Consider the following 103337-nt stretch of genomic DNA (forward strand, 5'->3'; position numbering starts at 1 on the left):
AGTATCCAGGGTTTTACAGCGCTTTTACGCTAACGCCTTTACAATCGCAATATATCAACCCAATCAAATCAGAAGTCAGAAATGAAGGGATATGAATATATAATTGGAAAGCTATCGATATGTCGACAAGCGCTTGATCTAAGCTGGTGTAGTGCGTGACCGTGTGCCCTCAGCTGGGATGTATGTAGCAAAATTAGTGAGGTTAGTGTCAATATTGAAGACTTACAAAGCTAGTCATTTTGGGGTTTATTTACTGCTACAGAGGCATAAGTGAACTACGTGTGAAGTCCACTTGAAACTGATACAACAGAACAGTATGTACAGATATGACCACATATACAGCGACATATAGAAAGAGGAGATATTTATAATATATTTATGGAGATTATCTAATCTTTATATTGCTGTACTGTCAACTTTCAGACACATGTTATAACACGCAGGAGTATTCAGAGTTTATAACTGATTTTTCTATAGATTGAGTGCAGTGTCTTTATTTGAGATTTCTGGACGTAAATGCCTTCTTTCTTATGACGGCTGAACATTCTACTGAAGCCTTGTACTTGCAATTTTGTTTGATAGCACACCAAGTTTACACCCAATGGTTCATGATTTTGTATGGGCCTTGGTATAATTGTCTAACACCTCTAGGTGTCTAGCGCGAGTCATATAATGGAAGCCCACTGCTAACACCCAGACTAGCAAACTTATATTGGAAGGATTATCCCACCTTATTCGTTTCGGATCCACTCATATCATGATTCTAGGAGACTTTAATCATTCTAAAGTCACCTTCGTTAAAAATACCTACATAAGAAGTGACAACTTCATTGAACCTCAGTTCTTCAACCTCAATAAAAATCTGGGATTATTCGAGAATTTCAAGTCTGCAACTCCTTGGACAAACAGTCAGACGCTGTTGCTCTTAGACTGCCCACTCACAAATGAAGAACTCCTGGTTGACAACCTCTCGCGCTTGGTTCCATTGGATTAAAGTGACCACGCCGTCATAGCCTCCAGTTTTATCGGCAAAAGTGAGCTAATCCATCTTACCAACAACCGGCGTAGGAATATCAAACGGTTGAATATGTCAGACTTACAGGACAGTCTATAGCAGGTGGATTAGGAAGTTCATCCACAACTTGATGTGTATGCTCATTGGCGTTTCTTACTGTACATGATCTTATGTGCTACAAGGCAGTCTTTTCCTAAAATGGTCCTTAAAATCTACAAACAACCTACAGTCATCAAGAATCGTACTCTGCACTTGTTAAGCCGCAAAAGACACTACAGGGAGGAATACTAACGAACTAGTAACGACAGCACATACAGGAAAATCAAACTAATGCAGAACAAATGCACAAAGACACTAACGGAAGACAGTATTCAGTATCAGGCGAAGTTAATAGATAAATTTGTTTCCAGTCCGAAAAGCTTATTCCGTCGTAAAGCCTATCTTCGATAAGCCAAAGCTGAGGTTTCCCAACTCCTAGGTTCTAATGGCCCAAGCAACAACGATAGCGACGCCACAGACTTTTGACGGAACAATACTTTTGGAAACTTCAACCAATACATACTAACTATATTGATGAGAGCTCTACCTGCAACTAAACAGGAAACTCAGAAGTGAACCCGAGCGCTGACTTGGTGCACCGGAAAATGCAGCACCTTAAAAATGACACTTCTGGTCCGGATATGGTTCATTCTCCTGTAATTATGGAACCATACTCAATCTTGGCAAAACTGCTTAGCATGATATTTTCACATTCGCTAAGCCGAGGCACGTTACCAGAAAATTGGAAGCTGGCTTTTATCACACTAATTAACGCAGCCAACCCTGAAGTCACGGGCTGGTAGCACTTCTCTCAATATCCTCAAAACTATGCAGTTCATGATATGCGATTGGCTACGTGACTACTTACTATCCATATACTTCTTTTAACTTCAAAAGCATGGTTTCATTAAAGCTCACTCTTGTATAACCAACCTGCTGAAAGTGATGAACAGATTTAAAACCATCCTTAATCGCAAGGAGAAGTTTGACGTCACATACCTTTACTTCTCAAAAGCTCTTTTAGGGCCAATAATATATGTCACATCAATAAGCTCAAATGATTATGCATCAAATCACGTTTAACTGATTCGCCCACTAGTGGTTATACTACATTTCGATATTAAGAACGCCTTTGATAAAGTACCATATAATCTTCTAATCAACAGACTTAAGTCAGTTGAAATTATAAATCCCCTTTTGCAATGGATCAAGTCTTTTCTTACGAACAGATACCAAATAACCAAGATTAACTCTACAACATCTACACCTTGACCAATAACCAGTGGTGTTGTGGAGGGAAGTGTCTTGGGTCCACCGCTCTTTATAATCTACATCAACAATATATGCAAGTGGTTTAGCACAGGTTAGACCTACTTCATCTATAAAACTGACATTTGCGATGTACGTAGTACTATGCAAACAATCCAACATGAACTCAACATGGTAGAGGACTGGTGCAAACACTGGAGGTTGGGGATCAACACAGAGAAATGCGGCTGGCTATGTATAGGAGACACATCTCTTAAAATAAAACTAACACTTAACAACAACACACTGCCCAGACTGGCATCAGTAACTGACGTAGGGGTACATTACTCACACAGTCGTAATTTCTCTGAACAAATATCAGCCAAAGGATTTAAAATGCGGAAATTGCTTGGCTTCATTCTCCGTAATTTCTATCAAAATAAATCTAAGATTCTTCTTTATAAAGTTTGTGTAGGATCTATCGTTGAATAATGCTCGTTCTTGTTTTCCAACCTAAAAGTGAAAGACATACAACGAGACTTCACCCGCAAAATACTTAGGACTGACTAAGTCATTGACTACAGCTCCCGATGCCAAATTTTGGTAATAGCACACTTTCGGGAGAGAAGGCTTAAGTTTCATTTGATTCTCTACTTCAAATTACTCAAAAACCTTGCTTATTTGACATGTAAGATAGTTTTCGTCTGAGATTCACATGAATACGAACCTCGAAATAAAGTATCCACGGTCAAAATTGAGAAATACAGATCAAAAACTCGGGAAAACTTCTTCCTCATCTAGTATGCAATAATATGGGACAGTCTCTCTTCCGAAATACTCATGGCAGATGAATTACCTACGTTTGTAAAACTGCTTGATCAAGCCCTCACGTGCACTGATCTAGCACGTACGAACACATTTGCGCCCCACTCAGACATCATAGGTTCTCTACACGTCTAGAGCAAAGTGGACTTCAAGTTCAGCTTGCCTTATTTTTCCTACTTTGCAGTTGTATTAACTAATTTTTCCACCCTGTTTCTTCACCTGAAGTAGACGAGTAACTCACTGGACCTATCGATACTGTTCAACTAAACTCATTCGCTAAGGGACACTCACTAAAAGGTCAAGAGAACCGCACAATCGACTGCCTACTACCAGTGGTCTTGCACCTATGGAGCCTGTTACCCATCAACTGGTTAGGACAACACAAAATAACATCAGCACCAAGTTAGTGTGAGTTTCTTCCTGTTTATTCTTTATTAGCCTTTTACTCTTCTGTACACTATGTTGACTAGCAATAATATAATTTCTCCACTCGTTACCTTACCTACAACTCATATACTTTTATATTTTTCCGCCTGCTTTAATAAAAAACTATCCTACATTATACTCTTCTTAATGCTTATACTGTAATTGGCAAACTATACTTTATACTATAGTCAACAGAAGCACTGCATCGATGCCTTACCCAGTCCATAACTTGTAACTGACTGATAAGCTTGTACAGTGATACTTACAGAAATAGTGTTTTCCAACAGGCTGTGAAACACAGAGGATTGTGTGAGGTATGACATATCCAGAAATAAGCTTAAATGAGCCCAACATCACAAAAGGAGGGAGGGTGGAGTTACTGACCATCAATCATTGATGGTGAGGGTGATGACTTCAATCCACCCGTGTTTGTGGGACAGAACATTTTGTATGTATCAGGCTCTTTATGAGTGAGAATACGTCAATCAATCTGCGATATAGATTGTCTTCCTCTAAGAGGATAAAAACACTCTGGGGCGTATCCAACGGCAAGCTACAAAATTAGTTCGGGGACTCGAATTCAAGCCTTGTGAAGAGCGCCTTCAACCACCAAACCTTTACCCTTTATGCCCGGCTTTTTATCGCGTGATTTATCCACTAATCAAAATACGACTTATAAAATCTTCGCACTGAGCCAACCAATGACGTTCGACCGGTATGAGCAGTCTAGCGTCCTTATTGGTCCTATGTCTGTCTAACCCGTAAACTTGAGTACAGAACACCAATATCAGCTTTCACTTTGCGAATCAAATCGAATCATTTATTTCAGACATACTGGGTTTATATACCAAACAAACAGACCACAACGCACAATAAAATAGGAAATAACATTTGTATACAGTAAAGCTAAAAAGTGACTGTGAACGTGGGAGACAGTAATCAATAAACTGGACATAGCTTAAGAACAGTAAATCATACAATAATAAATTATAAGTCAAAATAAAGCTTATAACAAGGGTAATATAGATATACATAATCTAGCTACTGAATATTTATACCATAAGAATACATAAATAATATTAGTCCATTAATAAGTCTCAGACGTTACTCATAATGTAATCTTCACTAGGATATAACACATTAGAGTATAGGCGTCTTAGATGTGACCTACTAATGGCATATAGTATTCTTAGCACTTTTAGATATCCCCTTAAACACGTGCATAAATTGAGCTCCAACAAAAACCTTATGGGTAACACCCAGAAACTAGAGACACAATACAGCAGAACGGAATGTAGACACAACTTCTACTCCTTAAGAGTTGTCAAATGCTGTAATTTACTGCCGGCTTTGCTAGTCCAAGCGACTTCCCAAGAGTCCTTTATGAGGAAGCTTGACCTATTCCCAAGAACTAAGGATTATATCTTACTATGATTTACCGACTTCCTTCTCCTTTATTATTTTCTCTATTAATGACTTATAGCATCTTAAACACTTCTGGACCTCTCCTGTAACATATACCTCAGCTTAGTCCCAACAAAAACCTTGGGAGTAACACCCAGAAACTGGAGACGCTACACAGCAGAATGGACTGTATGTCAATTTTCTACACCTTAAAAGTATTCAAACGTCGGAATTCCCTGCTAGCTGATTTGGCTAAAATGACTTCACAAAAGTCCTATAAGCGCAATCTTGACACATTATAAGGATTAGAGAAAATATAGCGATATTATTTACTAATTCTTTTTTCTCCTTTCTCATTGAGTATACCTAGGTTCTTGCCTGGAGGCATCGGTGATCTACTGCTACTAGATACAGAAGCCCGTTAAGCAAAAGCTTCTTCCATTCCGTCTATAACCATTCGAACCATTCATTTGAACAAGTGTCTGTTATTTCTCATTCGTTTCTGAACATCTTTTTAAACCATCCTGTATCTACCTGGCTGTTTATTTCTCGTATATACAGAAGCCAGATGAGAGAATGCTTCTCCTATTCCATAGTCTCAGATTTGAAACCATTGAACACTGACCTCCATATCGGGGATCCTTTGAGGGGGAGGATCAAACTATCTCATCGACAGTTGTAATGTCTGCCAAAGCTGCGAGCAAGGTTGTTAAGCAGTTAGCAGGGAGTGGGACAGGTCAGAGCTTAATGGATAGAGTCACGCAAGCAAAGTATAGTTTGGCAGGTTCTGGTCTCGGGAAAGTCGTCGCGAAAGCAACCACAGAGGAAATTGGTGCTCCGAAGAAAAAACACATTGATTGTATGGTTTAGTTTAAGAAATAATAGTTTAAATAGATCTAGTAAACTGCAGTAATGAACCTAATGTCTCTATCCCACTACTTGCTGGGCTTCTTGTGGAAAGGACACAAGAAAAATCATGGGTGGTTGTTTTTAAAGCTCTCATAACTACTCACAATCTTATGAATTTTGGGAATGAGGTAACAAATTATAAGGTCTCACTGTTTCATCATAGAAATTTTCCCATTATCTTGCCTCCAATAACTGTCCGATTGACCTTCCACATTTTAATGATAAAACAAGCTCTCAATGTATGCATTTTTTATAATGATGTCAAATCTTTTTAGCTTATGAAATGTCCATATTCATTCGCAAGTATTCAAAATACTTGAGTGAAAAAGTTTCTTCTTACAGAGCTATGGCTTTCGACTTTTGTAAAGTGAAACGGGGGTATGTTATTTTTTAATTTTAAATTTGTTTTTACTCACGTAGTATTGTCAGTTATATTTCGTGGTCAAAGTTATTCCTAAGTTCTTTTCAAGTTCAATTGTTTGGAGTATCTTGAGGAAACTTGAGTTATATTTGTGTTGGCATTTTTAGTTGTTCATTTTTTGTAGGGTCTTGAGATTATTGTCATTATGTTTGTCGATCAGTCAGTCGATGGTTTTATATCGTCCGATAATTTATTGTATTTTAACACAAAGATATTGGTACAAGGAGGCACCAAGTACATATGCGCCACATAAATCTCATTCGATATCTGTGAGGGCTGTGATACTGCCCGGGTGCCCAAACCGATAATAGTCTATACAGAGAGCTAGACTTAGTTAACTGTGTCCAATTTCCGCTCTCCCATTTGTTCTTTGCTCAGCTATTGGTCCTAGAACGATTAAAGCTTTTCATAAATTGAAGCACATTTATATTAGGGCTATTTCGTTCTGTGTCGTCAATAATAAAGTTGAAATTCTGGCCATTTTAAGATTTCAAGCTGACTGGTTGCAAAAGTTGTAACCAAGCTAAGTAGTATGTCTAATAGTCTGGCATTTCCACATGTAAAGAGTATCCCTAAGTCATTTGTAATCGTAAATTTAGCTGCTTCCATAAACAGTATTTATACAGTTGATATGTCCTTTGGTAATGAAAAAGTGTTTATTAGACCAAACTATCAGTTGCAATTACGATAAGATTTTGTTGGTTCTTATCTTCATACCCCCGCTTTTAGATTCACATTACTGTTAGAATAATTGCTTTCAGTTTTGTGATTTTCCTGTTACATTTCTCTAATTATTCTGATTTTCATGTTGTTAACGGGGTGCCAAAGCCGGAGCGTTTTTTACTTATCCGGGTTTTCTCTTTAACTGTTCTGTTTTTTTGACTTTAAACATTCCTTTATGGTCGCATGGCTCTGTTTTGATTAGGCGTGATGATGGTGTTTTACGAACAATGCCAGTTGATAAGGTAACCTTTGTTGTGCGACATTTATGTTGTGGGTAATGAGTTTTATCACTATTTGTAACCAATACTTTGTTGTGCTTTTAAAAACATGGATTTTAGTTGAGATACATCAGAAACTTATATGAGTAGTTATTTTCCTAGTTCGGATTAGCCTTTACTGTTCGGTGTGAATATTTTTTTCGTTATGCCACTTTCAGCTTCATTTCACTTATTGATCCGTCGTGTTATTTCATACTTAAGACCTATGTCAATTTCAAAATGTCTTGTGTCAAGATGGGATCACATCATAAACTTCTAGTTATAAGCATGAAGTTCCATGATAGAAAACATCTGTAATGATTTAAAACACTAAGATGACTCAGTCTTTATCCACTTGGCTTCCAGCCATCATGTCTCAGGTTAAGAACTCGCTCCACGTACTTAGGTTTGAATTGCCAAAATTATGTAACTCCAAGTGCTTAGGATCCAAAACACCCTTAGAATTAAATTAAGTGACGACTCAACAGAAAATATAATGTAAGAGGATAACAACCTACCTTAATTGATAAAGAAGCCATACTAATTTACTTACTTGTATATGCGTTATGTAATCAACGCTCTTAGATTCAGCCAGTCGACACTCATCAGCCGTCAAACTTTGTCATCTAGTTAATGAACTACTCTTCAACTGACTCAGCAAAATCATTACTCAACTAGATTATGAGACAAATCATAAACAAGTCTATTGCCGTAAAAGGCACTGCTGTGTTATGAATCTTCAGAATCTCAAAATTCGAGTTTCTACTTAAGATCTCAAGTGATTGACTGTTTTTTGCATACAATCTATACATAGTACTGTTACTGTTGGCAAGATTTTGTAAGCTTTTGTGTTCTCTTGATTAGTCAGAAAATTCTGAGTATAGTGTTGTTATAAATCGCTTTTCTTACGGTTATGACTCAGCTATTCCTATTGCTTAGTATTCTCGAGCACCGGTTCACTCGACAAGTCCCCAAATCAGAACACGGTTGAACAGGAAAGAGATTATATTCCAAATAACAAAGTTAGTTGGAAGTAAGAAGCAAATCAGAAGCACAATAGGGAAAACGTCAGTATATTTATAGTTTTCACATAAGAAGATTCCAGAGTATTCTCCAACTATCGACTAGTGCTGATTGGATAAGAATGAGCCAATCAGCGTGCATCAAAGCAATCATGCATTGAGCATGCTTTAATCCAGTCTATGTCCCGCTAACACCTCCCCTTTGAGCAGATTCGTAGGATCTGGTGCTAGGGTCCAACTGCAACCGAGTGACTGGTCTGTGCTTTCGATTAGTCCATCGTCTAGGCAATAGAGAAGTATCACTTTTTTCTTGCACAGAAACTGACGTGTCTATTCCCGGCGTTTTGATTTCAAAGGTGTCTAGCAGAACATCAAGAGGTAATCGATATTGAATCTTGTTGCTGGCTATCGAAGTTGCTTTCAATTGGTTAGCATGACGTACCCAAACTTCTGAGCCAACTGACACCTCGTAAACCACACTCCCCTTCTTTTTCAAGATCCGACCAGCTGTCCATGTAGGATGTTTCCCACGATAGTCCATAGCAAGCACTTTTTCTCCCACCGTGAACAATCGTCTTTGTGCCCCGTGATGTCGGTTGAACTGATCCTCCATCGATAGGTTTCGTTGGGGTTTAATAGCTGGCGTAGGACGGATGACATCGAAATGTGTTCGTATTTTTCTTTTCGGTTTTCTTAGTAACCTATCACCTGTCTTCTTTGGAAGTACTGGGGTGTCCAATGATGAACGTGATACGTTACAGACACTGTTAATTGGTACATCCATTATTCCAAGTTTGTCTAGCATATCTAGACCAAGAAGATCAAGGTTCGGCCGTTCTGTTAGGTAACATATTTCTGTACAGTTAGTTCCATTGAAGGAAAATTCACACTGTAATTCACCAACCAGTTTTAGCACACCACCTGATGCGTTTTTAGCCGTTTTCTTAGATGGCTTCATTGGCGGTTTACCCAGCAAGTTATACGTTTCTCTAGACACTAACGTGATATCTGATGCCGTGTCAATTTGAAGACGAGCTGATATGCCGTTTATCTGGATGGTAACATACTTTCTCTGAATGTCATAGTTTGTTTGAAAGGCAGCTACCAAAGAAAGAGATTTGGACTCGGCTGATTTCACATGTCGAGGACGTTTATGCTTCTTTTTAGGCTGAGACGTACGCTTCGGTGGACAATGACCTTCTTTATGTCCACGTTTGTTGCACGCCTGACATTTATGCTTCTTGAACAGACAGAATCGTGCATAATGCCAATCACCGCGTAACCAGCATGCAGTCCTTGGTTTGTTACGAGTTGTTACCGGCTTCTGAACTTTTAACCTAGTAGTAGTATTGACACTACCGCAGGTTAAATTAGGATTTACCTGTTCAATCAACTCGTTGTCGTGTCTGATGCTTTGTAGACGCTTACACTCATCTGTCAATGTCCTGAGTGTGACGTTTGGGTCTTGATCCAGTCGAGCTAAAAGTCTAGTCCTGATCTCAGCGTCCTGTGGTGACTGAAGAGCTTTGATGAATATTAAGCATTTAAATTGGTCATCAGTCAACGAGCGTAACTTGAAACGTTCACATTCTCTGTTGACGATGTCTGCTAGAACACCATATTCATCGGCTTCGCGTTTCACCAAATTTAAACACCGATATCGAATACTAAACAACGAGGATGACTCGCCGAATATCTCTGACAACTGAAATACCGTCTCCTCGAAACTGAGCTCTCGAGGTAACTTTGGCAATACATGGTCAGCAAAACGTGCATGTTCATTGCTTCCCAACTTACGTACCAACAATCGGGTCTTCCACGCATCGTCTTGGTTACAGAATTCTGTTCTAAATGTATCTTCCCAACGTCTGAACCACGTGAGAAAAGTATTTCCACTTTCGGGATCATAGATGAATTCTGGGATGCTGCTAGCAACTGCATCACAAGACGTACTTGAAATAGCATGTGAACTCGAGCTGTGGATGTTGAGCTGTTGAGTCAGAGTCTCCAACAACCGCATTTGTGCATCAAGTTGTACTTGCTGTTGTTGTAGTATTCGGTTAAGCTGGTCATCTGATATGGGCATCTTGAATTTGTTTTCCTTTTTCCCCGTCGCCACTGTTATAATCTCCTTCTTACAGTTATGACCCAGCTATTCCTATTGCTTAGTATTCTCGGACACCGGTTCACTCGACAAGTCCCCAAATCAGAACACGGTTGAACAGGAAAGAGATTATATTCCAAATAACAAAGTTAGTTGGAAGTAAGAAGCAAATCAGAAGCACAATAGGGAAAACGTCAGTATATTTATAGTTTTCACATAAGAAGATTCCAGAGTATTCTCCAACTATCGACTAGTGCTGATTGGATAAGAATGAGCCAATCAGCGTGCATCAAAGCAATCATGCATTGAGCATGCTTTAATCCAGTCTATGTCCCGCTAACAAATGTTTTTACTACTGTTCAAGTTTTATCAGGAAAATATTTTAGAAAAGTGCAACCATATTGCAACTTGATCAATAGGTTCGATCACCGTTAAGAACTTTACATACACACTGGTCATTACTCACTGATCAACTGATTGTAAATATTTCTCAGTATCAGGAAGTTATTAGTAACCCGAATAGTTCAATGGTAACGTCTGCAACCGTGAAACTAATTGACATGGGATCGAATCCTCCAAAAAGCACCGGTTACCTAAAGATTACAGGTATACCTTAGCTGCCCGACCGTTGTTGCTACCTTGACGTGGTGGTCGGGCTTGCCTATCGTGATGAAGCAACCGAGCTATGCTGGCTGGAACAACTGTTCCTCAAGGTCCTACCATGTCAGACAGGTCGGTTGAATAGCGGTAAGACTAAAAGCAACAAACCCAAGGTCCGAAGGCGAAGTCGTACTGCTGACTGTACAGAGGTGTGATGGCAGTAAAATGTTTCCTTCAGACAACCAGCATGACAGCAATGCTACCTTCCCACAAGGAGGGGTGGGGTTAGAAAAGGTCGAACCTAGAAATGCACATCTCACCTTATCCCATGGATATCCGTCCCCAGCGGTAAGGTCTCATCAGGTGGGGAGCTAACAGGAAAATTACTCACCAAAGGGTCGTGTGTGACTGACTTCAAGCTGACGTCCCCTGGGCACTGTGGTCATTCTCTCAGGTCACAAAGACCACCTCTAATCCAATTTCCTTTTCAGGTACCTCCAGAAGAACCCTTCCACGGTATGGGCAACCGGAAAGTGATGACCTCTTTCATACCTCTGACAGCACTCAAGATCAATGTATTCATAATCAATCTCCCTCTAATTCCTATTATTCCTCCCACACTGACTTTCAACACCAAAATTCATCTTTTGGCTTCCTCCTCAAGTGTAACCATAGCCGACGACTGTAGTGCGTAAAACACTATCCCAGGTCAAATGAAACCTCGCTCCAGATTAAAAATTGGAGCCTTTAACGTACGCACCCTATGTAAAATCGGTCAAAAGACCTCCTTGGCTAAAACTCTAGAGTCTCGTACGGTTGATATATGCTGTCTCCGAAACACACATACACGATCCTAGTGTAATCATTCGACTATTAAACACACTAATCTTAGTTCAGAATCTCTCGGTGTACAGGGTCAAATGCTGCTTTTAGATCAAGAAATATAATTGTCGAACGCCGATGAGCATGCCTGTGCTCTAAAACTGACGTGACGAATAGTGAATATGTTGTTGATACAACCACGACTAGGTCTGAAGCCAGTCTGATTTTCTCGTGTTCGCAGTTCACGAGTCTCAGGCGTGGATTCTTAAAACTCACTTGGCTTTTGCCAACTCGGGTCACCTATGGCGAAGCCTAGATGTTAGACACAGGGTATCAGAGAATGGTGGTATATCAGTTGACGAGGTTGTGAATTTTCATCGACTGAGATGGTTAGGACAAGTGTTATGTATGCCTGAAAACTGATTACCAGGACGCGCAAAGCTGACTAGTGTTGGATATGTATGGAAGAAACTTGCCTGTATGGATACAACATAATGTCTCTTATGTTCTGATATAAATTTAATCCGAATCAGTTCAACTCCCTGTGAAAAAATATATATATTAAGTAACATTACTTTCTAAACTTTTTTTAAAATCTGTGAATCAATGTGTTATTAAAAGCATGTGTTCACTCAAATGTTTTTTGTTTCCAAATACTCTAGGGACTTTTATAATCTGAAAATGAATTTGTGTTATGAAAGAGGTTTTTAACCCATATTCTCTCCATTGTAACAAAATTAATTTTTATGCATAAGGGCATACCGAACAATTGATCACACAGCTCACTCATTATTTCAATTTTCACCATAGGCTTGTGGAGATTGTTGAATTTTATTGATATTGCGAACCGGTCTAAGTTAGAAAACTAATTGAAACCTAGAGGAATCAGATGGTCGTTTCGTCCTAGTATGAGACCCATCAGCAGTGCACATCCACGACTCTAATCGGTATTCAAACCCACGGCCTTTAACCTCACACATGAATTCTTAACCCTTATACCACTGAATCTGGATCCAGTGGTGTACAGGTCATACTTCAATCAATCCATGATATTACATGATCATCCTTTATTGTTTTCAGTGAGTAACTTTCTCTCACTGGACATTATTGAACTACACTGGTTTATTTACTTAGTGGTTAATTCTACAATCATTTTAGTGTTTGGTCATTTGTCTTTTTTTATTCAGCTATTGAAAGCTCTTCCTGTGATGCAATCTCAAATATTAACTCTATTAGAATTTGATGTAAGTTTTGTAGATGAGAATACTAATTCTTTTTTTTAAATTTTGTTCATTCATTTTTGAAAATATCCAGACATATTTTCCTGTCTGAATATCCGGTAGCTTTTGTAATAACAATTCCATCTCTTGAATAGTCGGTCGCATTGTGCATCATTACAATTAGCACTCTATTGATTACTTTAACAACCAAAAATTATATTCATCCAAATCTATGGATTGAGTAAGTTTGAGTGACTTTCACCTACTTGCGTCGCCTGTAACATAGGCGAGTTGTCCGTCTACCAACCAAAGGAACAGTTTACTGTGCAACAGTTCGATCTACTTGACTTTATTAGTGCGAATCATAGACATTAGGGACAGATGGTAATTGTATATTGATAGTACTCGACCAAAATTGTCTTCGAAGCATTGCGCGTGTATTTTGTGACCACCAAGTAAGCAATGCTGAAGCTAAGCATATGATACTAGGTAAAGATAGTGAATCTTCAACTGAGTTAGATGGGACATGTATCACGTCTGCGCAAACACCGTGTACTTCGGCGAACGTTGTGTTTTGGTATAAGAGTGGATTGTAAGGAAGCTTATGGCGCCCAAACAATGACATGATGTCAGTCTATGAAGTTATTGGCAGTTGGACCCAGTTATTTAGGTATGTGTAGACTACCTGGTCGCGGTCCATGCAGCCATCATAACTAATGGCTACAGACTGAACTCCAAAATCTCCCTATGCCTTTTGTTTATCTTTTGTTACACCTAATCTTTTCCACTATCCATTGAAAGTGTTACTACTTCTACTCTGTGATTTGTCTTGAGAAAATTTTATCTCGTCATTCTAGTATAGTGTTTCAACCTAAACTGACGCAAATATATCAGGTTCCAAGTTGCACACAACTGGCTAACATCCAAATCTATCTTTCATCATCTTAATACGACGTTATTTCTCTACCTAATCGTCATTCTTTATAAACTGAATTGTTATGCTAAGATTTATCATACACTACTCAAACGCTTCCTACTCTAAGCATAACTATTCTACCGCACCATTATAAACTTGTGCTTACTCGTGATTAATTTTATTGTGTACTAAATGTTGCTACCTTGACGTGGTGGTCGGGCTTGCCTATCGTGATGAAGCAACCGAGCTATACTGGCTGGAACAACTGTTCCTCAAGGTCCTACCATGTCAGACAGGTCGGTTGAATAGCGGTAAGACTAAAAGCAACAAACCCAAGGTCCGAAGGCGAAGTCGTACTGCTGACTGTACAGAGGTGTGATGGCAGTAAAATGTTTCCTTCAGACAACCAGCATGACAGCAATGCTGCCTTCCCACAAGGAGGGGTGGGGTTAGAAAAGGTCGACCCTAAAAATGCACACCTCACCTTACCTCACGGATTTCCGTCTCCGGCGGTAAGGCCCTTTGAAAAACGGAGCTAACACGTCAAAAACCTCCCACGAAAAGGCCGTGCGCGACCTCGCTCCAAACTACACATTGGAGCCTTCAACGTACGCACCCTATGTCAAATCGGTCAGCAGGCTTCCTTGGCTAGAACCCTAGAGTCTCTTTCCATTGATGTATGCTGTGTCTCCGAAACACGCATACAGGATTCCAGTGTGGTCATTCACCTGACCTCACCTCGGCAAAACGGAGAGCCAACGAGATACACCCTCCGTGTATCTGGTGACCCGATGGCCAGTTCTCGTGGACTGGCAGGTGTAGGCATAGCACTAAGCATGAGGGCGGAACAAGCACTGCTAGAGTGGATCCCCGTCAACAGTCGTCTATGTGCTGTTCGGCTAAACGGCTCCGTAAGAACTCGGAAGGATAGGGACACACGTCGTTGCCTTTTCGTCGTTTCTGCCTACGCTCCCACTGACTGCAGCTCAGATGATGTGAAAGATGAATTTTACAGAAAGCTTTCTGAACTTCTTCGGAAAGCTAAACGCTCAGACATAGTACTCATAGGGGGTGACTTTAATGCTCAGATAGGTAGCTTAAACCAAACAGAAAGGCATTTAGGCGGATATTTTAGCATTCCGGCACAGCGAACAGATAATGGTGATCGTCTGCTGCAACTGTGCTCAGACAATCGTTTATTTTTAGCAAACACAAATTTTAAGCATAAGGAGAGACATCGTCTAACATGGCGACCCCCTATACCAAACCAACGATGGACTCAAATAGATCACATTGCCATCAGTCATCGTTGGAGAGGGTCGGTAGAAGATTGTCGCTCATTCTGGAGTACCTGCTTGGACTCCGACCATGCCCTAATACGGGCACGCATTTGCTTGCGCCTCACTGGACGCAAAAAAGCCGCAGTAAAAAGACCCATTAGAACTGAATTGAGCAGTGAGAAAACCAAAAGTAGGTTCCAGGAACAACTGAGGTCACAATTAGGTAGTTCTGAAAACGAGGCTGACCCAGAAGTTGCTTGGAAAGATATTCAAGCAGCTGTGGAAACAGCAGTGACATCTATTAGCGACTTAAACCACAGAGTTACAAAGAACCAGTGGATTTCTTCAAAGTCTATCACACTGATGGATTCTCGCAAACTCGTCCCATCAGGTTCCGAACATGATGAAGAGCGACAACAAATCAGATCTAGGTTAAGAAAAAGTCTAAGAAACGACCATGAGCAGTGGTGGGCAATGAAAGCAAAAGAGATGGAAAAGGCGGCGACTATAGGGAACACAAGACGGCTCTACAGACTAATAAAAGAAACTGGAATTAATAAGTCAAGTGTAAGTGAGATTATTTCGAAAAAAGACGACACCCTCATCTGCTCCCAGTCCAGACGTTTAGAACGATGGGCGCAACATTTCAGAGAACAGTTCAACTGGCCTTCAGCTACTCTACAACTACCCTCCATTCCCAGACAGTGTGAATGGAACATTAAGTAGGTCCCCCAACTCTTGCTGAAGTTCAAAAGGCTATAGTTAATCTGAAGCGAGGAAGGGCAGCTGGTCCAGATGGACTGGCTCCAGAGGTCTTTAAGGATGGTGGTCCAATTTTAGCGATTAGGTTGACTAATATTTTAGCTAAGATCTGGGAGTCAGACATCCCATCTAACTGGTCACAATCACTTATCGTCCCAATATATAAGAGAGGGTCAAAATCATCCTGTGACAACCACAGGGGGATCAGTTTAACTAATATAATATCTAAAGTACTAGCTTCGATAATTATCAGACGCCTAACTAAGACTCGTGAACTGCAAACACGAGAGACTCAAGCTGGCTTCAGACCTGGTCGTGGCTGCATCGACCACATATTCACCATTCGTCAGATTCCAGAACACGGGCATACTTATCGGCGTCCGACAATGGTGGTCTTTCTTGACTTAAAAGCAGCATTTGACTCTGTAGACCGCGAGATTCTGTGGCAGTGTCTGTCATTGAAAGGCGTACCCCAGAAGTACATAAACCTTGTAAATGCTCTTTACTCAAACACTACTAGTCGAGTCAGAGCTTATGGCGAACTGTCATTTGATTTTGCAACCTCAAGTGGTGTCCGTCAAGGCTGCCCACTTTCTCCATTTTTGTTTAACTTCATCATAGATCTACTGATGGAAATAACTTTCTCGTCGACTGAGTTCTCGGGTATTGATCTCCATCCAGGAGGTCCACTTACCGACTTAGAATACGCAGATGATATAGTCCTGTTTGGTGAAGACGCTGACAAAATGCAGAGTCTTCTGGTAGCACTGAGCAACAATTCCAGGATTTTCGGGATGCGCTCCTCCCCCTTTAAATGCAAGTTGTTGCTTCAGGACTGGTCTGCGTCAACACCTAAACTAAGGATAGAGAATGAAGTAGTGGAACGCGTTGACAACTTCACTTATCTTGGAAGTCTGATCAGCCCTAATGGGTTGGTGTCTGACGAAATCTCAGCACGGATTCAGAAAGCTCATTAGGTTTTTGCCAACTTACGTCACCTATGGCGAAGGCGAGATATCCGTCTATTAATAAAAGGACGAGTATATTGTGCGGCAATTCGTTCCGTTCTACTTTAAGGTTGCGAACCATGGCCATGAAGAGTCGAAGACACTCGTAAGCTATTAGTATTTGACAACAGATGCCTTAGAAATATTGCTGGCGTCTGCTGGGATCACCGGGTAAGTAATAGTGAGGTTAAACGCAGGGTATTAGGAAATGATGGTAAATCAGTTGATGAGGTTGTGAATCTTCATCGACTGAGATGGTTGGGCCACGTGTTACGTATGCCTGAACACCGATTACCACGACGTGCAATGCTATCCGGTATTGGAGATGGTTGGAAGAAAGTTAGGAGCGGCCAAACCAAAACGTGGCATCAGTGCTTGAAGACACTAACTTCTAGTCTGAGCCATATTGGTAGATGCAGACTACTTGGTTGGGGTCCGCGTGACTATCGTAACCAATGGTTGGAGACTCTTGGTGACATGGCTGAGAATCGATCACAATGGCGTCGGTGTATACATTCCCTGTCTTCCCTTAAACTAAGAGATTAAAATCACTTCATATCTTTCTTTCTACGAACCAATTCTTTCTTCTTGTACTATACCTCTATATGCAATATTCCTCTTATTTATTACCACCTTTGACCTAACCACTGCTATGAATCCGGTGTTCATCTTGTTGTGCTGATGCGGTATGGCAACCTGGACCGATGCACATATGTGCCTGGTCCTACGTTGTAGCTGACTGACTGACTGAAATGAATCGGCTAACTGTCAATTGGTTTATCTTTAAATGTAACCAGTCAGTACAGTGAACTAAATTGAATCAAGTACTTATCGTGTTATACGTATTTTTGGAAAAAAACGCATAGTTCTGTATGAGTTTTAGCTAATTATTAAACGTTAGTTATTTTAAATTTTTATAGGCTCTGGAAAAAGACTTGAACAATGCAATTATTAACGCTGCTTTCCTATTATTGTATAAAGATCTGATTCGTCTATTTGCCTCATATAATGAGGGTATGATTAATTTGATAGGTAAGTTATTCAACATCGGCTTGGTATAGTTATTAACTTTCTTTCTCATATAGTTTGCATCGCAAATTGATTTTAGCTGGAAAACTAGTTTAAATCAGAGAACATTAACACGACTGTTTCATCATTGTAAAAGGCCATTCAGCAATGTTCACTCACGACCCCACATGTAGGGTAGTAGAGTCACTGCCCTCAAATGATCTGGTACGGCCGAGAGTGGGGAGAGTCCGCTCTCCCTCTCCAAATGCTCTCACATGGCCACGCGTATATAGCCTCTGCCATGGAGGTCCTACTCGTGGCGGGGGTGTTGTTTACGAAATTGACAGGACGAAAACCGAATGTCCAGCGCTTTAACCGGGTTGGTGGACATGGAGAGTTCACATAGGGGAGTTGGCAAACCCTGATTCCAAACCAATGGTGCACATGAGGTCCAGTATCCTGTGGGAACAAATGGCGTATGAACCAATCGTTGGTCACGAGCTTCCATGGGACTGCATCTCCTTATGATGCTCCACTGCCTTGTGGATCAGACGTTCATGTTGAAGGCTCGGGGAGTGGCCCCCTTAGAAAACCACCTGCTTCGGTTTGGGCACCCGAGCAGTATCACAGCCCTCACACATCGAATGAAATTTGTTTGGCTCATATGTATTTGGTGCCGCATTGTACCGGTTTTTATGTGTTAAAATAAATAAATAAATAAAAATAACTACTTTTTGTACATAGTTGTACTGATAGTTTTTTGTCACAATCTATTCATATGCAAGCATTACCTAACAGTTAACTAGTTTGTATCCTATGTTCGAACTATGTATCTTTGTTTGGACAACCTCAGGTGTAGTATTGCTTGCTCTAGGAGATTGAAGGCAGCCATAAAAAACTTGGTCAACCCAGATTTTATGCTAATTGTTGCTTATTGAAATCATGAATTAATCAATGTTAGATCACCATTAAAAACTTGGTAGCATTATGTAGTCATTTTGTAGGGCTCTTCATTAATGCTCATACTCGACTCCTCATACAGGAATCTTACCTAGGACCTCCAGTCTCTCATGAAGTATCGTTTATTAGTCGAAGTTGGGCATTAACATTGTTGGATGCCCGTTCAGTGGTCTAGAGAGAGAATGAGGGTCCTGGGTTCGATTCCCGCGTGTGGACTGCTGGATGCTCATTGCTGAAGATTTCCACACCTGGACGTAATAGCCGTCCAATGCTTCTAGGTTTTCAATGATCATTTAACATTATTCAGTTCACGATTTCAATGAAATTCAATCTCGACAACCTCATACTTATATTTATTGATTTATTGATGTATAGAGAAATACTTTACTTTGAAACGAAGACAATGTCGTCTTGGCTTGGACCTATATCATGCTTTTCCAGGTTTATTATCGAAGCTTACTGAATTCCTTGCACTTGCTGAGGTATGTATCATTTATTGTAAGTACTTACCCACTATTCAATTTTAGATTGCCCTTAAAAGCCCTTCCAACTACACCTTTTTCCTTAAATGTAATAACGAGTTCTGTTTTTTATTGGAAACCATTATATGAACATTCGTAATTTGGTCTTATGTTGTCTTTTTTTGTAGATTTCAAGTCATATTGAACTCAGTTTTGCATGTATTAACGGAAATCCATATATAGTGTGTTCAATGTCTAAGATATAACGGATCACCTTGATAACATGTACGAGTAGTCTGGTTGATGGTACATGGTACAGATTAATAATTGTGATCTTGTAAGGTTGTAATAAAATCCCCTGAATCATTTATATACACTTGTCACTAGCGTTTCCTCGCTATAATGCACTAGTACTCAATCCAACTGGCTAAGTGTTCATTCAAGAACACAACAGGAGTAGTTCACAACTTCACTTAGCTGGATTATTAAAATTCCAAAAAAATCACTATTGATTCGATCTAATCCCTTTGTTGAAAAGTAATTAAGTTCTTTTAAGCAATTTGTTAGGTCACACAAGTGGAAAGCGTTTGAACTTATACGACTGCATATATATTCATCGCTATATTAGTAATTACACTGTGTTGCTAAAGCGCTTGGTTACTGTACAGCTATTTATATCATGTCGTTTCCCGAATAGTTCTCTAACCCTTTTTTCAATAAATAATTTTCGAATATCTTCGTGTTAATTTTCTTGTGTTTATAGAGTTTGGGAATTGGCGATAAGGATAGTCTAGGTCTACAACCGGTAAGTTTCAACTTGATAATGATGTCTAAACATACAGATGTGTAATTATTGTTTTTCTTTGGTAACTCAAATTACTTACATAAAATGGAATCTGACACTCTGATATCTCTCACAATCTTAGTGACTAATCGTGAACAATTTATGTATTTCATCGTTTGACTGGGCGAAGGTTCAGCTAGAGAGTTAATGCCAGGATATTACCTACTCTGGCTAAATAATATTAATAGCCCTAACATATCTTTGAGTTCGGTTAAGTACGTAGCTCAGTAATTTAAATACTCGAATATCAGAAATAAATTATAAATGAAATCCATGAAGGTTTGATACTAATTTATAATCGACAAGTATGTATTATCGAAGTTACATTTTTAAAATTATTGTACAGTGTTTTTGATTATGTATACCGGCTATGCGATGTGGAGCATAGAAGCTTCAAATTAATGTCCTCTCCGGAAAATCAGTTATTTTCATCGCCTCATTTTAACAGGATTGGGAACTCCAGTGAATGCCTAAATCAGTCGGTCAGTCAGCAACAACGTAGAACTTCGTACTTACGTACATCAGTTCGAGTTGCCATACCACATTAGTACACAGATACAATTGTCGATTCAAATCCCATAGTGGTAGAGGTAGTAAAAGTATAAGCAGTAATCGGAAAGATTAGGGTTTGAAGATGTTATTCAAAGACTATAATCCAGTGAGATAAATTTGGAAAGAAAATAAATAAGGGTCATGAAGAACTGAGAAGATTAGAATTTGGGAGAACACAAGGAGTGGATGCACCTGCGCCATTGCAAACGATTTTGAGCCATGTCATTCAAGGTTTCTAATCATCGGTTGCTATCGTCTCGCAGTCCCCAACCAGGTAGTCTAAACCTACCAACATGACTCAGTCCACTTGCCAGTGACTGAATCGATTTGTGCCATGTTTTGGTCTGGCCGCCCCTAGCTTTCTTCCAACCTTCTCCTACACCATAAAACATCGCACGTCGGTGTAGTCGGTGGTCGGGCATACGTAACACATGTCCCAGCCATCTCAACTGATGAAGTTTCACTACTTCATCAACTGATTTGCCATGCCTACCTAGTACCTGCTTCCTAACAACTGCATTACTTACTCAGTGGTCCCAGGATATACAAGCAATGCTTCGAAGATACTCATGATAAGCCATTATAAACCAGGAAGTATTGAACTACTGTTTCTTTCTAGTGTGGAACTATTCAGTAGTGTCTATCGACTATTCCCCCGACCATTGTTGCTACCTTGACGTGGTGGTCGGGCTTGCCTATCGTGATGAAGCAACCGAGCTATACTGGCTGGAACAACTGTTCCTCAAGGTCCTACCATGTCAGACAGGTCGGTTGAATAGCGGTAAGACTAAAAGCAACAAACCTAAGGTCCGAAGGCGAAGTCGTACTGCTGACTGTACAGAAGTGTGATGGCAGTAAAATGTTTCCTTCAGACAACCAGCATGACAGCAATGCTACCTTCCCACAAGGAGGGGTGGGGTTAGAAAAGGTCGAACCTAGAAATGCACACCTCTCCTTATCCCATGGATATCCGTCTCCGGCGGTAAGGTCCCAAAAAGTACGGAGCTAACACAAAAATTACCCATAAAATGGTCGTGTGTGACCGACCTCAAGCAGTTGTCCCTTGGGCACTGCGGTCACGCTCCCAGGTCACTAAGACCACCTCTAATCCAATTTCCTTTTCAGGTACCTCCAGAAGAACCCTTCCACGGTGTGGGCAACCGGGAAGTGATAAGCGCCCTCATACCTCTGACAGCACTCAAGACCACTGTATTCCTAATCGACTATTCCACCAAGAATGTAACTTCGTGACCTATATGTATGAAAATCTAAGATGCGCATTTCTGAAGGAGAGTTCTGTCGTAGTTCGAAGCAGTTGACTAGTGTTTCTGGATATTTTTCTAGCTCTCTTTGTAAAGTCAATACTTAATAAAAACTGTTAACTACTCAATATCTCATTGTCTATCTGCTTTGTTATTTCCTATCTCCACAATACTTGATTTTATTGATTCCACTCATTCAGGTCCCAGAGAAAGTTATTCAAGCCATGGAGCAACACTTACAAATTTTGGAAAGTAAAAAGGGGTACGTTGTTTTTCCTATTTTCAAAGAATGATCTCATTGTCTTAAGTCATGTCTCATGCCTTTTATGCATTCAAATTTCCATTAGTCACGGGGTTTAAACCCTAATTCAGCATGAGCAAATAGATGGTGTATGGGTAGAACCTCACTATATAATTGTGAAATTTTGTGTCTCAAAGCTTCGAAAGCACACAGATTACGATATCGTGTTGATTTTAACCAAGGTCAACACATGTTAGTCTTTCATTCAATAACTTTATGAACTGATACCATGTCTTGTTTCTGTTGCCTCTCGGTTTCATTCATCCTACTCCTATACGAGCCAACATCAGTAGTTGGCCATACTTACTATACTTCCTAACTACTTCAGTTGTCAGCACTTACACACAGCTACCTAAATACACGAACTTTTTGACTTTTAACTTCTCACTACCAGGAGTGAGCTCAGGTTCAGGGTTTTGCTAGTCTTGCAAAATTAACTTACACTTGGATGGTGCACTACACCAAAATTCGTCGTTGCCCATAGTAGTCTAAACATACTTAGGTAGCGATTCGAAGACATCTATGATCAGATGCCAGTAACCTATGAATTTTACGGTAAACTATCCCATATATATGCATATATAACTTTTGGAAATTCTCGAGAATTTATCCTCGATGGCGAATATGTTTTGTTTTCTAGATCAGATGATGAAGATGAAGAGACTCATACTTCAACCAAACCAAATGTACCAAAGAAGCCAACACTCCCTGTACCTATTCCAAGTCAAACCGTAATCTCCACTGAAGCTAACAAGATTTCTAGCCATAATCCACCTAATCGAAACAGAGATTACAATGACGATGCTGAATCAATAAACAAAACACATGATTCTAATATTCTGGATCAATCTGAACAATTGAACGATGATACAACTGAACCGACTGTTGCATCATATCCAACTTTGGTCTTAAATGATGAAGGTCAGTTTGGATAAGTTATTTAATCAATAAAAATTTTATGGAGTACACTTGAACACATTGTCAATGAAATGATAATCGTTTTTAGAAGGTAATTTTTATCAAGAATCAATTTTTTATTGTGTTACTTGGAAACCAGAGTGTAGTCATGATGATTATTTTCGTTATAATCTTTGGAAGTCAACATCAACACTGCTCGCATGTTACAGTCTCTCATAGGAGTTAACTGGGGAAATTCAGGCTTCGCATCCGGCACAGTATATTTTAAATCATTGTGTGTGATTTCATCTGTCAAATTCTTGATAAAATAATGTAATCCTCTTCCACTACAGTCGTGTGTTCAGTGAGTCAGTCAAATGCACTGTTAAATCTGCAACATGTTTACATCGGTTCAAGTAGCCATACTCAACTGGCACAGCGAGATAAAATTGTCAGGGCTAAATCCATTGGTTACAATAATCATGAGGATAACAACTAATTAGTCTGCATCTACCTAGATGGTTTAGTCCAACAACCAATGTCTTTATCAGCTGATCCCATGTCCTGCACGCACCAATGAAATTAATCCTGACACCTCTTTAACTTAGTTCTTTTCCTATAGTGTTGAAACAAGCACTAACCTACGTCATATTAACGGAGGTGGCTTAGTGGTTAATACATCCGACCTTCCGTTAATAAGTTCCTTTGGGCAATACTATTATCCATGGGTTGTGATAATCGCAGATTGATCTCAGCCGGGGTACTATTAAGAATCAAAGTGTACTGAACAGCAGTTTTGTTCTAGCATGGTACTCCTCATCAGTGCACACCCACGACCCCACCAAAGATCGGACCGAAAACCTTTAGGTTCATTGGTGGGCGCTTAACTATCTAAACTGGACTGTTGTTTAATCGCATAATTTCAACTTTAATCGATTTGTCATATGGCACAAAGACTAGTCAATGATTAGGCGTCCGACGCGAGAACTGAAATACCTGGTTTCAACCACTGACGGATTTGCGTGTACACCCCTGCTGAAGAGTCTAATAATAGGATGAAACGACTGTCCAGTGTGCTCAATGGTTTTCGCCCCCGAATGCCCTGGTACGGCCGAGAGTGGGAGAGTCCGTTCTCCCCCTCCAAACGCTCTCACATGATCACATGTATACATCCACTGCCTGGGAAGTCCTACTCACTACCTTCTCGCCATATAAGTAAATGCAGTCTAACTAGTTAGTGATCTCGTGATCAGCGCAGCCAATAGTTAGAGATCTAGGGTGACGTAGTTCAAAACCATTCGTAGCGGTGCGATTTCACTCACTATTTGTCTTCTAAAACTTAAGTCTCTAAATTACCTTATAGATCCTTTTTATTTCACTAGTCCATCTTTTCCTCTCGAATTGTTTCTTGAACGTTTATTATCACTAGTACTGTTACTACCTCTGGTCTGCGTCAACACCTGAACCAAGTATAGGGAGTGAAGTAGTGGAACGCGTTGACAACTTCACTTTTCTTGGAAGTCTGATCAGCCCTAATGGGTTGGTGTCTGACGAAATCTCAGCACGGATTCAGAAAGCTCATTAGGTTTTTGCCAACTTACGTCACCTATGGCGAAGGCGAGATATCCGTCTATTAATAAAAGGACGAGTATATTGTGCGGCAATTCGTTCCGTTCTACTTTAAGGTTGCGAACCATGGCCATGAAGAGTCGAAGACACTCGTAAGCTATTAGTATTTGACAACAGATGCCTTAGAAATATTGCTGGCATCTGCTGGAATCAACGGGTAAGTATTAGTGAGGCTAGAAGCGCAGGGTATTAGGGAGTGATGGTATATCAGTTGATGAGGTTGTGAATCTTCATCGACTGAGATGGTTGGGTCACATGTTGTGTTGCGTATGCCTGAACACTGACTACCACGACGTGCAATGCCAACTGGTGTTGGGGATGGTTGGAAGAAGTTAGGAGCGGCCAAACCAAAACGTGGCATCAGTGCTTGAAGTCACTAAGTTCTGATCTGAGCCATGTTGGTAGATGGAGACTAATTGTTTGTGGTCCGCCTGACTCTCGTAACCATTGGTTGGAGACTCTTGGTGACATGGCTGAGAATCGATCACAATGGCGTAGGTGTATGTACTCTTTGTCTTCCGTTAAACTGTGAGATGAAAATTGCTTCATATCTTTATTTCTACGAAATAATTCTTTGTTCCTGTACTATATCCTTATACACAATCTTTTATATATTACTACCATTGACTTAACTACTTTTATGAACACGATGTTCATCTTGTTGTGATAATGCAGTATAGCAACTTGGACCGATGCCTATATATGCCTGGTCCTACGTTGTAGCTGACTGACTGACTGACTACCTCTGTTATTCTGGGATTCGCCTTGACAATTTAATCTCGCTGTTCTAGTGGAATATGGCAATTTGAATCGGTGTATACCCATTACAGGTTCTGTGTTGCATACTTCTGACTGGTAGTAGTGTGTGTTTGTGTGTGAAATTGGCATTCATACAACTTAGTAGCTTGTACTATACTGGAACAAAATGGGATGTCCAGTTCTTCCAAGTTTCCAAAAATTGTTTAACGAAGATCAGTTTTTTACTTGAAAAAAAACCCTGAAAATTCTATAATCTCCACAAGAATTTTATATTTCAGATGGATTACCTTCCGCTTTACAAGAGGAGATAATTGCAACTGCTAAAGGTCACTTAAATGAAACACTTGTCAAGAGTTCCGAAGCTGTAAAACGTTCAACTCAACAAGGTGCAGTTAAAGTTCCAGTACATACACAATTGGGCAGGTGAATGCTATCATATTAAATATAATCTTTATGCATCATTATTGCAAAATAATTTCCCGTGTCGTGTAGTGCTACCCCCCTAAATGTCCTGGTACAGCTGAGTGTGGGGAGAGTTAGCTCTCCCTCTCGAAATGCTCTCACATGGACACGCGTATACAGTCACTAACAAGGAAGTCCTACTCAATGCCTCGCAGTGGGGCGTTGTTTATCAAATTGCGAAGACGAAAAGCGAATCTCCGTCGCTTTAACCGGGTTGGTGGACACGGAGAGCCAACCTAGGGGAGTGATTGGATGATGCGATTCACCTACTAAGCACTGGTTTATTTATTCGACTTTTTACCCACACTATTTACGCAAAGGCTAATAGTACTAACAGGTCACTCAAATTGAATTAGGTGGAACGGGATTAGAATTTGCAACCTCATTGGTTAAGAGTTGAATACTTTAATTGATAAGTCACCACTTCATCTATCTAGCCTGTCATCTGGTCTTATTGTTGTTCTCTTTACTTCCAGGTTTCTTGATCTGGCAACGGAAATCACATAAAGTGGTTGTTGTGTGCTTGTTCACTCTGACTCGTATATTATTTATATGAAATCTGCCTATTTATTGTTCCTAATCCAAACGTTTTACACTGATGGGGTACTGTAGTCTGACTTCCCATTCACTAATTTTCTGTCTGGCACACAGCTGGTTTGTACTAGACTGTTTGTGTTCTGACTTAGAAGTATGTATCATAACCCGAAGCATTGACTATTTTATTCTACACGTTCAAGGAATCTATGTACGCAGTCATCGACACGAAACTTTGAACGGAAGATTGCTCAGCTTGTGTGTGGATGACATCTTAAGGGCATTTTTGGAGCTGCAGGATATTTTGTAGTCACGCCTAGCTGAGGATCGGATTTTCATCTATCACGATACACAGTAATTCGTAGCATGTAGACCAGTATATCAACGCGAATTCTCGGTCAAAGATACCTTCCGAATAATTCACCTACAGCCTAGTGCAATCAGCATAACTAGATGGAGATATTGTAGTGGGTTTTAACTCAAGTCCGTTCCTTAATACTTAAGTGAACTTTTTACTTTTTCATATCATATTAAAACTGTATTTTAAAAAAAATCATTACACAGATCGGAACATCGAACTGTATCAGTGCCACCGACACGTTCACGATCACCATCACCAGCTCGTCCACCCCCATCACCTAACCGTCAATATGAGAAAACTACACCGAAACAACCATCGATCAGTGCAAGCGATAGTGAAGCAATTGATGATGACAATACTGATGGTATCAATAAGACAAAACATAATTCATCATCATTAGGTAAGTTGATTTGAATGATTTGTTTTAATTCTTGTTCAATCGTTGTAATGACTTGAAATCAGAGAACTTTCTCCATAACCAATGTAAAATGCGACAATAAGCAGTAGAAATGTATGTTTATTGTGAAAAGCTACATAATACATATTCATAGTCTACAATCTTCCATTCACATCTTTTGGTGTTTTCTGCCATCTATACTGTCTTCTCATCTGGTCTCCAAATGTTCTATCGATGCCGTGCTTTTGATGCCCTGTAAGTCTTAATAATTGTTGCAACTTCGACGTCATGTTCAGCTATACACTACTTACAAACATCTTTGTGTGTCGCGTCTACTACGGTATGATTAGTTCCAGATTATTCTTCTAGTGTAATTCTAACTCTTAACCCTAATTTTTTTGCATAATAAATTATTTATTTATGTACTGATGTGACGTCACGGCCAATCCTCTTTTATTCGATATTGGGACCAATGTCACAGTTCGCGTCTAGCCAGAAGGTAATTTGCATACTAGGGAAGAATGTAGAGCATTGTGAGCGAGGAAGAGGGTTAGGAAATAGGAGAACACAAGAAAAGGCAAGTCGACAAACACAGCAAGCGCACACAATGCATTTACGTTTGATAACGAAAGCAATCAGCAGCGATCAAAAATAACACAAGCCTCAGATTAAGACAGTCTTAGAATCGAAAATAAAAGCAGGTAGTCCGGTCTATAGTTACCCCAGAAGAGCTGCCGTCAGAGTTACATATATAATCGAGTGAGAAGTCATACTGTCGAATTGTACTAGGCTTTGATTTTGTTAATGTATATTATTTCTCATTTCTAACCCGTTCAGCTAGCAAAGTTGGTCACTGATTTATCAATAACCCAATGTATTTATGTATGATTGTTTGAAATTGATTCTTACTAACCAAGATTATATCAAAATATCTTTGTTCTATCATATCTTATACATTCATAAACTATTCCGTGTTTGTTTTGTCAACTGCTTCAAGGTCTTAATGTAGAAGTGAATGCACAGACTGATGCTTCATCTGTATGTGCTAGTCCTTTTGCTGGTGATGAAGAACCAGTTGAACCGGTAACTGATACTGATACTAATGTATGGTCAAATAAATCATCAGAAGGTTAGTTTAAATTTCTGATAGTTATTTGTCCAATAAATGTATATACATATATATGTATTATCAGTGATTTATTTATTTATTTAAACACAAACATTGGTACAAGGAGGCACCAAATAGATATGCGCCACACAAATCTCATTCGATATGTGTGAGGGCTGTGATACTGCCCGGGTGCCCAGACCGAAGCAGGTGGTTATCTTAGGGGACCACACTCCGAGCCTTTGACCTAAAGGTCTAATCCACATGGCAGTGGAGCATCGTAAGGAGATGCAGTCCCATGGAAGCCGGTGACCAACAATTGGTTCATACGCCATTTGTTCCCACAGGATACTGGAGCCCATGTGCACCATTGATTTGGAATCTGGTTAAAGCGCCGGACATTCGCCTTTCGTCCTCTCAATTTCGTAAACAACACCCGTGGAACGAGAAGGCAGTGAATAGGACTTCCCTGGCAGAGGCTATATACGCGTGGCCGTGTGAGAGCATTTCAGTGATATGATAGAGTAGAACCCGATAGATGTGCGTTGGTCCAAGTTGCCGTACCATATGAGCACAGCGGGACAGAATTATTTCAAGACAAATCCTTGAGCAATAGAAGTAGTAACGATGTTAGTAGTAGTAGTAGTGGTAGTAGTGTGATGTGTGCTTCTTATGTTGATAGATATAAGTATTATGTAGCATCAATCGGAAGTGGCATATATGCCAGTAGAAGATTGGTAAGATTCAATTGAAGAAAACAGAAAATAATTATAATGACAACGGAATTACAAGAATCATGAAGCACGTAAGCAACAACTGATGGACGATGTGCAAGTTATGTATTTGATATGTGGTATAGGAGAAGAAAAAAAACGTGTAGAAAGATTTCAGGGACTAAGGGAACGTAAGAAACGTTTGCACTTACGCTATCATGGACGATTCTGCATCTTGTCATTCAAAATCTCTAACTATTTGTTGTGACAGTCACTCGTACCCTAACGAGATAGTCTGAACGTCTTAACATTGGCCAGCCCAATTGTTAATGACTTCATAGACTGATGCTAGTTTATAGTTTGGTCGCTCTTAGCTTTCCCTCAACCTAATTCTACACCAGACATCTTCCGTAGTAATAAGGGGTAATTGGGTTATATGATATTGAGATAGTTAGTAACTGAAGGGTAGTTGAAAGCTTGTTGAATCGTTACTTAAAATGTTCTCATATGGTTAATATCCTGAACTGAGAGTGAACAACAGTTACGTCTTCCGACATAATCTCACTGACAGCTGCATTTTTAACACCTGTTTACTTGATTAGCTTTAATAATTGTCTACAGTTATTTATTACCGCAGCACTTTCTATCTCTTTTACTGTCTCTTCTAATATCATATCCTTACTTATGTTTACTGAGTAGTTGAAATGATGTTCACTGTTGAAAGGATTAATGTCTAAAGAGTAACGGGTTAGATGCTAATACTATGTAAGGATGCCAAATTGGTTGATAGGGTAGTGAATCTTCATCGACTGAGATGGTAGAGACGTTTTCACGTAAGCTCTCTCCACTGCCTACCTCAGTGTTTATTCATGAGCGGCGTAGTAGTTTGTTGGAAGAAATCTAGGGCCACCCAAACTTTGAAGTGCCATCGGTATATAAAGTTAGTGACTGTTGATCTGAACCATGCTGATATATCCAGACAACCTGGTTGGGTTCAGCACGATAAGTTTGATCAATAGTTGAAAATGTGATATGGCGCAGATGCACTCACTCTTTATCTCTTCACTTAGGTTGGAGGAAGAGTAGGTTTAGAGAAGGTCAAATGTTGTCAAACCCACTACATGATATTAATCCATAAAATCATTGATAGTTTTATTAGCCAGCGTGTTCTTACGTAGGTAGATAGGCAAGTAATTACAAATCTTAGAGATAGATAGTCATGATAAATGATTGGAGGTAATGCAATTAAAAAGTCAGTTGGAATGGGCTAGAAATGTATTTATTCTTCGTATTGTTTTTTGGGAACTTATGATTTTACCAGTGGATCGAACTTATCTGGTAGTCGATCATAGTATAATAATAATTTTATGCTTTATTGAGTATACTACTTTTAAGAATTGGCTTATTAATTATGTAATGTGTATTTTTGTGCTCTATTTCTCTTCTCTATAGCTCATGTTGAACCAATGCATGGTAGCAATCAACATTCAGCAATCGATGATTTACTTGGTCTTGACTTATGGTCCGCTAATGATTCTATTCCACAAACCAATATTGAACCTATACCTTTCTCAGCTCAAACTGAGTCTGTTGGAAAGGAGTCTGAATCAAAGCCTTCAGCTATCAATACTACTGCTACTACTACCAATACAACAGGTCCTGCTTCAGGTATGAACGGTAGTTTGCTTAGTTGACTACTCCCCGGACCTTTGACCTAAAACCCTAATACACAAAGCCGTACAACATCATTACATGATTCAGTCCCATTTTAGCCGGTCACCGGAATGAGTACTTATGCCATTCGTTCTTGCCCTGAGGATCCTTTAGCATATGTACATCATTTTGGAATCAGTGTTTCCCGATTTCTCTGGGTTGAACCCTAAGTACCCACTAACTCGGTTTAAGATTTTAATCTCCGGGTGATTAATTCATCCAAGAATGATAGTTTGTTGTTTGACTCCTGTTCCGTTATGAACTTGATGTCATCGACACAGGAAAACTGGAAACTCAAGTGTGTAGGAAACCGACACATACAGATCAAATTCTCAACTACTATAGCAACAACTCAAGAACTCACAAAATCAACTGCGTACAAACTGTTCAGGAGGGCAAGGACACAATACAACACACTGGCAGCACGAAATAATGAAGAGAAATACCTGAAGACCGTCTTTCAAAAGAACGGCTATCCAACCGACTTCATCAAAAAATACCATCCGAACACATCACCAGAAACAAAGTCAAGCACAGAAATCAACAAAAGTATCACCCTACCATACATAAAAGGTATATCAGAAACCGCAACGAGACTGCTGAAAACCTTCAGAATAGGTGTTGCGTACAAATCAACAAAATCACTACAGTCAATCCTATGCAAACCAAAGGACGAAATGACAAAAGACGAAAAATCAAACATCATCTACAAAATAAATTTTGCCGACTACGAAAAATACTACATCGGACAAAGCGGTCGCCCTCTTCATCTTCGCCTGCATGAACATCAATTAGCAGTCAAACGCCATGACATATCCTCGCTTACATCAATGCATGTAGACAACTGCGGACACTCATTTGACTGGAAAAATGTGGAAATCTTGCATAGAGGAAATTCTAAAAACACCAAAGAATTTTCAGAAGCTTGGCACTCAGGTCAATCAGCAATCAACAAGCACATTGAAATCGACCCAACTTATCAACCAATCAGGAAAAGTATGCACAAACATAGGACCAAAAGTCAAACCAATAGGAGATACAACCAAAACAAAAAAAAAGAACAATGACAGGTTTAAGGTCAACAAGAAGCAATCAACATTGAGGTCTACAGGACAAGTTGTGAGCCATATATGAAGAAATTCGAACGCTTCACTTCTATCTGAAGTTTGTGCTGACGATATCGTTCAGAAGAACGATGAAGGCTCCATGACCAAACCACCCACCTCAGAGAACAAAACTCCATCAAAATATGGTAGCCGGTAATCAACAATAAGTTCATACGCTATTTGTTCCCTCGGGACCCCGTAGTCCACGTTCACCATTGGTTTGAAGTGGGCGTTTTCCAACCCCACAAAGTATATACTCCGCATCCACCAACGCGGTTAAATCGCTGGACATTTACTTTGGGTCCTCTACATGTCGTAAACAACACTCACACCGCACCCACACAGAAATATATATACATATAGAAGAACTTTTATGGAAATCATAATATTTTTGTTTCATTGTGACTTTCTTTAGTGAGAAGTTCTGAGACTAGGGTATAGAGTACTAGATAAATAAAGGAATTCGATTAATGAAGTAATAAATCTTCATATACTGAGGTGATTGATGTATGTATGTCATATATGCATTAACCAGGCCACCTATCTTGATGATCGGGATTCACATGATTATCGTAACCAATTATTCGAGACTTTGGATGACATGATTCAGAATCGTCCAAGATATTCCAGTCAAACACATTCGCTCTTTATATTCTTTTATAACTGGAGTCCTGAAATTATTTTAAAACCATTTTTCTTCTATACTTTGTCTTTCTTGATATTATTGATATTGTTATTATTCATAATATTGTTACTATTTAGTCTAGGATCTGTCTTGAAATAAGTTCATCTCGTTGTGTGATATGGCAACTTAAATCGATAAAACTAAGTTGCGTATAACTGACTGACTGACTAACTAACATCTTAACCTTCATGACTTATAGTTGGAGGAGACGTTGTGTAACACGTTCTAGGATTATTTAATGATCTAGATCTATTCGACTCTTATTTTTCAAATGATCTTATACATTTTTATCCCAGAAATTCATTCTTTCTCGAATCACATTGTTTCTACCTTATGTAAGATATGTATTAACAGTTTTGTCTTACTGTATTGATATGATGTAACGATATGAATTGACGTATACATGTACATTAGGTTCCATAGGACTTAGGGCTGACTGCTGACTATTTCATTATACATAATCGAATAATATCATTATACTTTGTACTGACAATATAGCTGAATATCAAATATTACATATGTGTACTTAGTAACTACATTCTCTTAATTGCAAGCTGTCATACAAAAAAATGAGAGTAAAAGAAACTGTGTATACTTCGTTATTAAGTTTTTTTAACGTTGAAGATTTCAACGATCTTACTACTGTGACGTCATTTTATAACTGTTCCGTATAATTTTTTTTTTCTATTTGAAGTTTTTGACGACTTATTGGCATTAGATCCTCTTTTGGAGAAAGATTCCGTCAGTGGTGGTACTACTACTACTACTACAAAGATACCAGTGAATAATCCCCCTACGTCGTTTAATAATTCACTGCCTCCAGGTCTGTATTGACTAACATCATTGTTATTTGTTCAGTTAAGCTGTAGTTAATTCTTGCCTATATTTGTTCCTGGAGTGATTATTGTCTACTATTTTACAGTTTCCTTTTGTTCGATTAAAAAAGTAGATAGACTCAACAGGGATTTATGATCTAACCTAGATTGAATATGTTTTCTTGGATAACATCAAGAAAATTATTGAATCTATTAAGAAGGTTTACATCTTTATCATTAAGTGTTTTAATGAGATACATGGATGTTATTAGATTTTATAGTTGAATTCATGAGTCAATTGAAGCTAGACCACCATGGAAAACTTTGAAGCACTGAACGGCCGTTTCGTCCTAGTATGGAACACCTCAGCAATGCGCATCCACGATGCCGCCTCGTGAAATTCGAAACCCATGACCTAGCGGTCTTGTGCGTGAACACTTAACTTTTAAACCACTGAGCTGGCATCCAACGGTGTTAATATATAATTGCGCCACCGTCCACCATTGTCTTTGGTGAGTTACTAACTCAAAACAGACCCGGTTGAACTCCACTGGTGATTGCTTCTCACTAGAACTCTAGGAAATACCTCTTGAAGCCAGATTGTTTTTTCTAACTATAAAATTGAAATTACATAGTTCGAGGATATACTTTTAAAAAGTTTCGTATCATTGATTGTTCACAATTATGCAACAATGTAATATGTCAATCATTCAATTGAATAGATACATTTTACACTCATATACATACACACACACCCTGTTGATTAACGAATTTTCATCTTTTCTAAGATCTGTTATTTGCTAACCACTAAGCTACCAACCCGTCATGATCAATTTTAAAACCTGAAACAAATGCTTATTAACCCAAGCTTCCTTACGGTATTAGCCATAACTAAATGAAATCAACCAGTGGGTTTAAATGATGGTAATGCAGTAATGTTAGCTTGTCTTTATCTTGGTTAAAAACAGAAATAAATGTGATTATAAATAACAACCAGGGGCGGTTTACAACTTATTTATTCATTTAAAAATAAACATTGGTTTAAAGAGGCGCCAAGCAGATAGGCGGCACATAAATCATTCGATTTGTGTGAGGGCTGGGATACTGTCCGGGTGCAGGTGGTTTTCTTAGGGGACCACACCCCGAGCCTTCGACCTCAAGCTCTAATTCATAAGGAAGTAGAGCAACGTTAGGAGATGCAGTTCCAAAGTAGCCGGTAACCAACAGTAGGCTCATAAGTCAATTGTTGTCTCAGGATCCCGGAATTCACGTGCATCATTGGTTTGGTGTGAGGGTTTTCCAACTCACCACCACCAACCCGGTAAAGCGCTGGATATTTGCTTTTCGTCCTCTCGATTTCGTATATAACAGTAATACCGCGAGAAGGCAGTGAGTAGGACTTCCTATGCAGTGACTGTATAAGCGTGGTCAATTAAGAGCATTTGGAGAGGAAGAGCGGACTCTCCTCACCCTCTTCCTTACCAGGGTATTTGGGGGCTAAATTGATATATAACTGAATCTCAAATTATTCGATATCGCATGTACTATGTCTAATCGAAAGCTACTTCAAGGTATTCTACAAGTAATCCTTCTCGACCAAGTTTTTGTGTTGGTGTTTGTCAATATGCTGTACTTGAAATTTTAAAACAATGAATGCTTCTAGTGGTGTATTGACTATCCAACTCAAACAATGAATCGCCATAAAGAATGTATCGGAAAATATTAACCTTCAATACTATGATATCTATCTACACATTCTAACTCAATCATACATAACTTAGAATCCAGCTGAGTGGCTCGATGAAAATATATTCACGACAAGTCTTGACTAATTTAGATTTAATCGTTTGCAAGGTCGTAGGCGCGTGTCACTTCTGTAAGGAGTTGTGTGTTGGGACAAAACAGTTGTCTACTGCACGTTGTATGATATTTAAATTGGCACCACATTCGTGGAAAATTGCTGGTTTAGTTAGATTTTTTGCTCATTTTTTTCACTTTCCAAATATTTCCTCTTATTATAACTCAATACGCTATTGTTACTAAGCTCAAAACTTATCTCTGTTTACTGTTAAAAAAGGTTTAAAACCTGTTCCTTCAACTGTTCCAATACGTCCTGCTGTTGTTATGTCCGCATCACAAAACAAGAATCCACTTGATGCATTAGACAGCACCTTGTCGAATTTGGCTTCAAGTTTAGGGGGTCAGCAAACCTGGGGCTCTACTAATTTGAAGGTACGTTTTCAAGGTGTTATATATATATATATATATATATATATATATATATATATATATATGCCGGATTATGTCTATACCTTACTGCTTTTTGTCTGTTCTTACTGTTTCACAGAAGAAACCACTGGCTGAAAGTGAGAAACCAACGGTAAGAACATCTTATATAGTAATTATTCTTCATAGTTTCGTTTAATAAAAGACCATCTTAGATTCTCTGGATTAGTTGTCTCTGTTTTTTTATTATTGATTTTGACCTCAATCATTATGTTTCTTATAATCTCTAGTTTTTTGAACGTATACACATACTTTTCTCGAAGTAATTCTGGATTATTCATATATCAGCTTAAACAATATGTTATTAATCTACTTGGCTTATCTACCTGTATCATTTACGTCATGGACTGATGCTAACTGCTTTTCGACATCAAATACATCGGAACAAATGTTTCGGCTTAATTCAAAGTCCTCAGCTGTGCATGCCAACTCTTCGACATATGGTGGCCGTACCATGAAATCCTATAGTCTCGTAGTGAGAAATATAGCTTCACATTTCTGTACTCGTATCATTTGCCCTCGGTTCTTCAAGTTCGAACTAAGTTATACCAGCTATTTAACTGAATGATAATTTTCTGTCTCATAGTTACTCTATGGAAAGTTAAAGATGTCAAGGATTGATGTCTACGACGAAAACTACCTTCAATCTAAATATCTTCTTAAATATCCCACCCAGAGAATCAACATATTTTCAATGACTATTGACTTCTATGTTGATTTTGATCATAATATGGACAGGCGACTGATCAAATTTAATCATGTCTGAGATCGAGTGCAGCTATTCACCAGCACTATCGGATAGTCCTTTGTTTGGTTTGAAATAGGTAGGTTAAAATTATGGAACGACTATGCAGTCTGAAGATTACCTTAGTTGCTATGATACAAGTAGGTATTGATGAGTCCGAAACTAGTATGACAAACAGTTTCCTAGTGTTGTATTCCTATGAGAAGGATTATTCCAATTCATTTCAGTTCACATGGAGAATATATGCTTTGTAATGAGTAAATTTTAAAAAAGTTAGTGTACTTGTTAAGTCTTGCTGAGTTGGACGCTATATTCGTTCCTAAGCTATACTGATAACCCACACGCTAGAACTATACAGCGACCTTAACCCCAGAAAGAAGACGCAAGGTATGAAAGAAACACTTTACTCCAAGGTTCGTTCTTGTACAGAAAACATGGGTATTTATAGATGTTAGCCTTTGTTAAATCAACATCATATTTCGACCAACCCGTTAACGACATATTATGCTACTGACCAATAGTAGCACGCCACGTCGGAATTCTAGAGTGCTCCACCGTGCTCTGATTGGCTAGGACTCTTCGGCTCCTTTTGGGCCTCTGGAGGCTCCGTTGAAGTTCTCCGAAAGCCGACTCAACAGTACTGGCACTTGATCTTTATTTGGTTGCTTCGAAATTCTTTTTCTGTTCGACCATAATTTTGTTTGTTGTTCCTTACTTAAGTAAGTAAGTAGTAGTTATTTCTAATCTCATTCCACTTCGGCAGTATTAAATAAAATAATGCCTTTAGAGAAAATCCGATGTTTTCGTGTAATTGCTGTAACATATAATAAGAACGTTTGACAGTTTACTGACGTTTTATTTCATCAGCACTTGACAATATGTCAATCGACAACAACCGCAATCGAGATTTTGAAGCGACTAAACGTAAATTAAGCATCAGTACGCTATCTTCCTGTACACTTCTGGGTTTTTGAGGACAAAAGTGAGCCACGTGAACACTGAAGCACTTAGTGCTGCTTCTCACACTTCCTGATGTACAAGGAGACAGTAGGAATTACTGTAGTACCCATATTCACCCTTCCTACCTTATCTCTTCGTTAGCTTCTCAGCACAACAATTGAGAGTCCGCTTATCCGACTGCAAAACCTTTGCTGCCAACCGCATCATCATATCTCGATCTTGATATTTACACTATACCTTAATCTGTCTTGTCTGTGTAACCTAGGTCACTTAGCCATATAGTTGATCTTCACAATTTCTTGTTCATCCGTTTCACTCCCTTGTTGCCTGATGATGATAGCCTCGCTAACTGTGGCTGGTTACAGTAGTCTCTAATGCAAAATTGAATGTTGACAAAATCCCATTAAACATATTCATGTAACCATTGACGTGTTTCTCTTCGCACTCCATAAGTTCTCTAAAGATGTCTATCATGTGGTCGTTTCTCCACTTGTCCTGTTCTGAAGCCTACTTGTCATAGGGAGTTCTTCTTACCTTTCTACATAATCCCCATGCCTGGATTCCCCAGTTTCCATTATTAACGCAGTTGACTCACATTATTCCTACCATCACAGTCACGTCAATCTTGGCTTCTTAGACAGAAACCTTGTCACTGACACTTCTTTATTCATTTTCTGTAACTCTTGAATAATGTGAAACTACTCATAGATATGAGCAGTAACATCTCATGAAAATGATCTGTAGACGCCTTTGATAAATACTGTTAGTTTCATCTGAATTTTTAGTCCAATTACTCATCCTATGTGCTCATACATACTATCGAGATCCATAATAGAAACTGTTCACTCCTAACGTTAGACCATAATATAAATTGCTTGATTCATTGTTTGATAACAGTCATACTTATACATAAAATAGACATTAATTTCATTATTGTGTCTGTAGTTGCACCGATTACACTCAGGTGATACAACAACATAAAAAAGCTAACTTGTTTATTTTCAATCAACTTTAATACACCAGATTTTTTTAACTAAGTTCTATAAGATGAAACCATTTAAGTCAGTTTTCATTATTAATGGTAATACTAATGTAGTCAAGTTTTACATTTGATCAAGGCTGATTGTCCTATTATATAATGAATTTTGTTCGATAAATATCAGGGTTTTTTATGTATTTGGTTTTAACACGAATTCATTTATTTAAACACATAAGCATTGGTACAAAGGGGCACCAAATAAATATGCACCACACAAATCATTCGGTTTATATGAGGGCTGAGATACTGCCTGGTGCCAAAACCGAAATGGATGGTTTTCTTAGGGGACCACAACCGGAGCCTTCGACGCAAAGGTTTAATTCACAAGGAAGTGGAGCAACGTCAGGAGATGCAGTCCCATGGAAGCCCGCTACCAATGATTGGTTCATACGCCATTTGTTTACTCAGGATCCTGGAGCCCATGTGCACCATTGCTTTGGAATCAAGGTTTTCCAGCTCCCTCAAGTGAATCCTCCATATCTACCAACCCGGTTAAAGCGTTGGACATTCGCTTTTCGTCCTTTCAATTTCGTAAAAATCACCCGTAGTGCGAGAAGACAGTGAGTAGGACTTCCCATGCAGTGACTGTGAGAGCATTTGGAGAGTGAGAGAGAGAGCGAACTCTCCTCACCTTCTTCCGTACCAGGGCATTTGGGGGCAAGACGAGTTCAACCTTAGACTATACACCATTAGTTGATTATTCAGAGTTTATGGCATTATCACAGGTATTAATTTCATTATTATCGTTCAAAACAATTAATTATATGTATTAGCACTATGAAAATAACATTTAATCACCGCGCTGCTTCGTACCTATATACTTTAGTAATAGATGACAAATCTGGGATTGGTGTTTCCTCACTTTTTACAATCTTTACTTGTGTCTACCCTTCAAACATCATAACACACAAGTATCTCTTTCTTATAGCGTCCATTTCACAATACTAACGAATTCGCTACCTGTCCTAAACCATGAAGAAAACCAAAAAAAAAAAATCAGAATGGGGGTTTGTCGAGATTGTAGTAGTTTAATAGTTGAATTCATAAGTTGATTAAAGCTAGACCACCATGGGTGCGCATTGCTGAGAAATCCCATTTTGGGACGTAACATTCGTCCAGTGCTTCTAGATTTTCCATGGTAGTGTAACTTGAATCAACACATGAATTCAACTATTGAAGGAAAATTTGTTAGGTGTTACAACTACATACCCAATGATAGAATCAAATGTCCATTCTACATATAAATGGTATACGATTTTCAATTGAATGTTTTTTTATTAATCTCACATCGTTCTATTTGTTTTCGAATTGTAGTGAATTTCTATGGATCATCTAAAGTAGAGAATTCTCAGAAAGAATACTATTATCTCATTAAATATATACATATACTTATATCTCTTATATAACCTTTTTTCTTCATTATATATTTAACAGAATCTCCTTTTTGTTCCTTACACTTTTTGTTGTTGTTGTTGTTGTGATAATTTTTGTGCATTTATGGCTTGCTGATTATCTTCCCATTATATCCATGTTTTCTTTTCCCCCCTGTTAGTTTTCGTTATCTTCATGAATGCTTTACTACTACAACTATGTAATTCTAGCATTTAAAGAAGAAAAAAAAACACATTCATATTTCTCTTACAATTTTAGTTCATCAGTTAATACATAAAAGTATCTTTATTATTGATTCTTCAATCCTAACAGTGTTCTCTGAAATGATCACTTTGATTCGCTTATGATTATTTAAAAGAAAGATTTATTTCAAACAAAGGACAAGTTCTGTTTTGTAGAAATTCAGTAGAGTGTAGCTACGTGTTGGAACACAAAATAGTTCGACGTTTTGCGGTCTAGTTACATTAAGAGCTCTGTCTTTGTTATGATTCATCTTTAACTATTGCATCCGGCTTCTATTTTGGTATTGTTATGACTATAAATTTTATGGGCCGATTCATGTGTAAGAAGTTGTTTGATGGGCTATAGGTTATTGGAACCGAATACAAAGTAATAACTAAAACCAGAAACTGTATTTTGGTTATTCGGACTGATGCTAAGTCGTGTCCATTGTTAATATGGTCTGCTGCCCAACACGTTCAAGTCCTCTCGATATCACTGGTAGCCTTTACTTAGGAGTTAGTCATCCGTACTAAGTGCGGATACTTGTGCTCCGACGTCTCATAAACTTTTAAGGTAAGCATGTTTCACAATGATCTACCAGTGCTGTACTTTTGAATTTAAAGTGTTGGTTTGTATGCACGACCATTGAGTGTACATCATCATTAGCGGTTCTCATTTATCAGTTATATCCCCGTTTAAATGAAGCTTAGATGCTTGAGATTTTGAGTTGCTGGTTTTCCAATGGGTACGCATGTTTTTAAATATTTTTTACTGTCATCTTAAGATCAGACACTAGGAGAGATAATTCGCACTAATTTAACGCAAAATACACGCTGCGGGCACTCATTCGAGATATCCTCTTCAATAAAGTTTCAGTTTGCTGAGTTTTAGTCCTTGCTTTGTATACCGACTTTTATTTGGGGTTTGTGAAAACGTACTCCGTGTTTCTTAATATTTTGTTACCTTTGGTTAGTACTTGCCATTCTCTTTACGTTTTTTTATGCATGATATCGGTTGCTCTTGATAATTGAGTTGGTTCTGTCAGACAGAAGTTTCCACCTCATCTTGTAGATAGTATCATTGCTTACTCTAAGGCACTTAACAGTTGTATTAAACAACATGTCTTTCATACTACGTAATTTTGTACGATACATACTTTAGAGTGTTTAGTGGGTTATGTGTACTGTTAGGGTATTTTGTATTATCGATATTATTTGTTATTAAAATCCTGTCTTGATATTTGCTGTCCCACTGAAACCATTATTCTAAGTTTTGATTGAGTTACATCTCCACAACTAAATCGATTACTGAGGATGAAAGAAAGAATTTACTAGGAAAAAATTTATTGAATTTCGTGTGCTATATGGTTTAATAAACCTAGAGATTCGACGTCTTCATTCTATGTCTACTCAGAACCTTCTATCTTGCGAAACTTAAGTGCGTGGGAACTGTTGAAAGGACTTACAGGTGACAGGTATACTAGAAGCTATAATAAGCCGAATGCTTATGACTTAAATAAGTCTTTTGTACGTCAGTCATCTGATGTCATGCTCCCTATATCTAAAATTTTTAAGAACAGTTGTGTTCCTACTTTCACTAAAATTGATGTCCGAAAATGTTCTGCGTTATCTACTTAAGAGTATCTTTAATAAAAGAAAATTTTCCTTCTGCCCAACACTTGATCCTGTGTCATAAGCTCACAGTATAGATATTCAGTTAAACTCTATAATGCGTACGTCACATAACTGGTTCTCAGAGTTTAGAGAAACTGTTCGGTGGGATTCTCGACTTTCAATGTAGGAAATAGGTAGCAATGCTTACATTGGAATACTTTGTGGGATAATTAACGCTCAATCGATGTACTAGATTATCCGACACTGGCGGAATAGATTGCGCGCATCGAAAAAAATCGAAATTTTAATGTAATAAGACACTGAAAAAGTAATTTCATGACACTCGAACGTACTATGTTTGACTTAGAGAGAGGCCACTCGTAAATCCCCAAAAACTGACATTTAAGAGAGTCTAAATAGTTCACGGATTTTAGGTCTATCGCCGTTTTTACAGCATTTATTTATGCTAAAAACGAGCCAAATACCAAATTGTTGACTAACCATGATGTGACTGTTCATTCTGTATGATGTTATTTCAATTCATCCCATTATCTATCGGATATTACCTTATCTCAGCTGTAAGCTTTTCTGTAACATATAAGCACGTTTGGTAAAATAACGTACTGAACATAAAGACGAATGTGATACGCAAGGATTTTTGATAACGTTCCTGCTCTAAACTTGTTGCATGTTATTCTAATCCGTATTTTAATTCACGAACGTGAAACTTTCAGGTTTATGTAAAGAGTTGCGTTCTTATTGTTTTTGGTGTTTCTTCACTGTCACTACAGTACTACCGTTATGGTAGGAGACTTCTAATCGCGAAAATATAGGATAACCCTCTAACTAAAGGTATGTGGTTGATCAAAGTAATGTCTAGTGGCACATATAGTAAATTCATTAAACAATGTAAACTTTATAGGGGAGTGCACGGTAGACCTAGAAAGGGAAGGTAATTAAACACGACAAAGCCGAATGGCAGATTTATCATGAACTCATGAAGTTTTTCCATCAATCCTTTAGGTTTTGAAACTTAGGAGCTCTTTCTTCTACTAGTAATCTTGCATTACTTCAACCACCAACATTACTCAGAGGGCTGTTCCTAAATTTCATAGTTATATGAAACCTTTTACAATGTCGTAATATTTTAATACAATTACCCTTCGGTTAGTTGATCTAGAAATTCTTATTTGATGTATCCCAAAGTAGCGAAATTTACTGAGGATGACGGTCTAGGTGTCTAACGTTCAACCGTGAATATCGCAAAGTAGACTATTTCTGGATGCTACGATACAAAGCAACAAATAAAATAGTTCTCAATCGGAAGCTTTTACTCATTTTTTAGCGGTTCCATTCAGCTTCACTTCGAGTGAAAAAACAATATTTCTTCTTATATTCCCTAAGGGTATTATTACTTTCACTTGTTCTCAAGTACGTCCTACAAAATCAATATTATTTGCAATATTTCACGAGGAATTCGTGAAAACAATAAAGGTATCTGGCCTAGAATAAAGTACGTTCATCAGAGACAAATGATTACCTAATACCAAAAACGTGTGCTGTAAACGCCCTCCAAACTCATTTGGGTTTACTTAAAACATTTACAATCGAGTGAAATCAACATCCCTGTAGATCACTAACGTACTATTAACTCTTTCGATTGATCAAATACTTCCTGAATTTAGTCGGGAATCATACGAAAAACCAGAAAACGTTGAAGTCACATCTCGCAGTTGGTATATAACGTAGATTACCTTTTCGTTGTATCCAGGTACTATGGTTGGTCCGATGGCTGTACAGCACAAAGGACATTATAGTACTAGATTATTAAGAGTAGGCACAAAAAACAAATTGAGACCATAGGAGCATGGACCAATCCATAACGTTCAATCAATTGACGAGCATTAGTTGGTCTCCGCATTAAAGTTGATTGGCGAACAACTCGACATTCAGTGACCCAACACGGGATGATTTAGCTGGAGCCCAGTGATATTTCACTAATACCACAAACCAATATCAAGCATAGTCACCTTGAAATTTTATTCTATGTGATTTGTGCGACTTAACCGGAGTCTTGAAAAGTGATGTTAGTTATCTCTTCAAGGACTGAACATAATACCTCATGCTAACTTACTGTCATTATCTGTGTCCTAGAGATAGGGTGTTAGTAATCTATAACTGTTAAAGACACATAACTTAAAAGCAGCTACTTTGACTCCATCTACATCCACTTTTAATGGTTCAGGTTGTTATCCCTTTCTTCGAACAGTTTTCAATGTGATAGATCACCCTTCAGTAAGTGCTTTCAGACAAAATGCAGGGTTTGATCGATGAGCCAGATGAACAAGTTGGTTTGAACTAATTTACACTTTATTTTCGTGCAATTGATTTATATAGTTAACAAATATTTATGATAAATATTATGCCCTACCTACATGGATTTTGTTATAATGTGTTGATCATGTGGAACTGTTTCTAGTGTAACTTTTGGTTTGGAGTCATTTAGACTATTTTGTTTGATTATCGTTATCCTAATGAATATTTTTTGATTGATGGAAATATTTATTCTCAGTCCATCATCTTTTTTGACATTTTGCTGTTTAAATCTTCGAAAATTTATGACCCAGCTATTTAAAATGAAGATTCCGTACTTTAATGCAAAATCTAAAGCTGATTTTCTTACATATCATTTAAGATATAATATTACTATAACTACGGTTTTTCAAAGTTTGAAGTGTTAAGTCCTGATAGCATGTGCACATCTTTTTTAAATGAACCAAAGCATTTGCTTAATCGTACGATTAAGCAAATGCTTTGGTTCATTTAAAAAAGATGTGCACATGCTATCAGGACTATATATATATATATATATATATATATATATATATATATATATATATATATATATATATATATATATATATATGGTTAAATATATAGTTCAAAAGTATAGTATTTATTCTGTGAAAAACATTTTTCATTGGTATTTTATATTTAGACGTCAAGATAATCTTTACTGAGTCGCTTGTGATTATTCTTGAGGAAAAATGAATTCTTAAACCAGATATCTGTTTTGTTAATATATATACACCAACGATATTCTAAATTCAAGATTCGTGGGAAGAGAAAATTTTCAGACTGCTTTTTAAGCTACATCTGTTTTAGCAATGTTGCTGCACCTGGTTAGGTAACTAGTATCCCATCACCTCTAAGTCTTAAAGAAGTTACTTACTTTTCGATACGAGGCTCTCGATTAATGGGAAGCTTCTCTTTGTAGACAAAAATATGTTTATCTCCAAGATGATCAACGTTTTGCTCTCTAATCAAAGTTCCTACACTGAATACGTTACGTTCAGCACTGTTCTGCTCTGACCATATGTGACCATTTATTAAGAAAAAGGATCGATTTGGACAAAGTGCACACAACGTTCTGTATTTGAAACCGAGTTAACTAGTAGAAAATACCACTTCAAGAGCACCTTATGTCACTTAAATTAGTAGCTTCCAAAATTCATCAATTACCATCTTGAAAACAATCAAAGCTAACACAACTGAGTAATTCTGAAAACATTGATTGTATTAAAGTAATTTGAAAAAGGAATATATATAAGATAGTATAGCGCAAAAAGCACAAATCAAGTCCAAAAAACGCTGAGAGAGTATGTGTGAGTCTGTGAAAATCAATGTTATTTAAGTCGCATGAATAAAAATGCATGTCTGTGTTTGGCTTTAGAAAATTCCCAAAATTATCTTTAAATTTATAATTCCTTTCTCTTCTTAGGTTGTGTATATTTTAGTTAACACCTATCCACTTAGTTTAAGATGTGCTCTAGTAAGCAGCAAGGATGTTGAGTTTCGACAACTAGTCCCAAATACGTACTACAGGTTTCAGTAGTAATTCTCATCTTAACATTTGTGATAAATGGAGCCTGTTTGTGTCTAGCTGATATATAGTATCGGACCAAACAAATATCTCAACATGCATGTCGCGTATCATTTCTCCCTTTGCAACTCTACGTCCATAAAATAAGGACATACAACTGGAAGATATGAGTAGGCTACAACGGTTTGGTCATAGGTGTCTTTTAAACATTACTGGCGCCTCGTGGAACTGTTGAGTTAGTAGTAAAGATACTAGATATAGGATTGCAGGTAAAAATGGTAAATAGGCTGATCAAGCTATCAATATTCATCGGTTGATGTAATCTGGACCTTTGTTACGTATACCTAACTACGACATACCTAGACCAGTGATGTTTGCTGGTGTAGGAGTAAGCTTGAAGATAGATATGGACAACTAACTCAAAATGTGGTGTCGTAGTAAACGAAAACCTGTGCAAAGAAAAATAATTTATTTTTTAATATAAAATTACACAGTGGCCTGGTAAAACATGAAGATCATACATTTAATGCATCATTTGCCCACTTTCTTTGAGTTGTCTTTTATTTACTTTATTTAACCTTGGCCAAGCAACTAGTAAACATTATGGAGCATTGGGTAACTGTTTTAAATCTATATGTGACTACCCTTTAACCGTGTTTTACAATTTTATCGGGGATCCAACTAAGGGCCTATCTTAAAATCGTTGATGGCTTTTTCCTGAATATTAAATTTACTTATAATGAACTACTACATAATGAATTCATATGTCTATTCCGTTTCTTTAATACTTACTCATAGATCTGATAAACTGATGAATTATAATCAAAACTAAAAGCCAACGGACAATTGTCAAAATGGAAAGTAAAAATGCTATTAGTTCATGGTCCAAAGAAAAATTAGAAGATCAATACTTACGATTGTATGATGATTATTTAACATTAAAAAAACATGCATGTAAACAAGAGGATCGTATCAAAAAGTAAATAAAATCAACATTAAATGAAAATCAATCTATTTTCCCTTTTGTTTGTTTTTTCTTTTTGTTGTTGTTGTTGACAGAATGGCAACTAAAATTCTACGTTTAGCTAATGATAAGAAAGATTCTGATCCTGGAACTGTATGGAAAGAAGATTATCAAGAACAAATTGAAGTGTTAGAAAGAAAAAATGCCACATTGACGCGAAAAGTACGTTATAATATTGTATGTTTAACAATTACAATGAACCTGTTATGACTTTAAGTCCAAAGTTTTGTCATGTAACTTATCCGTTAATCGGAATATGACTTATACAATCTTAGCATTGTGCTAAACCAATAAAGTTCGACCGGTATAAGCAGTATAGAGTCCTTATTGGTTCCTTTGTCCTCTTAAACCTTCCAGTTGAGTCCAAAACGCCAATAATAGCTTCCATTATATGAATTATGTATTTCAAACATACTTGGTTTATACACCAGCCAAACAGACCACATCACACCACAAAATAGGAAATAACATTTATACAAGATCAAGCCAAAAAGTGACTGTAAATGTGAGAGACTGTAATTGACAAACTTGGTGTAACTCAAGAACGATAAATCGTATAATAATAGGTTATAGGTCAAAATAAAGCTTATACTAAGAGAAATATAGTTATACACAATCTAATTACTGAATAGTTATACAGTTGGACTATATAGGTGATATTGGTCCACTAATAGTTCTCTGAAGTTACTCATAATTTAATCTTCGTTAGGATATAACAGAATATTATTAAGTTGTTTGTTAATCCTTTTCAAATAAAAATGATCGACTTTCAGATAGTAACTGAGTTTATCTCCAATCTTAATGGAATTGAAGGAAATTATCATTAATTGTAACGTAGATAAAAGTATTGGTCAGTTCCCCATTCGTCTAGTAAGTGAAAGGTGTATATCAGAGTGCAATTCTCATTGAACATTTTATTTCAAATTCAAACGTCTACTATATCTTTGCTTTATATCCGTTATATTATGCTGTGCTCCACTGAACGGGTTAATATCACACAGTTATGGTAAAAATTACGCTTTAATATAGCACTATTCCTTACTAAACGTAGGAAAAACGATCCGATGCGTTTGGAAAATCGGCATTTAGTGAACACTGAAAACTGTAGGTTTAGGAATGCTTGAATCTTAGTTTCGTATTAGTTTGAAGATCATCAACAATGGGTTATCCAAATATTTTAAAGTGGTAGATACTCTATTTAGGATTCATATTTAAGGTATTCACTATTATAGTCAGACAAATTATCTATAAGCTTTTTAGGCTGTGGCTGGTTTACTTTAAGATCGAAATGGTAACATTGATTGATGTTATCTAACTTATGGTGTTAAGCAAGTTCCATTAACCAAGTTTCAATATATCTAAATGATGCAATACATTTTTATGGGCGCCACCAAAATGCTTCACAAGAATCTCATAGTTTGGTTTAATATACATGTCTTACTATATTGAGGCTATTATTCCAACCGTGTTCAATTCGTCCTATTGTAACTGATATTTAATCATTTTTGAGAGCTTTGTTCTCTGAGGTGGATGATTTGGTCGTGGAACTTTCATTGTTCTTCTGGACAACATCATCAAAGCAAATTTCAGGTAGAAGTAAAGTATTCGAATTTCTCCACCAAAATCATCCATCTGAGCTACAAATCTTCTCCATCACGGTTGATCATACTTAATAAATTCATATAATTTGATTACTTGGATCCTTTTATCGATGTTTAGCACTGCAGTTGATCAGTCTCTCTTGGCATATACAAATTCTGTGCGTATTATCCTCATATCGCCTTCATATTTGAAGTTAACGGTACCGGGTTCGAATTCCTGGTGAACATCAACTTTGTTATGCAGGTATATGTAGCTGATATGTCTCGAATAGGACGAAATATGTTTCATAGTTTCTATCGCTTGCCACTGTCTATCTCTACTGAATATTTAATAAATTTATTTTAGCGAAGAATGTTATTTTGATCCGTCATTTCATAATTTTAACCTAAAGTTTCTCCCTTTTTTTCTACAGTTAGCATTAGTACAAAATCAGTTAAACGTTCAAAAGCAAAGAATTGGTAGTGCAGTAAGTGTTTATCAATAAATGAATAGGTAACAGTTAGTTTCCGTTTACTTTACAATGATAAGTACACGCCTTCATAAGTCACAAGCATTATTAGCAAAGATGTATCTTGGCTAGTAGTGGAATCCAGTACGCTCATTTCGTCTTATTTGGGAGTGGTCAACTGGATGTACCTGAATCTCAGAGTTAATGTTCACTCTGTGACTCGAATCCAGTACCGTTCACTTCAAACGCCATCGCGTCATCCACTTGGCTACTGTGTCACAATAGACACTTGCTTGTGCAGTGGGATGGAGTTTAAATTCAATTGATGTTGTTTACTTGTATCTTCCCATTGTTATTTAGGACTGCAATTGATGAGTCCCAAATACGACGGAACACACGTCCAGCATTTCACTGCTGGCCACTATCCATCTTTGCATATGGATCATACTTTAAATCAGGACATACTTTTAGTCTACATAAACACAAAGTTTTAAAGTTAAAGGGTTTTTATCTTCTCTACTCCTTTAGTTTTCCCGAGTTACTTGTTATCATGTAATTTAAGCTGGAAGTTCCTGGAATTCCCCGGGACTCATCTTTGAAGATACTTTATCGGGGAATGAAAATAGCCAGAAAATCAGTGAAAAACTAGGATGTATTTTACAGCTGTTTTAGTTTAGTTAGAAACTCCTCAGCATGGGCTTCCCGATATTCCGACCAGAGGACTGGACACAAGATGTTCAGGTTACAAGATGAAAACGTTATCTTCAGACTGCTTAATTGAAATCCATTTGTACATATATTTCAACTGCAGTTCATTTCGATTGCTAGATCAAAACCGTCTATTCTCATCGACTAGTGGCAACATCATTTACAACGTGATTGAACTCCACCAGTTTTTTTCATTGTTATCAATTAACTTAAAATAGCACTCACAAACTGTCTAACTGAAACAATCAACCAATCAGTTAAAAGCAATATGGAACATGGGATCTGAGTAAATGATTTAGGTTGTCGTAAACTACATCAATGTTACGAGATGAAATTATTAAAACAGATACATGAGTAGTAATTTCAATAGTGGTCTCGCGTGTGAACTCTTAACCTCTAGACCATTGAGCCGACCGGCATCCTATGGTGTTAATGTCTCAGACTGATAGGTCCTGGGTTCGAATCTCTCGAGGCGGGATTGTGGATGCGCACTGTTGAGGAGTCCCACAATAGGACGAAACGGCCGTCCAGTACATGCAGGTTCTCCATCGTGGTCTATCTTCAAGTGACTCGTGACCTCAACTAATGAAATTACTGTAATATCCATGATAACCCCTTCTGATACTAATCAGCATATACTCACCAGAGACTGGCTTTCAATTCTGTTTTTTTCGATTTCTTCCTGTTCTTCCTGCTTTTCGCTTTATTTCAGTCGTTTACTGGCTAAGCATTCCATTTCGAATTCTCGCTACATACTACTTATATCTATCAGTCTAAGTAGCGCACATTACAGTAAGCATAGTAACAGTCTCAGTTACTTACTTGCGTCTTTTATTCCCAATGGATCATAGGCCGTCAACCAGCATTCTCCAACTTACTCTACCATGGACCTTCTTTTCTAGTTCCACCCAATTTTTGTTCATTCTTCACATGTCTGTCTCCATTTCTCAAAGTAGTGTTCTTTGGTGTTCTCTAGTCTCTTCTCCTTTGAGCTTGAGGGTTCCGAGTGAGGGCTTGTCTTTTGACACAGTTGGGTGCTTTCCTCAATGTGTGTCCTATCCACTTCCAGCACTTCTTCCTGATTTCTTCCTCCTCTGGAATCTGGTTTGTTCTCTCCCATAGTAGGCTATTGCTGATAGTGTCCGATCAACGGATCAGAAGTATTTTGCATAGACAACTGTAGAACATAACAAAGTGTGAATGAATTCTTGTCATTGTAAATAACTTATATGTCATATCAACCATTGTTTATGATGATCGACTTGATAAAACCGTTTCTTTGTTGTTGTTTATTAGCCTCTTTCAGCTAGAAAAGCAAGTTCTGCAACTATTCAAACGACAAGTCGTAATTCGTTAGTTGGTGAAAAATCTATGAATAATTCTAATGTTATACAAACATTACGTTTTCAAAATTCTGCATTGTAAGTTATAGATTACATATAGACAATAGTTGAATTTATGAGTCAATTAAAGTTAGATCACCATTTGGAAAACCTGGAAGCACTGAACAACCGTTACGTTCTAGTATAGGACTGTTCGGCAGGATTCATCTACGATCCCGCCCCACGAGATTCGAACGCAGGACCTAACGATTTTCTATGATGCTTTAGTTTTAATTGACTCATGGATTCTATTATTAAATTATTAAAATCTTCACAAAACCTCTTTCTGAAAATTTCAGACTAGTTCTTTTATTAAGTCTTTGAAGTCAATATGAATAAGTTACATATTCCTAATTCATGTATATCAATGTGTTCCCGATCATTCTCATATATATTCTTTACAATATTCTTTTAAAAAACGAGAAGCGTACTATGCTCATATGATTTTGAGATGGTTTAGAAGATTTGTAGCTCAGATGGATGATCTTGATTTAGTTTTGTTCTCTGAGCTGGATAGTTTGGTCGTGGATTTTTGCATCGTTCTTCTGAACGACATTATCAGCGTGAACTTTAAGTAGAAGTCATTCAGAAAAACGATGAAAGCTCCACGAATAAGTCATTCAGTTCAGAGAACAAAACTCTATTAGAATATTCTTTATTTATAGGAGTACACTTGTCTCAACTTCCTGTTCATTATTTCGAAATATCGTTGATGATCCTCAGAAGTCAAGACGCTCCTAAGTTTAATCATTTCACCTTTCGTACATGATCCAGTTTCTGTGTCTGCATGATCATCTTAAATTACAATAACAAATAAAATCACAGTTGATTAAGTCTAGTGATTCAGAAGATAGTCGTCCTTCATCAGATCTATATCAATTCATTTACTGACATCAAATGAATCCAGAAGCCATGATTCTGGAAAGTTTCTGGCTAAGGAATTTCTAGAAGCTTGGCTTCTGGATCCATTTAAAGTCAGTAAATATATTGACATAGATCTGAGCTATCAAACCATACGAAGATGTTAACCAACTACATGTTTTGGATGTCAATGGAACAAGACAGATAAATTAAATGCAGAGGCAATGGAAATCAGCGAAAGCTGTGAAGACAGTCAGTCACAATGAAGACATCATGAAGAACTAATTCAAAGCTTTTACAATAAATACAATGTACACGTTTACATGAAGTAAGTCCTAGAGATATTATTCAGTATGATGATGAAAACAGTTCAAGGAAACCGTCTACCGTAGAGAACTCCATAATACCAAAAACAATCATCTTGAAAAACATCATGAAAAGAGTAAGATAAAAGTACTCCAAATTCTATAAAATAGTGAGGTTTTACAACCCCAGTCTGTATGTTTATTTGATATAGTAACAAATCGGTTTATAAAAGGTAACTATTGTAAAAATCAACAATCTATTGGTTAACACCCTGATGTTTTATTACCAGTGAAAAAATCATCATTGTTTGAAATATTCACATTTTGTTTAGTTTACATTCAGTCAGTCAGTAACAACGTAGAACTTCGTACACACATACATCAGTTCAAGTTGTCATATCACATTAGCACAGAGATGCAGTTGTCGACTCAAATTCCGTAGTGGTAGAGGTAGTAAGAGTATAGGCAGTAATCGGAAAGATTAGTATTTGAAGATGTTATTCAAGGAGTATAATCCAGTGAAATAAATTTGGAAAGAGATAGAAAGGGGACATGGAGAATTCAAAAGATTAGAATTTGGGAGAACACAAAGAGTGGATGCACCTGCGCCATTTCAAACGATTTTGAGCCATGTCATTCAGGGTCTCTAACCATCGGTTGCCATCGTCTCGCCAATCTCAACCAGGTAGCAGGTGTAGACCTACCAACATGACTCAGTCCACTTGTCAGTGACTTCATGGATTTGTGCCATGTTTTGGTCACTTAGTGACAATCAGATTTTTTCTAAATGACAAACGCATGGATTGGTTTCCTAAGAGGTAGAAATGTATCAGTATAATCGACTATTGATACATATATTCGGTATATCAATAAACCTCTCCTTCACTCTTCTCTTCTCAATCAAGTAATTAGTCAGAGAAGTAAAAGGCATAACGCCCCTAGCTTTCTTTCAACCTTCCCCTACATCACAAGACATCTCACGTCTGGGTAGTCGGTGGTTGGGTATACATAACACGTGTCCCAGGCGTCTCAACTGATGAAGTTTCGCTACCTCATCAATTGATTCGACATGCCTACCTGGTACCCGTTTTCTAGCCACTACATTACTTACTCGGTGGTCCCAGGATTGCTCGTATATCCTGAGACCACTGAGTAAGTAACGCAGTTGTTAGGAATTTTTAATGTAATTAGTTTACATTAAAAGTTGAATAAAAACTACGAAGGACTGTATATGTGTCTCATTACCCCCAAATGCTTTGGTACGGCTGAGAGTGGAAAGAGTCTGCTCTCCCTTCCCAAATGCTCTCACAAGGTTACGTGCATACCTGAGAAGTTCTACTCACTGACGCCTCACCACTGGGGTGTTAATTAAAAAAATCATGAGGACGAAAAGTGAATGTTCGGAACTTTAATCGGTTTGGTTGACACGGAGGATCCAACTAGGGGATTTCGGAAACCCTCAATCCAAACTAACAGTGCACACGCGCCCCACGATCCCGAAGGAATAAATGGCATATGTACCGATTATCGGCCACGAGCTACCATGGGACTACATCCACCGGGGTTGCTCCTCTGCCTTGTGTATTAGACCTATGGATCAAAGGCTCGAGGTGTGGCCTCCTAAGAACACCATCGGCCTGAGCACCCGGACAATATTCCAGACCTCACACAAATCGAATGATTTATGTGGCGCATATATAGTTGGTGCCTGTATGTACCACAGTTTATGTGTTCAAATAAATAAATGATGAACATTCGTTTCAACCTATAACAGAACTCTTCACAAGTGCCCAATAAGGGCCATACAACAGGTTAAAAATGAGAACTCCAGATCTTTAAATCAGTGCTTAACCTTTAAATCACTCAATCCATATCCAGTGATTTACATTTCTAATTGATTTCATGCTACAATGAAACAGTTTTCCAGTGATTCTTCAGTTTCAATAGCTATTCTAATAAACTCAGTTAGTGATAATGTAGTGAACGAGAACACCAGTGGGGACAATCGAATGCATTTGAACACAATATTACTGGATCTCTTAGTAAAATCTGAGATTCATATAGTAAATACTTCATTTGCAAAATGTCAATCAGTCGTCTCAGACTTCATTGTCCCTTCGTTTCAACATTAATCATTCTTTGTTCTCGTTCTCTTTCCTTCGATCTTCTTAACGTTCTACCACCAGACATATCACTTTGTACTGATGATAAACATACTACTTATATCTGTCGACATAAGTAGCACATACCACAATATGAGTACCCATACAAAAACCTTCAACTAATTTCATTGTTAATGTTAAGGACTGAATTTCAATCATAAAATTTATTCCATTGGACAATCTAGAGAACAGGTAGCTTGGTAGCAAAGATACTAGGTTTGAGTTCCGTAGTGAGCATTGACTCTAGGATGCAAGCACATTCAGTTGATGGGTCCAATTGTCTCAGACTTCATTGCTCCTTGGTTTCCACACTAATCATTCTCTATTGTCGTTGTTTTTCCTTCGATCTTCTTAACGTTCTACCTCCAGACATTTTATTTTCGATCGATGATACACATACTACTTATATATCTATCGACATCAGTAGTACACATCATAATACAAATAATAAACATCTAATGATCTCTATAAATCTTTTTTTTTTGTTTTTATAATTTAGTGAAAAAACTATACAAAAATTATCTGAACAATTAAAAGAACGTGATGAATTAATTAATCAATTAAAACAAGAATTACAAATGAAAGAGAAAATTCATACAAACGATTTATTTACACTTGGTGAACAAGTCACATCAAAACAAAGGTGATTTTATAAAGGAAAAAAGTACCCATTTTGTTCTTCTAAGAAGACAAAAACGAATGTTTATCATTCAATTTTGTTGTTGATTGAGATCATGAAATGACGGGACGGCTGTCTTGTTCTATTCTGGGACTCCTAAAAGGTGTGCATCCATGATCTCACCTCACGGGATTCGAGATCAAGGCATTCAGTCTCGCGGGCGAACACACAAATTTTAGGCTATTGAGCCGGTATCCAACGGTGTTAATGTCTAACTACAACTAATCCAAGAAATAAAACGACCATCTTCCATTGTGCTGAGGTGGATACCTGTCTCTACCCGACATGGATTAGCTTCACTGGTCACTGGTTTCTACTCGAACTCCAAGAATTCCTTCATGAAGCTCGTATCGGGTTCGCACGCGAGATCGAAAGCCCTGGGTTTGAATCCAGCGAGCGGGATCATGGATACGCACTGCTGAGGAGTCTAACAATAGAACGAGACGGCCGTCCAGTGCCTCCAGGTTTTCAGTGGTGGTCTGACATCAATCGGTTCATCATCTCAATCAAAAACTTAATAATTTCTACAACCCCATACTGATAAGTTCATTTTGAAATGATTCGTATTATCTTGATGGTAATACTCTTTGACTGAGACTTATTCAGTCTTGACTGATTTGTGAACATCCTGTCTGAATTGCATTGATATAGAACCAATCAACATCAAGATCTACAAGACAAACTGTGAGTCATATGTAGAGGAATTTACACACTTCACTTCTACTTAAAGGTTGTGCTGACGATGTCGCTTAGAAGAACGATGCAAAGATCCACGACCAAACTATTCAGCTTAGAGAACAAAACTTCATCAAAATCATCACCTGAGCTACAAATCTACTCCACCATTACAAATTGTTGAAATCGGACTTATACACTTTAACAAACACTATTAACCAAATCACGATAGACAGTAACTTAAAGCTACTAAAATTGGGTTGTATTTACATCCAACCGTGAACTATGTGACGCTTAAGACATAAACAAATATTCAATTGATATTGTTTACTTGTATCTTCCCGTTAATGTTTTGAGACTGCGATTGATCAGTCTCTTAAAAGCATATGTGAATCCTGTGCGAACTGCCTTGATACTGCCTTAAGTCGTAAGTATTATAAGTAGAGATTGACTGTAGCCACCAGTGGAATTTCGGACACGCCCTTCGTCCTATTTAAGATTCATCAGCTGGATGTCTCGATGATCTAAAAATCTTGAATTCTATCCTTCGTAGAATCCTGAGTATGGAATGTTAAGGAATCTTAAACACAGACGAAACAAGAGGTTGTCCAATATCTCCTAGTTCTTAATGGTTCTTTTCAACATAGATGAACTAACTATGAGTTCGATTATACTAATATCTATTCATCTCTTTCAATCATACTAATCCTGTATGTTGATTTTTTTCCTTTAATGTTTAATCTAAACTTTAGAATTGCTTTACAAGAAAATCTTGATTTAATTCGTACACAAAGAGAATTACGTGAAAAACAATCAATCATTAATAATTTAGAATCACGTATTAAAGAATCAGAATCCAATTATAATATATTAAAATCAACAAATCATCAATTAATTAATGAAATTGAACGTTTAACACGTGAATCAAGTCAATTAGAACAAAAATTATTTCACTTACAATCTGATAATAATTTAGCATCAAAACAACAATTGAAAATTTTAGAAGTAAATATTTATTTATTTATTTATCTATTTCTGAATTTGAATATTGCGCTTAGATATTTAATTGACCAATCAGAACGAAGATATATATTAGTGATGTTGAACAACCAATCAGATTTAGAGATGTGATTTTGAGTGAGATTATAATGTATGGACTAAACCAATCAGATTTAAGATAACAGGTGTTGGATTTTGGTGCGAAATTCACTCATTCATTTGGCTGAATAGAGTTTTGGCATTATAGCTGATGTCAGTTCATGATGAAAAACCCTCAATCTAATTCCTTACCTTAATCATCAACTAGAAAACATAATTCTAATTCACCACATAGGTTTATAACCTTCATTTGATACTGGTTATTAGGTGGATACTCTCAAGGTCACTGTAGCGTTGTACAAAGGTCACACCAATCAATTGTCATACTAGGACGATAAACATTTCGTTCAGTGATTTTGCATTTGAATCTAGTTTGATGTGACTAGGTACATTGATGTAATGATAGTAATAATACTAATTCTTATATCTAAACCCAACTAAGAATACATTAAGTATTCAGTAATTATAATGAATTAGATTAAGGAATGGAAGAAATGAATATCTTTTGTAGATTTGTAGACGTCCGTACCTCATCTACTGGCGTAATCAAACATGAATCACAACAGGAATGGAAAACAAGTACATTGAGTCACTGAAATGTCAAATGTGTAAAGTGACCAATAACGTCTAAGTATCATCATATTTACCAAGAATACAACTATTGGTGTACAATTTTGAGTGACAGAAACACAACAAGTTAACAGTTTTTAAACTTGCATTGATTGAAGTACAGTAAATTAAGCGAACACAAAGTAATGGCAATCAATTAGAAAAAGAAAGTAAGGATGATAAGAAAAGCTAAACCAAAGAACCATTCTTTGTTGGTCACCATTGCTAGTAAGATTTTAGCATAATTAAAAAACGTTTAATAATTACATAATCACCTTGGCAACCATATTATTTGATTGTTCTTTTAAATGTTCATCTACAAGAGAATCTTGATAAATATTCATTCCAATAGTTGAGATCATGAGTCAATTGAAGCTAGACCAGCATGGTGGATATGTCACTCAATTTAATGGATTGGTTGAAATTATACATTAACACCGTTGGATACCGATCGGCTCAGTGGTCTAGAGGTGAAGGCTTCGCGCGCGAGATCAATAAGTCCTAGGTTCGAGTTTCGCGATGTCGGATCGTGGATGCGCACCTCTGAGGAGTCCCGCATTAGGACGGAACGACCGTCCAGTGCTTTCAAATTTTCCATTGTGGTCCAGCTTCAATTGACTCATGATCTCAACTATTAAAATTACTATAATATCCACAAAAACTTTTTCAAATATTCATTTGTTTCTTTTTTCTCATTTTTAGCTTCAATATGCATTTGACGATGCAAAACGTGAAAATCAAGCACTTAAAGAATCAAATGAAAAACTTATAGCAAAGTAAATTTTATTTATCAGTATATGATTGTGAAGATTGTTGAAGTTTCATTGAAATCATGGATCGATCAATTTAGTGGTGGCGGTGATGGTTTAGCATTGATCGGCTGACGGTCTCAGTTAAACTTTATTTAACTAAGCCTCTTCCTAGCTTAAATCACAATTCGATATAAATTAAGACTGTGAGGTTCCTCGTAAGTGTGGATCTACAACCTCACCATGGAAAGTTGAATCCAGGACCTTCGGTCTGAGTGCATAACCTTCAAACCATTAAGCTAGCTTCTAATGCTGTACATATCAGATTTCTATAAATGCTTGATATTGTGCAACGTGCTTCCAATGAATGTAGTGTATATCTTTCTTACTCAAGACATGGTTAAACTCCACTGATTTAGGCTTCTCATTAGAATTTTAGGAAATGTATTTTGAAGTTAGTCACTAGTAAGCATATGATTATTATCTTTTGATATGGTGAGCCAATCAGAAGTGACCTGTAGGACAAGTCTATTTCATTGGCTAAGAAATAGGCCAATTTCTTAAAGCTAAAATGGTATATATATACATGAGTATTTCTACATTCTATTCAGTAGCTCAATATACTTCCTAGCTCATTCTTGTGTTCTTACTCAAATAGTCAGCTGGGGGCGAGGGAGTCAGAGCATAGCATACTGTATATCAATATCAGATTTTTGGACACCGCTCGTTAAAAACAACCTTCATTTGTATGATATCTTAAATAAATGTAACGATGCTACAGTTGTAGTCAGTTTTGTAATTAAATAAAAGTAACCTTTGAAGGCCTACTCACTGCCTTCTCGCCATGGGCTGTTATTTACTAAATTGAGAGGACAAAAAGCCGGATTGGAAAACCCACATTCCACGGGCTACAGAATATTAAGGAAACAAAAGGTGTACGAACGTATTGTTGGTCACTGGCTACCATGGGACTTCACCTCCTAACTTTGCTTCACTACCTTGTGGATTAGACTTTTATGTCGAAGGCTGCAAGTGTGGTCTCTTGAGAAAACTATTTGCTTTGGTTTGTGCGCCCGGGAAGTATTACAGCCCTCACGTCAATCGAATGATGAAGTGTAGAGTATATATATTTGGTGCCTTTTTTACGAATGTTTATGTGTTTAAATAAAGAAATAAAATAAATATAAAGAGTGTGTATCAGTATCAGATATCAGATACCACACTCCATAACCCATTTAAAAGAAATTACAAGCTGAAGAATTAGAATTTACTGTCCCTTTTGTACAAAGTCATCATCGATCCTTAGTTGGCTTGAAACCAATAAATCTATTATGGTCAATCTTGATGTTCTTTGGAAACTTTAATTAGTAGTATCTTGTAATTATTATATGATAATACTTCAATTTGGAATGAGTTTGAGCGTCAGAGTGAACATCGACGCTGACATTCAGGTAAATCCAACTGACGAGTCCCAAACAAGGCAAAATACGCGTTTCAGATTTCAATGCTAGCCATATTCCATTTACTGTACATATAGTAAATATATGTATACCTTGTTATAGTCGGTTATGTGAAGCTGAAGAGAATTCTCTAAGTGAAGTGAACACATATTTTTTTTTATCGAACGATCGGTTTATTTACTTCAATGACATGTATTGCATATCGTGTTATCATACTTTACAAGTTTGATATTGAAGGATAATTGTGAGATTACGAGGAAATCAGTATGAGTTAGTCGACTAGTTAGACTCTTTATGTCAACAGATAGTAGTATGTAGTAGTAGTAAGTAGTATGTAACATCAATCGAAAATTGAGAATCTGGCAATAGAAGGTTTTAAATGTCCACTTGAACAAAACAGAAACAGAATTAGATAGAAATTGTGAATTATAAGAATCATACAGAATGTAAAGGACAAATAATGGAAATTTGCAATATATATGATTGTCTCCATTTTTGTTCTCGTTCATAACAACATTATGAGGTTATCAATGAAAGTTTGCATTTCACCTTTGTTAATATTAAGAATCAGAATCGATCAATTCCTAATAGCACATATGCAGCTTAAGCGGATTTCCTCGAGTGAAAAGAACACACTGGTATTTAATCATACTGAAGTGACAAATCCTAAATCGAATGAAATCTGCATCCTGGATTCCGCTGTCAGCGACAGTACTCATAGAGCAGAGATATGGTCTTTCAAAGACATAAGTTACTACAAATTAACTTAAAGCTGTTTTTCGTAACTTCCTTAAGACAATGCAACGGGAAATATTTGTCATACTGTTGGTAATAGTAAACTAAGAGTAGAAAAAAGCTATGGATACCTGTTTCATCCTACTATGAAAATGTTTGGTACTGCGCAGTCATGACCCTATTAGAGATTAAAATCCAGACAAAGAATAAATACATCCATGATCGAAGATTTTTCAGTGTGAAATACGAATATTTCATCATCTTTGACCAGAATGTTTACTATTTTCCTTTTTTTTCATATCATTCGTCAATTATTTATTAATCAGAAAAGCTTTCTGTGGATATTATGGCAATTTGATAGTGGAATTCATGAGTGAATTAAAGGTAGACCACCATATAAAACCTGGAAGCACTGAACGGCGTTTCGTCCGACTGTGGTACTTCTCAGCAATGTGCACCCACGACCTTGCACGCGGGATTCGAACCCAGGACCTATCGGTCTCGTGCGCGAACGCTTAATCTCCAGACCACTGAGCTGATCGGCATCCAACAATGTTAATGTCTAATTTCAACCAATCCACGAAATTATGCCACCGTCCACCGTTGTCTTCAGTCTTCAGATCCGGTCATATCAAAAGCTAACTATCTCTAGTTTTTATCTCACATTTACTTTCCTCAGAAAAGGGAGTTTTGTGAAGATTTTAGTAATTTTTAGTAGTTGATATCATAAGTCTATTTAAACTAGACCATCATGGAAAACCTGTAAACACTAGATGGCCATTTCGTTCTAGTATAAGATTCCTCATCAATGCGAATCTATGATTCCGATTCAACTTTTAATTTTCTCCCAATCACTAGTGTCATCAATATCTGATCCTTAATAGTGATTGAATTTTATTAATTAAGTAACAATATAACCACTCGTTTAATTAACTAGACATCATGTAAACTATGCTCAGATGTTAGATAAATAAACTAAAATTATAAGATGATAGTTGGAGGTAGTCCATAGGAAACCCTGGATCTAGGTTTCGTGCTACTTGACACTTTTCAGCAAGGTATACCTGTAATCTTGAGAGGATTGATGCTCCTTGACGGTTTGAATCCCTTGTCACCCAGCCTCACAATCAGAGACGTTGTGGCCACTAGTCTAGATGATTTGGTCGATAAGATATGATATACATTAAGAAGGACCTGACATACATGATATTTCTCATGCATCACCCAGTGATTCATCAATTGTAAAGATTAAAATTATTCACAGTCTTCGTATACAAAACAAAATATAACTGAATAATAGACTACATCAATTGAATTCATGAGAGAATATCTAAGAATTTCTTTTTTAAACTTTTTATTTTATGAATAGATCGGAGAACATGTAAATTTTTATTAAGTTTATTGTTGTCAAAGAACTTTGTATGTTGTCATACACGATGTTCAATGATTCAATCAAGTAAACCACAAATGCACTTCAGATGTCTTTCTCTTTCTCCCTCTCTCTCTCTCTCTGTGTGTGTGTGTTCGATTTATAATTGTTAGTTTTGCACATTCAATGTAATTCTAAGCATTTCTATGTTCTATCATGATTTATACATCATCATAATACTCAATTTGATTGTTGAATTCATGAATCTATCCAAGATAGATCACTATAGAAAACCTGGAAGTAATGGACGACCATTTCGTTCTAGTATGGAACTCCTCAGTAGTGCACATCCAGTATCCCACACATGGGGTTCAAACCCAGGACCTATCAGTCTCGTGCACGAACACTAAACCTCTAGAACACTGAATCGACATCTAACGGTGTTAATGTCTAAATTCAATCAATCCACGAAATCACATCACCGTCCACTATTATCTTCAGTGAGTTACTTCTTCACAACAGACATGGTTGAACTTCACAGATCATGGTTTCTCACTAGAACTCCAGGAAATACCTATTGAAGCTAGTCTTTAGTGAGCATATAATGATAATTATTAAATATTTACTAAGCTGACTGAAGTGATCACTTTCTTTTACAATGTTAAATACTAAAATGTCTTAATTAAGTTGACGAGTGGGAAACAAAAAGAACGGTCAACTAGCTGATTATTACATACTGTAGGTCGTAATGAACTCCGCATGGAGACCCTCTGGGGCTACCGCCGGTCCCAATCTAGGATAAAAGAGGAGGGTTTGACATAAGGTTAGCGACCCCATCCCGTGGAAAACTAATTCGCTAAATAAAGACTAATCAGAAAAAAGTAATTCAGACTATTTAAACTCTTCCTTGGGAGTTAGAAGGTCTTCATTTAAAAGAGTTATAACACCTCATGTTGAAAGTCAAGTTCCTTCGGAAGTTACGAAGTTGGTAGCACTTCTAACAATCAAAACAACTATTAATTAATTTAGGTATAGGCCTGACTGCCTCAGTTATTCAGTGATATTGTGTTAGGTTCTAATTTAAGAACCGGTTTTGAGTATTAACTTTTTTTTGGGGGGGGGTCCGTATGTAAGATCAAATAGCTATCAATGACTTCATTTCTTATCAATGGTTCATTAATGTATACCAACTTTATCTACTAAAGATATGTGTGATAAATATTATCAACATTTAAATCGCTTTATCTAACTAAAAGAAGTGACAGAAACAGAAATATACAAATCGTCTATAGCGAAATGATTCCATTTCTTAGGACAATAGTTCATTTCAAAGAGGTTTTGAAAAAGTGACAATCGACATTAAGAAATAGGGAAATATTGGAAAGATGTTTTATGTTACCCCTAAACATTCTAATTATATACAAACATATCAATCTTAAGATTAACATATCTTTCAGTGACTAACTAAACTTACGCTTTTTACCCCTCATCGAGGAGCATAAGTCAATCACCAGCGTTCCACATCTAACTCTGTCCTAAACAATCCTTTCCAGTTCTTTTCAGTTGCTACTTATCTTTCTCATGTCTGTGTAGTGTGTTCTTCGACCTTCCCCTTTTACGTTTCCTTCCAGGATCCCAAGTTGGTGATTGTCTCATGATGCAGTTTGGTGATTTCTTCAATGTATGTCCTATCCACCTCTAACGTCTTTTCTTAATTTACTCTTCAGCTGGAGGCTAGTTTATTCTTTCTCACAGAAGTTAGCTTCTGATAATGGTATCCGATCAACAAACATTGAGTATCCTGAGTAGATAATTATTTATAAATACTTGTACCTTTTTTAATGATGGTTATAATAGTTCTCCACGTTTCAACTGTATACATTAAAACTAACTGTCTGAACGTTCGTATTGAAGATTCTAATTTTACTTACTTTACTTACTTACGCCTGTTACTTGTAATGGAGCATGGGCCGCCGACCAGCATTCTCCAACCCACTCTGTCCTCGGCCTTCTTTTCTACTTCCATCCAATTCTTGTTCATTCTTCACATGTCTGTCTTCATTTCTCGTAGTAATGTATTCTTTCATATTCCTTTTCTCCTTTGACCATAAGGATTCTATGTGAGGGCTTGTCTTGTGATTCAGTTGTGTGCTTTCCTCAATGTTTGTCCTATCCACTTCCAGTACTTCTTCCTGATTTCTTCCTCCGCTACAATCTGGTTTGCTCTTTCCCACAGCTGGTTGTTGCTGATAATGTCTGGTCAACGGATCTGAAATATTTTGCGTAGACAACTGTTAATAAACACTTGTATCTTCTGGATGATGACTTTCGTAATTCTCCAAGTTTCCGCCCTATAGAGTATAACTGTCTTGGCAGTTGTATTAAAAATCCTGACTTTGGTGTTGGTTGACAGTTGCTTTGAGTTCCAGATGTTCTTCAGTTGTAAATATACTGCTCCTGCTTTACCGATCCGCGCCTTCACATCTGCATCAGATCCACCCTGTTTATCGATGATGCTGCCCAGATATGTGAAGGTTTTTACATCTTGCAAATCTTCTCCGTCAATTGTGATTTGATTGGTGCATGCTGTGTTGTATTGGAGAATATTGCTTTTCCCTTTGTGTATATTGAGACCTACTGCTGCTGAGACTGCTGCTACACTGGTCTTCTTCTCCTGCATTTGTTGTTGCGTTTGCGATAGGAGGGCTAGATCATCTGCGAAGTCTAGATCGTCCAACTGCATCCTATCTGTCCACTGTATCCCATGCTTTCCTTCAGATGTTGACATTTTCATGATCCAGTCGATCACCAAGAGAAAGAGAAAGGGTGAGAGTAATCAACCTCGCCTGACACCGGTCTTTACTTCGAACGAGTCTGTAACCTGTCCTCCATGCACGATTTATCAGTTTAATCCATCATAGGAATTCTGTATGATATTGACTATCTTCCGAGGCACACCGCAGTGTCGAAAAAGCTTCCATAGTGTTATTCTGTTCACGCTATCAAATGCTTTTTCGTAGTCAATGAAGTTGATGTAGAGTGATGAATTTCATTCAATTGATTATTACACAATGATCCGTAGAGTTGCGATTTGATTTGTACACGATCTATCCTTACGGAATCCTGACTGTTGGTCTCAAAGTTGGGCGTCTACGGAGTCCATTCTAATTTTGATATTAGTTAAAAGATGATTACTTTGAGTTCCATATGTTCTTTAATTGTAGAAATAGTGTCTTTATTTTTGTTATACAATTTGACGATTGTCTTTTACTTCTTCAATTTTAGTGCATTTTCTATTAAACCTGAACAAAATTGGACAATGAAAGAACAGAAATTACGTGGACAAATTGATCATTTAGAAATGATGGTACATAATTTACAACAACAATTAAACCGAACTGAACAACAACAACAACAATACCCCCAACAACAGCAACAAAGAAAACAATCAATTAAAGAGGAAATTATACTAAATAAACAACAATCAAATCAATTAGAAAGTATTCCAATGAAACAAAACAATTCAACTGAACAATTAACAGGAACAAAAACAACAACACAAATGTTTGCACAAGTAGAGATAGTTACTTTGAATATAAATGAATTTTATGCAAAGTTAAATCTATGATTTGATCTAAGCTAGAAAATGATTGAAATTCTCAAAACATCACTAGACAACTGTTTCATCCTAGTATGAGATTCTTCAGTAATCCACATCCGTGATCCATTACTATGGATCCGAATCTAGATTCTTTGATCTCATGTGTGAATGTTGAACCACTAGATCCTTGAACCAGCAGCCAACGGTGTTAATGTCTAATTTCAATCAGTTCATCATCTTGTGCACGGATTGAATTCTATTGGTCATAACTTCTTATTAGAACTCCAGGAAATCTATCTCTGAAGTTATTCACTAATGAGTATATGATTATTATCAGAATGAGAGTTTGTAGAGAGTTTAGTCATTTTTAATAGTTGAGTTCATGAATCATGATGAGTACCATACTAGGATGAAATGGTTATTCATAACTTTCAAAGAATTCAATGATTATCTCACTTAGATTAACACATGAATTCAACTATCGAAATGACTACGATCTCCACAAATCCGTTTGAATAAATATGATTACGTTCGTTTTTCCTCAAGTTCTTAATGGTAATATTTAAAAGGGTTTACTAGTTCAAAGTTTAGAATGTACATTTCAATTTATTTTGCAATTCATCTCCTGTTATCGTGAAGAACTCCGCCTGGAGTCTCTTCGGTGGCTACTGCCGGTCCCAAGCTTGAATAAAGGAGAAGGATTGGGCATGTAGTTAGCGACGCCATCCCGTAGAGAACTAACTCGTTAAAAAAACGCAGAATTTTCAACAGCTATTTAAATGCAAAGATAGATAGTGGCTAACAGTCGAATCCAGTTTGGTGAGCGTTTTGTCTTACTCGAAAGTCGTCAGCTAGATGCACATGCATCTGAGTTCATGTTCACTCTGGGATTCGAACCCAGTACTATTCACCATTGCATTATCCACTTAGCTACAAAGTCCTACTAGCCACTAGCTTGTGCAATAGGATGAAGTTTAAATTCATTTTGTATTGTTTGTTTAAACCTTCCCATTGATGTTTACGACCGCAATTGATCAGTCTCTTGTTGGCATATGTGCATACTGTGGCTATTGCCTCGATATTCCCTTAATTCACAAGCATTATAAGCAAAGGATGAAACGCTCACCTTGGACTCCACTGCTAGCCACTATTCATCTTTGCTTATAATGCTAGTAACCTAAGACAATATCGAGGCAATCCTCACAAGATACACATACCCCAATAAGAGACAGACTGATCAATTGCGGTCGTAAACATCAATGGGAATATTCAAGTAAACAATACTAAATGAATTTAAAATTCACCTCATTGAACAACAAAGTAGATATTAGGACTCAGTAGCTAATTGGATAACGCGATGGAGTTTGAAGCAAACGGTACTGAGTTCGAGTCCCATAATGGACATGAACTCAGGTGCAGGTACATCCAGCTGATGAGTTGCGAATAGGACGAAACGCGCGTCAGGGATTCCACTGCTAGCGACTATTCATCTTTGCTTAGAATGCTTGTGAATTAAGGAAATATCGAGACAATACGCTCACAACCTGAAACGATGAATATTTTGTTTCTCTTAAATTAATTTTCATGTAGATTACTGGATTCACTGTTGAAGAATTAGAAGATGCCATTATGATCTTACGAGAGCGTAAATCAAAATCTCAGTCAGTCAATGATGATCTATCACCGAATTTATTGGATCAAAACAAAGGTAACTCTAACGATAATAGTTCTAATATGTGAATATTAGTGAACTGTTAAGAAAAATGTAAAGAATACCATTTCAATTATCACTTAGGAGAGTCGTTCAAATGACAATTATAGACCATTGAAAAAACTGTTAGAAATTTTCTGGTTAGCATTGTTTTTTTAGCAAGGTTGTTTTCTATAGGATGTGGTTGCCAACCCCCATACCTAATTGTCCTCTTTTACCCGGGCTTGGGAACGGCAGTAGCCCTAGAAGAGCTTCAGGCGGAGAATCCTGGCGAGAGGCCGATGCTCCTCTATGAGGAGTAACAGGAGTAAGTTAGTTCGTAGATGCAGACTACTTGGTTGGGGTCGGCGTGACTTTCGTAACCAATGGTTGGAGACTCTTGGTGACATGGCTCAGAATCGATCACAATGGCGTCGGTGTATACACTCCCTGTCTTCCCTTAAACTAAGAGATTAAAATCACTTCATATCTTTCTTTCTACTAACTAATTCTTTTTTCCTATACTATATCCTTATATGCAATCTTTCTCCTATATATTACCACCTTTGACCTAACCACTCCTATGAATCCGGTGTTCATCTTGCTGTGCTACTGAGGTATGGCAACCTGGACCGATGAATATATGTGCCTGGTCCTACGTTGTAGCTGACTGACTGAAGTTACTTCGTCTAGGGTCTTCACCAATACATCTTCCTTATAAGATTTCTTTTACCTTCCTTCCAATTGTTCATGGAGTTACAGTTGAAGTGTTATGTAATAAACATTAAATCTAACCAATTAGCATAGATCTTCTTTTTATTGGAAGAATCTATTCACAACAAAATTCAATCAACTTAACATTTAACTATCAATTGCCACCCCATAGGCAATTGTATTCGTACACATATGAACATAGTAGAGTGTGACGTAATCACTATTATGATGTTTATTTCGATGAAGTTTTGTTCTCTGAGCTGAATGATTTGGTCGTGGAGCTTTTCATCGTTCTTCTGAACGACATCATCAACACAAACTTCAGGTAGAAGTTTTTTTATGTTTTTTGTGAACTAAAGACATTATTTTTTCGATTAAAATAATCTTGGCATAATTATAACCTTCAATTGTCAAACACAGTTGAAATAGATAATATGATTGACCTTAACTTTAGCTTGCTTACTTACTTACGCCTGTTACTTCTAATGGAGCATAGACCGCTGACCAGCATTCTCCAACCCAATCTGTCCTCGACCTTCTTTTCTACTTCCATCCAATTCTTGTTCATTCTTCACATGTCTGTTTCCATTTCTCGTAGTAATGTATTCTTTCATATTCCTTTTCTCCTTTGACCATAAGGATTCCATGTGAGTGCTTGTCTTGTGACACAGTTTGGTGCTCTCCTTAATTTGTGTCCTATCCACTTCCAGTACTTCTTCCTGATTTCTTCCTCCACTTCGATCTGGTTTGTTCTCTTCCACAATTGGTTGTTCCTGATAGTATCTGGCCAACGGATCCGAAGTATTTTGCGTAGAAGATTGTTAATAAACACTTGTATTTTCTGGATGGTGGCATTCATAGTTCTTCAAGTTTCTGCCCCAGTAGACAGTAGAACTGTCTTGACATTTTGTTATGTCTTTGGGCTGTCTACCCACTTTTGATGCTGAGGATACTAATCTAATTCAGATTAAGACCTTGGCGCGATAAGCTGACCGACCTAACCTTGAGGCTAGTACGCGTGAGTTCGAAGTGGGGTAGAAAGAAGAAAACTATCCTGTCATCTGATTGGCTGACAAGCACGCGAGTGATAGAAGACAAGACAACTGGATCACTACTCGATCTATTCCCGATTTCAGATCAGTGTAAAGAAAGATACATGAAGAAATAGGTGAATAACCCGACCACAACATAAGATAATTAGGAAAAATACAGTTGTGTCCAAAGCCGGGAATTAGCGTAGGAAATAGGGTGCAAAATAATATGTTTAAATTACAATAGCTTCGAAACAAAAAAGGGTATGGCAATGAATCATATATCGAACGAAAGTTTATGTTCTGTAGAATAGATTAAGGACAAAAATAAATGTTAGTGTTTTACAAGCTTTGCATAAAATGAAAAAACGCCCCGAAAAATAACTTTCGTAGTTTGTCAGGGCTTCTTGTTTCCCTGTTCACAGCATCTTCTAGCTTGACAATCTCGCGGGGAGCGGGGTCGTGGATGAGCACTTCTGAGGAGTCCCATACTAGGACGAAACGGCCGTCCAGTGCTTCCAGGTTTTCAACGGTGGTCTAACATCAATTGGTTCATGATCTCAATCAAAAAACTTAATAATCTTCACAACCCCCATACTGATAATTGACAAAAATAGTTATAACTGCCATTCAACTGAGTGCATAAATAAGTGAAACTGGTTAACGTTGTGATCCTTGTACAGCGTGACCGATTTGGTAAACTGGAATAAATAGAAAAAAGAAAAATGGTTAGTTACTAGGTACAAGTAATAGCTAAGATATGACGATTGATATCTTCCGTCAGAAACATTTGCTCTTCTCTTTGGGTCCACTTGCAGAATATCTGGTCTTCTACGTTTGCGTAATGATCTCTCAATAGGATTTTGTTTAGGTTGCACAGTTTTCTGAGTCGCTGAACTTTTTACATCGAAACTGTCCAAAAAGATTTTCCACATTGAGCTCAGTTTCTCAGTTTTCTGTGAAGTTCCAAAATTTTCCAGTATGTGGTTAACATGACGTGTCCACTTTTGACTTTCAACTTCCACCACATACATTACATTTCCTTGTCTCTTAAGTATGCGCCCACTTGTCCATTGCGGAGGTGAGTATCAGAAACCACGGACGTATGCTTTTAGATTATTTTGGAAGATTCTACGTCTCGCCCCATGATGGCGATCAAATTGGATTTCCATCTTTCGGTTTCTTCTTCCTATTCCATTTTGCTCTGGTTTTGTATTATCGAGAGCAGTTTTCAATTTTCTACCAAACATAATTTCTGCTGGAGACATTTGATTTGGTGCTGATGGGTTTGGAGTTGTTCTGTAGACCAATAGAAAATCATTACGAAATTCCCTTATCTTTCCCTCCCCTTTTGCCTTCAGTAGATCTCTTTTGAAGGTATCCACAAACCTTTCGGCTTGACCATTCGATTGTAGATGGAATGGAGGTGAACGAACATGTTTGACTCTAAATCTGTTGCAGAAATCTGAGAAGATGGGAGAAGTAAATTGAGTGCCGTTATCCGACACAAGGATATCTGGAACTCCAAAGCGGGAGAATAACTGCCGTAACTCCATAATAGTCTCTTGTGAAGTGATTTGATTCATAGGAAGGATCTCCGGCCGTTTTGAGTAAGCATCAACACGAACGAATAGATTAGAGACGAAAATAAATGTCAGTGTTTTACAAGCTTTGCATAAAATGAAATAACTTCCCGAAAAATAGCTTTCGTAGTTTGTCAGGGCTTCTTGTTCCCCTGTTCACATCACATTTGTATTGAAGATGCTTACTTTGATGTTGGTTGAGTTGTGTTATTTTGAATTCCAGATATTATTCAATTATAAATATACTGCTCTTGCTTTACCGATCCTCACCTTCACATCTACATCAGATCAGCTGTGTTCATTAATCATACCACTCAGATATCTAAAGATTTTGATAAGTCTTGTTAATTTGAACGCTTTATTCGATTCCTAAGCTATTCTGGTGATCCGCAAGCTAGAACTACGCGGCTAACTGAACTCAAGAGAAAAAGGCGCAAAATAAGTGAAAAACACTTTACTCCAAAGGTTCATTTTTGTACAGAAAAACACGAGTATTTATAGATGTTAACATTTGTTAAATCAACATCATATTTTGGCCAATCCGCTAAAAGACATATTATGCTACTGACCAATAGTAGCATACCACGTTGACATTCTAGAAATGTCCATCATGCTTTGATTGACTAGGACTCTTCGGTTCCTTTAGAGCCTCTGGAGGCTCCATTGCAATTCTCAGAAAGCCGACTCAACAGATGTTTACATCATTCAAATCTTTTCCCATCCACTATGATTCAATTGTTACATCTTGTGTTGTATCGGACAATCTTTTCTTTTCCTTTTGTAGATCCATTGAAACAACTTAATGAAGCGGAAGTATTACATGCGGATACAATTAATGAATTAGAGAAAACACGTAAATTATTAAGTGTTCAATATAAAATTAATAAAGATTATCAAAATGAAATTAAACAATTAACTGATCAGTATAATGAATTAAAATTAGAATCAGAACAACGTTTAATGGAACATAGAAAATTATTAGAGATTCGTTCAAATCGAATAAAACAATTAGAAAATCAATTACGTGTTTTAACTTATGGTACATTAAATAAATATAAGGTAATTATCATTTTGTTCCTATTGATGGTTTATACAATTACGAATGGATCAGTCTGTGAATCTTTTAAGCATTGACTCGATATTGTCTTAGATGATTAGCGTTTCGTCTTATTTGAGACTCGTCAGCTGGATGTATCGGCATCCTAGAGGTGATGTTCATTCTGAGACTCGTCAGTCAGTCAGTCAGTCAATAACAACGTAGAACTTCGTACATACGTACATCAATTCGAGTTGTTATATCACATTAGCACAGAGATGATTCTGGGACTCGAACCCAGTACTGTTCGCTTCAAACGCTATCACGTTATCTACTTAGCTACTGAGTCCTGATAGACACGTTCTTGTACGATGAGGTGAAGTTTAGATTGACTTGTTATCGTTTGCTTGAATCTTTCGACTGATCTTTAGATTTACTATTAATCAGTCATTTATTGGCATATGTGAATACAGTGAGGATTGACTCGATACTGCTTTAAATCGCAAGCTATATAAGGAAGGATGGATAGTGGATAGCTGTGGAATCCATGACTATTTGGGAATCATCAGCTAGATGTATCTGCATCCTAGAGTTGATGTTAATTTCGGGACTCGAACCCAGTACCGTTCGCTTCGAATGCCATCATGTTATCTACTTAGACACTGAGTCCTGATAGCCACTCGTACAATGGGGTAAAGTTTAAATTCACTCATCACTATAGCGGTTGTGGAGATTATTAAGTTTTTGATTGAGATCATGAGCCAAGACCGACGACTTCGGGTTGGATGAGCAGTGCTGAGGAGCCCCACAATGAGACGAAACGGCCTTCCAGTGCTTCCAGGTTTTCAACGGTGGTCTAACATCAATCGGTTCAGGATCTCAATCAAAAGCTTAAATTCACTTATTATAGTTTGCTTGAATCTTTCCATCGGTGTTTAGGATTGCAGCTGATCAGTCACTTATTAGCATATATGAATCCTGTGAGGTTTGCCTCGATATTGCCTAAAGTCATAAGGACTATAAGCAAAGATGGATAGTGATTAGAAGTGGAATCTAGGATGCACGTTTCGTCTTATTTGAGACTTGTCAGCTGGATCTACCTGCATTTCAGCGTTGATGTTCACCAAACGACTCGAACTTAGTAACTTCCACATAGGATGCATATATATTCCAACAAGAGACTGATCAATTACAGTCTTAAACATAAATGGGAAGATAAAAACAAACAGTATCAACTGAATTAAAATTTACCCCATCACACAAGCAGGTGGCTATCAGGACTCACTAGTCGAATGGTTAGTGTGGTGGAGTTTGAAGTGAACGGTACTGGGTTTTGATTCCCTCAGTGAACATCAACTCTGAGATGCAGGTGCATCCAGCTAACCAGTCCCGGACAGGATGAGATGCGCATCAAACTGGATTCCACTGCTATCCACTGTCCACCTTTGCTCATGATCATAAATGTTCTGAATTTTTACTTTTTTTTGCTTACTGAATAAGATCAATAAATTATTTTAGTCCATGAATGAGTGATCAGCTTTACGTTGATAGTACTAGTGACCTTCAGATTGTGACAAGAGATAAGCAGTTTTGATTTGAAAACGTTTTGAGACTATAATTTGTGGAAGAACGTTGAAAGAGTTCAAGATGACCTTGAGATGGCTCACTAACTTAATAGGGTGAAAAGATTGTTGGAAATTAGGATTAGGATTTTACCATGATCGAAATATTTCCCATTTATGGTGATACACGATGTTGAGACTATAATTTATGGACGACCATTGAGCGACGCCAGACTGACCCTGAGAGTGTCCACTTAACAACCAGGACTAAATGAGGATTATAAAGCAGTGTGAGGAATTAGAATTACGATTTACAATTGATGATTAAGGTTAGAAATTAGATTGAGGGTTTTCATCACGAACTAACATCAGCTATAATGCCAAAAGTCTATTTACCCAAATGGATGAGTGAATTTCATGCCGAAATCCGAGACCTGTTATCCTATACGTAATTGGTCTCGGGATCGAACTTCCAAACACTAAACTACTGCTCCTAGATCCATCGGTGTTAATGTCTATCCTCATTCAATCCAAGATCTTTTCGACCATCTTTCATTGTCTTCGGTGGGTAACTGTTTCACACCCGAAATGGACTAGCTCTACAGGTCATGGTTTTTCACTAGAACTCCGGAAACTTTTTATCGCCTCAAAGGTTCAGGGTTTGAACGTTAGCATGCTAGATCAAAAGTCCTGGATTTGATTTCCGCATACAGGAACGTGGATGTACACTCTTGAGGAGTCCCATACTAGGAAGAAACGACTATCCAGTGCTTACTATTCTCCATTAGTGATTTAACTTAGATTGTTTCTTAATTTTATTAAAAATCCTGAAACCGTTCTTTAGTGAAGTGAATAATCATCATACTGAGTTAAAAGCAAGTCATTTTAAACAGAAAATTTCACCAAATTAAAACCCGATCTTGGTCTCTATTCCGTTCTAACTGTAAGCAGCTCAGTTCACATTCTTATTGAAAACATTATGTATGGTTAATTTGTTCCCTTTGGACAATATCTTCAATCACAGACTGATAATAGCTTAAGAACTATTGTTTTGCTCTATATCATCCATCTTCAGTGGTATCCACTTATGGACTAAAATCTAAGGTTACTATTTTCGAAGCCAAGACATGATATCAGCAATTATTTATTGAAACGGATTAACATAATATGCACTCCAGTGACTGCTATGATTGAATTATGATTGTTGTGCTGAAAATAATCATTATATCAGAAGAGGTTTTTGTGGGACTTCTTAGCAGTTCGCATCCGCTACCCCGCTCGAGGGATTCGGACTCAAGGCCTTCGGTTTCGCGCGCGAACGCTTAGACTCTAGACCATTGAATCGGCATCGACACACTCATCACTCTGTAATTCATTTATTGTATATAAGTTATTTAAATGTGTGTGTGCATGGAGGTGATAATTCTAAACATAACTATGTGTAAATCTTATTTACATTACATTTTTAATGTTCATTTCGGGATCTAACAGAATGATCAACTTTCGAATGACAAGCTAACAACAGAAGATGCTTTAAAACCAGGAGAAAGCTTGATTGAGGTATGTAAAAGTGGATGTTTATGATTTATTTATTTATTTAAACACGTAAACATTGGTACAAGGAGGCACCAAACAGATTTGCGCCACATAAATCATTCGGTTTATGTGAGGGCTGGGATAATGCCTGGGTGCCAAAACTGAAGCAGTTGTTTTACTTAGGAGGCCACACCTTGAACTTTCGACCTAAATGTCTAATCCGCAAAGTAGTGGAGCAACGTCAGGAGATGCGGTACCATGGTAACCGGTCACTAACGATTGGTTCATACGCCATTTTTCCCTCAGGATCCCGGGTCCCATGTGCACCATTAGTTTGGAATGAGGGTTTTCCAACTCCCCTAGGTGAATCCTCCATATCCACTAGGTCGGTTAAAGCGTTGGATATTCGCTTTTCGTCCTCTCAATTTCGTAAACAACACCGGTCGTGCGAGTAGGCAATGAGTAGGACTTTCTTTTCAGTGGCTGTATACGTGCGGCCATGTGAGAGCATTTGGAGAGGGAGAGTTGACTCCCCCACTCTCGGCCGTACCAGGGAATTTGGGGGCACGTTATGATATATCTTTGAGTATATGTTTTAGACTAGAAGTTTCCATGATAACAACGAATAGATCAAAAAATGTCTTCATTCTTTTTACTAAATGTCAAAATGGGGGATTTACACTATACTAACATTACCCATGATTTCAATAAGAAAGTGTTACGTTGTATGGTACTTCCTATTAGATACTGATATAGACAACTCTAGTACTTGAGTCCAACCTGGTATGTAACTGAAATGATTAAGAAATACTTAAAAGTCAACTAAACATCACATGTGTACGATAAACAATTGAAACAAGTCACTAGTCTTAAAATGAGTTTTAAATCTTTGATTTGAAGATGACCCAGTCACTGGAAATGATCAATCTTCTCTATATATTCAAAAAACAAGTTTCTCTCATTTAAAATCTAGTCTAGGCATTTCATAATTCATTTTAAATATGAGATTCAGTGAGGAAGCTTACTGATCTTCAATTCCTATTTACGTTACTATAGTAGGTGCAACTTGGACTGATGCATATATGTACCTGGTCCTACGTTGTAGATGACTGACTGACTGAGTAGGTGATATGGAGATTTGTGAATTTCACAGTTTACATCATTAACTGATCTTAGTTAAGCAAATACTAAAAATAAAGAAGCACCGGGGAGCCGTTTTGTTCTCATCTGAAACTCCTCATCATTGTACCTACACAACCTCATAATCGGGAATCAAACCCAGACTCTCCAGGTTTTGCTGAGACCACATAACTTTGAGACCACTGAATTACGATCCAGTAGTTCATATTTTTAACTTAAATCAATCCACAATATTGTGTAACTACATTCTAATCTCATCTTTAGGTACTCGTCTCACTCGCCATATGGTTGGACTCCACCTCTCGAATTTAGTCACCGTGATATTAAAGTGTCCTCAAACACTTATTCCATATTAACTACGTTAAACAAAAGGCTGGTTATATTCGAGAGAAAACGAAGACTTGATAGAGTTAACTAGTCATTGCTCAACGCCAGCTTATACGATGGTTACGTAAAATATGACATGATTTGCACATCTTTCAATTGTTCTGTACATACTTTTTCATCCTTCCAATTCTGTTGTTATTCCAATTCCTTTCTGTTTTCTTTACTGTTCTCTTTAATACAATCGCCTGCTGTCAGGCATTCTACTTCCGATTCATGCTATATACTACTTATATATATCAAGTAGCAAAAATCAATATGAATTCTTATTATTGTATGATTTTTCTTAACAACTAAAGTATCTTTTCAAGGTTGTGAAATGTTAAAGTTTCAAAAAGATCTATTTCAATGATTTTCCAAGTGCAATGAACAACAATTAGAATAACCAGAGAGGGGTTTCATGGAGACTGTAGTAATTTCATAGTTGAATTCATGAATCAAGTGAAGCTAGACTACCATGGGAAACTTGGAACCACAAAACCCCTCTCTGATTATAATCATCATATGCTCACTAGTGACTGTCTCCAAGAATTTTCTCCTGGAGTTTTAGTGAGAAACCATGTCTGTTGCGAAACAGTAACTCACTGAAGACAATGGTGGATGGTGGCTCAATCTCGTGGATCGATTGAAGTTATACATTAACACTGTTGGATGACAGTTCAGTATTCCAAAGGTTAGGCGTTCACATGCGAGACCAATAAGTCCTGTGTTCGATTCCCGCGAGGCGGGATTGTGGATGTGCACTGGTGAAGAGTTTCACAATAAGACGGAACGGCCATCCAGTACTTCTAGGTTTTGTAGATAGTCACTAGTGAGCATTTTTTGATTAGTACCAGAAGGGGTTTTGTGAATATTTTGTAATTTCAATAGTTGAGATCATGAATCAATTGAAGCTAGATCACCATGGAAAACTTGGAAGCACTGGACGATCATTTCGTCCTACTATGAGACACCTCAGCTATGCGCATCCACGATCGCACACCGCGAGATTCAAACACAAGACCTATCAGTCTCATGCATGAACGCTTAACAACTATACCGCTGAACTGACACATCCATCATCGTCTTCACTGATTTATTATCTTACAACAGACCCGATTAACTTTAACAATCATCTATTTCAATCAATGAAACTCGAATCTAACATTCTACTCAATTCTATTACATAATAATAATAATAAAAGATTACACTTTCTATTTTTTTTTGTTTTTACTCTTTTCTCATAGTTACATATAGGTCAATTATATTTGTTACCATCGTTACTATCGAAATACTATCCAACAATATCATCTAATATCAATCATGATAATAATTATAAGAATGAAGAATTTATTCAATTATTTTTAACATGGGATTTTTATGATTATGAAACACAAGCAACATCTATTTTACTTGTACATGATTCAATTGATTTCAATATGACAATACAATATCCTATAGAAGTGAATGATACATTAATGAATTATTTAATTAAGGTAAAATAGGGAAAAAAATATTGATTAACTTTCTTTTTGGCGAAGGGGGGGGAGGGTACGTAGAGGGGGGGAGTGATTATTATTATGATTATGTTCTTTTTTTTTTAATTTTCGTTAGATACAGTACATTTTTCATAAATGTGTATTGTATCGATTTTTTATACGGTGAAATGTATCCGTGATACAACTTGTTGCTTTGTACCCCTATCAATAGAAGATGTAATGATACCGCCAATAAGAGAACAGTGATTTATTGACCGGTGCAATAATGCATAAACCCACACGAGTAGTCTAGAATCTTCATCGGTTCTTCTTCTTGTCTAGCCCTACTTCTTAAGTCCATAACATCCATCTCAGCCAACGCGATATGAACCGTGTATTTCAAACATACTGGGTTTATATACAAACCAAACAAATCACATTGCACTACAATATTCATACAAGATTTAGCCCTATTCATGTATAAATGTAATTATACAGTCAATTAGAGAACAGTGATTTATCAACCGGACCAATGACGCGTAAAACCCGTACGAGTAGTCTTGAATCTTTATCGATCCTTCTTCCTGTCAAGCTCTGTCTAACTGTTGAGATTAGAACGCTAATCTTAGCCACTACAATATGAATCATGTATTTCAAACATACTAGATTTATATACAAACCAAACAGACCCCATCATACCATGAAATCTAGCCAAAAAGCGACTGTGAATGTGGTAAACTGTAATGAATAAACTGAGGAAGAACTCAAAAACGGTAAATCGTATGACAATGGTCTATAAGTCAAAATAAAGCTTATAATAGGAGGAACAGGAATATTCATAGTATTAATCCATAAACAGATCCCAACAGTTACTATCCATATATTTTTATAATACAGAAGTTTAATTGTAATGCTTACTCATTTAGAAGTAAGAAGCGACATATAAGTTACAATAGAGACTGTATATATTATACAGTATACATCCGATTTTTGCGCATATATTTTCCAGCAGTTTGTAGTCGTCGAGAGTTATCTTTTTCATTGTGATGTAACTGCTGATGATTGACAACTAACTCTTTTATGATACTACATCAGTGCCTGAAGTCACTAACTTCTAGTCTGAGCCATGTTGGTAGATGCAGACTACTTGGTTGGGGTCGGCGTGACTTTCGTAACCAATGGTTGGAGACTCTTGGTGACATGGCTCAGAATCGATCACAATGGCGTCGGTGTATACACTCCCTGTCTTCCCTTAAACTAAGAGATTAAAATCACTTCATATCTTTCTTTCTACTAACTAATTCTTTTTTCCTATACTATATCCTTATATGCAATCTTTCTCCTATATATTACCACCTTTGACTTAACCACTCCTATGAATCCGGTGTTCATCTTGCTGTGCTACTGAGGTATGGCAACCTGGACCGATGAATATATGTGCCTGGTCCTACGTTGTAGCTGACTGACTGACCATTGATAAAGCATATCTACGACTTTGAGGGTACAAATCATACTTGGTAGATACAAATCCATGTCACCCAGTTTTAATGTCTGTAAAGTTCCCAGTGATCTATCCAGACTTTTACTAACCTTCTGTAGGATTGAGGTATTTTTGTGATGTGTACCACCGATATTGACAGATATAAGTAGTATGTATCATCAATCGAATGTGGAATACCTGATGGCAAAAGGTTGAGAAAATCAAAGAAAAGAGAACGAGAACAGAAAGTGATTGTTGTAGAAACGAAGTAACAGTCATATTTGATTGTCCCTGCTGGTATTCTTGTACACTATATGTGCACTGATGGACGACGCCACTTAATGTATAATGAATTAAAAATTTTGGCTTAAAGGAAGTCAATACTCTTCTCATGTGTATATCATCAAACTATCTCACAGGAGTGTACTCATAATCCAATTTAGTCACCTTTAAAACATCTTTATTCTTTATTCTAGGAACCATGCACTGTGGAAATGCATCAAGTTATCAATTCCAATTATCGTACTATCGCTATTGGAAAACTTAATTTTTCACAATTATTCACTGGAAAAGGTAAAATAAATCCCTTATTTATTCATATTCAGAGAGAGGTTTTGTGAAGATAGTTGAATTCATCAGTCAATTGAAGCTAGACCATCTGGAACCATTGAAAATTAACATTGTTGGATGCCGGCTCAATGGTTTATAGGTTAAGCGTTCGCGCATCAGACCGATAGGTCTTGGGTTTGAATCTCGTGGGGAGGGATTGTGGATGCGCACTGTTGAGGTATCCCATACTAGGACAAAATGGCTATCCAGTACTTCCATGTTTTCCATGGTGATCTAGCTTCAGTTGACTCGTGAATTCAACTATAAAATTAATTCATATCTTGAAAAATAACTGTTTACGAAATCTATTCATCAATGTGATAAGTAACCAACTAAGATTTGTAATTACATTAAGGAAGCATCTTCATTAGATTTTGAGACCTTCTTTTAAGGACAATGCTTCGAAGACAACAAATCTCTTCCAGTACACCAAACACATCAATGATGATTGCAACGACTACAAAGATGTTTCTAAGTCATGATGACGGTAGATCATCTATGTTGATGAAAAAAATGGACGTATGAAGGCTATACTAAATAATTTCTGATACAATCGAGCGTTGAGTGGATCTCTAATCATAAAAATGATGATATATTTAGACTGATATCATGAATGGACGGCCGTTGGATGCTGGCTCATTGGTCTAGAGTTTAAGCATTTACGTGCGTGGTCGAAGGTCTTGAGTTTGAGTTCCATGTGAGGAATCGTGGATGAGCACTGCTGAGCCGCCCCACGCTAGGACGAGAGAGCCGTCAGGTACTTCCAGGTTCCCAGTGGTGGTCTGGCTTAGATCGACGCGTAAATTCAACTGTTAAATTATTACAATCTCTACAAATCTTCATCCTGATAGTAATCATCATGTGCTTAATAGCGATTGGCTTCAAAATGTATTTCCTAGAGTTCTAGTACGAAGCTGTGACCAGTAGAGTTCAACCGTGTCTGTTGTGAGGCAGTGACCCACTGAAGACAATGATGAACGGCCGTGTTATACCGTGGATTGGTTGAAGTTAGACATTAGGACTGCTGGATACCAGCTCAATGGTCTAGAGGTTAGACGTCCGCTCACGTGACCGAAGGTCATGGACTCGAGTCCATCACATGGGGTCGTGGTTGTACACTTCTGAGCCCCATACTAAGATGAAACCGTCGTCTCGTAATTTCAGGTTCTCAGTGGTAGTCTAGCGACTCATGAATTCAACCATTAAAAATAGATTTCCCAGTAGAACATGACGTAAAATGGTTTTCATTCGAATTTCCACGTTTATCATCAATCTGTGAAAGGAATTATCAATCACCATCGTTACTACTGATACTTTATGTCATTCCAGTTAATATTTCCAGTTATTGTAAGATCATTATTCAAGCAGGTAATACTCTTTATAAAGCCTATCATTATAGGCTAGGTTTAACTGATATTCATGACAATCTCCACAACCTCTATACTGATAATTAACATGTGCTTACTAGTGACTAGCTTCGTGAGGGAATTCTCGGAGTTCTAGTGAGAATCCGTGACCAGTGGGGCTAATCCGTGTCGGGTAGAGACAGGTATCTACCTCAGTAAAATTGAAGATGATAGCGCGATTTCGTGGATTGGTTGATGTTAGACACTAACACCATTGGGTCCTGGCTCAGTGGTCCAGTAGGTTAAGCGTTCTCGCGCGAAACTGAAGGCCTTGGGTTGGAATCCAGCGAGCGGGATCGTGGATGCGCACTGCTGAGGAGTCCCAAAATAGGACGAAACGGCCTTCCAGTGCTATCAGGTTTCCAACAGTGGTCTAACATAGAGTTCTCAGAACAAAGTATTTCAACAATTTTGCGTTTTTTGCTTCTTGGTCGATCCTGACGATAACTATTGAGTAATCTCCAGTTAGATGTTAGTAGCCCATTCAATCAACATCTAAATAATGTACATTCATTTTCGATGTATATTGCAAGCAATCACGATATCTGTGATTGTACTTCTTTGTAAGTCCAACAGCGAAATGTCGTAAATGTTTCATAACTGCATCTGAATAGGTTATGAGACTAATGAACATTATGTTGTGTTACAAGGAACAAACAAGGAAACAGATAACTTGTTGGAATATCTATATGGCAGGAACAGGTAATCCAGTTATTCAAATAGGCTGCCTTGTATATATAATTAGAAATAGATCATCATTAATTGTTATCTTGTAACTAATCAAACGATAAGTATTCTAGTGAATTATAAATTCATTTCATTGAAAAACGAATGAAATAGAATAACGAACTCTATTTACTTATTATTTCATTTATTTGAACATATAAATATTAGTACAAAGGGGCGACAAATGCATATACACCACACAAGTCACTTGATTTGTGTGTGAGCTGTGATACTGCTCGTATGACCAGAACGAAGGAAATGGTTTTCATAGGGGGCCACCCGCTGAGCCTTCAACTTATGGGTCGAATCCACAAGGTAATGGATCAAAGTTGAGAGACGCTGTCCCATGGTAGCCGGTGACTAACATTAAGTTTATACGCCGCTTGTTCCTTCAGAATCATAGAGTTCATATGCATCATTGGTGTGGAACCAGGGTTTTCCAACTTCTCTAGGTGTATGCTTCATATCCATCGACCTGGTTAAAATTCCTGATATTCGATTTTCGTTTTCTCGATTTCTTAAAGATGACCGCCGTCACGAGAAGCACTGAGTAGGACTTTCCTGTCACTGACTGTATACGTGTGGCCATGTGAAAGCATTTCGAGAGGAAGAGTGGACATACATACTACACTACGGAGAAAACAACAACACGTCAATGCATTCATGTCTGCAAAATGCTCACTATGTATAATGATAAATGTGTGTTTGAACTCTTCAATCAGGGTTTTTCAACTCCCCTGAGTGGATCTTCCATGTCCAGTAACCCGGTTAATGCGCCGAACATTCACTTTTCATCCTCTCAAATTCATAAACGACACACCGTGGCGGGAAGGCACTAAGTAGGACATCCCTCACAGTGACTGTGTAAGTGTAGTCAGACGAGAGCATTTGGAGAGCGAGAGCTGACTCTCCCCAACCTCGGTCGCATCAGGGCATCTGAGGGCAACAATTTCTATGTTCTGATATTAAGTTCAAAATTTAGTGAAATATGTCGGTGAAATTCATCAAGTAATCTAAACAATGAAAAATAAACCGTCGATTTCCAGTTTGTAACATTAAATCAATTACTGAATGAATTGAATTCAAAAAGGTCTAGTTCTTTTTTCTTGGTTATTACAACTACTGAAATTGTCTTTCATATTGTATAAGGTAATTACCATAGTAGATATATGCCAAAATAATGGAAACTCTGCAATATTTACAAATGATATGGTATATCCTACTGATATAGATCTACAGATATAAGCAGTATGTGTATCATCAATCGAAAGTGAAATATTTGGTGGCAGAAGGTTAAGAAGATCTAAGACACTATCAGCAACAACCTGCTGTGGGAGGGAACAAACCAGATCCCAGCGGAGGAAGAAATCAAGAAGAAGCGCTGGAAGTGGATAAGACACACATTGAGGAAATCACCCAACTGCGTCACAAGACATGCCCTCACATGGAATCCTCAAGGCCAAAGGAAAAGAGGAAGACCAAAGAACACATTACGCCGGGAAATGGAGACAGACATGAGAAAAGTGAACAACAATTGGATAGAATTAGAAAGGATGACCCAGAACAGAGTGGGTTGGAGAACGCTGATCGGCAGCTTATTACCCATTGGGGTTAACATGCGTAAGTAAGATGTCGATAAATATAAGTAGTATATACCATCAATCGAAAGTGAAATGCCTGAAGACAGAAGGTTAAGAAGAATGAAGAGAATAGAATGATTGGAGTGGAAGCGAAGAAACAACGAAGTTCAAGATGATTGATTGACATTTTCTCAATGAAGTATTTACTGTATGATTCTCAGATTTGAATAAGTAATTCTATAGGTTTGATTGTTCCCTACTTGTGTTCTTATTCACTACAGTGTTACATTCTAAGAACTAGTTACTGACAATAATGATTTTTTCCTTCATTCTATTCAATTTTAGACGACATTATAGAATTACTCGGTCCTGGCAGTGTTATACGTCGGCATGGTCAATTAGATTTATTCCTTATCTCTACTCCAGATAATTCAATGAATATTAATGAGGTGAATAAAGTTAATGAGAAAATTAAAGTAGGAACATTAGATTATTGGATACGATTATCTGCACCGATGTCAGATTCTATTAAGTAAGTCATATAATTGAAATATATAAATGTCATTTTGCTTTGATTTGGGATGAATCTTATATCTGGAGATTAGATTCTTGCTAAACCATATACGACTTTAGAACTCAAACACTAGATCTCTCCATGGTAACAGGTGAGAATAAAAGAAGACTAGTGAGAAGGTACGAAAGTCTAAGGTACTTATAGTTTTTTTAGTCAAAATGAAATAATCATTCAGTCATCCAATCCGCGTATAGTGAGTTTTACCATGTGTCGAATAGGAAAGCTACACATCGAGTTTCTGGAACGTTCTTTCTAAAAGATGATTGGATGGAATGTTTTTGGCTATTTCAGAGCTTCCATGAGTTCATCTGGAGATAGTCCTTACATCTTGATTATTGATTTTACTCATAAATAGATGATTACTTTATCAAAGAATCAAATCTATTGTTTCTATTCATATATATTCATAGCAAAAAGTCGGTAGTGACCTACTTTTACCAATAGAACGCGATTGATTTAATTGAAACACTTATTATTATAACCAATTGTACCAGTGATTGTGTTTACTGTGCTCGTTTGTTTAACTGTGTTAAAGACAGCCATATTCCTCCTCTATTACTCTCCCGCGGATTGTGACCTCGTACGTTCGTACTCTTGCCCGCTGATTCCACTTGTACTCCTTTGGCACGATCTCAGTATTCTTTCGATACCATGAGATCGCCAACGAATAAATCTGGTTACGTTCAATCTTTGCCTATTGATTTATTTGGTACGCGTTTCCCTGTAATGGTGCTCATAGTCAACCTCAACTCGACACCACGCTACAAGTCTATGAGTTACTTATTATATAACAAATTTAAATGAAAGTCATCTAATTATTAACTCTTTTGTTGCAGGTACAAGAACTAAGGCCTCTTTGGGCTTGTCTATCAGTTCATTGGAAATAAAATCCACAGTTTCCTGTAGTGCAACTTGATGAATAAAGACGATACATCTAATGAAATGCTGATTAGTTTTGGGGATGATTGAAAGAAAGTTAGGGGCGACCAAACCAAAATGTGGCATCAGTCATTGAAGTCACTAACTTCTAGTCTGAGCCATGTCGGTAGATGTAGATTACTTGGTTGAAGTCCGCGTGACTATCGTAACCATTGGTTGGAGACTGCAGGTGACATGGCTCAGAATCGATCACAATGGCGTCGGTGTACACACTATTTGTCTTGCTGTAAACCATGAGATTAAAATCGCTTCAAATATTTTTACCAACTAATTCTTTCTGCCTGTATTATGTCCTTATACACAACCTTTCTTTTATATATTACCACCACTGAAGTGACTACTTCTATGAATTCGGTGTTCACCTTATTGTGCTAATGCGGTATGGCAACTTGTACCGATGAATATATGTGCCTGGTCCTACGTTGTAGCTGGCTAACTAACTGACTAACATCTAATAACACCATGAATGTATTTTTGACCGATATGGTTTTACATCATGAACACATTTTTTAGGAGTCCTTGACATTACACTTAAAGATTTCTTGAAGAATTTGCAGTAACTGCTTACATATGATAGACTGAATTAATAATGTCTTAAACAGATCGAAGGAGCAAGCGTTATTTTTAAATCTATTTATAGCAGAACATATTAGCCTTGGTGTTATCATTTGTGTAGGTTTCGACATTTTGAACACTTTTTTCCGAAATAAAATCGTTTTATTTAGTCTACTTCAATTGGTCTCCCATGCCATTCTTCACTACTCGTTTCTGATGTTTACTCCTGTCGTTTGTCGAGGCAGTCCGTACAGTATGCACATATGCCAATAAAAGACTGATCATTTACAGTTCTAAACGTTATTGGGAGGATTTAAACAAATAATACAAAACGAATTTAAACTTCATCCTCTGAACAAGCAAGCGGCTATCAGGACTCAGTAGCTAAGTGGATAACACGATGGCGTTTGAAGTAAACGATACTTGGTTCGATTCCCAGAGTGAATATGAAACATGAGTTGCAGGTGCATCCGGCTGACGAGTCCCAAATAAGACGAAACGCGAGTCTTTGATTCCACTGCTAGCCATTATTCATCTCTAGACCTTTTTCTTGTTTAGATAGTCCTTTTTGGTGGTATTATAATAAATATATTTTCCATTGAACAACATCAATTGGTCACAGATACTTATTCTCCTCATTAGCACTTAATATCATAAGAATATCGAAAGATAACAACTAACTTGTCACTATAAGGAGTTGTTACGTCACCAAAAATCCAGTTCGTTATATATTTCTAGTATGGGACTCCACAGCAATAGGCGTCCACGATCCCATCCCGTGAGATTCAAACCCAGTACCTATCAGTCCTATCAGTGCTCCCAGATTTTCCCTGGTGGTCTAGCTTTAATTGACCCATGATCTCAACTATTAAATCACTACAATCTCCACAAAACCCTCTCTGATATATATATGTATATCTATTTAGACTATAATTAAAACGGGATGTCGAAACAGGCGATATTACCTTACATGACAAGCATTATAAGCAAAGATGGATAGCGGCTATCAGTGGAATCCAGTTTGACGCGCATTTCGTTCTATTTGGGACTCGTTAGCTGGATGTACTTACATCTCAGTATATAATTCATTGACAAAATATCATTCAATTGTCTCAGGCTTTATTTTTCATTTGTTTCCTTACCAATCATTCTCTGTTCTCATTCTCTTTTCTTCAATCTGATTAACCTTCTGCCGCCAGATATTTTACTTTCTATTGATGATATACATACTACTTATATCTGTCGACATCAGTAGTACAAACCACAGTATAATTTAACACCATAAAATGTTTATTTAGAATTTAAATATCAGCAAACAATCATCCTTTTTATTTCTTTGTTAATTTCAGACTTTACAAAGAAAGATTTCAACAATTGCCTAAATCTATGTCATCTATTCAACAAGACCTACTTCCAATAGATCCATTACAGAATATACTTACTATTGAAATTGTGAAAATTACCAACTTGACTAAGAATTATTTAGATCACTTACCATCTATTTATTTTGTATATCAATTTTATAATCAATCAGAATATGCTTCCATGATAATGAAAGAGAATATAACACCAATATTTAATGATTGTCGTACTATTCAATTAGAAATGAATGATAAACTTGATAAGTAAGTTTGTTTGTTTGTTCAATTTTTTCTTTTTGATTGAGATCTTGAACCGATTAATGTTAGACCACCATTGAAAACCTGGAAGCAGTGGACAGCCGTTTCGTCCCATTGTCGAACTCCTCAGCAGTGCATATTCACGATCCCACGAGCGGGATTGTAGTCTAACATCAATCGGTTCAAGATCTCAATCAATAACTTAATAATCTCAACAACCCTATACTGATGATTTTTCTTCATCAAGTTGAATATGTTAACTTTATGTTAGTAAATGTGTACGTATTCACTTTGTACCATGTAAGCTAACTGTACTATAAATAAAGTGGATTTCTGAGCTATGATACAGATGTAGGCTGTATGTCGACTGAATTCATTACTAATTCATGAATCTACTATCTAAGATATAAGTAGTCTAATTAAAAAAGATAAAATATATCCAATCCATGTGTTGTGACTGTAAAGCCCGGCTAATTATCATGTGATTTATTCACCAATCGAAATACAACTTATTCAATTTAAGTTCTGTGCCAAACTAATGACGTTCGACCGGTATGATTAACCTAGCGTACCTGTTGGTTCTTTTTTCTCCTAACCCTTCTAGTATCGTTAAATAATGTTATCGCATGATTTGACACCGTAGGATCCCAAATGCCCTGGTACAGCCGAGTGAGGAGAGTCCATTTTCTCTCTCTAAATGCTCTCACATGGCCACATGCATTCAACCACTGACAGGGTAGTCCTACTCGCTGCATTCTCTCACTACCGGTGTTATTTACGAAATTGAGAGGATGAAAAGCGAATATCCAGCACTTTAAGCGAGTTGGTGGACACGGAAAGTTCACGTGGTTCAGTTGGAAAACCCTCATTCCAAACCAATGGTTCACATAAGGTCCAGGATCTTGAAGGAATAAGTGGCTTATGAACTTATTGGATTACATCTTCTAACGTTGCTCCACTACCTTATGGATTAGACCTTTAGGTCAAAGGCTCCGAGTGTGGTCCCCTAAGAAAACCACCTGCTTCCATTTGGGCACCCAGCAGTATTTTCAATAAATAATCCCAGCAAAAAAGAATTATTGATTACAACCCCATTTCTTTTATTATAATCTCATTGATTTTCAGTTATTTAAGAACAGAGAATTTAAACATTTACATTGTGGATAATGCAGATCCTTCACCTGAAACAAGTTGTATTGGTTTATCTATCATTCCATTAATTGATTTAATTAATAAAAATCAAAAAATTGATGGTGTATTTGAAATATTCCCATTAACTGTATTCACAAATAAACAACAACAATTTAATCGATTGGGGAAATTCAATCAAATCGATAAAAACCTACCTAATTGTGGTTTATTATATTTAAAAATGTATTGGCAACGACCTTATACTACTATTAATAATACTAATACTACTACTACTACTACTACTACTACTACTACTACCAACAGTCTTAAAACTGTGGTATATAACCAACCAAATATGGAAGAATCCAAAGATTTAGAAATGGAACCAGTGAAACAGGCTGCAGAGGTAATCTGTTTAATTCAGAAAAAGTATATATGAAATAATTGTTTTTGAAGCTTACTCTTGATAGACAGTATCTAGTAATATTTTGTTTATATAAGCTGGTGATTGTGTGGTGTGAGCTACTTATATCCACATAAGCACGACCGTTGTTGCTACCTGGATGTGATGGTCGGTCTTGCCCATCATGATGAACCAATCGAGTTATAGTGGCTAGAACAATCGTTCTTCAAGGTCCTACCATGTGAGATAGGTTGGTTGAAGAACAGTAAGACTAGAAGCAGCAAATTCAAGGTCCGAAGACGAATTCGTACTGCTGACTGTACAGAGGTGTGATGGCAGTAAAATGTTTCCTTCACACAACCAGCATAACAGCGATGCTGCCTTCCCACAAAGAGGGGGGGGGTAGAAAAGATCTACCTTAAAAATGCAGATCTCGCCTTATTCCAAGGATATCCGTCTCCGGCGGTAAGGTCTCAACAGGTAGGGAGCTAACACGAAAATTACTCACAAAAGGTCGTGTGTGACCGACTTTAGGCAGTTGTCTCTTTGTCACTGCGGTAACGCTCTCAGGTCACTAAGACCACCTCTGGTCCAATTTTGTTTTCCGGTAACTCCAGAAGAACACTTCCACGGTGTGGGCAACCGGGAATAGATCACCACCCTCACATCTCTAACAGCACTCAAGACCACTGATTCATATACATAACGATAGTCAGGAATAGAATATATTCCACTAGAAGATCGAGAAGGAAAGAACAGGAACAGAGAGCATTTGGTATGAAAATGCAAGAACAATGAAATCTGAGACGATGGGCTGATATTTGCAAAAGGTACAGTCACGTTTGAGACAATCGATTAATATTTTTCAAATTAAGTATTTACTGCATTGTTCTCAGATTTAAGTGAGATATTCTGTAATTTCGTGTTCAAATACATTCTATTGTCTCCACTCGTGTGCTTGTTTGCTGCATTTGAAGGTAGACAACAGGAAACACTGATTGAACTAAGCTTCACGCTACTTAGCACACGTCAATAAGATGTATTTGTATTTTTAGGGGAACGGATACTCCTTGGTTGATTTTATTGTGTATCAACCAGCTTTACAGTCACAGACATTGTCAGTGAACTATTCAGATCATGATAGACCTCCTGTAGGACTAAGATATATTTACAGCTGATTAGTCACGGAGTGGCGACAAATGTAATGATCTAGATTTCCTATTGACCACCACTATACATCTAACTTAGACTAGTGGATACAGTGTTTGTTGATCGAGAAGATTAGATTAGCTTTAATAAAAACTTAACATAAATGTCATTGATCATTACTTACTGATTAATCAATTGTAAATTTTGTCCAAGTTTACTACTGATGTTCACACTTCCTAAATACATGATCATACTACTTAGTTCAGTAATAGAATGGAAAGTGATCAGCTCTTATTCATTGAATGAATCGAAGACATATTCATAAGTCATTCGTATATAAAACTATGAGATACTGACGACCTTAAGAGAATTTAGAAGACAACGCTGGGACTAACCAATCAAAAGCAGTCAATCAGGATTCAGCTTCAATGTCAGAATCAATAATTTAAACTTAAGATCATTGTTTTGAAATCAGGCTATACCCCTATTTGAAGTCAAGCATATTTAAAAAAAAACTAACTCTAACCGTAAAATTCTTTAATTCGAGCTCTTAACCCTAATTCCTAATAAGTTCGTGGTTGGAGGAAGACAACAGGAAACCCTGAACCCGAGTTTTGTGCTATTTGGCATTCATCAGTAAGGTATACCGGTAATCTCGAAGAAACTGGTGCTCCCTGATGGATCCGATCACATGTCACCCAGCTTCACAGTCAAAGACGTTACCACTGAGCTATCCGGACCGCAACTAACCTCCTGTATGACTGAGATGTCTTCATAATTGATTGATCACTGGGTGGTGGATAATCAATGTCATGTGTGTCAGTTCCTTTTGAGTGCAGATCGAATGCTATCGACCAAGTTGCAATGTGACCACCAGTCTAGATGACTCGACATTGCGTGCACTATGTTGAGATAAGATGGTGGTTAGAGGTAGTCAACAGGAAATCCTGGAACTATGTTTCGATAGAGTCAAATCACCTAGAATAGTGGCCATATTGCAACTTGGTCGATAGCATTCGATCTGCACTAAGAAGGACTTGACATACTTGGCATCGCTCACCCACCACCCAGTGATCAACCTAATTCTTAATCCTAATACTCATAAACCCTTGATCCTAACCTTAATACTATTAACCCAAAACTCCTCAACCCTAACATCTAAACCCGATACACTTAATCATCACATATTGACCTTAACAGTTCATTCCACATAAAAAATAACCATCCATTCATGAGTTTCAACAGGCTATCTTTAATGGCTTTTTAAGAAAAGATGGGTAGTGGTTAGCACTAGAATCCAGTTTGTCGCACGTTTCGTCCTATTCGAGACTCGTCAGCTGGGTGTACCTGCATCTCCGAGTTGATGTCCACTCCGGGGCTCGAATCTAGTACCGTTCGCTTCAAACACCATCGCGTTTTCCACTTAACTACCGAGACTAATTAATTGCAGTCCTTGATAACAATGAGAAGATACAAGTAAAACAACACGAAGTGTAACTGTAATAGCGTTTTAAATTCACTCAACGGTTAGCTTAACTGCAGTTAATCGTTCAAGACCGTCAGTATAGTATAGTTTTATCTATTCACAAATGTATATCTATCTCCTATGGAAAATCAAGTTAGATTTTCAGTCATTTCTGAAGCAATAGCATTCAGTTATTCGCATCTGATTTACGTCTGGCTGTCTATTCCTAACATAATGTTGCTTATCCAAATTCTATTCATTTTTCATAGAAACCCTACATAACTCAATATGAATCTTCTAAAGAAACTTACTTACAATCAAAATTATCATCTGATGTCTCGTCTACAAGACCTAACGATAAACTACATTCTTCTGATAATCTATCACATAGCTCAGCTAAACAAAATCAGGATACACTTGATCTAGATCAAGCCATTGTTAAAATCCCTGAAATAACTGTCAATAAACCAGATAACCAGGTGAGGAACATCATATGTTTTTACCAGTTTATTCACCTTGCGTTTTATGGGGATTGGTATAACTTTTAGATTTGATTTGATGACAGATTTATGTCTGTTAGAGTATCATTGAAAACCAAAGATTATCGTATAATTATTTCGTTTTGGTATGGGACTACTCAATAGTTCACACCAATAATCTTCTATCTAGGAACTGATTGTCACCCTATATTGAAGATCAAACTGTATAATTAAACAATGACTTGGCGATTCTAATTGTTAGGCATTGATAGTGATACCTGAAAGTTATAGGATCAATCATCTGTGGGATCATAAGCTGAGAAATCCTATGCTATGGAGAAATAGTTGTCCAATGCTCCCTAGTTCCTTGACACTGGTCTATGTCGAATTTAACGTACAATTCAATTTTCATCTAAAAAGGTATTTCTTAGAATTATTCATTGATCCTTTATTTATGAATCAGTTATGTGAATTGTATTATGAGGATTTATTCATTCATTGTAACTATCCATAATTAAATTGGTTTCATTAGTTTTGTGATTACAATTCAAAAATGTTTTGAAAAAAATGACCTAGGTAGTTTCAAAATTATAATATTCAGTATCCATCCCACGCCCCCTAGTTACTGACTTACCATTTCCCGGAAGATGACAACAAATAACTGTAAAAAATCTGAGAAATGATTAAAATCAGTCAGTCAATCAGCTACAACATAGGACCAGGCACATATATGCATCGGTCCAAGTTGCCATACCTCATTAACACAACAAGATGGACACCGGATTCGTTAAAGTAGTTAATTCAGAGGTGGTAATATATAAAAGAAAGATTGCATATAAGGATATAGTACAGAAAGAAAGAACTAGTTCGTAGAAAGAAAGATATGAAGCGATTTTAATCTCTCAGTTTAAAGGAAGACAGTGGTCTTGAGTGCTGTTAGAGGTATGAGGGCGGCTATCACTTACCGATTGCCCACACCGTGGAAGGGTTCTTCAACAACCTTTGTAATACTAATACCTGAGATCATGAGTCAATTGAAGCTAGAACACTACAGAAAACCTGAAAGCATTGGACGGCCGTTTCGTCCTATTCTAGGACTCCTCAACAGTGAGAATCCACGATCTTGCTTGCGGGATTCGAACCAATGACCCAGTTCTAGTGAAAAGCCGTGATCAGTAAAGGTAATCCATGTCAAGTAGAGTTAGGTACAATAGAAGATGGTCTCACAATTTCATGGATTGTTATCTAATTGGAAGATTCACTAAAACAACTATCAACAGGATTCAAGTAATAAAACTGATCAATAATGAATTTTCGATAACCGCTCACTCTTTTTATAACTTCTCCTTGTAATACAAGTACCTATTGATATTACTAACCAAACTATATAATAGATAAATAGGTATCATTCATTTAATCAGTTACAAACAGACAGTCTTTTTCGGTTAATTGTCACATCGATTGACTCTAGTGTAGTTTTTTTTCTTCTAATCAATATTAGGTGTCAATTCATTTACATGATCATTCAAAGATCAATACAAGAACCGATAAAATATTATCACCTTCGATACAAATTCAATTAGAAAATTCCGATGAGAAACTAATTGGTAAGAATAATAACAATGATGTAATCACTTTATATTGTAATTGATTATAAGAGTACTATTTGAATGAATTGAAGCTTATTACAAACTTTCATTTTAATTGACAGGATTTTCCATGCAATTGGTTCCCTTTATGAATTGAAATAGAGCAAGAACAAACATTGATGCAGAATAGTATAAATTCATAGTATTTCGAGGTTTCTGGTCAGCTGCTTACAAACCAAAAAATGTGATAGAATTTTTTTACATGGAGATAGTGTGAAACAATTGACATAAATGAGTGTAATTAACTTGATTACAATAATAACTATTTATATATATGGTAGAAACAGGTCAGAGGTCAAAAGAGGGGGGTTAATCCAGGGTGGGTGGTGTAATAATTTAGTGAAGTTCATAAATTGTGTGATAATTGTAGAGATTAATGGAATTAAATAATGATAAGGTAGATTACGTAATAATAATTAAATAGGGTTTGGAAGGTTAAGATAATTTAAGAGGATCAGCTGGTGGAAATGTGTGAATAAAATTTATTTTAAGAATTAGGTAATAGGGGGGGGAGTATAAATTAACTTAGAATAAGTAAATGAATAAAATAACCAAAACACAAAACAAACAGAAACAAAAAGATTACCAGGGTAGTGATAAGTTTATTAAAGTCTCTTTTTGGATGCATAAGTCCGGTTTCAGTTTCTTAATTGCAATGGATTCAGCAAATCGGAGAGTGGTAGTAGTTCTTTGTCTATTGATAATTTTAAATGCGCGTATAATATCGACGGTATGCCCGGTGTCAAGTAGATGCCGAGCTATTGCACTGTTAAAAGCTTTAGTCCCTCGCAGCGTCAAGTTCTTCGGAATATGCTCAGAAATGCGAACCTGTACTCTTCTCTCAGTTCTTCCAATGTATGTGCTACGGCACGTACATGTGAATTAGTAAATGCAGTTGGAGCAACTGAGGGGAGAGGACTTGCCGATTTTCGTTTGTTTCATTTAGCAGTATGTTTTCCATAACGTAGTCAGTTTGGCTGCCGGGTACGTCACTTTTAAAGCGGAATTAATTCTGTGGTTGATAATTCCGGCGACTTCATCTCCTTTGAAGCGCAAGGATAGGAAGCAGGTTTTCTTTTCAACTGTATCATGCTTAATCGGAGGGTTTGCATTAGCATATTTATGGATGAATTTATCCGGATATGCATTTTCACGTAAGCATTTGGTAATTGTAGTAATTTCTTCTTTTGAGCAGATTTTTCGTGCGCGGTCAAAAAGGTTTCGCACAATACCCTTTTCATAACTCATTGGACAGAAGCTATTAAAGTTGAGATAAACTCCGCTCCAAGTATTTTTGCGGTGAATGTGTCTTTGTAGTGTGTCATCTGATGTTCGCCTAATTCCAATATCTAGGAAATGGAATTTATCATCAACTTCATGTTCCATGGTAAATTCTATATCTTTGTGTACTTTACTGAACAGACTACGTAGGTACATGGAGTGTTGGTGATTATTGCAGACAAGGAACGTGTCATCCATATATCTGCAGTAGAGTGTGGTACTGTCGATTGCGTGCTTCAGTTTCTTTTGTTCCAGATGTCCCATAAATATGTCGGCAAGAATTGGGCCTAGAGGGCTGCCGATTGCTATTCCATCAATCTGTCGGTACAGAACATTGTTAAATTTAGATTGTATGTTTTTTGTACACAAGAACAGGAGCTGTTTAAATTCCTGGGGTGGTAAAGGCAGGAGTTCTGGATATTCACATATGATCTCTGCCGTTTCTTCCAAGGGGATATTTGTGAAAAGCGAAGAGACATCAAATGAAACCATGAATTTGTCAGAGACATTAAGGTTATCAAGTTTTTGTACAAATTCAAAGCTGTCTTTCAAACTGTAGGCTGCTAGTTTTTTGCGGATTGGTTCCAAGCATCTAGTAAGCCAGCGGGCAAGTTTATGGAAGGGTGATTCGGCCATCGATAATATTGGTCTTATAGGGATGTCGGGTTTATGTGTTTTGGGTAGCCCATATAAGTATGGCAATTGTGACCCTTTTGGTTTAAGTTCGTTATACGTATGATTATCTATTAGATTTTTCTTAATAAGTTCTCTCAACTTTCTTAAGACACGTTTCTCTGTCGCATATGTTAAGTCTTTCTGGGTATTGTCGATGATAAATCTGGTGGAATTATTTAAAATGAACATTACCTTATTGATATATTCATCTCTGTTAAGAATGACTACACTGGAACCCTTATCCGGACGAAGTAGCATTATTGTTTCGTCTTTAATGAGTTTTTCCAATGCTTGGTGGATTTTCATCTGCCTCTCATCCTATTTCAGTTAGGTGTAAGCATACGTTTAGAAAGAATACTTCCTCAATCTGAATTTTCAGGAGTTACTGTGATACTGACGTAGAATATGCAGATGATAAAGTTCTATAAGCAAAGATGGATAGTGGCTAGCAGTGGAATCCAGGACGCGCCACAAGCAGGTGGCTATCAGGGTTCATTAGCTAAGTGGATAACACGATGGCATTTGAAGCAAATGGTACTGGGTTCGAGTCCCATCGTGAATATCAACTTTGAGATGCAGAAACATCCAGCTGACGAGTCCCAAGTAGGACAAGACGCGTGTCTTGCATTCTACTGCTAGCCACTATCCATCTTTGCTTATAAAGCTTGTGACTTCACGCAATATCATGGCAATACGCACAGTATGCCTATATGCCAATAAGAGACTGATCAATTGTAGGTCATCGCGTTATACACTAAGCTACTGAGTCCTGATAGACACTTGCTTGTGCAATGAGGTGAAGTTTAAATCCACTTGGTGTGATTTTACTTGTATCTTCCCATTTTCATATAGAACTGAAACTGACCAGTTTCTTGTTGGCATATGTGTATCCCGTGTGGATTGCTCCGGCAATGCCTGAAGTCACAAGGTTTTATAGCAAAGATGGATAGTGGCTAGCAGTGTAAACCAGTTTGACGCGTGTTTCATCCTATTTTGGACTCGTCAGTTGGATGTACCTGCGTCCTAGAATTAATGTTCACTCCGCGACTCGAACCCATCTTTGCTTAATAAGTTTGTCACTTCAGACAATAGCGAGACAGTCTGCACAGGATGCATATATGTCAATAAGTGACTGATCAATTGCAGTCCTAATACAACAATGGGAAGATACAAATAAGCAACACCAAGTGAATATGAGAAAGTTCTGTTTCATGAAGACTGACAAAAATTTTAAATATTTTAATCACCTTAAACAACATAGCAGACATGTTTTGGGTGGATTTCTCCCTGCGTAAATGCAAAATGTTGCTAGAAGACTGGTCTGTGTTACCGATTCAGTTTGGCTGTAATGCATAGGCTCGAAGAGCTGTGTACAATCAGGTAGGGGGAATCATACATTAAGTACTTCATTTACAAATCCTCCATCAATTGCCTCAAACTTCGTCGTTCTTTGATCGATATTACGATTACTCTATGTTTACATTCCTGTTCTTTTCAGTTCGATCTTTTCAACCTTCTGCTTCCAGGTATTCCATTTTTGATTGGTGTTGCATACTACTTATGTCGGCAGACATAACAATAATAATAATGTGAAATAAACAATTTCATTTAATTCTGCCAAGATTTCCTATTCACGCAAATATTAATCAATAATCATATGCAGTAATAATGGTTACTCATGAGTAGTACAGTCAAATAACGAAAATCGGCAAGACTATAGTTTCTAAACGAACCAATCAGATTTAATTCAGCAGATCAAGGATTCTGGCACGAAATTCATTCACTTGTTCGGCATTTTAGTTTATGTCAGCTCGTGATGAAAAGACTAAATCTAGTTTCTAAGCCTAACGTCTAACTGTAAATCCTAATTCCTCACACTAACCTATGATCATCATTTAACCCTAGTAAGTAGGTGGAGATTCTCAAGGTTACTTTAGCGTCGCTTGAACGTCGTCCATAAATGATAGTCTCACCGTTCTCTTAAGTCAACCTAGATCCAAATACCCTAGTATGACCGAGAGTGGAAAGAGTCAGATCTCCATCTACAAATACTCTCAAATGAACATGTGTATACAACCACTACCAACGAAGTCCTACTCACTGCATTCTCGCACCACGGGTGTTATTTATGAAACTGACACGACGAAAAGCGAATGTCAAGCAGGGACTTAAACCTAGTTGGTGGATACGGAGAGTCCATGTTAGGTGAGTTAGAAAAGCCTCATTCCATACTAATGGTGCACATGGACTCCAGAATCCTGAAGGAACCTATTGTTGGTTACTGGCTATCATGGGACTGCATCTTGTGCGTTGCTCCGCTGCCTTATGAATTAGACGTAAAGGTCAAAGATTCCGAGTGTGGTCCCGTTAAGAAATCCACTTGCTTCTATTGGGGCAGCCGGACAGTATCCCAGCCCTCATATAAATCGAATCATCTATGTGGCGCATATCTATTTGGTGCCTCCGGTGAGACTCTAATTTATGGACGAGCCAATCAGAAGCGTTTGAGGAAGTTCAAGGTTACGGCATCAAGTTCAACACCTGATGCTCATATACGATCGGTTTACAGCGGATTTGAGAGAAGAGATGATTATAGACCGGCTACAAGATATGAGACTACTACGAAGTTCCTGTACCTGTGATTGCGGTAATCAAATGATTGCAGTACGGTTTGCAGACTATCGTGTTGAGATTGTATTTCGTTGTTCTTTATATTGGAGAAAAAAGTCTGCTCGAACGGGGAATTTCTTCTCTCGATCGCGACTGAGACTGAGGCAAATCATGATAATAGTTGCAAATTGGATTAGAAAGGCACCAGTAACACTGGCTGCTGTGTTTGCAGATGTTATTGAAACTTCAGCCATCCAGTGGTATGAGTATTTTCGCGACATATGTGCACCTAAAATGACACGTCTACACGAATAATTCGGAGGAGTAGGAAGTATTGTGGAAATAGATGAAACAGTAGTGCGAAATCGAAAATACAACAGGGGACGTAGTATCAAGGAAGATTGGGTAAGTAGCACTTCCGTAAATATACTTGACAGGTACTTGGAATTTATGATCGCCCAACGCAAATGGGGCATTTCCAGATGGTGAGAAACCGTCAGGCAAGCATAATAATACCAATTATAAAGGAATACGTACAGCCGGGCACTACGGTATATACAGATGATTGGAGAGCGTATACATGCCTTCATAGACTTGGGTATGTTCATCATGTCGTAGTGCATAAACGCCCTTTTGTCGACCCTACAATCGACGTTCATACTAATAACACTGAAGCCATGTGGTCGAGATTGAAGGAATTTTAAGACCGTACCACGGCTTCAGAGGACGACTATTATGGGGTCATATGGACGAGTTCCTATATCGTATGCATTATGATTTCAGAGCATCTGAACCTTTATCAAACCTTAAAAAGTTTTTAAATCATGTAAAAGAAGAATATACATTGTAATTCACCAATTAATTTTGTTTCTTTGTTGAAATTAGTTCCAACTCCACATCCTAGAACAAAAATAACTGAGTCACAAGATCAAAAGAAATTGATCAACTTGGATGTTTCTTCACAGAAAACTATCAATAATAACAATGTCTCAAATTCAAAACTATCACCAACTATTCAATCCATCTCTACTAATGATGATGATAATCATGTGAAAATTGAATTACATGGATTACAATTAACAGATTTATCTAAACTATCCAAAATGAATCCATCATTACCAAATCAATTATTTATTGAATATTCATTTCTTGGTTATAAAGAACCATTTGAAACTGGTTCTTATCCATTAATTGAATGGATAGATAATAATAAAAATATATTAAAAGCAAATTTCTATTATAGTAAAAGTAAGTTGAACAACCTTTGTAAACTATTCAAGGATTTGTAGAGATTGATGTGTTTTCATAGTTAAAATCATGAATTGATCTAAGCTGGATCACTATAGCCCCCAAATGCCCTGGTACGGTCGAGAGTCGGGAGAGTCTGCTCTCCTTCTTGAAATGCTCTCACATGTGCACGCGTATATAGACTCTTCCAAGGAAGTCCTACTCACTGCCTACTCGTGTCGGGGGTGTTGTTTACGAAATTGACAGGACGAAAAGCGAATGTTCGGCGCTTCAACCGGGTTGGTGGACACGGAGAGTCCACCTAGGGGAGTTGGAAAGCTTTCATTCCAAACCAATGGTGAACATGGGCTCCAGTATCCTGCGGGAACAAATGGCGTATGAACCAATCGTTAGTGACCGGCTACCATGGGACTGTATCTCCTTAAGATGCTCCACTGCCTTGTGGATCAGACCTTAATGTCGAGGGCTCCGGGTGTGGTCCCCTAAGAAAACCACCTGCTTCGCTTTGGACACCCGAGCAGTATCACAGCCCTCACACCTATAAAATGAGATGTGTGTGGCTCATATGTATTTGTTGCCTCCTTGTACCAATATCTATGTGTTAAAATAAATAAATAAATAAGATCACTGTTGAAAACTTGGAAGCACTGAACGAATGTTTCGTTCTAGTACGACACTCTTCAGTTGTATGAATCCACGATCCCACATCAAGAATTCTAAGCCTAAGACCTTCGACCTCGTACGTGAACACTTACTGGTGAAGATGTAACTTTTGAAGTTTTAGTGAGGAATCATGACTAGTCGAATGCAAGCCGTATCGCTTGTGAAACAGTTATCCACCACAGGTAATAAATGATGGGTTGCTCAAGATCATGGATTAATTGGATTTAGACATTCAAATCGTTGGACGTTGGTTCAGTGTTCTAGATGTTAAGCGTTTGCGAACGAGGCCGAAGATTATGGGTCCGAGTCCCGTACTACTGAAGAGTTGTATACTGGGAAGAAATGGTAGTCTGGTGCTTCCAAGTTTTTAATGATGTTCTAGCTTACATCAACTCGTGATTTCGACTGTGTTAAATGTTCCGTAGAGGACGAGTAATCTTGATCAGTTCAATGTAGATTGTTCTGAAATATAAACATCTTTTGTTGAGCTTTTATCTGGTCATTCGATAAAGAACAAATGAAATATAGCTAACATTGTGATTCAGGATAAGCATTTTGTCAGTCGAAATTACTTGCATCTAAACCATTTTGAATTGAATTATGTCAAGTCACTAGTTATATGTGTAGCATATACGATGATATATGATAAGAATCTATAAATTCACAGTGTATCCAAATCTGAATGTATGTATTATTTGATCATTTTCAGTTTGTTTATGTAGGCCTTTTTTTCAGGCTCTAATGTCCACTATATTCGATTTTCTCATCCATTAATATGGTATACATTAAAGTAGTGTTCACAGAAGACATATGTAGATAGATTTAGTTTAAGTAAAAGTCCTTAGTGAAAATCACATTTCTATATTCAACATTGACACATTAAATGAACGAACGAATGATTAAAATGTTTAGATTACTTACTTATGCCTGCTACTCCTCGTGGAGGAGAATAGGCCACCCACCCGAGCTCTTCATTCAACCCTGTCCTGGACAATTCTTTTACAGTTTTTATTCATCCTTTTCATATCGACTTCTATTTCACGACGTAATGTGTTCTTCGACCTTCCTCTTTTCAGCTTCCCTCCAATATTTCAAGTTAGCGTTTGTTTCGTGATGCAGTTTGATGATTCCCGTAACGTATATCCTATCCACTTCCATTATGTTTTCCTAATTTCCTTTTCATTTGGAATCTGGTTGGTTCTCTCCTACAGTAAGCTGTTGCTGATGGATATTTCACTTTTATTGAATACTGATAATCCTAATAGTACACAACTAAAACCCTGAATGAAATGTCAACTAAATAAAAGTAAGAATATTAGCGTGCTACACACTTAATGTGTACAACAATACATATTATCTTAGGTTGTATATTGTTAGTACTTGGCTAAGTGTGATAGGATAGTTTCCAGGCTTTGATTTTTGCTAAGATCAATGTGAAAACAAAAGGTTATCTCTGAGGTAAATAAATTTTTCGTATCTATCTACCGACAGTAGGCGGTGGGTTAGGGGACCGGGGTTCACAACCTTACCATATTCTCCTTTTTTTCTACATTATAGCATTTCCAGTTGATTTTACAAAGAATTATGAACGTAGACAATATTTAGCAAGTTATTTATTACCGGAAGATCCAAACAATGGTAATTTAATATTTATTATTGTTAGTGAACCATCTACATCAACAACACAATCAGCTGAATGTGAAGAAATTGGTTATGCTATGATTAATATTAGACAAATAATACGAGATAATTGTGATATAGATCATGTATTTATTCCAAGTAAGAAAACTTTTCAATATTATGCTTCTTTTGTATATGATGAGCAAGTACTATTCAGTAATGATGAATGACGTAGGACAAAATAACTAGTCAATTCTGTTTGCTTTTTACTAGATCTATAGCTGATGTCCGTCTGTAAAATAGAGTATCTTCAAGTAATATTATTGCATGATCATTGATGATTTGACAATGTAGGCCTCCAAGAGCCTTGATACGGCCGAGAGTGGAAAGAGTCAGATCTCCATCTACAAATACTCTCAAATGAACATGTGTATACAACCACTACCAACGAAGTCCTACTCACTGCATTCTCGCACCACGGGTGTTATTTATGAAACTGACACGACGAAAAGCGAATGTCAAGCAGGGACTTAAACCTAGTTGGTGGATACGGAGAGTCCATGTTAGGTGAGTTAGAAAAGCCTCATTCCATACTAATGGTGCACATGGACTCCAGAATCCTGAAGGAACCTATTGTTGGTTACTGGCTACCATGAGACTGCATCTCGTGACGTTGCTCCGCTGCCTTATGAATTAGACGTAAAGGTCAAAGATTCCGAGTGTGGTCCCGTTAAGAAAACCACTTTCTTCGGTTTGGGCACTTGAACAGTTCCCCAGCCTTCATATACATCGAGCGATGTATGTGCCAATCTTTATGTGTTGAAATAAATAATTACATTGTAGTGTTAGTATGTTATTTGTGGTGTTTAACGGTTGAGTATGTGCACTCCCTTAGCGTAACTTATGTGGAACAAAATTGTAGCTACTAAGTGTTACACACGTACATTAAGCGTGAGTGTATGATAGTATGTATGTGTCTATATACTTGTCTCTCTTTCATGCCTATGAATATTGAGTGGCGTTTTCACTAAACACAGTACGCACATGTGAATTATGAGACTGGACTTTCCACTCTCGTTAATGAGTCAGGGAGTATGAGCATAGAATTAGTGTCATCCAATGTATTGAAGTTGTGAAATATCGGTTTAGTGGACAAACATATCAAAGCGAGACAGTGAGAGGCTAATGATGAGTCAGCTATAACTCTAAAATGAATGAAGCTTGAACATGGAGACCGGTGGATACTTACTGAAGGTTAAGGTTCTATCTCGTGTTAAGTCGAAAATATCTCACTGCTGAAGTATTCTAGATACGCATTGTTTAGTACTAGAAAATAGTAGCTCGCCAGTATTCCCTAGTTCTTAATGGTACCCTAACCGAGTTCAGTCTGTACCAAATATCATTTATAAATGTAATTTCTTCCCTTTACCTTCTTTGTGTATATTTTTTTCTAATTTCTAGTCACAGCTGCTAAAACCGTCGATGGTGAAACAGAGAGTTTAAATGAAATCGGTAGACTTTGTGTATCATTTTATGGTTTATCAGCACTTCGTGCAATCATTGCTGAAATGCCTCAAGTTAAATTGGCTATTTAATCAGCTAATCGGTTGCACAGACTCAAATACAATTATTTGGTCTTATAAAAGTATTCCACAATATGATAACTATTTTTTTTTTCATTGTAAAACGACATTTCCATAGAAAAATATTTTTTATGGGGAAATCGTTGTTTTTTTCACATCACTAAGTTCTACTGAGAAGCCGTGACCAGTGGAGTTCAACCGGATCTGTTGTGAGATAGTAACTTACTGATGACAATGGTGGACGGTGGATCAATTTCGTGGATTGGTTGAAGTTAGACATTAACACCGTTGGATGCCGGTTCAGTGGTCTAGAGGTTAAGCGTTCGCGCTCTAGACCAATCGGTCCTGGGTTCGAGTCTCGCGAGGCGGGATCGTGGATGTGCTCTGCTGAAGAGTTCCATACTGGGATAAAACGGTCGTCCAGTGCTTCTAGGTTTTCCATGGTGGTCCAGCTTCAATCGACTCATGAATTCAACTATTAAAATGCACTAAGGTTGCAGAAATCTACGCATGAGAAGTACAGTCCAAAAAAGAACAATGTACATCGAAGAATGAAAAATTAGGAAAGCAAATGTATCAAGACAT

The 103337-nt window shown here is 37.4% G+C and overlaps 2 protein-coding genes across 3 annotated transcripts; both read left to right on the top strand.

Annotated features, from left to right (window-relative positions):
- The first annotated feature begins 5399 nt into the window (after positions 1–5399).
- UNC11 (Phosphatidylinositol-binding clathrin assembly protein unc-11) lies at positions 5400–43175 on the top strand. Of its 2 annotated transcripts, XM_051217176.1 has the most exons (19): positions 5400–5816; positions 5852–5994; positions 6030–6105; positions 6142–6244; positions 7213–7252; positions 13003–13059; positions 17921–18032; positions 19344–19450; positions 20193–20234; positions 22288–22349; positions 23029–23309; positions 25952–26096; positions 27234–27430; positions 28425–28556; positions 30701–30916; positions 33447–33575; positions 35645–35799; positions 35915–35947; positions 39912–43175. In XM_051217176.1, the coding sequence occupies exons 1-19, from the start codon at positions 5639–5641 to the stop codon at positions 39912–39914; spliced, it is 2211 nt and encodes a 736-aa protein (XP_051065826.1). In that variant the 5' UTR covers positions 5400–5638; the 3' UTR covers positions 39915–43175. The 2 variants fall into 2 exon arrangements, with proteins under 2 accessions (XP_051065826.1, XP_051065825.1); XM_051217175.1 differs by having other exon boundaries at positions 6142–13059.
- Positions 43176–44826: 1651 nt separating this feature from the next.
- Positions 44827–102904, top strand: RPGRIP1 (X-linked retinitis pigmentosa GTPase regulator-interacting protein 1). The gene is made up of 21 exons (XM_051217177.1): positions 44827–46686; positions 46767–46893; positions 48746–48799; positions 50786–50910; positions 54699–54842; positions 56306–56558; positions 57963–58036; positions 64859–65147; positions 66765–66882; positions 70977–71251; positions 74282–74350; positions 77078–77326; positions 79265–79361; positions 83455–83641; positions 86527–86802; positions 87922–88333; positions 91214–91423; positions 92925–93030; positions 98524–98886; positions 101107–101328; positions 102631–102904. Exons 1-21 carry the CDS (start codon positions 46562–46564, stop codon positions 102762–102764), a joined length of 3909 nt encoding a protein of 1302 aa, XP_051065827.1. The 5' UTR covers positions 44827–46561; the 3' UTR covers positions 102765–102904.
- Positions 102905–103337: the final 433 nt, after the last annotated feature.

This window comes from Schistosoma haematobium, chromosome 6 (genome assembly GCF_000699445.3).
Source record: "Schistosoma haematobium chromosome 6, whole genome shotgun sequence".
NCBI classification, from domain to species: domain Eukaryota; kingdom Metazoa; phylum Platyhelminthes; class Trematoda; order Strigeidida; family Schistosomatidae; genus Schistosoma; species Schistosoma haematobium.

Excerpts from the sequence above, each read along its gene's own strand:
- UNC11 (XM_051217176.1), top strand. The coding sequence starts at position 5,639 with ATGTCTGCCAAAGCTGCGAGCAAGGTTGTTAAGCAGTTAGCAGGGAGT. Across the intron at positions 5,995-6,029 it reads TTATGAATTTTGGGAATGAG|AAATTTTCCCATTATCTTGC; the intron begins GTAACAAATTAT and ends GTTTCATCATAG. Across the intron at positions 33,576-35,644 it reads TAATAATTCACTGCCTCCAG|GTTTAAAACCTGTTCCTTCA; the intron begins GTCTGTATTGAC and ends CTGTTAAAAAAG.
- RPGRIP1 (XM_051217177.1), top strand. The coding sequence starts at position 46,562 with ATGGAAAGTAAAAATGCTATTAGTTCATGGTCCAAAGAAAAATTAGAA. Across the intron at positions 50,911-54,698 it reads CGTTTTCAAAATTCTGCATT|TGAAAAAACTATACAAAAAT; the intron begins GTAAGTTATAGA and ends TTTATAATTTAG. Across the intron at positions 93,031-98,523 it reads TTCCGATGAGAAACTAATTG|TTCCAACTCCACATCCTAGA; the intron begins GTAAGAATAATA and ends TGTTGAAATTAG.